This window comes from Mauremys mutica, chromosome 4 (genome assembly GCF_020497125.1).
Source record: "Mauremys mutica isolate MM-2020 ecotype Southern chromosome 4, ASM2049712v1, whole genome shotgun sequence".
In the NCBI taxonomy this organism is placed as follows: domain Eukaryota; kingdom Metazoa; phylum Chordata; order Testudines; family Geoemydidae; genus Mauremys; species Mauremys mutica.
Genome location: NC_059075.1, coordinates 131,321,202 through 131,465,380, shown reverse-complemented (window position 1 = coordinate 131,465,380; position 144,179 = coordinate 131,321,202). Strand labels below are relative to the sequence as shown.

The 144,179-nt window shown below is 47.0% G+C and overlaps 2 protein-coding genes and 1 long non-coding RNA gene across 11 annotated transcripts; 2 read left to right on the top strand and 1 right to left on the bottom strand.

Annotated features, from left to right (window-relative positions):
- The first annotated feature begins 9,676 nt into the window (after positions 1–9,676).
- LOC123369387 (potassium voltage-gated channel subfamily A member 2) lies at positions 9,677–11,176 on the top strand. The gene has a single exon (XM_045014935.1). It carries the CDS (start codon positions 9,677–9,679, stop codon positions 11,174–11,176), a length of 1,500 nt encoding a protein of 499 aa, XP_044870870.1.
- Positions 11,177–25,168: 13,992 nt separating this feature from the next.
- On the bottom strand, positions 25,169–54,218 carry LOC123369389. The gene is made up of 3 exons (XR_006579021.1): positions 54,168–54,218; positions 53,484–53,585; positions 25,169–25,374 (listed from the first exon to the last, which is right to left on the bottom strand). It is a non-coding gene; the product is annotated as an uncharacterized LOC123369389 (long non-coding RNA).
- Positions 54,219–68,710: 14,492 nt separating this feature from the next.
- KCNA10 (potassium voltage-gated channel subfamily A member 10) lies at positions 68,711–118,520 on the top strand. 9 transcript variants are annotated; one of them, XM_045014927.1, is made up of 5 exons: positions 68,711–68,828; positions 69,433–69,560; positions 69,900–70,042; positions 90,012–90,122; positions 116,824–118,520. In XM_045014927.1, the coding sequence occupies exon 5, from the start codon at positions 116,898–116,900 to the stop codon at positions 118,446–118,448; it is 1,551 nt and encodes a 516-aa protein (XP_044870862.1). In that variant the 5' UTR covers positions 68,711–68,828; positions 69,433–69,560; positions 69,900–70,042; positions 90,012–90,122; positions 116,824–116,897; the 3' UTR covers positions 118,449–118,520. The 9 variants fall into 9 exon arrangements, with proteins under 9 accessions (XP_044870862.1, XP_044870869.1, XP_044870860.1 ...); XM_045014934.1 differs by lacking the exon at positions 90,012–90,122 and having other exon boundaries at positions 116,824–118,103; positions 118,310–118,436; XM_045014931.1 differs by lacking the exons at positions 68,711–68,828; positions 69,433–69,560; positions 69,900–70,042 and adding exons at positions 72,440–72,563; positions 99,309–99,368; positions 99,448–99,559.
- Positions 118,521–144,179: the final 25,659 nt, after the last annotated feature.

Genomic DNA, 144,179 nt, shown 5'->3' with positions numbered 1-144,179 from the left:
AAAAATTAATCACAATTAAAAAAATTCATTGTGATTAATCACAGTTTTAATCGCACAGTTAAACAACAGAATACCAATTGAAATGTATTAAATAGTTTTGGATGTCTCTCTACATTTCCATATATATTGATTTCAATTACAACACAGAATACAAAGGGTATATTATTTTTTATTACAAATATTTGCACTGTAAAAATGATAAACAAAAGAAATAGCATTTTTCAATTCACCTCATACAAGTTCTGTCATGCAATCTCTTTGTTGTTAAAGTACAACTTACAAATGTCATTTTTTGGGTTACATAACTGCACTCAAAAACAAAACAATGTAAAACTTTAGAGCCTACAAGTCCACTCAGTCCTACTTCTTGTTCAGCCAATCGCTCAGACAAACAAGTTTGTTTACATTTACAGGAGATACTGCTGTCCGTTTCTTGTTTACAGCATCACCTGAAAGTGAGAACAGGCATTTGCATGGCACTGTTGTAGCTGGCATTGCAAGATATTTACGTGCCAGATATGCTAAACATTCGTGTTATAAACATACAGCTAAGGGCAGCATAAAATCCCTCTTTACCTTGTAAAGGTTAATTCCTCTTTTACCTGTAAAGTGTTAAGAAGCTCAGATAACCTGGTTGGCACCTGACCAAAAGACCAATAAGGGGAGAAGATACTTTCAAATCTGTGGGGGAAGGTTCTTGTTTGTGTCTTAGTTTTGTTCTCTCGGAGTCAGCAAAGGAACCAGGGCAGGGTAAATACACCCCCCTAAGCCATATCTGGATTGAGCATCTAGTATTGCAGAAATAGTAAGTACAGTGGAACCCCGCTATAACGCGATAATTGGGGTCCAAAAATTCGATCGGGGTAAATGCAGGGTCGTGTTATAGCAGGGTTCCACTGTACTTGTGTTCAGCTTCCAGTTTCAACTTACAGCCATTAAAGACATTTTGTCCAAGGCAGGAGGAGCAGGACGGCGAGAAAAAAAAATGAAGGGCAGCTGGAGCGGCGAAGCAAAAAAACCCAAAAAACCAGGGCACAAACTTTTGGTGCCACTTACTTGGCGGCTCGCGGCTGCCTCCCCCGGCTGCGCTCACGAGCCTCTGGGCAGGCGGCGGTTGCACTCTGGCTAGCGGGACTCCCTGCGCTGCAGACATGCCCCGGGCAGCAGAGTGCGTGCCCCGGCTAGCAGGAGCGAAAGAGTGGGGGGGGGGGGAGAGAAGGGGAGTGGCCAAGGCTTCCTTCAGCTGGGTCCCTCCCATCGCGCCACCTGCCTGGAGGGCTCCACGCCGCTCCCGCCTGCAGGTCAGTGGGGAAGGAAGGACACGGGCTGCCAGGCTTGCTGCAGACCTGGCACCGGCTGGGGTAGGCAGAGCACACAGCCCGCTCCCAGCAGGGCGCTCCCCTCCTCAGCGCTTCCGCCCCCTACAGTGGCGCACTCAAAGTCATCGGTCAGCGGGGAGGGAAGGATGCGGGCTGCGGGCTGGAGCCGGCCTTGCGGGGACAGAGGTGAGAATCCTGGGGGCGTGCTGGGGCTGCAAGGAGAGTCGCTCCTGCTGCAGCTGCCGGGGCATGGATACCAAACGCCCCGCGCCTGCCACAGCCGCTGGGGCCAGACTCGCCCCGTGTTATAACCGAATTTGCGTTATCGCAGGGTGTGTCATAGCGGGGTTCCACTGTAATAGCAAAGAAATGCATTAGATTATCTTTTGTTTTAGCTTGTGAATTTTCCCTGTGCTAAGAGGGAGGTTTATCCCTGTTTTTGTAACTTTAAAGTTTTGCCTAGAGGGGAAATCCTCTGTGTCTGGAATCTTTTTGTTACCCTGTAAAGTTATCTTCCATCCTGATTTTACAGAGGTGATTCTTTTATCTTTTTTTTAAAATAAACTTCTTTTAAGAACCTGATTGTTTTTCAGTGTCCTAAAGACCAAGGGGGGTTGATCTGTGCTCACTTTGTACCAATTGGTGAGGATATTATTCTCAAGCCTTCCCCAGGAAAGGGGGTGCAGGGATTGGGGGAATATTTGGGGAGGAATAGGACTTCAAGTGGTCCTTTCTCTGATTCTTTGTCTAAATCACTTGGTGGTAGCAACATACTGTTCAAGAACAAGGTGGATCTTGTGTCTTGGGAAAGTTTTAACCTAAGCTGGTAAAAATAAGCTTAGGGGGTCTTTCATGCGGGTCGTCACATCTGTACCCCAGAGTTCAGAGTGGGGAAGGAACCCTGACAATTCGTTTGCCCACTGATGCTTTGGCCACCATTCCAGAGGACAGGCTTCCATGCTGATGATGCTCGTTAAAAAAATAATGTGTTAATTAAATTTGTGACTGAACTCCTTGGGGGAGAACTGTATGTGTCCTGCTTTGTTTTACCTGCATTCTGCCATATATTTCATGTTATAGCAGTTTTGGATGATGACACAGCACATGTTCATTTTAAGAACACTTTCACTGCAGATTTGACAAAAATGCAAAGAAGGTACCAATGTGAGATTTCTAAAGATAGCTACAGCACTTGAACCAAGGTTTAAGAATCTGAAGAGCCTTCCAAAATCCGAGAGGGACGAGGTGTGGAGCATGCTTGCAGAAGTCTTAAAAGAGCAACACTCCGATGCAGAAACTACAGAACACAAACCACCAAAACAGAAAATCAACCTTCTGCTGGTGGCATCTGACTCAGATAATGAAAATGAACATGCGTCGGTCCACACTGCTTTGGATTGTTATTGAGCAGAACTCGCCATCAGCATGGATGCATGTTCCCTGGAATGGTGGTTGAAGCATGAAGGGACATTTGAATCCTTAGTGCATCTGGGACGTAAATACCTTGCAAAACAGAAAAGGGTAGCTAATTCTGCGACTGTGAAGAGCCCTAATAATTCAGGAAAATATTTGCTGCCAGATCCTCGGCTGGTGTAAATCAGCATAGCCTCATTCACTTCAATCTGCATCCATTTGCGCTAGCTGAGGTTCTGGCCCTTTATATAGAGACCATCAAAAAAGGAGGGTGGTTTTGCAAAACCTTAGAAATGGAGCTGACTAATAGTTACAAATCCTGCTCCATTTTCCTTTTCCAAAACTGGCCTCAATTCTACCTTTTCCATAAGAATCAGCGACAGATAATTTTTGGACCACAGCTCGCCCATCTCCAATGTTGCTGACACGTCTTCAGCAAAAGGACAAAGTGACTCTGATGAAATCAAGAACCTCTTTCACCACACTCCTCCTGGATGGTATTGGAGCTCACAAACCATTTTAAATAAGGAAAAAAGCTCTTACAAGTACAGCAACAGTTTAGGACAGGAAGTGAAGAAGAATCCTATTTCCAATTGTAAGCACAGGGGACTTTGGAAAGGCAGAAATACATTGTCCTCAGTGGAATTTGGCTGGGGTTCAGTTTAGCAGTGAAATACATTTCTGCTTTTAAAAATGCTGTGGGCTCTCAAATGACCAGAAATGGTCAGGCGCTCTCCTCTAAAACCCATCTGAAAAATGGCACCTTCAGCACCCCCTGCTGAGTCATTGGCTTGGCACCATCCATTGAAACATGACACTATTCTGGCAGTGGCCTAGGGGTTCCGTGGAGTTCTCCCATCCACAAATCGACAAAACCTGACCTCTCCTAGCTTGTAAAACATGACAAAAATTCACCCCCTAAGGTAGCACGGCTGTGGATTTCTACAAGCCTACCTATGGCTCTGGTGCATACCTCACTAACAGAAAGAGATGCTAGGTTTGTAAAGAAAAATGTAACAATAGCAAGCTGTATAGGAATGCCAATTAAACTGTTTTCTATTGTTTCTTTCTCTTTAGATACCCGTTACTCATCCGCAGCTATTAAAATAGATTGCATGGATGAAATATAAATAGCAATAGTTAGCATATGCAGGGTTTGGTCCTCCTGAGTGCAGGTGCAGGGTGCTGTACATAACAGGGCAAGTTCAGGTGAACCCCCATCCTGGGTGAATGAGAGAGGCAGATGCACAGTCGCCATGTTTCTCTTGCTTCACAGTAGGAGGGTGGTCTAGGGAGATGGCAGAGTATAGAGCCCCCTTGGTGTGACTTGGATTCCATTTAAGCCCATGTCTCACCGAACACGCCCATTTTCCACTCAGGCCCTGGCGCTTTTTATCGGGTGCTGTTGAATGTAAGGGCTGACATACGAGCTTCTGATTTATTTCCCCTTTGCAGGGAAGCCTGCCAAGTGCCTAACCTCCCTTGGGCCAATGCCTCTCCTCAACTCACACTTAGGGCCTGAGTCAAAGCCTGTTAAAGTCCAACCGACCTCTTACACTGGATAACAACCTTGCCCGGATAGCACTGCTGTATAGCACTCTTCACAGATAAGACACTTTACAAATATTCGGTCATTGGTCAGCCCTCCTCCTCGCTGGGACCATAATTGCATTTGGGATCCTTGAGACCATGTTCTCCATTTCCCTCGTGCTGTAGCGTGTTGGAGGGGACAAGGTGTTGATAGTGCTTAATGTGCTTATTAGCCTGCCATGCTTTAATAATATATAATATACTCTCCTCAGTGACGTTCAAGGTTCACTGGGGACGCCTTTCCTTTTTTGCGGTTCTCTGACGTTTATTTTCTTCAAGACCGATTTGGGCGCCCTCGCTCCTGACAGGTGGCACATTTGTCCTGCAATTTTCGCACGGGCTCTGAGTTTGATCCTGTCGCTCGTGACGAACGGCATTCTGCACCAGGATGAGCCTTACTGCCTTCCTCAGCGCTGAGGTGTTATTCAGCGCAAGGATCTCACATCGCAGCACATCACCTGCTTGTCTTCATTTTCAAGACCCTTCAAGGCCTATGCCTACCCAACCTGCCGTCTCTCATTCACTACCCACATGTCAGCTCCCAGCTCTGATCAGCCGATGATACCAGCTTCCACTGTCCACTTGTTCAATTTTCAAACAAGCACCCTCCTGTTTTCTCCCCTGCTGCCTCTCACGCTTGGGTGGCCCATCCCGTAAACATCCGCGAAACCACTTCATTGCCCTCCTTAAAACTCTTCTTTGCTGTGATGCCTACACAAAACTCAACAGCGGTTAGACCAGGTGACCAACGCTGTGGCCTTATTTCCTTGCACTTCTCGTCTGCCTGTTGTATTCACCTGTTGGCTTTTGTCTTCTGCTTAGATTGTGAGCTCTTTGCAGCAGGGACCATCTGTTTAGTCTGTGTTTGTCCAGCGCCTAGCACAGTGGGGTCTAGGTCAAGGACGAGGGCTCCTAGGTGCTATGATAGAACGATCGGTAGTTCTATTAGTAGACTACAGGAGAGGTCCCAATTCACCAATGCACAGGAAGGGCTAGTTCCTCCCCCCAGACCTTGCAGTCTAAATAGACTAGACAGGTGTGAAGCAATTTTTCTAAGGCAGCACAGCCAGGGCATTGAGAGAAATTTGGGTCCCTGGTACATCATATTCGTGGGACTCACCCCTCCCATTTCCCTTTATTTACACAGACGTTCTGAGGGGCCCCTCTGAGCTTGGGTCCCCTGTACAATTGTCCCCACTTCCCCCCACTCTCAGGTAGGGGGACCACACATCCCTTATTTCATAGAATCATAGAATCATAGAATCTCAGGGTTGGAAGGGACCTCAGGAGGTCATCTAGTCCAACCCCCTGCTCAAAGCAGGACCAAACTGTCCTTTATTTCATTGATTTATCACTTCGGGTGATCACCCGTCCCTTCTTTGATGATGTATTGACATGTATTTACACTGATCGTTAGTACCATTTCAAACATTACATTGAAGCTTATAATCATTGCTTGGCATACTTGAGGGCAGTAGAAACGTACAGTTGAGAGAAAAACAACAGGATCTGCTAAGGGAAGTGGTGTTTCCCTAAAACATCCCTTAAAATAAAGCCTTGTCCCTTATCTTTCATGTGGCTTTTCCTTATTTCCATGCAGCGAAGGTAGTTTCCCTACTCTCATCAACCCTGTTCACAGCAAATCGCTCCCAGAGCCGGGACTAGGACTCAGATCTCCTAGAACAGTGTCCTAACCATTGGATAACACTGCCCTTCACCCCAGTGCCAGTCACAATGAAGGATGGCAGAATTTGGCCCTATATTTCCTCCCGATTTTGATCACCCATATACGTTTCCCTTCCCAAAGTTAGGGGTAGCTGGTTATTCTTCACCCTTCAAATCTTAACATGGCAGATGCAGACTGTTATGCAGAATATGGCCAAGGATCTGAGTTATAGGTTTCGGTAACATCATAAAGCAAAAGATTTTATTATTTCCCAGTGGCTGAAAAATAGGTCTCTGCTTTGGAGGGAGAAAAAAAAATCTCATGTTAATCATATGAATACTAATTTTGAAGCCTTTCTGTTTTAAATGGTTCATTGTCAAAAGCAGTAGTGCAGTTTTTGCCATCTATTTCCTGCTCCCCACCCCTCCAGCAGTGTCCCTTAAACATCCCTTAAAATAAAGTCTTGTCCCTTATCTTTCATGTGGCTTTTCCTTATTTCCATGCAGCGAAGGTAGTTTCCCTACTCTCATTTAAGTTAGCCTCTACTGTTCCCAGGTAAGGAGTGGTAGCCTAGTGCAGACAGCTCCTTATGTATGCACTGCATGCCTGACTGCAGAACCAATTGTAAGTCGTTGCCTTCCACCCTCCCACCCCCACCGTTAACCAGAGGTTTACCACACACTGAGAACGGATGCTTCATATTTTGAGTGAAAATGGTTAAGCAAACACAACCTTTTCCTCAGTGCATGCGGTCTTCCCTCTGTCCTCCGAAATCATGCCAAGCACTCTGAAATGTGTGGAATGGCTCACATGCCTGCAGTGGGCTTGATTTTGAATGAGATCTGTGCATGCAACTAACATTGGTGCTTTCTGCAAAAAGAGAGAGCATCAACCCACCCCTAAAAACCTCAATGAGCATGAAATAGGCCAAAGGATGGGGCTCTTCTCTCCCGCTTCCTTCTAACCTTAGATGATCCAGAAATGCATGAAACCATAAAACGGTACAGAGAAAAGGGGAGGGAGGTGTGATTTGAAAAATGCTAAGATCAGATGACACCATAACAACATCTGATAAGCACCAGCCGTGGTTGTTTTGATACAGAAAGACAGTGAAATAAAAATCAACGCGCTAAAACAATATTTCTGCTGCTAAATGAACCTTGGTTGTTGGGGTTTTTTGTTTGTTTGTTTGTTTGAATGGACAGAGGAAAAATAACTGTGTAAAAAAAAATCACGGTTGGTTTGTTTTGTTTTGCAGAGGAAATTGGGTCCAATAAGATACTTGTTGGTTTTGCAGCACTAAATATGCCGTTCATGGCTTTAAAAAAAAAAGATTCTTGTGAGTGTCTGAGAGGGTCAGATTCTCCCACAGAGTCATTGCAGGGAGGAATGTGAGGAAAGGAAGAAAAAAAAATTGGGTTCAATTTTAACCTTCCCTAATTTGGGCCTGTTAAAAAAGGGTTAAGCGAAGCAGTTGAATGCTGCAAGCCTTGTCAGGGTTGTACTATTTCCTCTAGTGCACAAGGAGAAGGGTGAGGAGATTTCAAAGGAAACTGGGAGATTTCAAACAAAAGGGGGATCTGGAGCGAAGCTTCCAAGGGTGATAATGAAGAGGCAGTGCCAGAGGCATAATTGCCCAAGGGGAGGCAGAAATCTCTGCCGAGGAGAGTGAGAGCTAAGGGTCCTATTCCACCTGACCCCCCCTACCTAGTTCTGTAATCCTGGCTCAGAGTAGGCAAGCCAGGCTGCTGTCTGCAGCTGAAGAAAGGATGCTAGAGATTCTCTCTTTAGGAGGAAAAATGGTTGGTTGGACTTCTCTGCACTAAGAAATGCCATCCTCCAAAGAAATGTCCCAGCTGCCTGAGATTGTCTGGTTTTGACCAAGTTCAATGCAGGGAAGCTGATGACACCATGTTGTGCTGGGGACTCGGGCGCGAAAGTCTCAGGGACAATTTCTGGCCACAAAAGTTGAGCTCACCTGGGGCTTTTTGTGGGCTGTTTGGAGAGCCAGGCTCAAGAGCCGACGCTGAGCATCCTACCCAGCTGTCAACGAAAGCCTCTGCAAAGCTGCTAGTGCATGGGAGTCAAGTAGCAGGCTTCATCCCAAGGCAACTCGGATGTGCGGCATGACTACGAACCTGGCGCAGTGGCACAGGAGCTGAGCATGGCAGGGGGCATGGTCTGCTGTTTGCCTTGGTGAGGAGAAAGAAGATCGAGATCACATTGCGCAGCGCTGCAGCTACGACCCCCAGTGCCAATTCCCACGTGCAGGGTGGCTTTCGTCCTGTGCTAGGGGCCGCCCCATGTGCGGCAGACAGAGATGCAGCTCTGTTTTTTCGGGTGGCCACTGGGGCTCTCTGCCCCTCTCCCTTGTTGCAGTATGGGGCAGTGAGGAATTACAAAATAGCATGCAGGAGGAAGAGGGCTGTCTCTAGGAACTGGGTCTTTTGCAGATGCCTCTTTAAAGCACCCACCAGCTCTTTACCGTACTGCTGTTTTTTCCAGGCAACGCCACACCTCCTGAGGACACTGGGGACACCAGGTTTTTTGCTGAGCTTAGCATCTTACCACCATCATAGAGAAAGCTTCAGACAGACATTCATCTGCCCTGAAGTAAAGAGCTGCAACGGCCATCAAGAAGCTTTTCCTCCTTTGCCTGTCCAATCCCACCCCATTACCAGACCTAACCTGCACAATCTGGAGAGCTAACCCTCCCCCCGCCCGTCCTACGATGACTCACCATTATTTTGAACTTTGAAGAGAGGAACTTATGGGGATCTTGGAAGCCTGTATTTCTCTCTAGGATTTCCCCAGAGTCAATTAATCTGTGTCACTAAGAGACACTGAGATTTGCTTCTACAGGTAATGCGATTTGTTTTCTGTACGCAGTGGTCGTTTGCAAAGAAGGAGGGTAGAGGAGCCACAGAAAAAAATCTCAAGGATGGAAAATGCAGTAGTCAAACTGTCAGCTAGCACAGGTGTTTGCAAATTAACTAGCCGCAAAAAAATAAACCAAACCATTTGGCTGTAAAGCCTAAAGAGAGAGAAAAAAATTATCATAGGGAAGCATGTTGGCTTGCAATTTTATTTCCAGTGCAAAAGAACTGTGAATGTGTTTAACTTTAAGTTGGAGACATTAATGTGCTCCTTTAGGTTAACACTGAATTGCCTGCTATTGCATGGTTCATTTCTAACCCTTAAGTGCATGAGCAGAATCTATTGATATCATGTTCATTTTCACTGGCATCCAGAGTTTAGTCCCTTGAATAGAAAATAATTCAGTGGTTTTTTCTTGTATTTTTTTTTAAAAAGTTTGGTTTTGCCAATGCAAATGTTTCCCTCATTTTCATTAGAAAGGTTTCCTCAAGTGCTTTTTCATCAGCACCAGATATTGGGACCGGAGTTTTCAAACTCTGCACCAAGAAGGCAAATTAAAATCAGCTGAGGAATATGCTATATATTCTGCCAGGCGCAGGTTCCTAATACACACGACTTTATTTCGTCTCTCTCTTTCTCAGCAGGCTAAAATATTACCCCCCCTCCCCCCTGATCATCCCTCTGCATTTTCATGAGCCACTTCCAAACCTACGAACTTGTCCTTTCCCAGGAGAGTAGCCTTCCCCTGAACCTGATCCCAGCACCGGGCAGCCGGAAGAGTTTAGATTAAGGATTGCTTTTAAACCTAAATATGACAGTTGCTACTGGAGACCCCACAGATGAAGCGGCAGCTTTGGCAGGTCATCCTCAGGACACCTATAACCCTGAAACTGATCATGAATGCTGTGAGAGGGTGGTCATTAACATCTCGGGGCTGCGGTTTGAAACGCAACTCAAGACGCTAGCTCAGTTTCCAGAGACCTTGCTAGGGGACCCTAAAAAGAGAATGAGATACTTTGATCCTCTCCGGAATGAATATTTCTTTGACCGAAACAGACCCAGCTTCGATGCTATTTTGTACTACTACCAATCGGGTGGCAGGTTAAGGAGGCCTGTCAACGTGCCCTTAGACATCTTCTCGGAGGAGATCAGGTTTTATGAACTCGGGGAAGAAGCCATGGAGATGTTCCGAGAGGATGAAGGATACATAAAGGAAGAAGAAAGGCCTTTACCGGAGAACGAGTTTCAGAGACAAGTGTGGCTGCTCTTTGAGTATCCAGAAAGCTCAGGGCCTGCCAGGATTATAGCTATTGTCTCTGTCATGGTGATTCTAATCTCCATTGTGAGCTTTTGCCTGGAAACGCTGCCCGTTTTTCGGGATGAGAACGAAGACCTGCATGGCGGCGGGATGAGCCATGACCCCAACCACAACAGGACCATGAGCAATCAGCAGTCGACCTCTTTCACAGACCCTTTCTTTATAGTAGAGACACTTTGCATCATTTGGTTCTCCTTCGAGTTCTTGGTAAGGTTTTTCGCCTGCCCCAGCAAGGCTGGGTTTTTTACCAACATCATGAACATTATTGACATTGTAGCTATCATCCCGTACTTCATCACTCTAGGGACTGAACTGGCTGAGAAACCAGAGGATGGCCAGCAAGGCCAACAGGCCATGTCTCTGGCCATCCTTCGAGTCATCCGCTTGGTGAGGGTTTTTAGGATCTTCAAACTGTCCAGGCACTCCAAAGGGCTGCAGATCCTGGGGCAGACACTCAAGGCCAGCATGAGGGAACTAGGCCTCTTGATATTTTTCCTCTTCATTGGCGTCATCCTCTTCTCCAGCGCCGTCTACTTCGCAGAGGCTGATGAGAGCGAGTCTCAGTTTCACAGCATCCCAGATGCGTTCTGGTGGGCCGTGGTTTCCATGACCACAGTTGGCTATGGAGACATGGTCCCCACGACCATCGGTGGGAAAATAGTGGGCTCCTTATGCGCCATTGCAGGTGTATTAACGATTGCCTTACCAGTGCCAGTCATAGTGTCCAACTTCAACTACTTCTATCACCGCGAGACGGAAGGAGAAGAGCAAGCCCAATATTTGCAAGTGACCAGCTGCCCAAAGATCCCTTCTTCCCCTGACCTAAAGAAAAGCAGAAGTGCCTCCACTATTAGTAAGTCTGATTATATGGAGATACAGGAAGGTGTAAATAATAGTAATGAGGACTTTAGAGAGGAGAACTTGAAGACAGCCAATTGCACCCTGGCTAACACAAATTACGTTAATATCACCAAAATGCTAACCGATGTGTAGTCCTGAAAACCTGTTAACATATTTAAAGCTGAAGTGGAACAATTGCAGATATTGCATAATACCCTGCATTGTAGTTAAAACAGTATGTTCTACAGTGTGCATTTGGTTCTGCATGGGAAGCAATAGTTGTGTAAGTGACTTTCTAAACTTCTTATTTAGACACCGAATAAGCTTTCATGCAAAAATTGTTTTTTTACATCACAGGTTTATGAGTTTCCAAAGACATGGAGCATGTAGGCATTCAAAACAAAATTATATCACTTGCAATCCCAGGGATATTGAACAAAAAAGTCATTCGAGAAACCTCATGTAAACAACAGTACCCACAAATGTCAAGCAGAAAAAGTGTTTCACTGCACTCGACACATACAAAAATATATCCCAAGGAAATAGCACACATCTAGCTTCCAAGCGTATGGATTCATAATGAAAAGGTCATGCATAGTTTAATTAAAGGAACATACATCCAGGCATCCAAATTACTTTAAGGCTCAGATTTCTGCCTTGGAAATGCCAACCAAGAATACATCATGCAGGCTTGTGTTTCATAACTGAAAATGCTGCATGCTGCAATGGATTCATCCACTGCAGTATGTCAGTGTGAGACCTAGGGGAGAGAGAATTAGCATGACAGAACACTATTTATTAAGTCTTAAGTTTTCTATGCCGGCGATAGGAAGGGACACAAACAAATGAAGAGCCTACTTTTTATTTGGTGGGTTTTTTTAGATGACACTTCCATCTTCACTATCTCCAGGGTCACCAAAGACACATCCACTGACACATACAAAATGAGTTGAAAAAGCATCTTTTTTTAGAATACTGGAGCAAACTATGCTGTGGCCTATAATATATTTATACTGCAGTGAAATTTAATCAGTAATACAGTACTGCTGCATGGATAGTTGTTGCATGACTCTTAATATTGAATACACATACAAATATATTTTTTCTTAGTAGACTATACGGTATTCATGTTTATAGTGTTTATAGATTCTCCGATGACTTGAAGGAGATTCATGGAAGTAAAAAGAAAACCAAGGCTGGATTAGGGCAAGGCCTGGGCTGACTACATTTGAGAAGCAAGGCAAAGCGCTCTGGGTGCTTCCTGGTAGTCACTGAAATGGAGCAAAGAATTATACAAGTGAAGGAAGGTGAGGTGAAAGTTAAGCACCTGTGCTCATCACGTGGGGAGGAACTAGTAATTAATCTTGGTGTCACAAGCAGAATTCCACGGCTGACCAGAGATGGTACAAAGGACAGGTGGCATTGTATGTTAAAGAACTCCTGACTCTATTGTTCTGCAACCATCAGCTTCATTATATATTATCATGTTGTATATAGAAAGACAGGGACAGATCCTCAGCTGCTGTGAATTAGCTTTATCAGAACCACAGCAATTGACACCAGCAGAGGATTGGGCTTGATGTATGTAATATATATGTGATATACATTCAAATGTTCTATGAGCTTATGCAATATAACACTGGCACAAGGCAATTTATGGGCCAGATCCTCCGCTGGTATAAACTGGCTTCAATGGAGCTACAGTACTGAGTAACACCAGCGGAGGAGCTGGCTTGGGTATGACTAGTTGTAATACGGGATATAGGAGTTCAGGTTTGTAATGGAAAACTATTGCCCTGCGGTTGACCTCTGCTCCGAAACAATATACCAACAGCCTGCAGCTCCTTGGGCAGAATGGCCCAAGCTCTGCCCTCGCTGGCACACACTGAAATCAATGAGATTACACGGGTGTCAGTGACGATGGGATCCGGCCTGCTTCCCAGATGGCCCCTTGCTTTCAATCAGTGGGGCAAGAGTTTCCCATTATTCTCAAGCTCCACCTTCTAGCACACCCGGGCCCTAACTGTGCTGCAGCCTTTCGCTCACAGAGGGCATGTGACCCTCTCGCCCTAAAGCAGAACTCCTTCGCTTTGGGCCGCACCTTGTAATCCCCACCCAGAATAGAGCTTCCCTTGAAATCAATGGGAATTTCCCCAATAGAGTGTGGGAAATTCTCCTCTGTGCAGAGAGTCCGCAAAAGGACTGCTCAACAATTCAGACCCACAGGCCAAATGTGGTGCACCGGCTTTGCACAGGGGTGAAGGCGGGGCTGGGTCTAAAGACTGGTCCAGTGATTCCTCAGATCCTGGAGCACTTATTCTGTATTGACTCAGTCTTCAAGCCCACAACCTCCCCCGCTCCGTTGATTGCAATGGAAGTTCTGCCTGAATGAAGAACTCAGGGCTTGCCCCTTTCCCTTTACAATCCCAGTTTTATTCCAAAATAGCTGGGAGCCCCCCATTGCTCCCACAAATGTTTCAAGTGGATTAGAGTGATCTGTCCCTTGCCCCATGCACGTGCTTATTTACTTCCCGTTTTCCCATAGTTTCCATGTCCAGAAGCGTAGCTGACAATCTGAACAGCGGCAGGAGAGAAAGGAATTTCCCCATTGTTTGATAAACCAGCCAACAGAGGCAATCTTCTTTTCATACACGTGCTGTGGCATCAGAGAGTGCCCGGCCACAAGATCTGTAGCGCAGATCTCAGCCACTAGCTAGCTGGTCAGTAGAACTCTGAAACCAGCGATTATTTACCTTGTTTAGGCCTCAGGCTAGGGAAGCATTTAAGGATGTGCTTAAATTTAAGCACACGCTAAGTGATATGCTGAATCGGGGCCTTAGACTCCCGTTGCACTTTGGATCAGGCAAATAGATTTCTACCTATCGTCATTTTCATAGGCTGCCATGAGAGAAGGGATCATTTCTAATATCCCTGATAAAATCCAGGTACTACCCGAGTCTTCAGCAATGGTTCCAAACATTGCTCTGGTCCCGATTCTCCTCTCACTTACAGCAGTTTCACGCCACTGGTCCAAATGAAGTTACTCATGATTTACACCTGTGCAAGGGAGAGGTGATTGACTCAAGCCCAATAGGACTGGTACCACAGAACTTTCTCCAGTGAGGGCAAAAGGGCCTGACTCCTGCAAGGTGCAAGGCACTTTCAGCTCCAGTGCCCTTCAGTGGCAGTGCCTGGCACTCAGCACTGCGCTGCACTACTGCATCGGATGTATTTTTTTAAATGAGGGATCTTAATTCTCTTGCTTCACTGGTGCAAGCAATGAACAACGAAAGTGCATTTTTTACCTCGTTCATTTAAACCCAATCATTTTTACCTCTAAAACTGTAATATAAAAAATAAAATTCAGAAGCAATAAACCTTATTAAAAGAATAATTCCATCATATTCTGTAGCAATGGTCCTAAATCAGTGCCACTTGCAGCTCAGTCCAAATTCCCAGTGAGGCCAGCCAGCCTAAATCGACCGGTCGGTCCCCACCATTGCAGCATTTGAGCACCTCATAGTCTTTAATGTATTTACCCTTACAGAACCCCTGTGAGGTGAGGCAGTGTATTATCCCCATTGTACAGATGGGAAACTAAGGCAGAGTGAGACTAAGGGCCAGATTTTAAAGGTATTTAGGCACCTAGAGATCTTGCCATCTGGTGGAATTTTCAAAAGTGCCTAGGCACCGAACTCCCATTGACGTCTGTATCTTTGGGTACGACTACACTCCATTGTAAACCAGGTCTATGGGACGCAGGCTTGTGGACTTGGTGTTTCCAAGCCCGTGCTTCAGTGTCCCCACTGCACTATAAGCCTGGGTTTCTAATTGCTGAACCTGGGTCTCACAGCCATGCTGACTCATCTATACTGCACTACACAGGCTTTGTGACTCAAGGCTGGGGCTTGTGCTGCATCCACACTGCAAAATGACAGGGCTTGGATCTGAGTCACAGCAAGACTCAAGCTCTGCCCCCAGCAGGGTCCTAGGACCTGGGTTCTGAGTGCTTGGTGACCTGAGTCAGACTGATTTGCATGTAGATGGAAGGGGAGGTTGAGCTCAAACCTGTGTCAGAACCTGGGTTTGCTGTGCAGTGTAGACATACCTTTTAGGAGCCTAAATACCTTTATGGATCTGAGCCTAAGTAACTTGCCCAAAGTCACACAGGACATCTGTGGTAGAGGAACTGACACACAGAGAGACTGTGGGTAAAACAAAAGTGCCCAAGTCTCTAATTTTCAATAAAACATTGGGTAACATTTTCAAAAGTGCCTCAATCCCATTGGCTTTCAATAGGATGAAGGTTCCTTAATCACTGAAAAGCAGCAAAGAATCCTGTGGCACCTTATATCCTGTGATACCTGAATCACTGAAGTGCTTTTGAAAATTTTACCCTAAATGACTCACCCAGGCTATCCATGGCAAAGCATAAATATAGGGGGAGGGATAGCTCAGTGGTTTGAGCATTGGTCTGTTAAACCCAGGGTTGTGAGTTCAATCCTTGAAGGGGCCATTTGGGGATTTAGTTGGGGATTAGCCCTGCTTTGAGCAGGGGGTTGGACTAAATGACCTCCTGAGGTCACTTCCAGCCCTAATATTCTATGAACCCAGATCTCTTGAATACCAGCAAGTGGCCAAGCCACCAGACTACCCTGCCTCCTTCCAGACTGCTCTTTTGGTCCTTAATTATTTTTATAGGCACACCGGGTGACCTTCACCCCTCATGTAGAAGACCAGTACAAGGCCTGTATACCACCTTATTTTAAGGGCTTAGGTGGGTAAGAGGTCTCATGCTGATCCTTTGCCCAGGGGTAAATATCATCCTAGGTGAGTAGGGAACACCAGGAACTGGTCCAGTGGTTGATTTGCCCCCAGTGTTTCGGGCATAAGGAATATCACAACAGAGAGTACAGTGCTGTTCTTATACTTAGCCACGGCTATCGTTGTCTGTCTTTCTCTCTGGACAGACGAACCAATTGAGATAAAATACAGATCTGCCCAAACCTTCATTTAACAAGCTCTAATCAATGCCCTTCCCCCAAATATTCTGAGTTTCCCAGGAGTTTGGTGATCTTTAAAATAATGCTCACTGAAGCCAGGAGCAATGGCTTAATCCCTTCCATTGCCTTGAGCGAGGTGAAAATTACCACCACCTGGCTCAGTGCACCTGAAAGCAGGAAGGAATATATGTGGCTAATGATCTGCTCTGGGTAGACTGCCTTGGCAATGGTGCAGCATTTGAAAACAGGCCCCATGTCAAACTTTAAGAGCTTCAAGAGTCTGCAGTGGGCTCACTGGGAACAGTGTCCTCATGACCAGGGGGCTATGGCAAACAGAAGGGGCCAAATGTAGCCCTGGCATAAAGAGATTAAACTCCTATTGACTTCAGTGGGGCTTGAGCTCAGGGATCTAGGTACTGTTCCTAGCGTTGTTTCTGACTCACCTGTGTGACCTGGAAGAAATGTTCAAAAGTGGTATCTGTTTAAGTCTGAGGGACTTCAGGCCTGATTTTCAGAGCTACCAAGAATCGAGAACTCTCTTTGACACCCACAGGAAATGGAAATCAGGCCCACAGCATCTCACATCAGGCACCCCTAACTGTGGCACTTAGGACCCTCCTGATTTGTCCAAGGCCACAGAGAGAGGCAGCGTCAGAGCTGGGATTAGCACACAGGTCACTTTCTAACACCTAACCCTGATGCGCAGATTGCTAGGCAATGCATAAAATCTCTCTCTCTTTAATGCCTTAAAAAAATAGCATTTGCTCAAAGGGCAATCACATTAGACTGAGGAACTGGTGAATTTCCATCAAATCGTAGCTGATCGGAAAAAACATCTATGTAGATAGTACTGTGGGTACAGGCCTTATCAGAAGTACTTATCTCTGCAGCTAGTTTTATGTCCTTTTCCAAGGCCTACTCAAACACTATGCTATATCGAGAAAGAGATCCTAAGAATGGTGTTATGAGACTGTAGCACGTGGGTGTATAAATATGAGCATATTTGTGCATAAATACACAGAAGGAGAGAAGAAGACAGAGGAGGAAGTATTTCCAGAAAGGTCTTGCTTTGTGACCAGGTGGTTCCTAGATCAGTCACTGAAATTTCTGCCAAAATCTCCTAGAGTTTCTGGAGTTCGCAATATAGTTAGAGGTGGGCCCAAGCTGAGAAACAGATCCAGATCTGAATTTGAAATGGGTTGAATCAAACACCTTTCCCTCTTGACTAATGAGGACATTTGGAGTCCAGCTTTACAGCTGTTCCTTCTCTCTCTAGTGGAGGGAACAAATCCCCCAATACTCCTGAAACTTTGTGAGATCACCAATCCATGGCTTGGGCCCATCACTAGAACCTATGTTACTATGCAGGTAAAGCCAAAGCAATGATCTAAGGGATTTGTTTGTGATGCATGATGCATCAGCTGCATCAAATTATTATAGCTGTTAGGGAAAAGTATCCGTAGGTAGATATTACTGTGGGTTACAGGATTTATCAGATTCAGGGCATTTCCTACAATTGTGAATTTTAACCCCGTAAGGTTTGAATGTCTTATAGGTCCCACAGCCCCATAAAAAGGGACCCCATCAGGGCCGGCTCCAGACCCCAGCGCGCGCTTGGGGCGGCGTCCCGCGGGAGGGCGGCAGGCGGCTCCAGTGGACCTCCCGCAGGCATGCCTGCGGAGGGTACGCTCGTCCCGCGGCTCCGGTGGACCTGCCGCAGGCATGCCTGCGGGAGGTCCACTGGAGCCGCGGGACCGGCGACCGCCAGAGCGCCCCCCGCGGCATGCCGCCCTGCTTGGGGCGCCGCAAATCCTAGAGCCGCCCCTGGACCCCATGCTTCCTTCTCCCGACCCCTCACATCAGCAGAACTCAGGGGTGGATACATGTACCTAAGAATGTGGACTACAGCATGGACACCACATATTTGGAGCTGGGGAGCAGTAACTCTATGGAGTGCATTCTCCTCGGGAGCCTGTGAATTTCCCACTGACCATCACTCCAGATCCTAATGCTGCTCAGAGCAGAGTTACCTCCCCTTGTCCTCCATCCCCTCCGTCCCCTCAAGGGGGTGTGGTCAGTGTATGTGCTCAGTAGAGGACCAATTGGCCATGCTGCCAGTGGGGAAAGAGACCAGGGAACAAAGAAGAGTGGCTGGCACAGATCCATAAGTTTAGCCTAGTACTCACCATGGATCTGAAGGCACTGCATGAGCGAGAGACGGCTCCTTTCTCACACACCTTGTGCATGCTAATCTCTTTCCCCAGAGCCAAGAGCTCTTCCTGTTGTCAGAGCTCCTCTCCTCCCTTTTGCAAGTGGTTATTGTTGCTGCTATTAATTTCTATTGTGGTAGTGTCTAGGGACACCAAGCAGGGATCAGGGCCCCATTCCACAAGGCACTGTCTAAGCAAATACCACAGAGACAGTTCCTGCCCCAGACAGTTGACAATCCCCTAATGGAAACACCTAGCTCTCAATTCTTTTTTATACCAATCCTTGGGAGCAAACCTTACACTCCTTTTGGTCTTAAACTGAAATGCTGCTCCCCCCACCCTGCTCAGGGTCCTTTGTGAAGTTCAGCACAATGGCCACATTCTACCAATATAATCGCCTGCCAGCTCTCTCTGCATCAGACCATTTCTAAAATCTTCCAGCTGCAGTCACGATCTTGGCATTCAGCCCTGAATGATGCTTGCTGGACACCCTCAATTCCTATTGCTAGAAAGGGGAAGCTGCAGGTGCTTAGATCTTGGCAGGATCACATCGTAGGACTTTGGGCCAGAACCTGAGCTGGTGCAAATTGGTGCCATTGGAGCTGCACCAATTTACATTAGTTGAGCATCTGGCCCAGAGTTCACGTGAAGGTGGCAACAGATAAATTCCTTAGTTCATGTTTCTCTTCCTGGGCATGTTTTGGCTTCTACAGGATGTTGAATGTTGCAATGTGACAACGGTTTCATTCCAGGGTCTGTGTGTGTGTATAAATATATATGGGAACTGCATATAATTTCAAGATTTGTATGGCTTTTTTTTTTAAGCAAATGTAAGAACTGCAATTAGTAGTTTGCACCTGCTTTCCCATTGCCTGAGACTTTGCAAATGTCTTACAGTGTCATATTACTAATCATTGCTAGAAGCTAAAAAAAAAAAGATAGATATTGGCTCAAATAAGCGTGTGTTGCCTAATTTGAGAGAATCAATACGAAGAGGAAATCCAAGAAAGATGTAATAATGATGCTGGAACTGAACCTTTCGTCTCCATGGTTACTGGAGAAATGGGACCAATAATGGAGAGAGGCCTATAAACTGTGGAAGGAGGGCTCATGGGAATTCCAACTCATTTAACCATGTGTTTGCTAGACAACATTTTAGACACCAGCTGTATCTGAATTGCACAGTGTGTATAGACATTATCATTCTTATTGACGACTGGCCGGCATTCTCGCCGTTGACTGGACACTGTTAGCTGAGAGATCCGAAGTCAATAAGGTGGGACATTTGTATATAGATATACATATCTATGTAAATACATATTCTGAATGAACATTTGCTGTCTGGTTGATCATGGATGTACATAATTTATTCATAGAGTATCATAAATTTTGTAAATATCAGCACCAATTAAGAAAAAAATATGTATATTATTGAGGATTTATTTTGGCATTGGTTCTGTGTGGAAAACAAATTAAAGCAAATAAATTTTGAACAGACTTGTCATTTTCTATGCATTTGAATGGTAAAAGACAAAAATCTCAACCCACTAAAAATAGGATTCTCTCCTGTCAGAAACTTTCCTGCAGTGGTCAGCTGCATACTCCTGAAAATGATGGAAGTGACTTATATTAATTAAATATTCAGACTATGCATAAGAAGGATACATTGTATGATCTGGACATTTTGCTGATTCCCTCCAAAGGGTTATAATCATGTAAATCTAAGGAACGAGGCAACTGCATCTTTGAAAATTTCAACTAAGGTGGCTGCATTGTATTGTCATCATACACCACAAGTATCTTAGTACAATTGCTGAGTTGCCTGTTAGAAAGAACCCCAAGGAGAAATAATGTTACTTCACTGCACGGGGATACTGCAAAGATATTATTATTAATTTGTATTACAGTAGAATATATGGGTCCCAGCTGAGATCTGGCTTCCACTGCATCAGGCTCTATACAAATATGTATGCTGGAGTTTTCAAAAGATCCTAACGAGGTTGAATTCCCAAATTCCCTTGAAATTTGGGCTCCTGGCTCCTATCACGGTATTCGTGTGAGACAGTCTCTGCTCCCAACAGGGGCGGCTCTAGACATTTCGCCGCCCCAAGCACGGTGCAGCCGTGGGACCAGCGGACCCTCCGCAGGCATGCCGCCGAAGGCACCCTGCCTGCCGCCCTCCCGGTGACCGGCAGAGCGCCCCCCCCGGCATGCCGCCCCAAGCACGCGCTTGGCGTGCTGCGGCCTGGAGCTGCCCCTGGCTCCCAATAGCTTTCAGTCTTAATGGACAAGACACGTAAAGGAAGAGAGAAAGGCACAAAGGGACAGTAACTCACAACACCAAGAATTGAACCTGTTTTCCTGCTTCCTACATCACTGTCCTAACCATAGACGCACACTGGCTCACTTGACCAAGTCCCGCCAGGTCAGGTGTTAGTATGCAGCTACTCAGTGTTCTGTTTCAATGGGGGGTGGAGGGATGGGGGTGTTCTGGCATGCTTGATCTTGTCTCTAGAAAGAACCACATTTTAGACAGATAACAAGAATGTCTGGGAACCTTGCAGAGAGCGTCACATTTTATTCTAAAATACTGGCCTGAGGAATGGGAAGAACATTTGAGAAATGAGCAGATTACTGTGCTAGCAACGAGCTGTCTATGGGAAAATAAACTGAGTGCTTGCCGGTCCTCCCATAATGTCTAACAGGATCACAGGCTGAGAACTATTTTTTCCCCAGTGTCCATGGGAAGTTTAGATTAATTCGCTGAAGAATGTAAGCTTGTCTCATTAAAAAAACTATAATTCAGATTACAGGATGTCAATCTAGCATTAGTCCCCCCTACTGCATAACAGTTTGGAAATAGCTGATCCTTGCTTGGGAAAAAAATTGGGGTCAAATTGTCCACTGGTGTTCATGCTTCAGGGTTTCAGCTGATCTCTACTAGGAAGAGATCGGGGGAGACAATGTAGGGGGCAGATTATCACACATCTGTCTAGTGAGGATTTTAAGCCTCCCTCTGAAGCTGGCCACTGTCAGGGATAAGACGATGGACCTCAGATCTGATCCAGTCTGGCAGTGCCTATAGAGTGTCAATTGGCTTAGTTCCTCTGAAATCAATGGAGCTATGATGCTTTGCACCAGCTCTTGGTGTCTCAACCATTTTCCATTGCCCCCAAAAATTCATTCTCCTACAACTTTACTTGAAGGGCACAGTTGAACTGTGTTAATGGTCACTTTGCTAATCCTCTAACCTGTCAATTCTTACCTAAATAAACCAATAGATCCCCCACTCTTCTAAGCCAATACTTCACAGCAAGAAGCAGAGTGCAGCGATGAGGTCAGAACTCTTTAAGCTCCCAAAGGTGGCAGTGTTTCTAATGGTTAGTCCACAGGGCTGGAAGTCAAGAATCCCGGGTTCAGTTTCTGAGTGTGCTACTGACTTACTGCCTGACCTTAGTCAAATCACTTCACTGCTCCGTGCCTCACTGTAAAATGGCATTAATGATCTTTAACCCATCTTTGTAAAGCATTCTGAGCTCGTTGGGTGGAAAGGGTGATATAAGTACAGAGTACTAGTATTAACTTTACAAAATATACTGTGGTACATGTACCAATATGCCAGAAAGTATTCATATAAATTATTGCAAATAAATTATACTTGTCAAAAGAAACGGACTACCATTTTTTTGGGCTGCCATGGGGCTGATTTTTTTTAAATGATTTACTCATGTGCTAATTCTCAAAACCCTCAGAAGAATTACTTATTACTTGTATTACAGTGGCACTTAGAGGCTTAAACTGAGATCACTGCCCCATTGTGAAAAGCACTGCACAGGCAGAGAGTAAGAGGCAGTGAGTCTGTCTCCCAAAGAGCTTAGGTCCAAATCCTCAAAGGTATTTAGGTGCCTAAATCCCTGGGAGGCACCTTAATAATTTTGAGGATTTGGGCCTCACAGTCTAACTAAACAAAACACAAAGACCAGGGGAGGGAAAACAGAAGCAAAATGTCTTGCCCAATTTTACACAACAGGTCTGTAGAAGAGATGGGAAGAGAACCCAAGACTGCCGGATCCCACTCAGGTCCTCTAGCCATTAGGTCACACTGCCTGGTTTAAAAGGGCTAGGTTCTGTTGTGAAATATTTTAAAAGAGGCAGCCACACGACAAGGAAGATGTTGAAAAGAAACTTCATCCAAAGCATGTAACTGGATAAGCAAAGTCAAACGATGTATCGTTTGCAATGCTGTGCAAACAAAACCAAATCAGTACTATCTATAACAACCTGTTACCGATGCCTTCCTATGAGAGAACAAGATGCCCCTAGGACCCAGCATTAATGCATGATGACACTGTGCCTTCTTCAGGATATATCACACGGTGCAGAGGAATAAATCCCTTCCAAACTGTAGGTGACATTGACAACATGCTAATAGACTATTTCCATTTTACCAGAGAGAGGGAGAGAGAGAGATCAGATTGCATCAAGATTTATTGACCTTTTCGACTCTCCAGTTTCAAAAGCTGGAAACTAATCACTGGGCTGTTAGAGTAACTGGTTTGTATAAAAGTCTGCCCGCTGCAATCTAGCGCCCTCCACGGTGATCCTACCGGAACTGCAATGCACCTGGCTTTAACATTTGTGCTTAGAACTGAATTATATTTGCCATCTGCAATCATTTTGGGGAGCTGTTCAATAACAGATTAAATAAAAGAATAAAGACACATAAGCCTGTATTTAAGTGAAGTTACGGTAGTGATGCAATGTGTCCGTCACAGAAGGAGTCAATAAAGAATGTCTTAAGGAGTTAGGCCCAGATCAAAGGTGTTTAGGCACCTAACACCCACTGAAATCATTGGGAATTTGGCATCTAAATGCCTTTGAGGATCTGGACCCATGGCCCAAATGTTTTCAAATAACCTCTAATTTCAGGAGCCTCTGTAATTTACGTGATGGCTGCCATCTTGGCTGACACACCAAGGTTGAACTGGGGACCTCCAGAGTTTAAAGCATGAGCTAAGAAAGCCCAGACCTTATAGCTAGAGACTGTAACTCCTCTTTGGATTGGCACAGAGGGGACCTGTAACACACATTCAATGGTGGGTTACATCTCCACTTCTGGGTGCCTGAAACCCAAGTCTCAGTTTTCAAAGGTGATGATTTGACCACCCACCACTGCAACAAACAAACAGCCAGGGCAGCTCAGCCCCTCTACTGACTAGGCCTTAGGTGTCTCCCAGCACCCAAATTAGGGGCCACTTCTGAAAACATTGGCCTTAGAATCCAAAGAGACCTCAGGAGGTCATCTAGTCCAACCCCCTGCTCAAAGCAGGACCAATCCCCAGACAGATTTTTGCCCCAAATCCTTGAATGGCCTCCTCAAGGATTGAGCTCACAACCCTGGGTTTAGCTGGCCAATGCTCAAACCACTGAGCTATCCCTCCCCCCAGTACCTCAAGTTTCTCATCTATAAAATAGCAATGACCTACCGCACAAGGGCATGACGAGGGTTAATTTATTAATGGTTGTAAAGCACGTTGAACTTGTACTTGTCTATATAAATGCCAATTACTATTAGATCAGAGAAGAGAATGTTGCCCTATTTATGTATCTGACCTCAGAGCGCCTGTGTTTAGACAGATAAATTCGACTGGCTCATATCCTTCACAGCATCTGCAGTCTACAAAGTAATGTAAATACGTCTTGATGAGCCTGGTGCTCCTAAAGCTCATTTCCTTGTTCCCGCTGCCAGCAGAGCATGGGAGCTCTGCGAAAGCAGCATGCTTAGCTAGGGGAGGGAACAACAGAGATGGCACGCTGCAAAGGTTGCACTTGGATCTGAACCTACACAAGGGATTTTAGCTTAGTGGTGACTTTGTTCTGAAGTGCCTCTGGCTAACCCAGAAGTGTTACTAATATGCTCAAGAGTGAGCTATAACCAGTGCTGTCTAGAAAGACCCATGCCCTTTTGGCAACACTTTTCAGGAGGGCTCGGTCTCCACAACGGGGGCCACATTTCCAGATGAACTCAACGCTTTGGGTGCTGAGTTCCTTTGAAAATGGGGTCACAAAAAGAGCTGACCTCTTTGGAAAATCTGGCCTGGATTATGGGTGCTGAGTGTTTGAAAATCTGGCCCCAAGCTTTTTGAAAAACATCTGGGCATAAATCGAAGGTTTCAGCCTAATAGATACGTTGCCATCCAGTTCTGATCTCAGACATACAAGCGCAAATCCCTTCGGTTCCTGGTGGGAGTTTGCCCACATGCCTCTGTGGGAAAAATTTGGCTGGTGAATGGGTGAAGCCAAATGTGCTAAATAATAGCTCCACTGGTTAATGATTACAATAAATGGCCAGATGCTAATGACAGAAGTGTGGGTATCTTTATTCATTTTGGCTAGTGATGCTGTCATGAACCCTGGGAGCAATCTTTGCAGCAGCAATACTGTATGTGATACAGTAAAAAAAGCCGTTAATGCCACCTATGTTTCATTTTCCTTTCACGGTGGCACCATCACAAAGGGCTTAAATGTGGAGGGTTCCCCAACAATCACCCTTCACAGCTCAGGGAATATCCCACTATGCCCCTCACCTTTCCAAAGGGCTGATCCAAAGCCATCTGAAGCTAATGGAAAGAACATTGGCTCCAACAGGTTTCAGACCATCAGACCCCAGGCCAATGGGGTGGTTCTACTGGGATCTCATGCCAACATTCTGGCCCCTGTAATCCCCATTTCAGTGGTGTGTTTTGTTCATTGATGGCTGGCTCAATCAGCTGTCCTGTGCAATGGGAGACAACCGACTTGCAATGGCCAAAATATCCAAAAACACCTAGTGATATGTGCCCACCTTCATCCACTTTTTAATGGCTGTATTAAAACACTGACCTATAATCACCAGACAGATTCACAGGAACACCTCAGATGCCAAGCCTTTTCCCCTGGTGTCCCTTGAGCATGCTCAACATCTAACAATTTCTTCATGCAGGAAGCTGTTGCAGTTCTCAGAGTCTTGGTGAGCCGCACACTCACTACAAAACTCAAGATGGCATGTTATCATCAGCAGGTAACCTCAGCCATTGGGTATGTCCAACACGCAAAGACATCTTGAAAGAGTCAACAGTCAATGCAAGACTAGCAGCCTCTGAAAATAGATATGTGCATGGGGATAAGATACATCTATGTCTTTCTCTCTACTTCCATTCTAGATAAATACTCCAACCACCCCCAATATATTTGGGGATCATATTGTATTAAATGTATGAATGGTTTATAGATCACTGTGGGCCAGGGATTGTATATAACGCTGGGTGGAGAAAAGGAGAGTTACGGCAGCTCTGCCAGCAACTAAACATGGGGTGGGGGTGGAGTTTGATTAACGTGAATCACTCTGGTAGCAAACCCCTCCAGAGAAGTACCATGTACTGCATATACTGGAGGAGCCTTGCACATACTAGTTCATACTGGATTTTCCAAAGATCAACAGACAAAGTTGGACATCAAAAGGCTGGGTTTAAACTCACTCAAGGCCTCCTTTCTGATTCAGCAAACAGACAGGACCTTCTTTCCAACAGGCAGCTCCTAGACTTTGCATAAGCAGTGGAAAGACATTGGCCTATTAGGGCCCCACAGGATGGAGTGGGTGACTCCTGGTGAGTTTAGTGTGTGTTTAAATCTGGGTTTTTATTATGTTTTCTCTGTAATGCTTTTGCCTTAAGAATAAATGTACTTCCTTAGAAGGAATTGTGTGGTAACTCATAACTGATAGCAATGCACTGTTCATCACCCTTGCAGAGAAAGTAAAGCACAAGCACTGGGATTTAGGCAGTAAGTCAGGGAGCTGGGTAGCCTTAACCACCTGATCAGAAGGGAGTGAGACAAGGGTCCTGGCCCAGAGACAGGTGACAGCTAGAGACCTGACTGGGAATTCCTGAAATGGACCATGGAAGGTGCAGTTACCCTGAAACTGTAACAATGTCCATTTAGATTGTGGGCTCAAACATATAAACATAAATTGCTACAAGGAGTTTCCATAACAGAGTCAGCCTACCCAGCCCAGTCTTTGAGGACAAGGCTCAGAAGGACTTTTTGAGCCATATACAGTAATTATTTTAAATTGCTGAACTGTTAGCATGTTGCCTTGGCACAGGCATGCTTAAAATACATGGGAAATGTAGTCAGTAACATGCGCCCTTCCATAGAAATGACAGTTTGGCATATTTATATAATTTAAAATCGACGATAATATTTGAAGAAGAGTTTTTCTGGCAGAGGCAGCTAGGCAGAGGACTACTTAGGGCTACCTTCGCTTCAGCAAAGGCCTTTCAGCTCCCAGATACATAGTGGCTGCTTCGCACCTATGATCTTGATTGCTGAGAACAGCCGATCCCTGCTGAGTGCGGGCTGGCTGGTTATGCTTGTGGTAAATGACCTAGTTTCCTGAGTGCTGCCTCACTGTCAGCCAAAGGCCTATAAACCCTCTTAGACCCGCTCTGGCTCATAAATTAAAGAGGCCTCCAAGGCAATCCAGAGATGAACCTTCATGTGTTTTGTCTTGATAGAGTTTGAGTTCCATGCTAGTTAGAGCTTTACATTCGATTTCCATTCTTGAGGGTTCAGGGCGGGTGTTGTCCTTTTCTTCTCAGATTTTCTTTAATTTCAGGGTCCAATGAACTCCCAGATCCCAAAGCCAATCTCGATCGACTCCACCAGGTCATGCCTAGTTACTACTTATATTACCGGAGTAGTTAGAGGCCTTTATGAAGACCAGCACTAAGGTGCTGTACAGCCATTTAGTGAGACAGTCCTTGCCCTAGAGAGCTTGCAAGCTAAACAGACAAAAAGATTATCTCCATTTTAAAGATGGGAAAATGAGGCCCTGAGTGACTTGCCCGAGGTCACCTATGGAGTCATTAAGTAGAGCTAAGGACGAAACTCAGAATTTTTGACCCCTGTTCTCTAACCACTAGACAACTCTTCCTTTCTTCAGCCAGAATTTTCACAAGTGCTCTGCACACACGAGCGGGGCCAGATTTTCAGAAGAGCTCAGCATGGTGGGTGAATTTTTACTATATAAGAGAGGAAATAAACAAACTGCCAAGAGAGCACTGCCCCACTCCTTGGGTTAGTACCAAAAGGTGTGACATGGAAAAGCTCCATTACAACCCATCGGCTCAGCTCAAAAGACACTGCAGGAATTTTTAGCTCTCCTGGCTTCACATTATCGATGCAATCTCCCTATGGTAAAGTGAGCATCCTGTTTCCTAAAGCACCTCCGAAAACGTAGGGCTTGGAAGATACATGAGCCATTAAGTTAAGTGGGCATGGTGTGGGCTAATCAGCAAAGGATGCCAATGAAAAAGAAATCCCACATTATACTCTGACATCCTCTAGCCAAGTCCATCTAAGGATCTTAAAGCCCTTTATAAACATTAGTGATTTAATGGAGGTAGGGAAATATTATTATCCAAAGGGAAGCTGGTGTACAAAGGGACAAATTCATCCCTGGGGTAACACTATTGACTTGGATTGGGTTTAGCCAAGAGACTAAATACAAAATTTACAAGCTTGGGTGTCTGAGGTTTGGCTCTTAAGTCCATATTTTGGAAACCTGGACAAAAATGGCCTAATTTTCAGAGGCTGAGAACACCCACAACCTCCCTTGAAATTAATGGGAATTGCATTTGCTTAGCACCTCTGAAAATCAGGCCACTTATTTGGGTATCTGTGAGTAGGTGTCTCTCTGAACCTGCTCTAAAAAAAAAAAAAGTCCACACACTATAGAATCTCAAACTCATTCCCTCTCTGTGGTTTGGCTTTATTAATATAGAAATTAACTGTTAGAGCAAAGATCAGCTGGAGCCTTCTCCCTGGGTTTGGTTGCTCCCAGGGTTCCTCCCTCAGACCTACTCAGCCCACACCCTAGATCCTCTCTCTCTCTCTCTCTATCTAGAGGGACATTCTCACCTCCCTTGTGTCTGTGCTGGGTAACATAACACCAACTTCTATGAGGCAGCAGAACACTCTTGACCAGTTCCCAGCAGAAGCAACACCTCCTAACAGGGAGGGAGTTTCGGGCAAAGGCTGCCAGCTTGTTACAGGGCTTAACTATGGATTTCACTTATGATTTGTATTATGGTAGCACCTGGAGGCCCCACAGGGCTAAGGGGTCTACAGATGCATAGTAAGATTCAGTTAATGCCTGGAAGAGCCTACAATCTAAACAGACAAGAAAGACGAAGTGTGAAAAATGAAGCATCATGATCCTCATCTTACATATGGAGAATTAAGATACTGAGACCCTGAATCACAAAGCATTTCAGCATGTGCCAAAACCATCCCGATTAGGGAAAACACTTAAGCATGTGCTTTCTTGAATTGGGGCCAGAGAGATTATGTGATTTGCCTAGAGGTCACCTGTGTCTACACTACACAGCCTATGCCCAGGGGCGCCCAGAGAATTCAGGGGGCCTGGAGTCTTCGGTGGCAGGGGTCCTTCCGCTCCGGGTCTTTGGAGCACTTCGGCAACGGGCAGGGGCGGCTCCAGGCCCCAGCACGCCAAGTGCATGCTTGGGGCGGCAAGCCGCGGGGGGCGCTCGGCCAGCGCCGCGAGGGTGGCAGGCAGGCTGCCTTCGGCGGCTTGCCTGCGGAGGGTCCGCTGGTCCCTGTGGGAGGTCTGCCAAGCCACGGGACCAGCAGACTCTCCGCAGGCAAGCCGCGAAAGGCAGACTGCCTGCCGTGCTTGGGGCAGCAAAGTGCCTAGAGCCGCCCCTGGCGGCAGGTCCCGGAGCGAGTGAAGGACCTGCCACTGAACTGCCGCTGAAGACCCGGAGGAGAAGAAGCTCCAGGTCTTCGACAGCGGGTCCTTCACTCACTTTGGGTGTGTTCGGCAGCACTGAAGGACCTGCTGCCGAAGACCCGCTGAAAACTCTCATGGGGCCCCTGCGGGGCCCGGGGCAAATTGCCTATGTTGGCAGAGCCCCCAGCGTACACAGACAGAAGTTTTCCTGCTGGTGCAGGAAAGCAACCTCCCCGAATGATTTTTCTCTGTCAACAAAAGTACTCATCTATTGGCATAGCTGTGACTACACTGGGGGTTTTGGCAGCAAGGCTGGGACGCTAGGAGGTGTAGTTTTCTCACACCTCTCACTGACACAGCTATGCCAGTATAAGCTTTAAGTGTAGAGCAGGCCTAAACCCCAAGACCATCTTTCCTCTCTCTTTTAGCCTATGATTTATAGATATCTCCCTGAAATGACAGAAAATGCAGATCTGGGCTACACTTAAAAGTTATGTTGGCATTGCTATGTTGGTCAAGGGTGTGAAAAAACTACAAAAAACTACCCCACCTTCAACCAAGAGAGTTGTATTGACAAAACCCCTGCTGCAGACACAGCTATGTTGACGGAAAAATGCTTCTGCCAATGTAGCTAACGCCATCTGGAGAGGTGATGGGCTTATCTACACTTTAAATTCTATGGCGATACAGCTGCGCCACTGCAGTGCTCCCGTGTTAACACCACCTATGCTGAAGGGAGGGATTCTCCCGTCAATGTAGGTAATCCACCTCCCTGAGAGGCAGTCAGTAGGTTGATGGAAGATGGTTTGATGAATTCCATGGAACCGCAAACTAGGAGTAGCAGGGGAAAAAAATCCAGCTAAGGTAGATATTGCGGAGAACTTTGTAGGGAATGTGGCAACGCTAAATCAAGAAAGAACATAAGAACTGCCAGACTGGATCAAGCCAATGGCCCATCTAGCCCAGTATTTTGTCTATAACAGTGGCCTATACCAGACCTTCAGGGGGAATGTACAGAACAGGGCAATTTTGGAGGGACCTTCCCCTGTCTTTCCCTCCTTGCTTCTGGCAGTCAGAGGTTTAGGGTCTCCTTGAACATGGGGTTACATCCCTGACTATTTTGGCTAATTGCCATCGATAGACGCATCCTCTATGAACTTTTCTAATTCTTTTTTGAACCTCACAACATCTCCTGGCACTGAATTCCTTTACTGCCCCTTTGAAGAGTAAACAGTTCAGTAAAGCAGCAGCTATGGGGCTAGCTAAGTGGGACACACCAGCTCAAAGTCATCCACTCCCTAGATCTATAAGCAGCTGAGATTACAAAGCTATTTGCCGTTTCTCCATGGATAAGGTGAGATCCTTACAAGTCCACAGTAACCTTCCTTCTAATACCTACTCTTTGTTTCTCCTCTGAGATTTCCATGCCACTGTATATGCCACAGCAGAATCAGACCTCCAAGGACATATTTTATTCAGCGGGGCAGAACAAGCTTATTTCACTGGGCACCTGGTCCATTCCTTGCAAAAATGCAAACTGAACAGTGTTTGAACTGCTTTCCACCGTACTCAGGACCTGGCTTTCACTAGCTCACTTATATCCTAAAGTGAAATCTCCACATAAAGAATGCCGATTCAAACATTATAATTGCAGAGTGGCTGAGAATAGTCCACTGCAGCTGCAGAAGTCCAGATCAAAATCTTTTTACCTTGGAGCAAACCAGCTTTGGCTCAGGGGTCAACATACTTCCCAGATTAGAAGGTGGTAATAGCAGATCATCACACACACACCCCTCCCAGAGTTTAGGAAAGGATCAATACAAGCCTGATAGTTCCTTGAAGTCAAGTCAGCATAGGACACAACTCAAACCTAGTTGTTCCTTTACAACTCCCACAGCCTCTGTGTCTAGGAGGCTGCTGTTCTGGTCTCCTTCAGCCCCAGAAATCTACCAGCCCTAAACTATGCTTTGTGAGCTGGAAATGTATAACACATTGGCAAAATCTGTGACAGGTGGCTGGTCCACTATTAGATAAGATCCCACTACTACCACCATCTAAGAGAGTATGCCTTTAGCTCAAGTGGTAGAGGGCAATGGTGCAGGGCTGAAAGTCACAGATTCAACCCCTGCTGACGATCCATGTGGGAAGTCATTGCAAATGAACAAAATACTCAGCTGGGGAGTCTAATTAGTTGCTGGACAGCTCCCTTTCTAGTCTTGGGTTAAGCTAAACAGGAACAAGGCACTCTTATTCAAGAAGTACAGGGGATTCTGTTACAACACATGGAATTGAAACCGTAGCTTTTATCTTCAGAGCGGAGAACATTTAAATCTGTTCATGTCTTAGTTACTGTAGCGATATTTACTTACAGAATATTATTCAGCCACTAGATGTCTGTGTGTTGTACAGAATTCTACGCAGGGTGTGGTCCCTGGTAAACCAAGGAGATAAAGCTGAAACAAGAATTGTGTGGAAGCCTGTTTGTCTGTAACTAGCAGTTGTTTTCTTTAATACAAGCCTCATGTTTAAGAAATATTGAGATTCCATGCATCGCAAAATGCTAGTAAATAAACACAGCTCTGACTTAGTTGGTATCAAAGACTCGGTGGGATAATATGCATGACTGGAATATTGGTATAGAAGGGTACAGCTGGATCAGGAAGGACAGGCAGGGAAAACAGGGAGGAGGTGTTGCCTTATATATTAAAAATGTACACACTTGGACTGAGGTTGAGAGGACAGTAGGGCTCAGACTTGTTGAAAGGCTCTGGGTAAGGATAAAAGGGGTAAAAAACAAGGGTGATGTCATGGTAGAGGTCTACTGTCAGACCACCTAACCAAGAAAAAGTGGATGAGGCTTTTTTTAAAAACTACTAACAAAATCATCCAGCCAGGATTTAGTAGAATTGAGGGACTTCAACTACGTAGACATCTGTTGCGAAAATAACGCAGCAAGGCACAGATTATCCAACAAGTTCCTGGAATGTATTGGAAACAATTTCAGAAGGTGGAGAAAGCTACTGGGGGGAGGTTGTTTTAGATTTGATTTTGACAAATAGGGAGGACTGGTTGAGAATTTGAAAGGGGAAGGCAGCTTGGGTGAAAGTGATCATGAAATGAGAGAGTTCATGATTCTAAGGAATGGTAGGAGGGAGAACAGCAAAATAAAGACAGTGGATTTTAAGAAGGCCGACTTTAGCAAACTCAGGGAGTTGGTAGGTGAGATCCCATGAGAAGCAAGTCTAAGGGGAAAAACAATTGAAGATAGTTGGCAGTTTTTCAAAGAGACATTATTAAGGGCACAAGAGCAAACTATCCCACTGTGTAGGACATATAGGAAGTATGGCAAGAGACCACCCTGGCTTAACCAGGAGATCTTCAATGATCTAAAATAATAAAAAAAAATCCTACAAAAAGTGGAAACTAGGTCAAATGACAAAGGATGAATATAAACGAACAACACAAGTATCTAGGGACAAAATTAGAAAGGCCAAGGCACAAAATGAGATCAATCTAGCTAAAAACATAACGGTTAACAAGAAAACAAATACATTCAAAGCAAGAGGAAGACCAAGGACAGAGTAGGCCCTTTACTCAATGGAGGTAGGGGAGGGAAATAACAGAAAATGTGGAAATGGCAGAGGGGCTTAATGATGTTTGTTTTGGTTTTCACTAAGAAGGTTGGTGGTGATTGGATGTCTAACATAGTGAATGCCAGTGAAAATGAGGTAGGATCAGAAGCTAAAATAGGAAAAGAACAAGTTAAAAGTTACTTAGACAAGTTAGATGTCTTCAAGTCACCAGGGCCTGATGAAATACATCCTAGAATACTCAAGGAGCTCAGATATCTGAGCCATTAGTAATTATCTTTGAAAAGTCATGGAGGACAGGAGAGATTCTGGATGACTGGAAAATGGCAAATATACTGCCCATCTATAAAAAGGGAAATAAGGACAACTTGGGGAATTACAGACCAGTCAGCTTAACTTCAGTACCCGGAAAGAAAATGGAGCAAATAATTAAGCAATCAATTTGCAAACACCTAGAAGATAATAAGATGATAAGTAAAAGTCACCATGGATTTGTCAAGAACAAATTGTGTCAAACCAACCTGATAGCTTTCTTTGACAGGGTAACAAGCCTTGTGGATGCAGGGGGAGTGGTAGACAAGGTATATTTAGACTTTAGTAAAACTTTTGATACTGTCTCGCATGACCTTCTAATAATCAAACTAGGGGAATACAACCTAGATGGAGCTACTATAAGGTGGGTGCCAACCTGGTTGGAAAATTGTTCCCAGAGAGTAGGAAGGGCATAACTGGTGGGGTCCTGCAGGGATCAGTTCTGGGTCCAGTTCTGTTCCATATCTTCATCAGTGATTTAGATAATGGCATAGAGAGTACACATATAAAGTTTGCAGATGACACCAAGCTGGGAGGGGTCACAAGTGCTTTGGAGGATAGGATTAAAATTCAAAATGATCTAGATAAAGTGGAGAAATGGTCTGGCAAAGAGAAGACAGGGGGACGGTAGAACAGTTTAAGTACATAAAAGGTTGTTACAAGGAGGCGGGAGAATTGTTCTTAACCTCTGAGGATAGGACAAGAAGCAATGGGTTTAAATTGCAGCAAGGGAGGTTTAGGTTGGACATCAGGAAAAAAAGCTTCCTAACTGTCAAGGTGGTTAAGCACTGGAATAAATTGCTTAGGGACATGGTGGAATCTCCATCCTTGGAGATTTTTAAGAGCAGATTATACAAACATCTGTCAGGGATGGTCTAGATAATACTAGTCCTGCCATGAGTGCAGGGGACTGGACTAAATGACCTCTTGAGGTCCCTTCCAGTTCTATGATTCTATGACAGTGATAGATGCTAAAGAAACACAATAGACAGAAAAAGCCTTAATTTTTGTCCATTCACCTATGCAACAACTTGTATTTGGAAACAGACACTGGTGTATGCGATTACCTATTATGGCCAGTCTGACAACTCAAATTCGAGTTGGAGGATCATTGACATTTAGGTCTTGTTTGCTTTAGCAATGTTGTTTGGTTACCCAATCCAAAGGCAGGAATGACATTGGAGAGAGGCAGGGAAACCCTCTCAGTGTCCTCCTTATTTTGGATGCAGGCCAAGATGGTAACATGAACCGGAATCCCTACAGAAATAAGTGTACAAGGGAACCACAAAACTCTTAACAGACTCAGTGACGTCTGTGATAATCACCCGTTCTTGCAACTGCCACGACTGTGAGTGTGATATTGGCATGTGCAATCGGGCAAGCGAGCACCTCCTTAGCATGGGGCCTTTTATCGTCAACCAAAGGCGGAGCAGCCTTTGTCAGGACAAGATCAGTCTTGCCTCTGTTCTGGCAGGAGAATGTCTGTATGTAGAGGAATTGATTGATGCAAGGTGAGAGCATCCAATGTACTGGAATGATGAAGCTGGCTTTGGTCTGCTTTAGCAAAAGCTCAGCTGGTGCCTCTGTCCTAGTTGTGCGGCAACCTGTGTGCACACACACACACACTTGCCACTGGCACTCAGAGACAGAAGCAGGCAACCTTGATGACACCAGTGGTTGTACAGGATTTGCCCATAGACTGCACCTGGTCTGTAGATAACTCAGAATGCAATATTTGCAGGGAATGGCCCCTGGTGTGGAGCGTGCAGAAGCAAGGAACACCAGGGTGTTGTGAATTCCAAGAGCCACATGTGGTGCCATTGGTTTGTTTGTTTACATGCACACACTTAGACCAACACACAGGTGCACACACACTCCTATACACATGTACATGTGTACATACGCCTGTGACTAATACCTGAGTATGTGCCGCAAGCCTCCCGCTCTGCCCAATCAGTACAGGATATGAATCTATAACTGCCCTAACTAGGGCGTCTTGTCTCTTCAGCTGTAACAGCTCAGGGTTTTAGCTCTGGAGATCCCAGTTCAATTAATAGAATCATAGAAGATTAGAGTTGGAAGAGCCCTCAGGAGATCATCCAACCCCCTGCTCAAAGCAGGATCAACACCAACTAAATCATCCCAGCCAGGGCTTTGTCAAGCTGGGCCTTAAAAACCTCTAAGGATGGAGATTCCACCACCTCCCTAGGTAACCCATTCCAGTGCTTCACCACCCTCCTAGTGAAATAGTGTTTCCTAATATCCAACCTAGACCTCCCCCACTGCAACTTGAGACCATTGCTCCTTGTTCATCAGCGACATAGCTGATGACGGAGAATAGCCGAGCTCCATCCTATTTGGAACCCCGCTTCAGGCTGCTATCAAATTCCCCCTCACTCTTCTCTTCTGCAGACTAATTCCTGCTGCGTTGACCAAAGATGGCAGTTGTCATAGATGCAGCTACACACACTTGTGCAACCAGGCATGCGCTCACATAAGCATGGACACACCACCAAATAAAAACACTGGCAAACATTGCCAATGTGGGCTCTGTAGAGTTAGGTATCTAAATCCTACTTAGGTGCCCATGTAAATGATCTGACATTCAGTGGTACTGAGCACCTGCAGCTGCACTGAAGTCCTGTATTACTCTGCAATACAGGACACTTATTTAGATGCCTAACTTTAAGCCCTCCAACATGAATTTTGGTTACTGTATTAAGCTCATTACAAGTCAGCCAGGGTGTATGAGTTGAGCCCTTACAGACCCTGGCCCCTACAGAACCAAGGGACTAGAAACACATGCATCTTTAAAGCACTGATTTATGTTTTAAAAGTGCAGGTCAAGTTAAGGTGCAAATACCAACCAAACCGAGCTGCACTCACTTCGAGACGTTTGGTGTCTCGGCAGCTTCGATTTGCTTGATTCTCCTTTGATTTCACAATAGGTTAAATGGGCTGCTCCGTTCTCTTCTGCAGCTTGCACAGCAATTTGTGGAGCACTTCCCCCTCCCTGACGGCACCAGCAGAAACGGCCTGCTCAGCACAAAATGCAAAATCGCGGCTTGAGGATTAGACACTTGTTTTCCATAAATAGAAAAACGAGGGAGTGTATTTTAGCGTATTAAATACATTTCAAGATGCTGCTGATGCACACCAATGTGACCATTCTATCGATCTCCCTCCTCCTTCTGCAGCCGGAGACGTCCTTCACTTGTTGGATCCTGACAAATGTTAAGTCCCAATCCTGAAGACAGGTCCGCTAGCAATTCTCAGGCCTTGTCCACACAGGGGGATTTCCCCAATTTCAGCCACTGATGTTGCTGCTTCTAGTGCAGCCAGGCACAAGTCACTCTGGTTTCAAGCAAGGGTAAATTGCATTGGTACAAATGCTAGTACCAACATCTTGGCCGAGAGCAAGACCTGCGCTGGGGAATCTCTAGAGCTGTTAGCATTATCTGCCACAGCCGGAGCTAATGTGCTCCCTCAAGCTGGGATAGACTCACATCCTCTGTGGATTGGGCACAGAGGGGGACATGTAACACTTACATCCCAGTGGGTTGTGTCTACACTAGGGCTACGTCTACACTACACGCCATTGGCAGCAGTGTGTAGGGTACGTGTCGAGAGACACTGCAGTGAAAAGGAGGCTGCAGCCACACTGTGGCATGTAGCTACACATGCCAGTGAAAGGCTCTGGGAGGGGGAAGGCAGTGGGGAAAGGCTCCAGCAATGAGCAGCTGGTGGAAATCTGGAGTGACTCCGGTGACTTCATCTAGCACTCCAGGTGCTCAGCTGCTCTGAAAATGAGGCCCCCAAAGGCTGGCATTTTCAAAAGCCTTTAACACTCAAACACACAGAGCAGGGGCCAGCCGCTCCAGTGATACCATTTGTGGGTGATCAGTACTTTAGACTGACCATGAGCTTTTCAGAGAATCTGGTTCTATGTATCCCAGGCTGGCTCTCAAAAATGGAAGTGCCTGAAATCAGGGGGAGCCCATGCAATACCCATGGAACCCCCAAACAGAAGCAGTGTTAAAAACAAACAAACAATCTGGCCACAGGAAAGACATATGCAGAGCATCCTCAGTATTCCTCCCCACTAGATCTTTGGTATAGTGCCTGTCATTGGAGGATCTCAAAGCTCACAGGACTTCTAATATACTACAATTATAATTAGAGATAAGCCCCATTCCACAGTTCTTGACACCCCCATGTTGGGGGCTCTTCAGAATCTGGATGGGAATTCCATGGCCTCTGGTATCTCCAGAGCATCCCATCTCCCCCTGAGCTAGCCACCTGTAGCACAGGCAGCTTTTTGGAACACAGCCGCCCCTCTCTCTGGGTGAAATTCACAGAGCCAGCACATGTGTCGCTTCAGCCCTTGTGGCTGCCCTCTGCAGAGGGGTGAATTTCACCCTTTATGGACGGCTCCTATTAATATCAATGGGAGCTGTTGGTGCCTACATGGTAACAGACCCCCTTGGATGCTCTCTTCTGGGACTCATGCCTTTAGCGTACATGTTTAATACTCATATGCTGCTTTTTGGCTGCCTACGCTCCCAGCCATCTGTTAAGATGGCACCAGGCCTAGTCACGCTCTGGTCAGATGGTTTCCAAGGTAGGCTCTTGCCAAAGAAACAATGGTTTAGATGGTCAGCCAGGAAAACACTCCAGGTTCTGTCTTCTGGAATCCTGGCTTATGGGGGTGGGAGGAAAATGACTGAGCAGGTAGAGCAGGGAACTGGAAGTTCAGATCCTGGGTCCAGGGTCAGGAAATGCCCGAGAGCAGAGCACAGGTGGCCAGAAACAAGAAGCATGACTTGCCCAACACCATCCTGCCTTTTCAGGGTGATTGGCTGCAGGGTTTGGCCAGCTGTTTAACAGCTGTATGGACCTGGAGAGGATGTCCTTGTATTCTATGTGTAACCCTTCTGCCCCTCTGAGTTGGCAGCAACAAGGGCCGGGTTCAGTATCCAGGGGTTCCGTTTCAATAACACAATGCAAAACCGGCTCGAGCCCCCACCCAGTGACCTGGGACAATTACCTACCACCCCCCCGGGCGCCTCTAGGAGGCAATACTTCCCCACTCGCAAGCACGAAGTCTGAGTGTAGCAAAATCCTTTTAATAAAGGAGGGAAACAATGTGGCATCACGTTGGAGAGACACCACAAACAGGACTATACACAAACCATAAGCAAAAACCCCCCTCCAAGTACATTTGGCATTGTCCTTAGGGTCTTAAGTCCAATCACCCCAAAGTCCAACAACCCAAAAGTCTCAGTCTCCGGTCAGTGCCACCCCAGAGTTCAAAGTTTATCTGCAGAGTTTTACCCCCCCCCAGCCTGGGTGGAAATGGGGGGGGTCACACACAGGGTGCTAGGGACACCTTACGTGGGCCAGGGCCGACTGCCCCGCTTCTCCGTGGAGTTCTGCTGCAGCCTTCACCACGACTGGCTCCACTCCACCAGCTGTGCCGCTCCTCCAGCAGACCCGTGAACCACGTCAGCCGTCCCCCACAAACCGCTCCACACTGCTCACTGTTCCATGGGCTGCTCCAACGTGCTGCAGACTGCTCCGCTCTGCCAGCTGCTTGGTGATAGATCTTCAGGCTCTCCCACCACTTAACACAGCACTCAGTGATCTTAGCTTAGTAAGCTTAGCTCTTTTAGTGATTTCAGCTCCTAGTGATTTCAACTTGTAGTAGGAGAGCCCCACTGCCACATGGCCCAACGTGAATTCAGGTCAGCAGCCTCTAGATGGACTCCTAAAGGATTCAAAATTAGCTCTGCTCTTTAACAGTGGAGAGAGGAGGAAGTGCAATTGGTGTTTCAGGCCCTCAAAAGGGGCCCATACCATCAGGTACACACACCAGTCCCCAGCCTCTCTCCCTTCACTGGGTTTTGGAACCCCTGTCCCTTGTCTGGCAAGTACTATTTAATGTAGGTTGAGTCATTTCTGTCATAAAGCAGTCTCATAGTTCCTCATTCACATAATTAAGGTAACAGCCCCTTTTTTTCCTTCCTGCCCCAATAACAAAGAAATTGGGGATTCCACAGTGTGAAAATAACCTTCCCATGCTGCTGTGTGTTATGCTAAGTGGAGTGGGTTTACCAATGCAAATGCACATTCCTAAAATTCCTTTGCCCACTCCTCATAATGTACCACCAGATGTCAGGGTAGGGCTCATCCTGACTCTGCTTACATCCTCCCCCCAGCCGAGAATTTGTCGTCCCGACAAATCACATTCCCTACTATACCAACTTACTGGTCCCCTCCAAAGGGCCTCAGATAGCCCACTTTAGCTTTCACAAACCTGTGTGCTAAAGGTATTGGCTCCTCACTAATCACCCCAGGTGCATCGTAAGTTAGCCGTTTCACTGGTCTTATTACTCTGTCTCGCCTATGAAGAAACTCTGTTGCTGTGGTAGGGGGGACATCCTCTTGAGTGACGGATGGGGAGGTTTCCTGTGAGTTCCCCTCGGATACTGGCATAGGCCCCTGCATTTCTAGTTCTAACCGTGGAGGATCGAAGGTGCTTGGGACATCTTCCATCTGTATGTCGCCACTGTCCAATAATCTGTGTAAGTCATTACATGGGGGTTCCACCAGTGGCTCAGGAGTGTCAGGAATGGGCCTAAATACTTCTGCCATAGGGTTTAGGGCGGAAGAGGAGGTAGTCTCTTTTGATTCAGCTGATCGAGACTGCAATCTTGTCTTCATCCTAGGATACACCATGGTTGTGTCTTCCTCCTCAGACTCACTCTCAGATGTGCTGAGTAGGGGTAGGTTAGCTGCAGGAGGCTGGCTGTCCACGTTGGGAAGTGGCTTTGGTACAGCACCTTCGTTCTGCCCAATTGCCCTGTTGTGGCCCATCTCATAAGGGCTGCCTACCAATTCCCCCACCGGGAGCAAAAGGTTTCTATGCACGGTCTTTGTCTGCCCTGGACCCTCTTCAGGTTTGATCTTGTAGACCGGCAGGTCTCCTAGCTTTTCCATCACCAAGTAAGGTATTGCCTTCCATCTGTCAGCTATCTTGTGTTTGCCTGGTTCCAATGTTTGGGCTTCCCAACACTCGCTGGCAGCCTGCCTTTCTTCCTCTTCCCTGACCTCCTTTATCAGCTGGGAGTAACTTGGGGGATGATCCTGCCGTTCTCTTAGTCGGAGATGAAGTAGGATCGGGTTCTGATACCGAGTCCCTCTTACAACTTGAGCCAGTCTGGTCTGATCCATCTGCTCAGCAGTCACTGCTCCCCTCATAACAGCTCTCTGAAGCAGTCTCTCCAGCCTCTGTATATAGGCTGAAATTTTCTCACCCCTTTCCTGTCGGGAATCAAGGAATTTACAGTAACTGTCTTCAGGGCTCTCTACGCTCCCAAAGGTATTATCAAGGGCCTCTAGGCAGTCCTTCACACTGACCTTAGGGTCAATGAGCTTCAGGGTGCGAAGTACATCTAATGCTGGGCCACTAAGGCTCTCTATTAGACATCTTCGCTTTTCTACATCAGGTACGGCCCACTCCCGCAGCATTTCAGTGGTATGCTCCAACCAGGGTTCAAACTCCTCTTCCCCAGCAAATAACCTTAACTTATGACAAGAGTTTGACGTAGCATAGGCCAACACAATCTTTTCCAATATATGCCCCAGTGCTTGTGCCCAATCATTGGCTGAGGCTGCCGCCCCTGAGCTAGGGGCTGCAGGACTGGGGCCCAACAAATCCGACATATTAGCCATTATACAAACAGTAATTCCCTCAAAATATAAAGACAATTGTTTCCCAATACAGTGGAACACTCAACAGGTGCTTGCGAGGGGTACTGACCCAGGGATCCCGGACGAGCCCCCAAAAATGTAACCCTTCTGCCCCTCTGAGTTGGCAGCAACAAGGGCCGGGTTCAGTATCCAGGGGTTCCGTTTCAATAACACAATGCAAAACCGGCTCGAGCCCCCACCCAGTGACCTGGGACAATTACCTACCACCCCCCCGGGCGCCTCTAGGAGGCAATACTTCCCCACTCGCAAGCACGAAGTCTGAGTGTAGCAAAATCCTTTTAATAAAGGAGGGAAACAATGTGGCATCACGTTGGAGAGACACCACAAACAGGACTATACACAAACCATAAGCAAAAACCCCCCTCCAAGTACATTTGGCATTGTCCTTAGGGTCTTAAGTCCAATCACCCCAAAGTCCAACAACCCAAAAGTCTCAGTCTCCGGTCAGTGCCACCCCAGAGTTCAAAGTTTATCTGCAGAGTTTTACCCCCCCCCCCAGCCTGGGTGGAAATGGGGGGGGGTCACACACAGGGTGCTAGGGACACCTTACGTGGGCCAGGGCCGACTGCCCCGCTTCTCCGTGGAGTTCTGCTGCAGCCTTCACCACGACTGGCTCCACTCCACCAGCTGTGCCGCTCCTCCAGCAGACCCGTGAACCACGTCAGCCGTCCCCCACAAACCGCTCCACACTGCTCACTGTTCCATGGGCTGCTCCAACGTGCTGCAGACTGCTCCGCTCTGCCAGCTGCTTGGTGATAGATCTTCAGGCTCTCCCACCACTTAACACAGCACTCAGTGATCTTAGCTTAGTAAGCTTAGCTCTTTTAGTGATTTCAGCTCCTAGTGATTTCAACTTGTAGTAGGAGAGCCCCACTGCCACATGGCCCAACGTGAATTCAGGTCAGCAGCCTCTAGATGGACTCCTAAAGGATTCAAAATTAGCTCTGCTCTTTAACAGTGGAGAGAGGAGGAAGTGCAATTGGTGTTTCAGGCCCTCAAAAGGGGCCCATACCATCAGGTACACACACCAGTCCCCAGCCTCTCTCCCTTCACTGGGTTTTGGAACCCCTGTCCCTTGTCTGGCAAGTACTATTTAATGTAGGTTGAGTCATTTCTGTCATAAAGCAGTCTCATAGTTCCTCATTCACATAATTAAGGTAACAGCCCCTTTTTTTCCTTCCTGCCCCAATAACAAAGAAATTGGGGATTCCACAGTGTGAAAATAACCTTCCCATGCTGCTGTGTGTTATGCTAAGTGGAGTGGGTTTACCAATGCAAATGCACATTCCTAAAATTCCTTTGCCCACTCCTCATAATGTACCACCAGATGTCAGGGTAGGGCTCATCCTGACTCTGCTTACATCTGCATGCTGGGAGCACACAGCCAATCTTAGAGAGGTTCGGAGTGAATCACCGCTGTCCCATACCCTTCTAGGGATCATGTACATTTATCGTGTCTGGAATATAAGGGGTATCTGTCCTGCATGGAAATGCCAATCTAGGAATCATAAGATTCTTGTCAGGACAAGTGCTTGTGATTGTCCAAGCACAGAAGAACCTGCCCACGGGGTGTAATTCCCAGGAAGACAAATGCACATCATCTCTGGGAAGATAAAATGCCCATGTAGAGTTGAGCCCTCTTGGCAGGAAAATAAACATCACCTTCGTAGGAAGTCAATCTGTATAATTCCTCGTAAGACAAGTATACCACATGTAGATGAACTTGTAACAAGGCATCGCATGTGTTTGTCTCAACAAGAGGCAGAGAGTTTTAGTCCGGTAGGAATTCAGCCTAGGAGAACCACCTATGGTTTTAATTGAGGCACTGTGTACCACACAGAGCGAGTCACGCAAATCTGATTGTCAGCAGTGCAGACTCCCAGCTACATATCCCTTTCGTTTCCACCAGACAAGCTCAGAAGGAAAAGCCATGCACAGAGCAGCCAGTGCTTCTTTGTTGCTAGGCCTACTGACATAGGTTAGCTTTCCAGCCAATAGGGGGATTTTTAATGCCATGAGGGTAGCCCCTGTTTGCATAGAGAACCGTGGCTATTAGCTGTGACAGCAGAGAATGCCCTTGGATATGGAACTGGGTTATCTCCCATTGTGACCCAATGAGGACCACTGCCTACGTGCTAGCCCAGCAAGGCAAAGGACAAGGGCAAGAGCTAACCCAAGCCAAGCACACACCCACCAATTGTCACAAAATAGATAAGGACCAAAACCACAAACTCCCCACCTAGAAAGGAAGGGTGGGGCCTTGCATATAAGATACTAGACCAGGGCTCAGGCGATTGGATCCGACTCGCAGCTGTGCCACAGGACCCCCATACGATCATAGTCAAGCCTTGTAGACTCCCCAGGCTTCACTTCCCCATCTGAGAAATGTGATAATACTTCTTGTCTCCCACCCTTTGCTTTGAGGACAAGCTCTTCAAGACAGGGGCTGGCTCTTGTTGTGTTTGTATGGTGCCTTGTACATGGGGCTCTCGGTTGAGGCCTTTGGAGCTACATACAAATAATATACCCAAAGTCTGATCTGATTCGAGACCCGAGCCGTTCACTTTTTATCAGGACCTGCGCCACTTTTTGGCACCTGCACGCCCCATTGTGCTAAGCACCAGTCATACACATAGGGCAAGGCCTTTCTCTTTCTAAAGAGCTCACAGGACAGACAAAGGGTGGAAGGAGAAAGAGGAGCATGGCCAAGTGAAGAGACTTGCCAAAGGGGACACAACCGTTCAGTGGCAGGGCTGGGACAGAATCCAGACTCCCAGTCCAGTGCTCTATCCCCTAGACCACTAAATATAGTTTTGATGGGGATTTTGTGATCAGATCCAGCTTTGGAGAGCCCCGATGGGACAGCCACAAAGTTCAGAGGAGGAAGAAGTGAAAGGACATCAGAGGTGGAAGGAAAAACACCTGGTGGGTGGCTCACGATTCCACCCTGCCATCAGCCTTCCATGACAAGCTGGCTAGTCCATGGCATTTCAAAGTAGTAGCAGCAGCTAAACAAGGGCCTGTGGAGAGACAGAGTGATAAGGACATGAAATATGGGGGTTTGTTATTCTGACATCTGCTGATTGGTCCTTGGACTGATGGCTCCTCTGCCAATGCTGAAGCAACATGTTACAGGGGGAAGATGCACAAGAAGGAACATCTCCAGCAAATGCCTTCTCTGGAGTGACATTGTATGTCAGACTTGAGCAGATTTAAGCACACATGGACTCAGGGGCTGTTTTGTTAGCAAGCTGGTGATGCTGTGCTGGCCTGATCATAGCACAGGGCTTTTATCCCATTTGTTGCTTTTTTTTTTGCAAGTCCATCATCATAATCATAGAATATCAGGGATAGATGGGACCTCAGGAGGTCATCTAGTCTAACCCTCTGCTCACAGCAAGACCAATCCCCAGACAGATGTTAACCCTAGCTCCCTAAATGAGCCCCTTGAGGATTGAACTCATAACCCTGGGTTTAGCAGGCTAATGCTCAAACCCCTGAGCTATCCCTCCCTCCCTCCCTCCCAATGTCTGTAGGAGGGGACCCTGTCCTGCTTATGGGAGCCTTGTTGCTGGCTATACCTCCAACAATGCCTATTCTTACATAGCGCTTACAAAAGGAGGTCAGTATTGTTATCCCCCTTCTACAGATGGGGAAACTGAGGCACAGAGCAGGGAAGTGACTTGCCCAAGGTCATCCAAAGCAGAATTAAGCCTGACCCATTCCCTGCTCCTGCCTCCCCAGTGGTCATTCCACTCTTGCTCTGCAGTCACTGGAGAGCATCCCCCTGATGCACAAGCCAGGCATGGCTGTAGATCTGTGTACATGGAGATAAGGGGAAAATCTTGAGGGGAGCGGTTTAAATACCCCACATGGTGCTTGGCAGTGAAGAGGTGATTGCACTTCACCCATAGAGAGAAGGGTAAATCCTGCCTCGCCTTTTAGCTGGCACCTGAGTTTCTAGACATGAAGATGGGGTCCTTGACATGAGTGTAAGCAAAACCCAAACACAGCAGAGAGCTCAAAGCCCAGAGGTAACGGGAGGAGCAATGTGGCTTTCTCCTCATTGGGAACTTGCCTCTCCCCTGTGGAGAAGCAGATGTTTACCTCCTGAGAGGGGCATTTGTCCATTTGAACCCTTCCTTGGGGGGTGTAGCCATCATTGTTCCCTGGGGTCCCTACATCAGTTAATGCCCAGGATGCAGTAGTTGGGTTAAGCAGTGTCCCCACAGCTGTTATGATGGCTTGTGGCATTGTGACTGGTGCCAAGTGGGTGAATGAGGCCCCATGAGATTGTGCAGGTGGACAGCATTGGCTTAAGGCCCTTCACCGCTACTGCTGTATTTCCTGTGTATATGGAGCCAGTCAAGTATCTGACTCATCCCCCAAACCTGCCCACCGCTACAATCTCTACCGAGCAGCAGAACTTGCACTGAATGGAATCTCTCTCCCAGACAACGGTGCATTCAGCTCTGGAACGGCCATGACTCTGGGGCCAATTCTCTGGTCACTTAGACCAGCATAAAGCTAGGGTAACTCTACTGAATTCTATCAAGTTATTCCTGGTCTATAGCAGTGTGAGATCAGAAACATAGAGCCTGATTCCATGTCTGAACCTCGACATTGTGAAATCCTGGCACCATTGAGGTCAATGGCAAGACTTCCACTGGCTTCAGTGGGCTCAAATTTAACCCCCTGGGATTTTTCAAGGAGTGTAACGAATGCAGCTGCCCAAGAAGAGGTGGGTATCACCCTTAGGCTCCTTGGAAAACCACAGTCTTTGTCTGCAGAGTCTCACTTCTAATTTGTGTGCAGTCCAGTGCAGGTTCATTGAGGTGGTCAGCTCTTTTGGGGGCAGGGAACACCTTTTGGTTCTGTGTTTGTACCACACCTAGCACAGTGAGGTCCATGACAGGAGGTCCATGACTAGAGCATCTAGGTGCTAAGTAATACAAAATACCTCAGAGGTACACACACAGTGCTTTCTCCTGGGCAGTCCCTTGCTTTGTGGTTCTCTTAATATCAAACAAAGACCAATTCTGGTGGAAACCGTTTCACCACATTCTCCGTACGAAGAACAACGCATTGTCGGCACCTGTCCTGCCAGCAGAACTCTGGCCGATATACGGAAGCTCCAAATACTAGGCAGGAGTGAAAGATGCAATAGATACTAAGACTAGCTTGCAGGGTAGAGCAGAGAAGAACCAAACTCTTGTGTGCTCAGAATGTACTTTCTTCTTGTCCCAACCTTGTGAACTCAGTCACCCCTGAATATACCACTTGGCTTAGCTACCTTCTGCTTGCTGCTTAAAAGCATTCTGCAGGAATATTTAAGGGATGAAAGATCTTGTTGCACCATCAGAAACTTTATAGCACTCCAGAGTCCTTTTCTTATTGATGACGTTACCCAGGTAATGCATCAACCTCCAGAAAAACTGTTACCATCCTAATTTATTCTCCCCCCTTCCCCCCAAAAAAATCCATCCAACGTCCTTTCTGAAGTGACTGATGCATTTGGCAATTCATGTCATGTTTCAATTGCAATTTTTGCAATAAATGTCTGAATCGATTACAGGCAATTCCCTCCTTCCAGTCCCACCCATGACCTCTTGCTTCTTTGCATTATTGCCCTGAACAGTTTGTTGGCAGAGAGACTTCTCCTTTCAAAACTCTTCTAGATTGTACTTGAGTGAAATTTACTCATCACAAAAACTCTTCCTAGTGATCCCTACCTCCCTCGCCTTCTGTAGCGACTGGCTAAATGCCATTCTTCTTTAGTCCTCTGCTTGCAATCCTTAATTGAGACCTTTGATATGGGGGTGGGAATTTACCCTAGATTGGCGAACAGCTCCCCCTTCTGAACACTACCAGAGTAGTAGGGCTCCTTACCAGGCACCAGCTGTGCATCAGCTTCTGCCCTCCCCGTGCCTGTTGTGTGCCAAGGTGACCCATAGGTGGAGGAATGTGGGGAGGCATGACAAGGATGAAGTGAGGCCTGGCTGGGGCCAACCTGCTCCCCAAGGATTCTACGCTGCCCCAAGCAGGCTATGGGTAGAAGGAAGCATAAATCAGAGCAGCCCCATGCTGTACTGGTGGCCCAACCAGCCCCAAATTCAGGGAAGCACAAGCCATCTTCCCTCAGTCCTTGCACTGTCCTTAGCACTACCACAGGGTTGAATTTGCCTTATGAGCTTGAACAAGAGGTAAGTGCTTCAGGCTCGCTGCTGCATAGGGAGGAGTTTCACCCTATCACCCTGATCCTGAAAGCTGCTCATGCAGGTAACCCCCCACGCTGCCCCTTTGGCTTCAGCAGGGCTCCATGGCTACACAGGCATCCAGCCTCATGGAGCAGCTCGCAGGATCAGGGCCTGTATTATTTTCTTGCTGGCCCTGTGCCCCCCTTATTGCAATTCACACAAACAGAGGGATGTGTGTCCTTCTTCCTATCTACACACACTCATCTAATAAATCTTTCATACACAAACGCTGTATATATATCTATGTACCCAGAAACTGATCTATATTTAAACATACACACACTGTATATCTATTTTTAGACACACACTGGAGTAAACCTATAGATAAACACACACACAGGTAGCTACACCCCACACATCAGCAGCTCGGTTTATCTTTTACAAACACTTGTGTCTATATCTCTAGCCTCATGCACATGGTTTTTAACCTGCCAGCATCTCTTCCGATCTACTTTGAAGACGAGTAAAAGATTGAGCATAAGAAAAGACTCGGATTCGAAAAGCCTAACCGATTGGTGTTTCCCCCTTGATCTGTTCATCAGATCCCTGAGCAGGCCTTGCAGAGGAAAGAGCTTTACTGAGAGCCCACAGACGCCATGCAGACACAGGGAGAGAAATTTCCCAGCAGCTCCCATCAAAGGCAGGAGCAGGATGCGGGTTGACCGCCCTCTGCCACTGCATGTGGGTCGCCAATACGCCACAGGAGCGTGCAGATGAGAGAGAATGTGATTGAGAGAGAGGGTGACAGGCGGCAACTCCAACAGCTGGGGCTCAACCTCGAGTCAAATCCCTGCCTCAGTGCCAGGGGAGCAATTGATGCAGGGCACAGCTGCACCATTCCCACCTCCCTTAGGCTTCCAGGCATCCATGATGACTTTACTGGAGTGTGTCTGCTGCTTAGAAACCCAACACATGTGCAGGGGCTGCCTGTGTCCAACCCCTGCTCCTCCTGGATCAAGAGAGGAGGTGACGGGGGTTGGCAAACGTAACATTAGTGTCATTTTAAGACAATGCAATACCAGTGGGTGGCCCTCCTGCCTCTTCCCCCAATTATAGCTGTGACTGTAGGGATGCAAGGGAACTGTCACAAGGCTAGGGGCCGGCAGCCCAGCAGCAGAATCAGCCACCTTGTGGAGAGAGGCAGGGTTGGTCTGTTGCTTCCCCAGCCCTGTTAGCAGGAGTTAGAACCCTGCAGAAAGCAGCTGCTTCTTGTGCCACGCGCAGCTGGTGAACTCTAGCCGGCCATGAGAGAGGCGGGCCTGTCTCTCTGCTCAGCGGGAGCTGGGGGACACAGGCAGGGAGCTCCTATAGGTAGCAAGGCTTGGGGGACGCAGCTTATGTTCTTCCATTTATTATTGGCGTGACCGGGGAAAGGAGGAAAGCCTGACCTTGTAGGCTTTATTGGGAGCAGGATGGGAAAGTCACTTGCTCTCCCTGGCCTAGGTTCTCACCCAGTCAATGCACCTCAGTGCAGACCTGCCGCACTTTCCCCACTTATTCCAGCCTTGGGGCCCATGAAGTTAAAGGGATGCCCTACGATCACAACCTGCAGTTCCCTTGCTACTCCAGTCTTATCTTAGACTGTGCTGATAGCCCCCCCCCCCCCATTATCATAGCAGTGGAGCACCTCAGCCAATCTTATCTCCCCCCCCGGCCCAGGGAGGCAGGTCAGTGTTATGATCCCCACTTTACAGAGGGGGAACGGCAGCCCAGAGATGCTAACGGACTTGCCCATGGTCACGCAGAGGAGGAGATGGAACCCAGGTCTCCCAAATCCTAGGCCAAAAATTCCTCTCCCATTTCAAACAATGCACCTCAGGTCCTGCTCTGCAGCTCCATTCCTCATCCCCCTACTAGCTATTCCATTCAGCGTCCCTGCCTTGCACACGGACAAGCAGTTCTTTGGATAGTGTTAATGCACAGGGTGCTTTTGCAATAATGGGGAGAAGGGGGCAGGGGAGAAACAAGACAAAAGCCCAGCAGTTATGCTGGGTTTCTTCTTCTAGGCCGGGCAGGCCCTTCACCTTTTGTGTGCTGCAGGATATGTAGGCTGTCTTGGTGGGCCTTGCATGCTGGGGAATGAGTCAGGTGGGCAAGACTGTGGAATCCCCTTTCCTCTTTTAAATGGAATCCAATTTGCTTCCCCCTTGATGTGCCTCACAAATAGTAGCATCCGTCTATTAAAGGAAATCTATAAGCCACTTAGCACAGAGATAACTGCTTTGAAGGCTGGCAGTTTATCTTCAGAAAATTGACCAGAGAGTTTTCGTCTGTAGTTTTCTCTTTGAGGTCAGCTGGATAGTCTAGCAGGCCACTTCCAATCTCTGAGAGGAGCAGTTAATGTAACAATAAAGTGATTCAGAATCATTCCAGAACATCCTTAAGTGCTTTGAGAAGGAGCTCAAGGTAACAGACCTGATTCTCTTCTCATGCAAGTTTTACACTGGTGTAAGCCTGCTGGAGCTGATTCTCTGTTCTGCTTAGGCCTTTTTGTACTGCTCCAGCCTGCTGAGAATCCCCCCTGCCCAGGAGGCCTCCTTAGCTGGTGCACAGCTGGCATAAGGACTGTACGCCAGCCCTAGAGCAGGCAGGACTGGGACAAGGAGGAGGCATTGCTGGAGGGCCCTGCACTAATTATTCTCTGCTTCCCAAGATCCAGAATGGACAACGGGTACCAGGGCATAAGTCGGAGCAGCCCTGAAGCTGCTTTAACTAGAATCAGGGCTGGGGCAAGGAGTACAAAGGTGACTTACAGACATATTTATTCCTAACTTCCTTGTGCCCATGCAGAACATAGGGAGGGACTCACCGAGAATCAGGTTGCATTTCTGTTGTAGAGGTCACCTGATTTACACCACTATAAGTGAGCTCATAATCAAATCCCTCCCCCCTTGAATGAAGAAAGCGCCCTCCCTAAAAGGAGGACACATTTATTTTTAATTTTGTTGGTACATGTCTACAAGCAAAGTGCTAGTGTGTTGACTACCGTATCCAACTTATTAAATTCCCCTCCTGCATCCCTGTCTGTGTTACTCAAGCCAACCGCTGGTGTTAACACAATGCACTGCCCCCTCCTCTGCCCAAAGCACCCAAGCAATCCACCACGGGAAGGAGGAGTCAATATTCCAGTTTTACGCTGGTGGAAACAAAGGGACTTGCCCTGGATCACATGACAACTTAGTGGCACAGCTGGTAATGGAACACAGGTTTCTTTCCCCCCTGCTTGGCCAGTGACACAGTGAGCCAACCGTGGTCAGTTCCAGCCTTTTGGCTCAGTGTCCTTGGTTTCATGTATAGACCCAGTCGTAACAGGCATTGCAGAAGACACCTTAAAGAAAACCCTTAAACACTGCGAGGCTCCAGGCAGAAAAGGTGGTGTTGGGCATAACCAAGGAAACCCCCACCAGCTCGGAGCACTGGACTGGGATTCAGGAGATGTGGGTTTTATCCTCTGCCACTAGGTGACCTTGCACAAGCCTCTGTGCCTTGGTTTTCCTATCTGTAAACTGGGGATATGACCTCTTTTATAGAGCACTTTGAGATGTATGGATTAAAAAGCACTATACAAGAGCTAGGGATTATTACAAGAGACCCCCCGCCCCAAGACATCCTGCCACAGATGCAGTTGAAGACACTAGAGCTGTTTCCCACTTGGTATCAGAGATCAGGTGCTGCTGACAGGATATTTTTTCTGCGGGCACTGGACTCCACAACTTGCTCGCCACATTGGCCTGAAATAGTCTGAACTGAACATGGCATGCTGCCAAAGCTATTGAGATCACCAGGTTTTGGGGCAAGGTTCAAGGTATATGCCTAGAGACTACAAAGGTTGTTTTTCTGCTTCACTTTATTGGCCGAGTTAATTCATTAGCAGAATAGGCTTCATTTTTGCTGCGAGGTGGCCATCATCTGCAGATGCAAGTGTGATCAATCATGAGGGCACCAAGAGCTCTGTATTGTTATTTAAAATCAAGATAGGAATAAATCATACAGACCTTGACACCTTTATTAGTGCCTAGATTGAAGCGCATTGTGCCAGGCTCTGTGCAAATATACATAGTGAGAGACAAACCTATCCATAAAAAAGCTTAATAGTTAAATAGACGCAGAAAAGCAGCACACAGAGAAGTGACTTATAAGAGGCTACTTGCCAAGCAAGGAAGAGAACCCAGTCTCCTGACTCTTAGGGCAGTTCCTTAGACTCATGGTGGTATGGTCTAGTGGCTACCTGACCTGACTGCTAAGGCTATGTCAGACACATAGAAAAACAAACTGTTGAGCAATAGTCAACATGGTTTCTGTAAAGGGAAATCGTGTCTTACTAATCTATTAGAGTTCTTTGAAGGGGTCAACAAACATGTGGACAAGGGGGATCTGGTGGACATAGTGTACTTAGATTTCCAGAAAGCCTTTGGCAAGGTCCCTCACCAAAGGCTCTTACATAAATTAAGCTGTCATGGGATAAAAGGGAAGGTCCTTTCATGGATTGAGAACTGGTTAAAGGACAGGGAACAAAGGGTAGGAATTAATGGTAAATTCTCAGACTGGAGAGGGGTAACTAGTGGTGTTCCCCAAGGGTCAGTCCTAGGACCAATCCTATTCAATTTATTCATAAATTATCTGGAGAAAGGGGTAAACAGTGAGGTGGCAAAGTTTGCAGATGATACTAAACTACTCAAGACCAAAGCAGATTGTGAAGAACTTCAAAAAGATCTTGCAAAACTAAGTGATAGGGCAACAAAATGGCAAATGAAATATAATGTGGATAAATGTAAAGTAATGTACATTGGAAAAAATAACCCCAACTATACATACAATATGATGGGGGCTAATTTAGCTACAACGAGTCAGGAAAAAGATCTTGGAGTCATCGTGGATAGTTCTCTGAAGATGTCCACGCAGTGTGCAGAGGCGGTCAAAAAAGCAAACAGGATGTTAGAAATCATTAAAAAGAGGATAGAGAATAAGATTGAGAATATATTATTGCCCTTATATAAATCCATGGTACGCCCACATCTTGAATACTGTGTACAGATGTGGTCTCCTCACCTCAAAAAAGATATTCTAGCACTAGAAAAGGTTCAGAAAAGGGCAACTAAAATGATTAGAGGTTTGGAGAGGGTCCCATATGAGGAAAGATTAAAGAGGCTAGGACTCTTCAGCTTGGAAAAGAGGAGACTAGGGGGGATATGATAGAGGTATATAAAATCATGAGTGATGTTGAGAAAGTGGATAAGGAAAAGTTATTTACTTATTCCCATAATACAAGAACTAGGGGTCACCAAATGAAATTAATAGGCAGCAGGTTTAAAACAAATAAAAGGAAGTTCTTCTTCATGCACCGCACAGTCAACTTGTGGAACTCCTAGCCTTCACAACCTCCTCAGGTAAGGACTATAACAGTGTTTAAAAGGGAACTGGATAAATTCATGGTGGTGAAGTCCATAAATGTCTATTGGCCAGGATGGGTAAGGAATGGTGTCCCTAGCCTCTGTTCATCAGAGGGTGGAGATGGATGGCAGGAGAGAGATCACGTGATCATTGCCTGTTAGGTTCACTCCCTCTGGGGCACCTGGCATTGGACACTGTCGGTAGACAGATACTGGGCTAGATGGACCTTTGGTCTGACCCGGTACGGCCGTTCTTATGTCCCTGAATACTAGGCTTAAAAAGATCTGATTCACTACTGTCCTATTCCTGTTTTACACCAGATTTCCCTCTAAAGGGTCTGACTTCACCCTACTGCCATCATTTGCGCCTATGCAAAATAGGACGGTTCTGACCCAGTAGCATTTTAAACCCGCTTTGCACAGGTGCAAGCGACAAACACACAGTGGCGAACCAGCCCCATTATGTTTCAGTCCTGCATTGTGGTTTCATGGCTATAAAGGATGCTTAAATATTTTATACAGAGGAAAATGTTTCCTCCTGGGCAGTGCAAATTCCCTCCCTCCCCCAGCACAGCTACTGAACATCTGGATCAAATGTTTTGTCAGGCACCAGAAAGATTTCCAGTGCTCTGAAGCCAAACAACAACAAACATGCTTCCAAGATTATTTGCAACACTTATACTGGTATAAAATGTGGGCCGGTCAGGTCTAACTATTCAGGGGTGTGATTTTTTTTCCAGAGTAGTTAAACTGGTACATTCCCTAGTATGGATGCAGTTATATCAAAATACAGGTTCCTTATAGCAGTACAGCTTATTCTTCTTGCCTGCAGGATTAGTTATGCTGGTATTGGATGCCTTTATACCAATAAAGCTTCACCCACCTGTGGGTGGGGTAGTTGAACTGCTTGAAGTACACCAGTATAGTCAAAGCAGTACAGTTTTTATGCATACACAAGGCCACAACTGAGATCAAAGCCCCATTGTGCAAGGCACTGTACATGTCTGACAGCCACCCTCAGGGATGACATACCAGGAATTGAAATGGGGACCTCCAGAGCTAAAAAGACATGAGCTGTGACAATTTGAGCTAAAGAGCCCAGACTCTGTAGGTAGGAGTTGTAAGAGACTCACCTCTTCTGTGCATCAGACAGCAGGGGCCCTGTACCACACACTCACCGGTGGGTTATACATGCACATGGTAAGAGACCATCCCTGCACCAAAGAGCTTACATTCTAAATAGACAAGAAAGATTAAAGACAGGAGGAGAAAACAGAGGCATGATATGACTTGCACCCCCCCCCCCCCCCAAATCACAGCATGTCAGTGACAAGAGCTGGGAACAGAATCTACATCTCATCACTCAGAGACTCCAGTCCCCTGCTATCACAAGCAACCCGGTTATATAATCCCCTGCATCCATTTATCAAACTCCATCTTAAAAACAAGTTAGGAGTAATGGGGCAAACATATTGGAAGGCTGCTCCAGACCCTACAATCTTGAACTGCAGGCTAGGGCCTTAATCACTAGACAAGACTGCCTCCGCACTTTCAGGGCTGGTAATAGCAATTTAGCTAAAGAGCCACAGCATTTCCAAGACTGTGACCCCACTTTTATAGCTAACATTTCCTTTGAGCAGCACTCAAGCTGTGCCCAGGCTACTCAAATAGTGCAGGGGCCTGGTGCTAGATGCCTGCATAAGGCGAGTTTCATCCTTGGAGCTTTGGAGTTTCCTGGGTGGTTAATTCCCGGTGGTGGGGGTAGCAAAGCTTGGTCTATTTCTGTAAGAGGTAATGGGAAGCTGAACAAATCTGACCTTTATGCCGTTTTCTAATTCGATTGGCCAGCCATTCTCCTTCCTTCCTTTTTACAGGCTCAGAAAACTGCAGGGAGGGTGGTGGAACCGGACAAACAAAGCACGTCATATTGAAAAGGTTAAAGTCATCGAGCTCACCCCTGCCTTTGATAGGCCTGAGTAGGGCTGAGAGACTGATGTTTCCACCATATGAATATAATGCTAATGAAAACCAAAGTGAGATCAGCCGGCGGGAACCTCAAGCCCAGGCTGCTGTAGACAGACGCCATCAAAAGCCGCTCCACTCCAACCAGCACTAGGTTGGACACCCAGGAGGCAGTCCCAGGGTCTGTCTGCACTGCAGAGATGGGAATGTAGCATTTGTAGACTTGGCTAGATCAAAGGGGGAAGGCCATGTCTATGCCACAAGCTCGCAGTACGATTCCCCTGCTTGAGTTCACATGCTCAGCAAGAGCTCAGATAAGGGTAAGTAGCTGCCTAAGCTGCAGGAGCATGGGCAGTGGAGGCTCAGCTAAATTATGCCAAGTACGTACTTACCGTGTTCAGGTGGGTTTATACTCGGCCTGGCTTAGCCACGCCTCCGCTGCCACTCCCCACGCTACTGGTGGCTACACTACTATTTACACCACACCCGCTCTCATCAAATGACCATGAGCACGTACACACAAACAAGGGAATCATGCTCCTAGCTCAGAGTAAAGACAGAGACTCACTGAAATGACAATATCAGTGCATAAGCTTTTGTGGGTAAAGAACTAAGAAGTGAGTTTTTTACCCACAAAAGCTCATGCCCAAATAAACCTGTTAGTCTTTAAAGTGCCACCGGATTCTTTGTTGTTTTTGTGGATACATACTAACATGGCTACCCCCTGACACTTGACAAGATCAGTGAAGCTGCAGCAGTGTGGGCTGCAGCAGTGTCTGCTTGAGCAGGTACCCAAGCTCCAGGGTGGGGTATACTCAAATAATAGGTGGGCACACAGTGAAACAGGACAAGCGGAGACAGCACATTAGAACTTGGACTCAGAGGCTCAAAATTGTACCTTTTTAAAAAAAAATACCAGTTTGGAAAATCCTTGTCATTCTTTATGAAGTATGCTTTAACACACACACACACACAAAACACACAACACAAACACAACACCACAACACCACAACCTCACAGCAATGCATTTTAAAACCCATGAATCAATGCATGGCCAGTACTCATGAGCAACTCTACAACAAAGTAGTGTTTACACCTGATTAAGAAAAATATTCCTGTCAGGAGGAAGAACGCAGTTGGAAGCTTCCAAATGCCACTAAGAACAAGGCACGGTGTAAACATTATTTTAAAGGCCTTAGGAGCGCTGTTTCCTATCTACAAGAGTGACCCTTGCCCAGCTCTCCTCTACAATACACACATGGGACCAGATGAGCAAAAGAGCTTGGGCTCAGATTTTCAATAGAGCTCAGCTCTCACTAGCTCCTGTTGTGCCATGTGTAGCCAGATGGTCAAGAGCTCAGTGTGCACCCACATTGCTGAGATTACTTGAAAAGCCAAAAATGGGGGAACACCTGGCCCCTAGTATCTGGCAGGCCAGAGTCTGATCTCATTTATGCCAATGTAGCCTGGTTGACTTACTCCACATTGACACCAGAGAAACAGAGATCAGATCATTTCCTTCATAACCTCCACAAAGGCCAGTCTCTTGGCCTCTTGTTCAAAGCTAGCTCCACTTGGAAAACTGGATCCCTCGCTATCACACTGACCTGTCAGTTCCTCCCATGCTGCACTTCTGAAAAGAGATTTCTAAACAGCAGCCAAACCATTTAGGCTGGCCAGGGACATGGCACACCACACCCCTCCCCCATAGGTACTGCAAACAGTGGCTGGTAGTCAGACAAACAGCAGTCAAGCATGGGCACTATCTATGCATCCATCTCCTGGCACCACCTGAAATCAATGGCAGTTTTGTTCTTGATTTAAATAGAAGCAGAACTGGGCCCTGACCACTTCTAACTCCAGCTGAAGTCTATGGGAGCCGCAGGTTCTGCTGATATGAAAAAAAATCAGGTGCTGTCTATCAAAAGGCACCTGCACACTTGAAGAGAATGGGAGTAGCAGGACTGGGAATAAAACACAGATCTCCTGGCTGTGGCAGGAGGCCTCCTTTCCAGGCAGGTTTGTCCTGGGTGTCCCTGCCTGAGCACAGCTCAAGACATCTTGGCGCTGTTTAAATATTTACAGCAGACCAGGGTAAAAGAGATTGAAGCATGAATTATTCACGGCTTTACTTTTATCTTGGCCGCCTTTAGCATGGAGGATTCCTCCAGCAGAGCTCTGGGGAAGGGGCGGTAATCTTTCCACACTGAGCAAAGTTCTGTAGAAAGTCATCATTAATGTAGAGTCGCTACATAATCTCAACAGCGCACCGCACATCCAGGGCCAGTCAAAGTCTACTGTGCTGCTGTGAAGACAATAGGTTTCTGCAAGAAGGGGGCATGGTGAAATTATCCAGCTTGGACTTTCAATCTCACACCAGGATTGTGTTTAGAAAATGGACATGAGATTCTCTCCCCCATCCCCCTTGCATGGGTTTTTAAGTTGCATTAATTTGTTGTTGTTTTTATTGGGGGCGGGGTGGTGGTAAAGCACAACCTGATCCTGACACTACAGGGGGCTAGCCGGGGGCAGGGGGCTGTGCCTCAGTTTCCCTGCATGGCTCAGAAGTGTTTATATACAGCTTCCCTGCCCAACATTCCTTACTGTGAGACTTAAAGGTCTGATCAGCTCTGGGAACTACAGGTCCCAGAATGCCTTGGTTCTGCAGGAGTAACAGGGCAGAGCTGGCACTCCTGTCACATCATGTGAGTAAGTGTTGCCATGCTCTGCCCTGAAGGTAGCAGGAGCTTTGATGCCTGCTGCACACTGGAAAGGGCAACACATCTGCAGGGGGAACAGAATGCCAGGTTGGCACAAAGGTAGATTCAGCGGGATGACCTGTTCCCTCCTCATTTCCCACCTCTTGGCCCTTGTAACAGGGTGTACTGGTCCTTTAAGGCAGGCCTCTAATTCTGGACTACCCTGTCTGCAGAAACAAAGTACAGTGGGAGTGATAGTCCAAAGGTATGCCTGGGAGTTGTGGGCTAACACGAGGCATGCTAGGGGAGAGGCCAGGCTATATAAGCCGCTCTCTCTTCTGAGGTGTCTCATGTCCCAGCCACCATCTAGGGACCCTTCTGAAAAGCAGCTCACCAGCAGATCCTGCTTTCCTGGAGTTCTGAAGAATGGTGCTGCCTGTAAACCCAGCCTCCCTCGCAGCTGTAGTCCAGAACTCCACAGCATCCCCTGTGGATCACAAGTCCCAGAAGCCCTTGCTGCTGGCTCAGGGTAAAGTTACCTTAAAGGGCCAATACACTCTTGCTCAAAGGGAAAGTGTGCCACCTTCTGAATTTAAATCACTTCGCTGTACTACCTGAGATCTTCCCTCCAAGCAGTGGCCACGCCTGCCGCTGCTTAGCTTGGACAAGCAGGCAGAGATGCAACAGATGATATGGTTGCAGATACAAGTCCAGTAAGGCCTGCTCAGGAGCTAGGAAATCCTCCCCTTATAGAAAGAGATTAGAATGTTTGCAGCCATCAGGCAGATGAAAATGCAATAGCTTTAATATTTAACGTGGTGGAGCGTCCCCGCGGTACAGCAGAATCTCTGAGTGCAAGGACTATTTAAAAATCAGAGGCACTGCCTGGTGCACCAGAAGGAAATGTAGTTATATACCTGGGAAGGGATGTTGACCAGTACCAGCTGTGTCCACACTGGGCCTTTGAGAACAGAAAGTGTTCCCTTGTTGCTAATACTGGCTCAGTTCCGTAAGCAATGACTGAGGGCTAGAGTCTACCAAGATTAGCTCCTGTGCTGAGTGTGTTACACCTGCCTGATTTGCTAGTTGATCCACCCGCTGCATAAGTTAGAGCTGCCAAGGGACAGCTCTCGCTTACACTTGCTGGCTCTTGTCCCTGCCGGAGCTGCTAAAGTGCAGGTGCACTCCACTCCATCTGAGACACTCCTTCCTGCTTTAGGTATCACTCTTGACTGCACCAATTCACACTAGTGGAAAGCTCCCCTCTGCTAGGCGGAATTCTTAGCTAGCCACATGATACCACTTCACACTGACATAGGGCTGGTCTACACTCAGGGTGGGGTGGGGGTGTCGATGTAAGATACGCAACTTCAGCTACAGGAATAGCGTAGCTGAAGTCGACGTATCTTATTTTGACTTACCTCCCATCCTCACGGCGCGGGATAGACGGCCACGGCTCCCCTGTCGACTCTGCTTCCACCTCTCGCCCTGGTGGAGTTCCGGAGTCGACGGGAGCGTGTTCAGGGATCGATTTATCGCATCTAGACAAGACATGATAAATCGATCCCCGATAGATTGATTGCTACCCGCCAATCCAGCGGGTAGTGTGGACGTAACCTGAATAGCACAAAGAGGCCTGAGTGGGAGCAGAAGATCTGGCTCCAAGAGACTTGCCCAAGGTCACACAGGGAGTGTACAGCAGAGGTGGGACTTGAATCCAGGTCTCCTGAGTCCCTAGTTTAGTGATTTAGCCACAAGACCCCTCAAGGGTAACTAAAGGCATTGGGTACCTACAGGATCAGGCCTTCTCATTTGCAGCCCTTTGATGAACTGAACCACTAGTTGTGTAGCTTTTGTGGAGCACGGCTCAGCCAAACAAACGCAGCACATTTGTTGGCTGTTTTAATTCTTGGCTGAGGGATATGTCAGAATGAGCAATGCTCCAGAAGCCATATTCCGGGTTACAAACACAAGCATAGATATGAACACAAAACCAGCAGTTCTTACACATGCACCATCCTCACCTTGCCCAGCCTGGGTGACATCACAGCACCCTCTCTAACGGGTCATCATTGACCTCAGAGGTTCCAAGGCCAGAAGGGACCAATGTGGTCATCTAGTCTGACCTCCCATCTAGCACAGACCATAGAACGTCCCCAAATCGTTCCTGAAGCAGATCTTTTAGGAAAAGCATCCAACCTGGACTTAACAACAGCTATTCATGGAGACTCCACCATGACCCTTAGAAAGTTGCTCCAATGTGTTAATTATTCTCACTGTTAAACATTTATGCTTTATTTCCAGTCTGAGTTTGTTTAGCTTCCAACTTCCAGCTGCTGTATTGTGTTAGACCTTTCTGTGGTAGATTGACGAGCCCATTATTCAATATTTGTTCCCCATATAGGTACTTAGACTATAATCAAGTCACCCCTTTCTCTTAAGGAAAATAAATAGATGGAGCTCCTTGTGCCTATCACGATAAGGCAGGTTTTCTAATCCTTTTGTCATTCTCACAGCTCTTCTCTGAAACCTCTCCCAATTTATTAACATCCTTCTAGAATTGTGGACACCACAGTTGGACACAGGATTCCAGCAGCAGTTGCACCACTGCCAAATACAGAGGTAAAATAGCCTCTTTGCCCATACATGAGAGTCCCCTCTTTACATAACTAAGGATTACATTAGCCCTTTGGCCACAGCATCACACTACATGCCCCTGTTCAACCGATTATCCACCATGACCCCAAACATTTTTTAGAGTCACTGCTTCCCAGGATAGTATCCTCCATCCCTTAAATATGGCCTACATTCTTTGTTCCTATATGTGTACATTATATTTAGCCATATTAAAACACATAGTGTTTGCTTGCGCCCTGTTTACCAAGCGTTCCAGATCACTATCAGTGACCTGCCCTCTTCATTATTTACCACTGCCCCCAATGTGTGTTATCTGCAATCTTTATTAGTGATGATTTTTTTTCCTTCCAGGTCATGGATAAAAGGCATTAAACAGTGTAGGGCCAAGAACAGATCCCTGCAGGGCCTCACTGGAAACACCCACTTGATGATGATTCCCCATTTACAGCTACATTTTGAGACCTATCAGCCAGCTTTTAATCCATTTAACATCATTCTGGATTTCTTTAATCACAATGTTGCACTGTACCAGGCCTCGCAATAAGCCAGGAGTCAGCTCTTGAAAAAGCCAGGGCTATCCATTCATATGGGGAGGATTTCAATGCTTTCCTCAGTGGCTCCTCCAGTTTCTATCTAGCTTAGGATTTACATGACCCAGTCACTGTAGCAGGGGAGCATCTTTAATATATTTCTCACAACAGCCCCATGAAGCAGGCGAGTACCATGATCCCTGTTTTACAGATAGGGAACCGAGGCACAGAGAGATTATGGGTGAGATTTACAAATGTGCTCAAGTGACTTAGGTGCTTTTGAACGTTTCCCCCCAAATCCCATTGACTTTCAGTGGGACTTGTGCACTGGAATCACTTGGGCACTTCTGAAGATACATTGCATACACTGGCTGTAAAGCGCTTTAAAACCCTACTATGAAAGATGCTTAGAGGTGCGAAGTTTAATACTGGGAGAGATCCTGATACCTCTTCCCACACTGAACAGTGCTTTGGTCCATAAATAGTCGATTGGACCCAAGGGGTGACATTTTCAACAATGGGTAATGTAGAAGAGTGACTCACCAGCCCGCATTCCCCCTTGTGGCTGGGCAAAATGAAGCAGCATCTTATCTGGCACCCCCTGCTGACAGCCACTGCATTGGTCTGCTTCTTCTCGTGAGTCAGCCTCCTCCTGCCACAAGCCAGGTCACGTTCAGTCCCACCCCTTCCAGGGTAACAGTCTCAAACAATTCACCAACCTCCCACTAGGTCTTCAGCCCAACTCTGGACTCCGTGGTCCTCACATTACAGGGTTTTCATGCCACCTCTCTCACTGGCTGGTAGGGGAACCCAGACCCCTCAATTACTCTGGGTTCCAGTCCCAAGACCCTGTAGCAAGCAGCTAGTCTGCTTTCTTAGACTCCTTGCTACCTTCTTGGACCACTTCCTACCTCAGCCTGTCTCTAGACCCTTTTCCCTCAGCCCCTTCCCAGACTCGGCAGAGTTCTTTCCTGCCCTTGTACTGAGCAAAGTCCCTCCGGGCTTTCTCTCTGGACACTCAGCTCTGCTCTGGCTCTTCGTCTCACAACCCTGATCCCCAGGACTGTCTCAGTGGCGTCTGGCCTTTTGGTTGAGGCTCATCACAGCAGGTCACTTCACTCCTGTCCTTTCCCACTGTCTCTCCTGGCCCTTTACCAGCACTCTCTTCCCAGGAGAGAAGAAGACTGCTCTCCCTTTAACTAGCCTGCAGTCCTTCCTTTATGAGTCATCCAACTCCTCTCAGCTGGGACTCATCCTTAATTCAGCCACCCACCTCCTCCACTGCTAGTCTAATTCTAAATTGGGTCAGGCCCAACCTCCAGGTGCAACTAAGTGCACCAGCTGCTCTCTGGCACCAGTTAACCCTCCCTCTCTGCCAACGTGGGGTATTGTAGAAGAGTAAACTCACCTCTAGAGAGACATCTCAGGGGTAGGCAAGGCAGAGCTGGCTCACTTCTCTCCAGCATCCCCTGCCAATGGTTGCTCCAGCCCTTCAGTGTCTCCTGCCATAACTTGGCCAGGTAACAATTTACTTCCACCCCTTTCAGGGTGACAAATTTCAGCCAGTAAGAGCCCAAATGTCCTAAAGAGGTCTTTGGCCCCAACTTTAGGCCCCATAATCCTCCCAACCATGTCTCAGGGCTCTCCATTGCTCTTGTCCCCTTCTCCAGCCTCATGCCACCTCACCAGTGGTTGGTAGGGGAGCCCAGGCCCTCCTATGCCATTGGATCCATAAGACAGTCAAAATTCAGTGCACCAGACTCATTTCTACCACCTCCCTGAATGTCTCCCCCACACCAGCCTCTCTAGGTTCACCCCTCTTTCAGGGCTAGGGCTTGGGCTCTCAGGACTCTGCCCTAGAATCCTCTAACAAGCCATAAAATATAAACATAAACCCACTGCCACCCTCCTTGAGTTTGACATTACACCCCTCTCAACTTTCCCCTGATCTATTCCCCAGCTGAATGCCTCCAGGGGCCTCTCCCTGAAAGGCCAGGCCCTGACCTTCTCTCAAGGCTTTCCACCAATACCTACTCCACTCCCACATCTGCTCTGCATCTCCCCGAGCTGCCAGACTTCCCTACTCAGCAAAAAGCCCTAGTGCTAACTCTCCCCACTAGCCTTCCTCCTTAACCCTGCTAGTCCTTCCACTCTCTAAGCCCGGAGAGTGACTGTACAGAACCTTCCTCCATATAGCTTTAAACTTCCTATTTTTTAATTAATCACCCAGTTCCTCTTTCAGCTGGGACTCATCTTTAATTAAGCCTGGCCCACCCTCCCGGTGCAGCCAGGTAGCATAACTGGTGTCTCAGGCCTGCATTAACCCTTTCAGAGCCTGTGTGGGGTGCCCAGATTATTCCAGGTATACACCCCACCCCACCAGAGGCTAATAGGTACAATTTAAGTGATTTAGGAGCTTAAGTCCCACTGAGAGTAATTGAACTCACATTCCCAAGTCACTTGGGTGCTTTAACCCAGTGATATGACTCATGTGAGCAATTTCTCATGAACATAAGAGTATAATCTTCAGGCCTGTTATTAATAACGTCTCGCTTTTACCTAGCCTCTAAGGCCCAGAGCCCCATAGTTATTCAGGCACCGAGTTCCCACTGAAATAAGTGGGAGTCAGGCACCTAAACATCTTTGAGGGATCTGGCCTAAATAGCTTTTGCTAATGTAATGGAAAGACTTTGAGCCTATCTTGATTTAGTTGGGGTTGGTTCTGCTTTGAGCAGGGGGTTGGACTAGATGATCTCCTGAGGTCTCTTCCAACCATAATCTTCTCTGATTCTATGATTCCCAGTGTCGTGGATCTTCTCACATTAGTACTGAACCAAATACACCTGTTGTTGCTGGCCGGCAACAGAGTATCAAAACTAAAGTCATTAAAGAGGGGTGGGTAAAATAGCCATAACGAATAAACATTCCCATATATGACATAAGAAATCCACGTCATCTGGGATCCAGGACCATTTCTCAAGATAGTCACATGCTGCTGGTGGCTCCCCTGACTTGTATATTCACTGCAGAGCAATGCAGAGCAGGTGCAACAAGATACTGCAGCTGAATATCGAGATGCCTGCAGTAACAATGAGCCTGTGCGGGAGGGTAGCAAGCAAGAAGAAAAATTGCTGCTGATATGCAGCGTAAATGGGCATCTCTGTAATAAAAAACTGCTTTTCGTTTGAGGGAAGCAATTATTCATTAGCTTTGTTTTAAAAAATAATCTCCTCCAAAATGCACTTCTACACTGTTGTTCCCTTCTCAGGGGAGACAGAGAACGTGCTGCTATGATAATGCTGGATATAAATGGAGAAAAAAAATCTCACGGTTTGCTGGAGATCTTTGCTCTGCATTTTGTATCATCTCTGACGTGGTGACCTCTGCTGGTCTGATTATTTCGATAGCAAATACTTCAGCTGCCTGCAATGCAGGAAGAAACTGGGAGGGAGAGAAAGAAAGAGAGAGAGAGGAAAATGACTTTCATCATCAGGCAATTGCTTTTCCCTGCTACCTGTTCCAGGTGACCAGGGCAAATAAATAAACCCGTTGCTGACTGATAAAAGCCAAATCAAACTTCTGATCAAGATCTGAAACTCCCTCAAAGATCAGTCTTTGTATTTAAGGTTCTGGTTTGGTCTCTTCCAGAGATGGTTGGGATCTGTTTCCAAAGCCTGGGGAGTTCAGATCTTTGCATTCAGACTTCTAGGGACTGTTTTTCATGAGCGAGGGGCCAGATTTTCACATGCTCAGCACTCTCAGTTGAGGACAGACTTCCAGAGTTCAGCTCTTATTTAGGTACTGGCATAAGGGCCAGATTTTCAACAGTGCTGAGCCCCATTGTAACACTTGGGAGAAGATTTTCAAAAGAACTCAACACTCACCGTGCTGAGCTTGTCTGAAAATCTGGCCCGTATTTAGTTGCCCAAATGGGAGCTGTTCTCTAGACAATTCTGGCCATAGTGTCCCTTGCGGTAGAGAACAGAACGGATGCAATTCTACTGATTAGAAAGGGAATTCTTTACTGAGGCTGTTGGACACAGACAGACCCTGTGGTTCTTTCTGCAGCTTCCAGATTGGCTAGCAGAGACTGTGTTGCCACAAAGGCCTCCTTCTGTCCCAGCCTGGACTCAGCAGTCATGCAAGTGACCTGCTGAGTACATTATAGGACCCATTTTTATTTAAGTGAAGTGCTGATGCTGAATGCCCTGTGTAAGCAGGGGGAGCCACCCATCTCAGCAGAAAGAGCCACTCCACTGAATGACTCTTGGAACTGCACAGCAGTAGCTGAGTTGGGAGGCAGATCGCTGCACTGAAGTCAATGTTACACCAGCTGAGGATCTGGCCCATTGACTCCAATGGAGCATCTCATTATGAAAGTTCTGGTGTTTGGTTGGACAAGGTATAGTGTGTGTGCCGCTTAGGGAATGATGCCTAGTGGTAAAAGCTGGCAACTGGGAATCAGGACTCCCGATTTCTATTCCCACCTCTGCTACTGATTCACTGTTACTGTGTGATCTGAGCAAGTCACATAACCACTCTGTGCCTCAGTTTCCCATACATGAAAAGGGTTTCATGGATATAATGCCTCCGAGGGAGACAGGCTTTATTAATGTCTGCACAACACTTCTAATAATTATTCAGCTAGATGTCCACTATTCCTGCCCAAAGAACAACTATTTCAATATTTCTGCCATCTAGTCCCTTCTGTAATCTGAAAGGTGAGGTGAAAAATAACTGGGACGGGGAAGGGAAGATGCCACCTGAACTTTTTCAAAGCTAAGCTGGAGTTTTGTGCGGTGACTCAGGTTAGTCCTTGTTGCAGCTCATCTGGGTCACATATGCCTTGGCCCTGGTGTGGGATTTGCACACCCAGCATCCAGCACAGCTGAGGGAAGAGTGATGCTCAAGAGACTTGAAGGTCATGTACTACTTTAAAGCAGCAGCAATTTGGAGGAATAAATATTATCTGACAACAAATGAATATTGTCTCGGATTTTGCAGAATCGAAAGGACAGATTTGCAAGTGACCAAACACTGAATAGCCAGGGCTCGGGTAAGGAACTATTCAGGAATAATAAAAAGAGTGTTAAACAGTTTTGCATAATTAATCCCGGAGACATGTCCTAATGAAGGACTTAGAGTGTGAGCCTCTTAGTGTCTTTGATACTCAGTTACTTATCTGAGTAGTCCTACTGGCTTCAGTTACTCACATGAATAAACCCTGAGCAGTCTCCATGTAATGTTCACAGCATATCCACAGAGAAGTTAGATAAGACCATAAATACTCTGGCTGGAAGGTTACAATGTAGCACTACTTCATTTCTTAGAATTCACAATGACATCACAAAGAACCCCAAAACAGAGAGAGACAAAGCAGGCTGCTCCCTAAAAACAGAGGCCCAACTCCTCCCCACCCTACTCTAAGCTGGCTGGCTGCAAACTGACTGCTACTAGGCCCGGATTGTACACTTCCCTATAGAGCCCCTATGCGGCAAACAGGACTAGGAAAAAACCTGAAAATTAAAGTGATAGCCTACAATTTTAACATGGTTTTCAACACACCAGACTCCACAATCTGTAACAACTAACGATGCAAAGCTGTTGTGTAGGGCACTCTGGCTTCATCACCAGTACACGGACCACTAGGGAAGACAAGGCAAAAAAGGGCAATGAAGGTGTTTGAAACTGCAGGAAGAGGAGGCTATTTCTGTTGATAAGAGGCTAACAGCAAATTTTCAGTGGGATTCACTTTTTTTTAGAATACAGATAATGTGACAACACTTGTTTGACAAGTGCCAGAGCAAGAGAATTGCAGAGGGATTTGAAGACAGTGGCCGTGTCTCTCCCCTTTGCTCACACACACAAATCCGTTTGTACTAGACACCGAAGAATAAAGACAAATTGCTGCAAGTGTCACCCACTGGGATTCTCATGCAATCACTTGTAAAGGCAAAAAACCTGCCCCTTCTTGCTAACCTCTTCCTGTTACATAACTGAACCAAATCACTAATAATATTATTATTACGATGATGAAAAAACCCCACTAGATAATGAACATTATTTAGAATTAGATCTACACTGTGGTTTTAAATAAACACAGAGATCTCTCCGGCTCCTTCTCCCGCACCAGTCACCAGTCTGAAAATACTTAGTTTAGCCCTGACAACAGATTGATGAATTTGAACACTGAGCCAAGTTCAAGGCCGTGGGCCTAGATTTCACAAAGATGTTTAGGTGCCTAAGTCCCAGTTTTAGGCTCCATTCTGATTCGCAAAATTCCTTGCAAACCCTGGAGGTGCCTTAATTTGCTTGGTGCCTACATTTTTGTGTAAAAGTTCCCTCTAAGCATGCACAGTGCTGCCTACCTTATGTGTCTGAGCACATATCTTCTGCCTATGCCCAGAGCAATCCATGAATGGGGGCAGATAGGTGGGCGAACGCCTAATTCACATGCAGGGCACAATCCAATAGGTGTGCTCTGAGCCTAAGTAACTTGGTGATTCTAGGCCAAGGAAATCTAAAGGAGCGTAAGATCGTGGCCAACAACTTGGGTCCTCAGACACAACAGAACTTTCTACCACAAGGGTAAAACTTGTCTGTGTGGGAGACAGAGCCTGCCCGGGGACTGGTCTGAGTCTCTGGATTGGAATGAGCTCCCCCATGAACTAGGACCATCACAAACCTCCCCACCTTCCACTCCAAGTGCACCCCTCTTTAACATGCCTTCTCTAATATCAACCCAGAGAAGTGTGGACATTTAAATAGAAACGCAAAACCAAACCAGAACTCTGCCAAAACAAACCACTCCACTGCCCGCACAATTCTCCTGGAGAGAGGATGACAGAGGGACACACACAGGACAGACAATCGCTTAAGGAGCTACGGGAAGGCACTCAGGTACTACGGCCATGAAGGCAATACCAGAACCTGAAGAAAATAGAACAGAAACAAGCCTGACTCCTCAAAGTATATTCCTGGAATTACTACAGGTTCCAGAACATGGGGACCAAGGAAACCATCTCATCCTGCTGACCTTTCCCTCTTTTAGGACTATATTGTGCCAATGAAGAAAAGGAAAACATGCCTGCATGTACACACACACGGGGGGGACCTAGCCAGTTTTTGTGTCCAAATCTAGTCCAAAGCACAGCCCCTGCTCTCTGGATACACTCCCATCACAAGCAAAAGGGCCAGAAGGGGATGGAGACTTGCCTCTACCCCTACCCACTTGCTAGCCAGCAGAGCTAGAAATAAACACCACCTCTCTCAGGCCTCCAGTGAGTTACTTCCTTCCAGAAGCAAAGGTACAGCGGCAAAGAAATATGGGTCCCTGAGACTCTCCTAGGGCAGTGACTCCGTCTAGCCCTCCAAGTTTCTATCACGTTAGACAATCAGTAGCTGTATAGTTTGCATATCAAGAGTCATCCACTTTCAGTGAGAAAACCCCAGAAGCAGGCTTTGCACTTTAATGTATAGTCCCTGTTGTAAACAAGGCTACACAGAGTTAAATAACGCAAGACAATGGGCTGCATACAGCATACATCCAAGAAAACGTCAATGAACGTAGGGTGAATATATTAAAGCTTTTTGTCATGAGGACAATAGCACAGGGAGAAAGAAATTAAGAGGTAAGGGAGAAAAGAGATGTTTTAAGACGAGGGGTAAAATTTTCAAAAGTGACTTAGGCACTTAAGAGCCTATAGAGCCTAAGGGTCAGATTTTCCAGCACATTTAGATACAGATAAGTGGCCTAGTGGGGTTTTGAAAAGCAGATTAAGTCCCATTGAAATCAATGGGAGTTATGCACCTTACTCACTTAGGTGTCTCTGTGAATTCTACTAGGCACCAGGTATCTGCATCTTTAGGCACCCAAATACCTTTCAAAAGCTGGCCCTTGGTTCCTAAGTCACTTAGGCCCTTTTGAAAATTTTACCTGAGGTCTGAAAAGAGGCTGCGAGCCAGTGAGGTGGGTGAAAAATGGCAACTATTTTTTCACAGAAAATTTTAACAATATTAGGGCTTTTTTTAATTTCCCTTCAAACTTACTTCATTTTTGCTTTTTTCCAACAAAAAAATGGAAAACATTTCAGTTTTTGAAAAAAACAAAACAAAACATTTTTGGTAAAAATGTTGGGGTTTCCATGTTGGGGTCTTGAAACCCCTAAAATGATTTTTTTATACCAAAACCCAAGCACTTTCACTGAAAATGGAACATTTATCAAAATCTGAAGATAGTAAAATGAACTGGGGGTTTGGTTTCCATGGTTGTTGTGGAAAAAATGGAAAATTTTAACCAAAATGAAAATTTTGTTTAAAAAAAATAGCATTTTGGTCAAAAAGCCATTTTTCCCTTAAAAAAAAAAGTTCCAACAACAAAAATTTAGTCGGTTCCATTGGAGAGTGTTATGTTTTCCCTTATACAAAAAGCAGCCAAACACATTCAGCCAAAATGATTTTTATCTTACATCAAGAGAACAACAATGTTTAAGAGCCTGCAGGAGAGAGCACAAAATGGCTGCCGGCAGATGTAAAGGGGAAGGCACAGAAATACCCCACAGAGAGATCAGAATATTAGTCTAGATACCAAGAGCTGCAGAGGAGACAGCTCCTGTACCAATGGCTGTGAGCAGGAGTGTCATGGAGGCAGGTAGGATGGAGTTTGTGAAGTTGGAAGGAGTAAGAGAGTTTTAAAAACATGGCAGGTAAATTTAAATTGGATCCTGAGTTGAAAATGGAGCCAGGGTGATGTCGGAGGCCTGGGAGATGTGGCCATGTTTCTTTGTGCGTGTGAAGCATTCCGCATAGGGTGAAAGGCCCAGAGATAGGACAGGGAGGGTGAAGAGGAGAGGTGCCACAGTCAAGGGAGAAGGAGAGAAGGGATGGGGTGAGGGTATTGGCCAATGTGGGGCTGAGGTGGTGGGCAGCATTACAGAGGGGGAGGGAGGGGTATTTATTGGCATAGAAAATTGGAGAAGCAGAGGCGAGTTCAGGGGCATGGATTAAGCCAAGACGACAGCGGAGTCAGATGTGAGGTTGGAGTTGAGAAGGCGGATAGATGGCTCCCATCCTTGATCAAGAGAAACACGTCTGCCTTCTAGACATTGATCAGAACCAAGTCAGTCCCCCACCAGGCACTGGCTGGGCACAAAAGGGTTTTGTAAAACTTGCAGCAGGAGGTTATTCTTCTCCACTTCTACCATATGGTGCCACAGGTGAGAACAAAGACACTTCATCAGATTTTACACTTCCAGGTGTCTGTGTGATGGGGCATGTGCCCCATACTGGTACTGAGAGGGTAATGGGAGCTTTGGAACTCAATTCACTCAATTCACCTAGCCTGAAAGGAGGAGCGGAGTCGGAGAGCCTGGGAGAAGTACAGGTAGGCTGTGGGCCCAGGAAGGGGCTGTGGGAACAGCCTGTTGACAGGCAGAAATAGAAAGAACCCCAAGGAGACAGTGGGGGAGGGGAGCTCTGACTTGACAGTCTTTGCCTGCTCAGGGTCCCTGGGCTAGAACCCAAAGGAGAGGGAGGGCCTGGGCTCCCTGTGAGCCACTGGGGAAGGTGGTATGAAACCCCCTGATACAAGAGGAAGAAGTGATTTGAAAGCCCTGGGAGGAGGGGGTGTAAGAACCATGGGGCCCAGAACTGGGGGCTGAAAATCCGCTAGGTATAAGTTTGTTGGACTTCTGTTGTACTAGATGCTTTGTTACCCCAACAGTGGTGGAGCTGAAACGTGGCCTGTCTGCAGGGCGGAGCTGTGTGAAGAGACTGGCCACCACAGGACAGCATGACGGTCAGCCAGGGGTGCTAGAGAGGAAGGAGCTGCTATGCAAGACCCAACGAGGAGGGGGCGAGCCACTTGTAAGTAATCAACTCTTCACAGCCTGAAATAATTAAACTACAGGGTTGCAAACTTTGTAATTTGTATAGGCTGCGGCTTGTTGCCCACATCAGGGACTCCTTGCATTCCTCCATTTCACCCTACAAGCTCCCTGTGTGCCATCCCCCTCTCTTTCAGGGACTTTCCTGAAACTTCCTTCTCTGCCCTAGGGTGCTGGGTGCCCTCCATTACCCCTTCTGCCACAAGCCAGAGTCCCTCATGCCCTACCTCTTCCTTCAGAACCCTATTGCTAGGGACACTGAGACACACAGCAGTTTGGTGACTTCAGTGACTGGCTATCTTGGTTTCAGAATAGGGAAGGGGAATGCCTGCTTCTGACTCCCAGGCCTGCGTTCTAGCCGCTAGATGACATTCACTCCATTTCCCCAGGCTGCTATCTGTGCTACAGGCAACTGCTCCCTGCCATCAGGGCTTTGTGCTGGTTTCTGGCTTGTTTAACCCAGACTGCAAGCAGTTTTACAGCAGATTTCGTGTAGGGAGGGAAGGATGGCTGGTGGTTAAGGCTGGGACTCAAAAGATCTGGCTTCAGTTCCAGGCTCTATCAGCTGATCTTGGGCAAGTCACTTACTCTTTGTGCTTCAGTTTCCCATCTGTAACAGGGGGATAACAACACTACGTTTGTCCTTCTTCTCTAGACTGTAAGCTTTCCAGGACAGAGACCATCTCTCACAACGTGTCTCTACAGCAGCTCGCACAATGGGGCACCCTCCTTCATTGGAAGCCTTTATTTGCTACCATAGCCCACAAATAACAACTGCTCTGTTTAACCCAGCCTGCAGAGTTAACAACCCTTGTAAAACAGCCTCAGGTGGCTTGTGTTGCTTCACTATCTGAATTTCACAATTACTTGGTTGTGTTTTAAGCACTGATGGTTTGGGATGTTAACCATTTCCCCCATCTTAGACTGTGAGCAGCTTGTGTGAGGTGCTATTTGAAATATACATCTAAGGGAACTTGATTTGTGAATGTGCTTGGGTCTTTAGTGTACCATTATGAGCTGCATTAAAAGAAGGTGGCTGCCTGCCATCAGGATCTAGGCAATGTTTGCTGCAGGGATGGTTTTAAATGTCTTGTTTAAAACCTGTGAGTCAAACTGCCCTAGTGTTAAAGAAAAATAGCTCCGGGTTCCAGCGTTGATTCTACTTTGCACTGCCTTTTATGCTCTCAGATGAAGGACTTACTATACTTTCCCTCTTCTCTCTGACCAATTTTCTACTGGGAAGAAAACAACCTATTCTCTCTACTCCCACCCCCCAAAAAGAAAAACAGCTAGAAGCACACCCATTTGCTGCAATACAACATCCAGCAGAGAGTTGACAATAGTGTCATGGTTATCTGATTAACTGGTACACCTTTTGGCCACATATGCCTATCTGGAGCCACGTCTTAAATAAGGCAACCACTAGTGGCCACTGCTTTAGTGATGCAGCAGGCAGAATTGTAGGAAAGAGATCTATACTCAGGATGCAGAGAGGTCAGTGTTAGATGCAGAGAGGTTGATGTTTGTCCCATAGCTGTCAGTATACCAGATTGTATTCCTGTGTGCCTGTCTCATACCAGTCTAAAACCTCCTAAAATCTGAACCTTTCCCCCACAGCTCCACTCATAATTTGGCAGCCAGATTTCTTTGAAAATCTGCACTGAAAATCTGGCTCTTATTTCAGTGATTAAGTGGAGCTGAGCTCTTTGGAAAATCTCGCCCCACTTATGAGTGCTGAGCAGTAGTAAATGCGGCCTCACCTCCAGATGTTAGGAAGAAACTTGCCCTACGGCCGGCTACTCCATAATCCTCCACCAACGAGAGCGAGGGGGTGATGTCTTTTGCATCTTTCTCTGAAGAATCCCTCTCAGACAGGAGAGTGGGATAGAAAGAGAACTAGTCTGAACCAGAATGTCAGTTCCTAAGGGAGAAATTCACTCCCACGAAAGAAGCCAGCCAGCATGAGTCTGACCCTCCGCATAGGGGTGAATTTCTACATGGATATTTTGTGCAGCGGGCTTGCTAGCATGGTGCTATCTGCAAAATGTGGCTAGCTTTTTGCGGTTTGAAGTCTGGATCTTCCATTGCAGAGATGTTGCAAGATGTTGCATCTGGGCTTTAAACACCCCGAGCTTGTTGGCAGAGCTGTTATGATTTGGAGTTTGGTTATTCTTGCTAGAAAGTGCTAGTGCAGGTATATTCAAGAGCATTGATCTTTGCAGTGAAATATCCAGGGGCCAGGCTCCTCAGCTGATGTGGCTCTGTCTTCAATGGGTACAGCTGTAGTGACAACAGATTCCCATCAGCTGCGGATCTGGCCCTGGCTTTTTAAACCACGCTGAGGGGAGGAGGGGAACAAAACGAATGAATGAATCCGAAGTGGCTCTTTGCAATTCTCCCAGGCGGCGATGCTATTGTTCCTGTCTGTCAAGTCTGGTTCCATCAGTCAAGCTGTGTTATATAACAGGACGGGATGTGACTGACAGATCTGGAGGTGACAGGTCATAACAATGATTTGCCAGGTGGGGGGAATTCATGGGAGACTGGTTTTTATTGTGAGAGCTGAGGCATGGAACAAAACTGCTATTTAAGAGAATACTTTAAAAAATACCAACACCTCATCTCCTGGGGATGGCAGGGAGTGACAGTGCTTGAATACGGGGCGGGGGAGGGGGTCTATGTCAAGAACTGCATGCAGATGACATTGACTGAAGACAGCTCATCCAGAGGTGGCAACAACTTTCAGCCACTAATGATTAGGGGACCTGTGCCCTGAGAGGCTGAGTCTCCTTTCACTTGCACCAGGGTTTACACTGATGTAACACCATGGGCTTCAGTGCAAATGCTGCTGATTTACACAATGGTAAGTAAAAGAATCAGGCCAGAAGAGTCAAATGGAGGCCCTGGGATGCCCCCCCCCCCCGCCATTCAACCCCCTTTGGCCAGAGAACCTTCTGAGTATTCAGTGGTGGCACTAGGTATAAGCAGACTGAGCAATTGCTTAGGGGTCCCACTTTAGTATTACCCCCAAAATACTGCTCACCTTGTTTAATGTGGACTCTTTCATATGTGTATTAGTTTGTGTTGTGTTGATATCCTTGTTTGTTTGGTTTGTGGCAATAATACAATTAGTAATTTTAGGGGGTGGGTGAGAGGTAGGTAAGAATATTCCTGCGTAGGGCCCCAGTGGGCTAGCACCACTCCTGTGAGCATTGACAGCTCTTTTTCTTCCCCTGGAAGTTGAAGAATGAGGCTGTTACATTCGTACACACCTTGGGTTTTGTTCCGAGAGAGGCGCGCACTCTCTTTGCACCGAGGAAAGGGGCTTTGCCTTGGATGTGACTCCCCTGTTTTGGTCACTGTATTCCAAGAGGGGATAACCTCCTCTGGACGTGTGGGAGAGATCGTTAGTTCTTCCCAACCCAGGCATGGCAGGGGTGGGATTTGGGAAGCCCCTGCAAACGCCAGGCTGGAGCTCTGTGGGAAGCTTCTGGCAGGATGGAGTTAGGGCATTTTCCAGCAAATTTGCTGCTATGTAGCTCCACTGGCCACTGTTATGTGTAGAGCAGGACTGAGGAAATATAGGACCTGTGACCTGGGCGGGAGGTGTGTGCAGAACTCTCTCCCATCCAGCCAAGGTGGAAGCTTGCAGTTGCTCAGGGTGTGGCCCAGAGGATGGATTCCTCCCTCCCTCTCCCCGGACTTCCTCCAGACCACAGAGCGCGCACAGATTGTAAGGGCAGGGAGCAGCCCTTTCTATGGGTACAATGGATTTTATTTTAAGCACCGTTTTGTTCCACCTCAGGCGTTTTGGGGTCACAAAATGGATGAACTTTGCCTTGGGCAACATGCCAGAGCAGATGCCAGGAGAGATTCTGGCATGGGATCCAGCCACCCTTCTGTATCCCCAGGTACTGGCATTGTCGGGAGGACACTGAGATCTTCCCTCAGCCCAGGCTCAGGGAAAACTCTCCTTGGGCCTAGTTCTGCTCTCATACTGTTTTGACAGCGGCCCTGACTCCAAGCTGCTCCTCTGATAGGCAGAGTGGAGGAGATAGTGCTTAGCAGGAAGGACCTTTGCGTTGTGGGGGCCCAGGCTGGCTCCAAGCCACTTCTGCCCTTTCTGGGGTCTGGGTCTGATTGCTGACATAAGCTAGAGCAAATGCAGGGGCTATTGTAATGGACAGCAGATGCGTCCAGGCTAGCGGCCCAGAATACCTGTGGCCACACTTTTTCCCAAGCCCCCTCTCTAAAGCCAGGGCTGTGTCATTGGGGGTGTTCTGCCGGCTCTGTGCTGCATGGAGAACTTCCACAGGGCTAGCTTTGCGGGCTCAAAAAGGGACTGCAGTGAAAGCTGGAACGCGGGGGGGGGCATTGGCTCCAATGGAATTAAGCTCATCAGAGAGCAATGGGGAAGGCTTTCAGCCGCAGCAAGGATGGCCTGGAGGTTAAGTGGGTTATCTGTGCCTCACTTCCCTATCTGTAAATGTGGGTACAGCTCAACGTGGGGCACATTACCCGAGATGTCCAGCTGTTACGACGGAGGGCTGGGTCACTATAGCAACAGCATTTCCCACAAGACCCTGTTTCTTAAATCACTAAAATAAATCCCATTCCCATCTCAATAACTGAGTCACGTGCGGGGGGGCGGGGTTGGAGTGAGGAGGGTCATCAACATAGTTGAGTTGTCAACGAAACTGGCACAAAAGGAGCTTGATGCGGAATAGGTCACACTAACCGGTACTGTGGTGTTGCACTGCCAGAGGGGAAGGCTGGATGAGCAATGACCTCTCATTGCCTCTCATCCCTGAGGCAAGAAGGGGGAAGATTAACCAAGGAGAAGAAGCTTTGGGTTCTGTGGGTGGGGAAATGTGCCCTAGAAGTACGGAGGCCTCTGCTGCCTGAGCATCTCTCCCAACTCTGTGTGTGCTGCTCCCAGCAGTATTCTGTCTGAGCTGGGGCTGTAGGATTTGGGCCTGTAATGAAGAATGAGGCACTTCTTCCAATTCACTACCTGCCTCCCCAGTAGTTACAGATGGACCCGAGTTCCAGAGTCTGGCCCTGGATCCCCTGGAACTCCCCGTGGGATTCAGAACCACGGGACCTGTTTGGACCCATCTCTGCTAATATTATTCCAAATGCCACAAGTGGCAAAGCAAGAGTCAGAGCCAGCTGCCAAGTTGAGAGGAGGAGAGGAGAGGAATGGATGACTGGGAAACCTGGTTCTGCATGTATGGCTCAGGGGGAGCAATGGCAAAGCAGAAGATCTGCCAAAGAGCAAGAGAGAGGAGAGGAAGCCAAGCATCTAAATCACCTTGGTGAAAGTGACAAGTGCAGACACCAACGTGTCTCAGCCTAACGTGTACGAGCAGAAGACAGAGGGCAGGTCTAATGATTAAGGCTCAGGACTGGACTGCAGGAGATGGGGTTTCAGTTCTCAGCTCTGATACAAATTCCCTGTGTGACCTGGGGCAAGTCACTCACTCACCCTGGCCTCCAGTTCCCTAGCTGCATAACTGGATTATTAATTCTGTCTTGTCTATTTCAACTCTAGCCCCTACTCTGAAGAGCTTGTCGCTCACTAGAGGTGTGTGCAGCACCTAACACCGTGGGGCCTCTACCTTGTTTGGACTCCTTGGTGCAACAGCAGTAACAGGCGCTGGCACAGATTGCATGCGGACACCAGATAATCCTTCATCTCATGGTGTCACTCTGCCCTCCGGTCCCAGTCCAGGCTCCCAGCCTCCGGGAGGACTTTTGAAACTAGACAAGCTAAGAACTCACCCTGCCCCCTGTCATTTCAGAAAGGCTGCTTTGTGGCTGAATTCCAACCTCCTCTCTGATTCTCAGCCATTTTTAGAGGGTCCCGCTTGTCTTCCCCCATCCCAGTCGCTCTTGCTGACACCGAGAAGCCCAAACCCCACCCTGTTTAAGTGGCATGTCAATGCAGCAGCCTTGCTCAGAAGTTTACCTCTCACTTTAGCAGCACCAGTAGTTCCCACACTGAAGGCAGATCTTGACCTTGATAGCCCCTGCCCATAATAGTTCCAGGGATGTCGCTCACTCATAACCAGTTATTGGGCATATTTTGGGGGTGCATTCAGCCTGTGGGTTGCTAAGTGTAGGGCAACGGATTTAAAAGTGAAAATCTGAAGTCCCTTAGAAGCTTGTTAACCTACTTTTGCAGCCTGGAGACCTGCAGCTTTACTTGTCTGTCAAATTATATCTCACACATCAGTGTCAAGGTACAAGATAAATCATCTCTCTGTGTCTGGGTTTGAACGCTCCCTTTTGCTCCCAGTTTGTCTTTTCAAGTTAAAGTTTAAGCCCTTCAGGAAAGGGCCTGTGTCTCCCTGTCTATGTACAGCTCCTAGCACAATGAGGGCCCTGGTTTCTGCTGGGATCCATAGTGCTACTGCAAAACAAACGTGTCTTCCCTTTACCTCCCCCCCCCCCAAAGGAGCATAGGTGCTGGAAGAATTTTTATAGTGATGGGTGCTGAAAACCTTGAATAAAACTGTAAACCCTGTATATGATGGAAACCACTTCAAGCCAGGGGGTGCAGCTGCACCCTCAGCACCCCTAGATCCATCACATAGGTGAAGGAAGGATATTTAAGCTAAAAATTTGGCAGCTGTGATTTTTTTTTCCCCATCCAGAAATTTACCACTAGAGGTCCCCACGCACCTCCCTAAATACACAGGCATCTATGCTGATTTTAAACCTAGAAATAATGCTGCGGTGGGAATATGTGCAGAGCACCATAGTCAGATGAGTGGTTTCTGCAACTCTAGTGCACGTTGGAGCTTGAATTGGATCTCATACCAATTTTACACCATTAACTTTAATGAAGTGACTCCAGATTTACATCTCCGTGAGAGCAGACTCAGGCTCAATGAATCTAACACAGATGATTCTGTGCCTGAACAACCGAGACTTTACTACATGCAATCAAAGAGGAAGCTTAAAACACAACGAACCTTCATTTAATAAGGCAAGATAAATGTGGGAACAAGGATCTAAGGTGAAACTGAATGATTAAAATCAGACACCTGGTTTTCAGGCATCCATTCAAGTGGTTTAATTTTCTAAGATGCTGAGCACTGACATCCTCCTCCTGAAATCTATAGGGGCTCAGCACCTCTAAAATGCAGGCCCCTTATTTAAGTGATGAAGATGGATTTAGTCACCTAACCGCAGGAAGCCAAGTTTGCACGTTTTGACCTCGATCTGTCAAACTTTTGATTGCGCATCCAACCCTCTGAATGACAGGAGGCTTCGCTGTCACAAGGAGGAGTTAATTTTTCAGGGTGATTATCACTTTGGCTTGTGGGTGCTTGCTGGAAGAAAGCCACTTTGTGATGAATTGGCAGGTAGGAAATGCCCTGAATCGGCAGGCAGCTGTGTAAGACTGAACTGAGACACAAGTTGTTTCCACCCTGTTCTTCTCTTCCCCCTCCCCCATATGGGTTTGATGGCTAAAGATAGAGAATGGCCTTCTGACTCAGTTTATGGGCTAATAGGAGATGCAGGTTTAAGTCTTGGCTTTACCGAATGCATCCTCTATGATCTTAAGCAAGTCACTCAGGATAGGATCTAGAGTCACTGGGAAGGCTGTGATTGCCCTCAGTGAGCTTTGGATCAAGCCTGCAATTTCTCTGGACCTCAACTCTTCATTGGAGGGGAGACAGTGTTGCCCAGTGTTTAGAGCACTGTGCTGGAACTCAGGAGATGTGGGTTCTGTTCCTGGCTCTGCCGTTGGCCTGCTGCACAAGCTTGGCTAAGTCACGTCACACCTGTGCTGCAGTGTCCCTATCTATACAATAGGGGTAAGGATGCTGTACTCCTTTGTAAAGTGCTTTGAGATCCGCTGATGAAAAGCACTAGGTGCTATCTGTAAAATGGGAATACAAATATATTTCCTTTGCCGTGTCTGTTTAGATTGTAAACTCTTCAGGGCACAGAATCTCTTTAATTTCGTACAGTGCTTAGCACAACGGAGTGCTAATCCCAGTTGCCTCAAGGCACTGTCATAATGCAACCACTAAACAGCCCCATTTTTCACACCACTAATCTGGCATGCCTGGGTTTTCGAGTGACCGACTTAAGAAACCTTGTGCCTGACTTCCAACAGTGCCTAACACCGCAGCTATCATTGGAGCCAGGTACAAATTTCAGCTTCTCTTCATTCTACAAAATGTAACTTTTAACTGTAATCCCCAGTCACATGCACCAATGAACAAGGGCCCCTGCATGGCCAACATGCCACTTTTAAAACACGAAGGTCCTTGATTCATCAATGTGTTTTATGTATGTGCATACGTCTTTGTTTCCCTGTAAATCACCTAGTAGATCAGGCCAATCCTGTTGCTGTTGAAGGTAATGGGGGATTTTTGTCATTGTCTTCAAGGGGAGGATGGGGCCCTTGTCTATTCAATAGCCATCACTCAGTATCCCGATTATCGTCAATTTCAAATGCATTCCTGTTCTCAGTGACATCTGGGAAGCCTAACTCTCTGCTGTCACTCGGTAGGAGGCATGCCATGGCCTCTCTCGTGAACCGGCTGTTATCTCGCTGTGTGGGACTCTACATTATTGATTAGGGGGATATGGCTTTTGGTACTGCTGTGGCCGAGAACTAACATGTATGTTCAAGGATTGTATGCCACTTCCTAGCTAGCATCCCTCTCCTCGAATGGCTTCCAGCTGCGGGACATGTGAGGAGCACAGTAACCTTGAGCGACTTGTTCAAGGTCAAACTGTGTCCAGGGCCGAGCTGGAACTCAGCTCTCTGCCCCCATTTCCGACCACCCTCTCCTCTCCAGATCAATGTCACACTGAACGCTGAGAACTACACAGAGCAGACTTCAACCGACCATGTGCCGAACTTAGGTTTCTGCTGTAAAGGGCCACTGTTGGAGCTAGATGGACCCCTGGTCTGTTCTGGTTCGGTTGGGCAATTCTGATTTTCGTGTCTTGTTTACTCGTAGGGGACACACAGTCTCAGTAAGTTTGGAGGTTTGGTTCTCATGAGCACCCCAAAAGAAGAGCGCTGCTCCACTGTATCCCTCCACTACCAATCCCTTTCTTCCTTTCTCCATGGCTGCCTTACCGTCTCCCTCCATTTCTATCTTTCCTTTTCCTTCTCTCTTCCGTGTCTCCATTGCTGCCCCTTTCCCTCCTCCCCGCAGGCAAGGACTAACGTCTATGCTTTAACAAGGTCCCACGGGAATTCTTTGTGACTCATCTGCATTGACAGAGATGGTGGTGGTTCCAAAGCTTCGTCTGAGAGGTAGTCAAACAACCTGTCAGCTGGATTGGACTGCTATCCCGCATCAGAACTACACAAGCAATGTCTGCGTAGCTAGTGCAGCTTCCTGGGACTCAGGACACCTGGGTTCTATTGGTACAGGGGGCTGGGGCTTAGGACATCTTGATTCTATTATAGACTCATAGGTCAGAAGGGACCATTATGATCTTCTAGTCTGACCTCCTGCACAATGCAGGCCACAGAATCTCACCCGCCCACTCCTGTAACAAACCTCTGACCTATGTCTGAGTTATTGAAGTCCTCAACTTGTGGTTTAAAGACTTCAAGGTGCAGAGAATCCTCCCGCAAGTGACCTGTGCCCCATGCTGCAGAGAAAGGCGAACCCCCCCCAGAGCCTCTGCCAATCTGCCCTGGAGGAAAATTCCTTCCCGACTCCAGATATGGTGATCAGCTAAACCTGGAGCATGTGAGCAAGACTCAGCCAGACACCCAGGAAAGAATTTTCTGTAGTAACTCAGATCCCACCCCATCTAACATCCCATCACAGGCCATTGGGCATATTTACAGCTAATAGTCAAAGATCAATTAATTGCCAAAATGAGGCTATCCCATCATACCATCCCCTCCATAAACTTGTCAAGCTTAGTCTTGAAGCCAGATATGTTTGTTGCCTCCACTGCTCCCCTTGGAAGGTTGTTCCAGAACTTCACTCCTCTGATGGTTAGAAACCTTTGTCTAATTTCAAGTCTGAACTTCCTGATGGCCAGTTTATATCCATTTGTTCTTGTGTCCACATTGGTCCTGAGCTTAAATAATTCCTCTCTTCCTCTATTGATACAGGAGGCTCAGGATGCCTGCGAACTATGACTTCAGGGCTTTGGGGCTCAGGACATTGGGTTCTATTAATACAGGGGGGTGGAGACTCACTCAGGATGTCTAGATTCTATTAGTATGTGGGACTGGGACCTTGGGTTTATTCCCAGTTCTGCCAGCGACTGCCTGAGTAACCTTGAGCAAATCACCCAATCTCTTGGCCTCAGTTTCCCCATCTGTCAAATGACGTCAACGATGTCTCTGTCACAGTGGAGGGTGTTGTATGGGTTAATTAAGGTCTGAGGATCTCTGGATGGAAGTTGCAGTGTCCTACTTTATGGTTATTAGAATTGGAGACTGGGCTATTTCTTCCTGGGAAATTCTTCCTAGGGAAGATGTAGCTGTGAGGAAAAGGTGTATGTTGAGGTGGCTGGAGGTGGTAGGACAGGAGAGTTTCCTATTACTGATATAGTATAGCTTGATTTCAGCTAGGCAGCTCCACATGATAGTCTTGTGCAGGAACTGAAGTGACGTGGTTCAGATCATGAGAACCCTAAAAGGTGTCTCTGCAGAGTAATTATTAATGGTACGGTGTCAAGTTGGGAAGAGAAGAGGTGTGGAACAGAGTCCCTACAGGGTCAGTAAAGGGCCCGGCCCTGTTATTAAATATATTATTACATGACCCTGAGGATGGAGGGGAGGGGACAGTGATCAGATTCCCTGGTGACACCAAGCCGGGAGGGATAACATAGCAAATGCTAGGGAAATCAGAGCAAAGATAGAAATGGATCTTGAAACACTAGCAATAGGTGGACATTAATGAAATGAGGTACACTGAGGACAAAGGCAGGGTGGAAGAATTGTTGTGGGGTTCAGGTCCTAAGAATCAGGAAGTCTGAATCTGACAGACTTGTTCACCCCCATGTAAAGGGGTGATATTTATCTCGCAGGGTGGCTGCGATGCTCAGCAGAAAGCCATGGGACAGAACTGCAAACGCTGGATCTGGTGGAAACCGTGCATTTAGCTGCTATTATTACTTCAGTTGGGAATATGCTGTCACACCCTCAGCACCTCTAGTTCACTGCCCCTACAGACGCTTCATTTGGTAGAGTTTGTAAAGCTGCTTGCAAGCCTCAGGTGGAAGGTACTCCAGAAACGCAGGGTTCAGTCTTGTTAAAAGACAACAACATTTAAGTAGAGCTGGCTGGGAATTTTTCAACACAACATTTTGGCATTAAATAACTATTCCTCAAAACCAGAATTGCTCATGGGGAAGGGTTGGTTTTGGCAAATTTTCTGATTTGAAAAAAATTGGAGGTGGAGGGTGGGAAGATGTTTTGAAGCGGTCAATGTCTCCTTTCAACATTTTCTAAACAAAAACTTCTGGGTTTTTTATTTGCAATGAATTTTCTTTATTTAAGCAAATTATCGTTTAAAAACATTATGAAGGTCAAAATCGAAATGAAACATTTATCTTGACCTGAACCAAGTTTATTGGTTCGCAAAACTTTGAGACATCGTGGTTTTTGCTCCGATTTAGGATGAATTTTTTTTTTCAAAATCTCAACCAAAACCCCCCCACAAAACCCAATATAAGTCAGGATAGCAAAAACATTTCCCACCCGTCTCTACATTTATAATCAGCAAGTAGCACTACAGAGAGGGAGCTGGGCACATCAGCTGACAGTAAAAGGGTGTATCATCTCCTTAAGCTGCAGAGCTCCAGCTGATATCAAATGGAGCATTGCTCATAGACCCAAAAGGAAAGAGAGCCAAGTGTGAACTGCAGGCCAATTCTCAGCAGATTTACATCCGTGTAGTCTGGTTAAAGTGGAGCTGCACCAGGTTACCCAAGCCGAGAATCTGGCCCAGTGTCTGCAACGTGAAGCTGCCACTAAAACACAAGTGCTTTGTTGATAGGTCATTTTGGCTGTGATGCAGACAGACGATATCAGATTTTTCTTCCCCGCTGCCTGCTCCAGGTTGCTAATTTACTCCTTCCATGCCAAATACACACTGGGCTGGATTCTGGAGATCTTACAACTGTCCCTCCCACTGGCCTAGTTCCCCTCCCAGTGCAAACAGGTCTTGAGCCAAAACTCGAAGTCAATGCGAGTGAGTGTTCCAGAATATACCCTTAGTGTCTCCTTCGAAGACTGTGGATCTGGCCAGTAGCATGATGGACTCTGCAACTCCCCAGACTGCAGGGCTGCTAATTAAAATGATCTCTTTTGCTGATGAAGTCAATGGCCAAACTCACACTGATTGCAAGGGGAGCATGAACAAGTCCTTCACGGGGGTCATAAAAGTCACCCACCAGGACCTGGCAATTAAGATTATCTGGGAGACTTTTGAAAACCGGCTAGGACGTGCACATGTTCAGCCTTGTGCAAAGATGGCTGAGGGGAGTCATGGCAACTGTGTATGATGGGTGCTGCCGGATGTAATGAGGAGAAGAGAGATGGAACAATGCAAGAAAGAATGTTCTGAAGCTGAAATGGGGAAAGAACTAGGCTGAACAGCAGGAAAAAATGACCCAAGAACAATTACACAATGGAACAAGTCATCAAGGAAGGCTGGGGGGTCAGCGGCTCAGCAGATATGGTAGGAAAAGTGAAGCAATTAACTAAACGAACTCTGGAAATCTACCCCTACAGCAACTTGAGGGGTGAGCTGGGTGACCCACACTGTCCTTTCCTGCCCTGGGATCAACTTGCATTGGCTGTCCTCAGTCTGTGAGGTCACTAGCAGATTTCAGTTTCTAGGGCTGTTAACGTGACACCTTCAGAGCATCATTAAAATTGGCAAAGGGAAAAAGGTTATTGGGCCTCTCAGATTCTGAAGCAGGCAGCTGGGGACCAGAGTGATCCCTTGCATAAATTAGAGCAGCCCTAGGGGTGCTCTAATTTACACTTTGCTGCTACCATTCCCTCTGGAGCCTCTGTAGCAGCCCAGAATAAGTCCACAGCCCACAGTGTGAATGAGATCAGGCATCTGAGTCTGGCAGCACTGCACAGGGTTAACAGTGGAATTGGTGTCAGGAGAAGCAAAGAACACACTCTCCAAAAACCCACCACAGACCATCTGCTGTTCCCCCTCCACCCCCCCCAGTATGACATAACCTCCCCCTCCCCCCTCCACACTTGGCACTGACTAGGCAATACAAGGTTCACCACCTGTTTGGCCAATAAGCGCACTGGTGCTAGGCTGCCTGCTGCCCCCACTGACTCAGCCCTTGCAGCAGCAGGTGCCAGGTGCGTGCCAGATGGCAGGCAGGACAGGGTCCCCTCCAGTGAAGCGGAGGGAGAACATTTACCTTTGTTTCCCACCCGGGGCTCCTCTTTGTCTTCGGTCTTCAGGTTTCCGTGCCCATCTCCCTCCTCCTGGTGCTGATTGGGGATGTTTGGAGGCAGCCCAAGTAGGCAGGCTTGGGTCAGGCTGGGAGTCCAGTAAATGGCCAGACACGAGCTGCCCTTTTGAAGCATGCCAGGTGGGTTGGGTTACCTGGTTAGTTTCAGCAATGCTCAACAGCGCACCTGATCTGTTAATTTCCATCCTTCTCGTCGTCATTCCACCCGATCAAACTCTCTAGCATCTCCCACTGTAACTGCATCCTCTGCCCTTCTGACTGGCTCTCGAGAGAGACGTCTCTTTTCAGCATCCCCCCTTCCTGCCCTTTGATTGTCGGAGGTTGTGTCTCAGTAATACAAAGGCTCGCACTTCTCCTTGAGGGAAGAACATTTGGAGCCTTCTATCTCTCTGCTTCTCGGCTTCATAGAATTTAAGGTGGGAAAGAACCATTAGATTATCCAGTCCGACCTATCACCCAGATACTCCTCTATTAAGCCCAAAGACTTTAGTTAGACTGGATTTATTTGGCCTCCATTACTGTAGTATCTTAGTACCTCACAGTCCTTAATATATTTATCCTCACACCACTGTGAGAGAGGGCAATGCTATTATCCCCCTTGGACAGATGGGGAACTTGAAGTTAAACCGCATTAAACCTCTGTGTGAATGCCCTTCTTCAGAATTAAAGCGGCCTTAATTCAGTTTAGTTTAATTCATTTCTAAAATGAATTAAGCTAAACTGAATTAAGGCCGCTTTAATTCTGAAGGAGGGCAGTCACACAGGGATTTAATGCGGTTTAACTAATCTGCTTCAAATTTACCCCTTTAATTAATTCAGATTAATTTTCCTGGATGCCCCCATGTAGACAATTTCTTAGGGCTTGCCCACACAAACAGTTAGTTCCCAGCAAGCTGGGGTGTGAATCTACCCTGCAGTAGCTTGCCTCAGACTGTCCATGTGGACTCTGCTAGGGCACATTAACAGTTAGTTAATGCGCTTTGATCTAGTCCCATTTCAAAGAGATCTCCTTCCACTATGCACAGAGCCTTAAACTTTCCAATTCTAGCTGAGAAGACGTGTGTATGAGATAGTGACAGAGGCAGGGGAGGGGGGGAAGAGAGAGAAAGCAGCATAGAGGAGGTGAGTGGGAAAGAGAAATGAAGAGAGGGAGAGCTGTGATTCCCAGAGTGTTGCTATCTTTTATTTATTTGCCCATTAGCTATTAATGAACAGGCCTTTTGTGCCACATCTCCTGATATCACTGCAACGACTTCACACCCTTTCTGGAAAGCCGCACTCTTTCTAGCACTGCTGCTAAGATTGATTTAGTTCCATGATTCTTGAGATGTCGCTTGTATCATTGTATGAGTTCCTGTTATTGCCACTAGGTTGCATGGGTAATAAATTGGATTCACACCACCATTCTGTAATGGCATCTGCTGGAAATCTCTTTATACCTAGGTGATGGCAACTGCTACTAATGATGCTTGCCATTCATTTGTTATTCACAGTGGTCCTTACAGGCCTCTTGAAACTGGCTAGTGAGTCAGACTAAGGCAGGAAGCCCTGAGGCAAAGCAGGAAGGGCAGATGGCTGGGACCAGCACCATTGAAAGAGAGTCTACCATCCATTGCTACTGCTGTTACCACTTGGGTTAGAGAGAAGTGTCCAGGCTACTGGAGAACAGCTTATTTCAAAGCACCGGGACCTTGTCTGTACAACAAATTTTAGTCGATGCAAGTTATGTTGTACAGCCGCTGAAGCTTATATATTGCTCGTGTGCATGCGTACTCTCCGGAAGTGCTTGCATCAGTCTAAAGTGGTGCCCCACAAAGTGCCAAGTGCTACCATTCAGTGCAATGCCCTTTGGAACCCTTTGGCAGTGTTTTGTGGGATAGTAACAATTCGTCCAGGGATTTCTGAGAGTTAGAGGTCAAGTTCCGCCAGCGGGCCCGGCCGATCAGCACCTCCCCCTGCCACCCACCACAATCAGCTGTTTCGCAGCATGCAGGAGGCTCTGGCGGGCAGGGGAGAGGAGCGAGGATGCATTGTGCTCGGTGGAGGGGGCAGAATGGGGCGGGAAGAGATGGGGCTGGGGTGGAGCAGGGGAGGGAAGAGGTGGAGTGGGGCCTTGGGGGGAAGGGGTGGAGTGGGGGCAGGGCCTGGGGCAGAGCCAGGGGTCGAGCAGCCCCCGGCACTTTGGAAAGTCAGTGCCTGTGCTCAGCACTACTCTCATGAATTTTGCAAATACAAGATGCATGGCTCTCCTGTATTTGCAGACTTTCAGGAAGTACTGCGACAACTGGGGTCAAAATGAGGATGTCAGTGTCTTCAAGGCGAGTTTGTTGAGGGACATGGTGAAAAAGAATTCCAGGTTGCTGGTGGTGTCTATGGAGCAGCTGAAGACGGTGGAGCGCTGATTCTGGGCCCAAGAAGAAACACTGACTGGTGGGATTGCATCATAATGCAAGTTTGGAATGACAAGCAGTGGATGCAGATCTTTTGGATGCAAAAGGATCTTTTGGATCTGTGTGCCAAGCTTGCTCCGCTCTCAGGCCTGATGACACCACTGTTATTGCAGCTGTCATTCTGAAGTAGTGAATGGAGGTTGCAGTCTGGAAGCTTGCAACGCTGCATTGCTACAGGTCAGTCGGAAATCATTTTGGAGTTGGAAAATCCATAGTGGGGGCCTCTTGTCATGCAAGTGTGTAGGGCCATTAATCTCTCATGCTAGGTAGGACTGTGATTCTCAGCCATGTGTAAGAAATTGTGGCTGGATTTGCAGCAGTAGGGTTCCTGCACTGCAGTGGGCCCATAGGTGGAATATTTTGGCACCATTCCACCTTGCTACTGAGTAAGTCAACAGACAGGGATCCTTTTCCATGGTTGTGCAGCACCATTGGATCAACAGGGATGCTTCGCTGATGTCAATGTGGGGTGGTCAGGGAAGGTGCATGATGCTTGTTTTTTAAGAACACAGGACTCTTCAGAAAACTGTGTGCAGGGACATTCTTTCCCCCTGGTGATGTGGAAATGCCAATAGTTATTCTGGGGAACCCAGTCTGCCCCTTGTTCCCCTAACTCTTGAAGCCAGACGCTGGCCATCTGGACGGTGCCAAGGAAAGATTTGACTACCAGCTCCATTGGTGCAGAATGATTGTGGAATGTGCTTTAGGGAGATTGGGGGAATGCTCAAGACACATCCACTATTAGATTTACAATCGCAGTGGAGTGGGAAAGAAGTTTTCAAACTCCCTTCTCTTATTCCCATAAATACTTTTAATAAAATAAGATGTTTATTGACAATTTAGCGTTGGAATGATTCGATACAGCACTGCTCTCCAGCTGGTGAGTACAGCCTGGCAGGGAGAAGTGGGGGGTGGATTTTCAGTTGCATGAAGCTATAAAATTTCAGCCTCTTTGCCCTGGATATGAGTATAGAGCAATGGCATATTGCCATATATTGGCCGTATTTTTCACAGGCAGTAGTGACTTTTGGCGGATCTCTCACTCCTGAGGGTCACAAAGGCACAGAGCCCCCAGCTGCTCATGGTGTCTCAAAGTCACAGGGCCCGTTATGTCTCTAGCCTGTTTGTGATGAGGTCGGCTGGCACCATCGCAGCAGAGTAGCATGGGAAAGTATCCTAGCATGAAGGAAGAAATAAGGCTCCCATCTCTAGAAATCTTCAGGAAAGGATTGTGGAGTATCTCCATGAAAGTTTCATCGAAGATCTCTCAGGACGATAATAGGGGCTTCCCTCTGCATAAACAAGGTGCTGCACACACCTGCCCCCTGCCTAGCCCAACAATGGAATGAAAACCAGGGGCTGACTCTACCTCTGTTTGTTCTGCCTCTACCTGAGCACAGAACACCAAATCGCTGTGCACTGCGTAATCAGACTGCCAGAGTACTGTTCAAGAATTTGGTCTGAATTTACTTCCTTACTTTATTTTCACACAGTATATCAACAAAGCAGTGAAAAGTCAATACCCTTGTCTTGTACCCTTGTGGATGGGCGCCATCTTTAAATGACAGGGGGTCGAGAGAGAGGAAGAGTCATCTGCACTTGTCTGGCGGGACTTCCAAGACTCCTGTGGAGTTTCAATGGGTCCTGGCCCATGGCCTGGTTGGAGTGTTCCACCACATTGCCCCTCTTCCTCCTCTGCACTGTTCATAGTAGGGATTTCCGTCCTGGGCTCCTCCAAGGTGTCCACAGTGGTCTGAGAGGTGCTGTTGGGGTCACCTCCACGTGTGACATGCAGTTTCTTGTAAAAGTAGCAGGTTTCTTGTTGCGCTCACCCCACACCTTGTGGTATCCCTTCACTTCCATGCAGCACTGCTGCTACTGCTCCCTATTTGCCTGAATTCTCTACGCTCACAGATGTCCATGTTTCTTTGGTTGGTGCATAGCTGTGCTTGTCCCACGGGCCTAGGAGATCTAATATATCTTGCCTGCTCCAGGCAGGAGTGCATCTAGTTCTCTGTTTGTGCATGCAGCCATGGCTAGTTGAATGCAAAGAAAGGTGAGCTGCTAGGTGTGTGTGCAAAGGTAGGCAACCAGGAAAGGGTATTTCCAAAACCGGTGTGGTTTTTAAAGATGGTGGTGGGGGTTGGGGGTGGGAGGAGCTTCTGGATTCTGTGACCCCTGGGCAGTGGAATTTAAAATTGTGAGCAAACTATCAGTGTTGCAGTAAATGAGGCATTGTGGGACAGCTTCTGGAGGATTGTTAGAGTCAAACACAGATCATGCAGTGTCTACACTTGCACTGTGTTGACCGAAGTAGGTAGACGTGGCTCTGCACTGTTCGAGGGGGTAGTTTCACTATGTTGCCATAATGGGACAATTACATCAGCCCGAGGCAAATCTGCATAGACATATGCCTAAATAAGTTGATGCAAGGCAACTTATGTTGACCTAACTTTGTAGTGCAGACCAGGGCTGAGACTTGGTGAGGGGCATAACTGTGAAAGCCATTGATCCTAGAAGCTGGAGATGGAAAAGACCCACTAATCTTGGCTCTATTGAACTCCATGGGAGTTGTGCCATTGACTTCAGTGGAGACAGGATATCACCCTACATTTCCTAGGCCCTGATCCTGCAGTGGTGAGCTGTGCGTGGACAGACCTCTTGCTCTACAAAGAGCCGCTTTGAAGTCTATGGGTCCATGACAGATCCTGGAACCTCCATGCAGAGATCATCACAGGATTGTGGTCCTAGTCCATCCACTTCAGCCAGTGCAGGGTTGAAACCAATGCAAAGACTCCCATTGACTTTAAAAGGAGATGGATCAGTCCCTGTATGTTTGTTTTCCCACCAGCACGTTGTCCAGTCCAGTTCTAAATGACTTGGAGAATGAGGTTTCCATCCCTTCCCTTGGGGACAGTCTTCTATAGTCTAATACTTCTTACCCTTTGTGCTTTCACTGCTATTCAGTTTGCACCTCCGGTTTCCTAATCTCCTAGTTATAACCACTTTGTACCATCCTAGCCAGTTCCTCTCCCTCCTTGGTATTCACATCCTTTCAATACACGTAACACGGCTAGGGGACAAAATCATAAATGCAAAACAAGACTTGGCAACAATTCAGTAGCATCTTCCAAAGCCAGATTGGTTTTTTTGGTGTAAGCAAATAGATGTTATTCTAACGTCAGTATTACTGAATACCAGAGAGCTGGCTGGGAGTTTCAGAAGTACCTATCGATTTTGGCTGTGACGTTCGAAAAAGGCCTGATTTCCAGAGGGCAGGTCACTCGGCACTTTCTGAAAACAGGGTCCCTCTGCGATGTTTCAGACATCCCAAAAAAACAAAGGCATTGAAAATCACCGGTCCCCTTTAAAAATCTCGGCCTACTGCTCTTTCAGCATTTCATCAACTGAAAGCCTGTTTATAAAGAGACAGGGCTGTGCTACAACCCTAGGTCCAAACAGCTCTGATCTGAGAGGCAGTGTAGGCCAGGTTCTGTCTATAGCTGGGTTGATTTCCACCCCCCATGCCTCACTTCACTTAGCCTTAAAATGGAGAGAACAAAACCTTCCTGTAGAAGCAGCAAAGAATCCTGTGGCACCTTATAGACTAACAAAACCTTCCTGCTTTTTTGAAGAGCTTGGAGATCTACAGATGGGAAGCACAAAACACAAACACACGATCTTTAGCTGGGGTAAATTGTCATTGTGATGCATGGAACTATGAGCACATGAGACTCTGCCCAAAGTATCTGGGGAAATTCAGATCAGTACCCCAGCTGTCTAGCTTAGGCCTACCCCTAAAGAACAAGATTTCAAAATATTTTGTTTCCTTACAAAACCATAGTTTGCTTACAGGGTTTGTCACTCAAGCCCACAAAAGCGCCAATTCTGTTTAAGCAGCTCTACTTTGAGGATGGTGACTCTGCCTTGTGTTTCCTTTAAAGCCAAAACAACAAAATGAGATAGGGTTTCGCTGGAGTGTCGGATTTCTGAATCGGAGTCTTATGTGAGGCAAACACTTTCTAATCCTTACCTTTGTGACAGAGACAAGCAGACACCTGCCACGTCTAGGACAATCTGAGACAGGACATACCACAAGTTCTTATTGCCTGAGAAAAAGAAATACTAACTTAGACTGATTGAAGTAGACGTGAGGTGAGTGGCTGATTGGTTTTAATTTTATTTATTGTGTTTAAGTGTGGGCTAATTGTGTCTACCACGTGAAAGAAACTTAACTGATCCTAACACATACATACAAATAAGAGTGGTATTAAAAGTAGTCTTTTTGAAATAGCACACAAGGTTTAAGAAAAAGTTTAAAAGTTTCTCATTGGGCTAAATAAAAATGGTACCTTGACCCACTTTTATGTTAAGTTTCACTGATTCAACATTTTATAATGCTGTTGAGATGGATGCCAATATAAGAACATAGATAGATTGGTGTGATGGGGTGATGCCTTTTAAACATATTTTGTAACACCAGTCCTTTCTTTTCCCATGATATAAATGATCCTGTGATTACTGATTGTTTCTAATACTTGACAAGTCTTTGGATCATTGGATCTTACAGTATATTTTGTTGACTCCTGCTCAAAACAGAATGAAATAAGTGAAATGTATTTTCATTTTATGTAGCCTTTTAGAAAGGTTTGGGGTAAAAATATTTATGAATATATCACTGAAAGCCACTAACGTCTTGCACTGAAGTGTGATCTCCTAAAACATGGGGCGTTTCTGAGTGGGGTTTAGTAAAAGTGAAGCTAGTGAGATGTAGAACAATATGATTCTATTCTCACTCCTAGCAGTCAATGGAGTCTCTCAGATGAGGTCGTGGGAGTTATTTTGCATTTACACTGGCGTAGAGAGCGGAATGTGGGACATGGGACATTCGTGGGAATACTGGGACAAATCAATCCTTGATGTAACTCCAGTGAAGGCAATGGAATAATTCCAGGGATTAATTTTGCCAGTTGCAGAGAATAGTCTACAAGGGGTCACCCATCTAGTCTTTCCTGCCTTACCCATGGGTCTGTATTGGAAAGCCTAAAAATGGAATATACAATGAAATGGTAAGGGTAGTATTTGCACCAATATTTCCATCAGCCAGGTTTGAAGCTAAGGGGCGTTCAGTCCGAGCACTAACTAGAATGTCAAGATTTTTCATGCTGGTGTGTGAATGGCAGCCAGAGGCAGCTGCAGTCAAGGGCATCCTTGACCATCTGAGTAGTAATGAAAAGCTCATTCAGAGCAAAGAAGATTCAGGGGCACTGGTGGGTGGGAGGGATTAGTAATGGACTAGAGAGACTTCAATGCTCGGTCGCGCAGCCCAAGCAAGCAGTGACCCGAACTCATTACCATCTGAAGGGCTGTTTGGTCTCGTATGTGAAACAAATTGTGTCCACATTGCAAATTCCACTATGAATCAACTTTGCCATCCCGCTAGGACCTAAGAGAACTGACTGAGTGAGGCCATGAATACTGAACTACCATCCACTCCTAAATTAGTCCCACTTTGCAGGGTTGAGGCAAAAATTATTATTATTAATTATTATAATCACCAGGAAAAGCCTGCTGGGGAACACATTCCTGTTAACTATACTGACTTGGTAAGATGTGAGACATGAGACACAACCACACTAATTTTTTTTTCTCCCCCATTAAAAAATTAATTGGAAATGAATATTTTGTTATTTCCAGCTGTTTTTTTCCCCTTCAAACATGTTCATGTTTTCAGCAGTAAACTGAAAACCCAAAAGCCAAACATTTTTCCGTTTTGGCAACTGAAAATTGAAATGTTTCTGTTTTCGGCTGCCAAAAATGAAAGATTTTTGGCGTCTTGGTTTTCCATTTTTCAACAAATCCCCCTCCCAAAATGTTGCTGAAAGCAGAATTTTGTGTGTGTGGGAACTTCTGTTTGATCAAAAAAACAAAACATTTTTCATTGAATAAAATGTTTTGATGGAAAATTTTTGATCAGCACGGCTCACTTCCTCTAATATACAATTGGTGAAAAGATCCAGCTTCAATAAGAGAAAATTTCAGCTGCATCAAAACAAAACAGAAAACTTCCTAATACCCCACTTCAGTCAGGTCAGGAGTAACAGCTCAACATATCCAAAAAGAATTACTTAAAACTCCTGCTTTGTTAATAGCAGTTGAGTTGTAAGCATTTGAGTTTCTGCCAGGGCGCATTGTTTTTCATTGCGTATGGAAGATCTCTGGAAGAAGTGTTGACAAGAAGAGACTTCTCAGTTGTCATTTAATTACCTTAAGGGAGACAAATGTGCCATTTAGTGTGTGTGCTGGGGGAAAAACAACGCTCTCTCTTTAATTTCAGAAAGTTTTGACTGTAACAGGAATAAAATCACCCAGGTTTGGCTGCTATAAAACCTTGCAGACAAGCTCTTAGTGGCATCACCTTGAATTGTATAAGGTAACAAGACTGTGTATCTGCTTTCAAAGGTCACAGAGAGTCGATTGGGAATCAGTGCTCAGGAGCAAAATTCAGAGCCGGGACGCACACAAACAGCTCCTGGGGTCAGGGATACCAGTGGACAATGTGTATGGGGAGAGAATTTTGCCCTATGTGGGATGTCACAGGGTTTACTACTCACCGCTGTGGCATCTCCTTGTGGTGTTGTCTGGGGTGCGGTTCTCAACCTTTTTCTTTCTGAGACCCCAAAACATGCTATAAAAATTCCACGGCCCACCTGTGCCACAACAACTTGTTTTCTGCATATAAAAGCCAGGGCCACCATTAGGGGGTAGCAAGCAGGGCAGTTGCCCAGGGCCCCACGTCACAAGGTGCCCCATGAAGCTAAGTTGCTCAGGCTTCTGCTTCAGCCCCGGGTGGCAGGGCTCAAGGCCCTGGGCTTCAGCCCCGCACAGAAGGGCTTTGGCTTTCTACCCTGGGCCCCAGCGAGTCTAACACGGGTCTTGCTTGGCAGACCCCTGAAATCTGCTCATGGCCCCCCCAGGGGACCCTGGACCCTGGTTGAGAACCACTAGTCTGGGGATTAGCTCTTAGCCAGTCTGACACCTCTTCCTTTGGTTTCTTGTTCTGTGGTCCCACTCTCTCTGGAGTCAGGTAGCTTCTTCTGCATAAGTCAGGGGGCTCCCTCTTCGTGACTTGCCCTCCAGCCAGCTCGCTACAATTTTCCCCTTCTGCGCTATCCAAGTCTCTAACTGTCTCAGGCAGTCTTCCAGGGCACTGCCCAGACTATGCCACTTTCCCAGTGGCTGGCAGGTGAACCCAGGCTTGCCCTGTACTCCTGGTTCCATCCCAAGGACCTTATGCCTCAGCAACCATAGTCTACCCAATCCCAAACCTGTTGCTATTTCCCTGGGCAGCTTCCTACCTTTCTTCTCTAGCTCTGGCTCTGCTCTGGGTTACTATTGGGCCTTCTGCTACTCCCTGGGGCTATGTCACCCTTCTCAGGCCTCCCTATAGTCCAAGGCAGGATCCTAGGGCACAATTTCCCCCTAGATGACCTCCTGGTCTCTTGCCAACTCCCCTCTTCTCTAGGGAATGATTGCAGAGTTCCCTACTGCAGCCCCTTCTTGTGCTCCACCTCCAGCTGAGACTGCCCCTGCCCAGCTGGGTTTCATCATCAATTAGAACTTATCAGCCCTGCCTCTCCTCCAGGTGCAGCCTGTCACAGGGTTAATTGGCCCTTTTTGCTGACTCAGGACTTGTGTGGGATAAACATGCCCCCATGTGGGTGGGGTATAAGGAATAACTTCTTCATTGGGGGTTGGATTTTTTCAAAGAGCTCAGCTCCCATTTAGGTACCTAAAATAAGAGTGAAGTTTTCCATTGCGCTTATTATCCAGCAGGTCCCATTGTGACACCCAAAACACCGGGGAAACTCAGCCCCTAGGTGGGAGTGGAGAAAATGTGGAAACCTAGCCCTGTATGTAAATGTTGGTGGGGGTGATTTGAGCACAAAGACCCTGCATGGAACAAAACAGGCCAGGTTCGCTCACTGGGATGAATTTCAGGGCAAGAGACTGGCCTGGAGCAGCTCTCCTGGGCAGCAATGGGAATCAGGTCTTGGAGGGAGGGTGGTGAATGGCCCTTACTGTTCAACTTTGAAATGTCATAACACTTCACCACACTCGGAGATGAGTAAATCGCCCAGCAATGCAGTTTCCCTTCAAGGAAAATGCTTCTGTTTGTCCTTTGCTTGTGAGCTTTAGTGTATCTGGGACAGAGTGGGTTGGGAATGGGCTGAGAGCCTATTGCTTGCCAATGCTAGAAAAAAAAGAAAAGTAGTCTGCACTCCCTCGTTAATGAAAGAACCGGCATCCAAAGCAGGTCACAGATTTAGGGCCCAATCCTGAACCTGAAACTCAGAACAAACTTCCACTGAAACCAATATGAGTTTTGGCTGAGTAAGAAGTGAAGGATCAGGCCCTTGAAGGAGATATGTAACTAGGACCGGGTATCCTAGTTCAGCTGGAATAAGAACCAGGTCAAATAACAGCCCAGAGAGGACATTTTCTGACCTCGCAGCAGATTCACCTGGCTGTGATGTGGCCATGGTGGCATGTAGAATGAACTTCCATCTTGAATGGTCCCTTGCAAGTCATCTTCCTTCTGCAAAAGTTAGTATGGGACCATTTAGGCCCCTGCCCCAAGGATCTTACAATCTGATTAGACACAACAGACAATGGGAGAAATATTATCCCCATTCAGGTTGGGAGACTGAGGCCTAGAGAAATTAAAGGTGGGGTTTTTACAGGGCCTGGTAAAGCTCCCACTGATTTCCACAGGGACAGAATTAAGCCAACACTGATCACTTTTGAAAATCCTGGGCTAAGTGACTTGCCAAAGCTCTTGCAAGAAGGCAATGGCAGAACCAAGACTTGAACTCAGGTATCACGAGTCCTATTCTGATGCTTTAACCATCAGCCCAGCTGTCATAAACTAAGGAAAGGGAGCAGACAGTGGTGAGCTGCAGCCGGTTCCCACTGGTTCGCGGGAACCGGTTGTTAAATTTAGAAGCCCGTTTAGAACCGGTTGTCCCGCGAGGGACAACTAGTTCCAAAAGGGCTTTTAAATTTAACAAAAGCTCTAGCAGCTCTCTACCCTTCCCCTGGCCCCAGCTCACCTCACTCTGCCTCTGCCTCCTCTTCTGAACGCTCCTCTGGCTTCTCCTCCCCCTCCCCAGCTTCTCGCGAATCAGCTGTTTGCACGGGAAGCCTGGGAGGGCTGAGAAGGAAGCAGCAGCTTCCACCAGGTGAGCTGGGGCTGGGAGGCGGGGGCGCCAGCGGGAGGAGGACTCCAGGCGCTGCGCCGCCCGGTGAGGTCGCGGCCGGACCCGGGGGCCAGCCGCAACCTCGCCGGGCAGTGCAGCGCAGCTCCTGCCCGGGCCCCGGGTCCAGCCCCGACCTCGGCCGGGCGGCTCCGGTCCCAGCCTCAGCCCGGCCCGGCCCCCACCTCCAGGCAGCACGGTAAGGGAGCAGGGAGGGGGTGTTGGATAGAGGGCAGGGGGCGTGAATTAGTGTTGGAGCGGTCAGAGGGCAGGGAACAGGGGGATTGAACTGGGGCAAGGGTCCCGGGGGGCACTCAGGAAGGAGCAGGGGTTGGATGGGGTGGTGGAGGGCAGTTAGGGGCAGGGATTCCAGGGACAGGGGACAGAGAGAAGGGGTGGTTGGATGGGGTGGCAGGGGGCAGTCAGGGGACAGGGAAGGGGAGTGGATAGGGCAGGGGTCCCGGGGGGGGCTGTCAAGGAACATGGGGGGTTGGATGGGGCAGGAGTCCCCGGGGGGGGGCATGATCCCCTTGTGGGGTGAGGAGGAGGGAACCGGTTGTTAATATTTTGGCAGCTCATCACTGGGAGCAGAGGAAGTGTTCACAGCGTCTGCCTGTGTTGTACCTGTTGTGGGATGAATACGGGAATCTCTGTTTTCAAAACTATCAATCCAGCACCATTTGCAGGGATATCCACTTAAAGAGTAAACAGGAATTAATAACGAGATAGACATAATAACGAATACTAGTTCAATGTGCAACACATATATGAAACCAGTTTTCTGAGAATTGCCAAATTATTACATGGAGCATGATTTATGCGCGGTCACTAATCTATTGTGTTCAGCATTTTGGAACAGTATAAGAGTAGGTCTGCTCTGAAGGGTGCTACAAACAATGTTTATTATAGAACCATGGAAATGTAAGGCTGGTAGAGACCTCCAGGGGGCCATCCCCCCACGCTGAGACGGGAGTCTGTAAACCTAGACCATCCCTAACAAGTGTTTGTCTAACCAGTTCTTAAAAACCTCCAGTGATGGGGATTGCACTGTGTGTGTGTGAGACGCTTCTTATCAGACACTGTGTGAATCATCCAGATTGTCAGAGATGCTAACAAAGGAACATCTAAGGAACAGGCAGAACAAGCTGGAACAATCCTGCTGGGCTCGCATATTAGATGAATCAATTCCCCTCTGTTTCAAGGGAGCGTACCACTCTTTTTACTCTCTGTGCCACACAGCAATGTGACAGAAAGGGCTGAGGGCATGTGGCTACTTCTGTGCAGCACCTCACAGCAGAAAGCCCAGGGAGAAAGCTTTTAGATATAAATGCGGATGTACAGAAGGCTGAGCAGGGCTGCCCAGAGGATTCCGGGGGCCCAGGGTCTTTGGCGGCGGGGGGCCCTTCCGTTCCGGGACCCGCCACCAAAGTGCCCCGAAGACCCGCGGCGGGGACCCCCCCGCCGCCGAATTACCGCCAAAGCCGGACCCGCCGCCGAAGTGCAGCCTGGTCTTCGGCGGTGATTCGGCAGAGGGGGGCCCCTGCCGCGGGTCTTCAGGGCACTTCGGCGGCGGGTCCCGGAAGGGAAGGGCCCCCCGCTGCCGAATTACCGCTGAAGACCGAGCTGAACTTCGGCGGCGGGTCCCGCTCCGTCTTCGGCGGTAATTCGCCGGCGGCGGGTCCTTCCGCCCCGGAGCGGAAGAACCCCCCGCCGGTGAAGACCGGGAGCAGAAGAAGCTCCTGCGCCCGGCCCCGCAAGAGTTTTCCGGGCCCCCCGGAGGGAGTGAGGGACCCCGCTCCAGGGGCCCCGAAAAACTCTCCTGGGGGCCCCTGTGGGGCTCGGGGCCCGGGGCAAATTGCCCCTCTTGCCCCCCCCCCTCTGGGCGGCCCTGAGGCTGAGAAGGATTGAGGCAAGAAGACCACAATGGACGGCCACTGCAGGAAGATGCCTTAGCGAGGGCCCGATTCACCACTGCCGTCTGCCTTGCGTCCTCATTTACACCAGTGCCAAGTGTGTGTAAAATGGTACCATTCTGATCAGGAAGAGTTTCACACTCCCTCTGCACGGCTACAAATGATGACATAATGTGGGTGGGGGATGGGCCCATCTGTGCCTGAGCTGGAAGGATGCTTCTCTCTCTGGTTTTGTCTATGCTGCAGCCAGGGGGTGATCACAGTCAGCTGACATGGTCTAGAACAGTGGTGGGCAACCTGCGGCCCGCGGGCCACGAGACAGTTTGTTTACATTGACCATCCGCAGGCACAGCCGCCCGCAGCGCCCAGTGGCCGCTGTTAGCCATTCCTGGCCAGTGGGAGCTGTGGGAGGCGGCGGACAGGACGTCCCTGCAGCCCACGCCGCTTAGCTCCATTGAAGTCAATGGAGCTATGCTGATTTTTATGCCAGTTGAAGGTTGGGTCCATTATTCTCTCATGGTGATGAGAATTCTGTGCTGCTGCTGGATTCAGATGAGATATAAAACCTAAGTCCCGATCACATACGTGCATTAAAGATTTCACGGCACTTTTTGCAAAAATAGATGTTAACATTGGTATCATGGCCAAATCCCACTCTAATTCCTTTCTGCCTTCTTATAGTTTCAGGTGAACATCATGTTCTTTTTTTACTTTCTGTCCTAAACTATTGTGAAGGTTTGATAGTGAACAGCACCCGCATTCCACCCAAGAGGCGGCTGCATTTCAGTTGGGGGAAGTCAGGGGTGCTGGAACAATTTTTATAGTGACGGTGCTGAGTATCATTGAATCATAATGGAAACTACTTCAAGCCAGGGGGTGCAGCAGCACCCCTAGTTCCATCACTTATAAAGTAAATCATAGATCTAGGTATCCAATAGAGACAAGCCAGAGACACACAGCTGAGATCTGGATTTGGCGCCAGTTCTTCAAAGTATGAGGTAGGTTTGGCTCTGGTGTTCTGGTCTGTGCCTACCTGTAATATTTATATTGTCATAGCACTTTAGTGCAATCAGGAAAGACTCCCACTGACTTCAGTGGGCTTCAGATCAGGCCCTTTATTATTGTCATCTTACATCTTAATTGTTCTTTTCATCCACGGTGATCAAAGCACTTTACAAGCTATAATCTATCTACCTATCTACTCTGTCGTTTTTAAAGTATTTTAAATATTCTGGAAATAACAATAGTAATAATTAATAATAATCTGCATTTATTAACCTGGGGAGGGAGGGAACCTGACCATCATAGCTCATGGGCCTCAGTCAGGAAAACCATCCTTTGTTGTTGAGGCACTTAAGCATGCTTAAAGTTAAGCACGTGCTTAGGTCTCTTCCTGAATCGGAACCTAATGGCCTAATCCAAAACTCTTTGAAGTCAATGGAAAGGGTCTCGGGCCCAGATCTTCAAAGCTATTTAGGCTCCTAATGCCCACTGATTTCCGGGTCTCACTTATTTCAATGGATTTATTGACTTAAGCCAAATAATGCCTAAAGCTGTGGATCCTCCTGTGTTCTCCCGGAAATAGGCTTGCTTTCCTTTGGAGATGATTTCACACCATGTGTCTCTTAATGCTGCCTTTGGCAGCTTGTGCCATATTTTGACAGCTCGTCATGTATGGACAATTTTGCCTGACTCCAGCCCCTTTTTAACTTTGATCCCTGATCTCTCTCGTTATTAAATTACAGCCTGACCCGGTTAATCCACAGTTGATTAATTCAGAGTGTATGTCTGGGTATCAGGAAGAATTCATCTGTCTCATGGCGTGTACTGTGTTTACCGGGTTCCCCATTAATTTGATTTTTATTTATTAAAAAAAATCTGAATAAAGTATGCAAACTGAGAAGGATTAAACAGGGCTGGCTGTTGTTGCTAATACAGCAAGACACCCATCCCTGCCTGATGGACATTTCAGGTCAGCCCAGTACTATATATAGTTTGTCTGTCGTGCTGGTGGGTGGGGGCAGAGGGAGGGGGAAAGCAGGGGCATTATCAGATTTTAAGAACCCAGGAGTTCAGGTCAGGATTTATCTATCAGCACAGGGATTTTTACACAATTCCTATTAGTTTCTTGAAATAATACAGAGCTCCTACACAGTGCTTTTTATCTGCAGATGGGAAAGTGAGGCACAGAGATTTGGCAGAGCCTGGACTAGGACATCCATCTCCCGAGGGTGAGGCCAGCACTGTACCCACTAGACCAATGCCTTAAAAAGTCTGCATGTATCTCATGGTATTCCTCCTTCCTGCCAGAACAAAGGAGTTGGCAACACGTCTTCCCCAAGCCAGCAGACGGCACTTGGTCTCTGTTCTCTCTCTTTCCTGCTTCGAGCAGCACAAGGAGCAACCAACATCACGATAACAGGTAGTCAGTGTTTTTAATCCATAGATCGCAAAGCTCTTTACAGCAGGGGAACTGGCCGTGTTGCCCCCGTTTATGGATGGAGGAACCGAAGGACAGAGGCATGAGATGACTTTCGCTGAGATCACAGTGTCTGTTGTAGGGCTGGAAAACAGAATCCCAGTTCCCTACACTGGTGCCCTTTCCCCTGGGCCAACCTCCCTCTGATGTCATGCAGCTCCGCTGGGGAATCCGGTGCAGATGGCTGCAAGCTCTGACAGATGGCTTTGTTGCCTTTTCTCCTGACAGCGCCGAAGCTGGGTGCAGTGTCCGTATGAATTAGAAGCTGGGACACGCACCCCTCTCCTGCTAAATGACCTGGAATCTGAAAGGGGACCAAGTCATGGTGATCGAATGAGGTTTGTGATCTGAATCCAGACTTCCATGGGAGTCTCCATCTAGCCCAGTATCGTCTCCAACCATGGCCAGGACCAGCGGAATTCTGATGAAGATGCAAGAACCCTCCTAGTGGTCTATCGTGGAATAACCAGCCGATAGGAATTCTTTCCTCTCCCCTTTCAGTGAGTGGTTGTCTCATGCCCAAAAGCAGGAGCGTTTTAACCCTTCTATTTTTTAAACTACGTAATCTAACTGTGGATGATGTTCCCATTATTCTTACAAAAGTATCATCCTTATTTGAATTCTGTTAAGCTCTAGGATTCATCGTTCTCTTGTGGCAATGAGTTCCTCCGGCTAATTATGCACTGGGTAAAAAAAAACCCATTTAATCTGTTTTAAAATGCATTGCCTTTCAATGTATTGATTGTCCTTATGTTGGGATATGGTAAACAAGATAGCCTGATTTGCCATCCATTCTGTACTATTCATATATGACCATGCCATACCATTCATATATCATTCGTATGCCATTCATTATTTTGTATGCCATCACAGGGATACAGGCTACCTAGGCATTTGAGAGCTAATCCAAACTAGAATCTATGGGTTGGAAAGACCTACCTTATTACGTTATCTAGCCTATCTTTCTGCCAGTGCAGCATTGTTCCCTAGTTGACATATTTATTGCCACAAAAGATCAGGGATGCTTGGATAAGAGTTTTTGGCTGTGTCTCATTTTGCCTGACAAGTTCATAACTGGAGCTGGCCTGGCTGTCTGATGTTACGGTGACATGGCCAGTATTTAGCTGGTTGGGACAGTGGAAGGATGGTCTTGTGGTTAAAGTACTGGACTGGGGTGAGGGTGGCAGGGTCAGAGATTCTCAGTTCATCTCCTGGCTCTGCTATCGACTTCTTGTGTGCCCTGGGGTGGTCATTTAATCTCTCTGTACTTCGGCTCCCTGGCTGTGAAAGAAAGAGAATCATTCTTCCTTTCTTTCACCTCATGTCTCTTCTGACTGCAAACTCCCCAAGGCAGGCACTGTTTGTACTACTGTAGTATCTAGGAGCCCTAGCCATGGGCCGAGACCCCATTGCGCTAGGTGCTGTACAAATGCTCTCTCTTTCTCTGAGTCTCGTACTGTGTTCAGTCGGGGTGCTGATCTTGGTTGCAGCCTATGGATTCTATTACAATTCGTATAAATCCAGGTGATGTTTCTATTCTATAATAGAATTCTATTCAAGGATTCTCTGCACCTTGAAGTCTTTAAACCACAATTTGAGGACTTCAGTGGCTCAGACATAGATTAGGGGTTTGATACAGGAGTGGGTAGGTGAGATTCTATGGCCTGCATTGTGCAGGAGGTCAGACTAGACAATCATAATGGTCCCTTCTGACCTTAAAGTCTATGATTCTATTTGCTTAACCACTGCATGTCATCCTGCAGCTCCTTTCAGTCCTTCCCCATACAGAAACAGTTATACAAAAACTCTCACCTCCCCACTTCCCACTGTCCTCCAATCCTTCTTATTTTTCATATATACAATTGTGCTAATGACATTTCCCGACTACCTTCCTGGCTTACACACCCTCCGCAGTGACTTGCCTGCACCCAATGCTGTAAGCATTTGCTGCAACTTTAAGGGATCTAATTTCCAGAAGCAATATGCTTAAGGGATAGGTGATGAAATCCTTTTTCGATGTGTAATTACTTATCTAAGGGGAAATGCAATAGCATCCGAATCACTGGGTGGTGACCTTCTGTGTCTTTTGCAAATACGCATGCAGAGCATTTGCTTTCTACAGCTCTTGGCAAAAGGGGAAAAAACCCCTCCTGTCTTTTAAAGAGCCACCCTGGGCCTTTTCTCATCACTGACTCATGCACGAATAGGCATTGCATAGTTTTTCCATATTCCTTTTGAAGTTTTAAATGTAATTTGGTCACCACAGCCTCTGTGCACCTTTAATTTTTGGCCATTTCTCCTTTCATTATTATCCTCTTCCTTGCTAAAGTAGATTTCTCTGCCATAATCATTCTGTAAGCCTGGCTATAAATTCAGGTTGTCTAATATTTTGTTTTAAGCATTATTCAGTCTTTAAAATTCCTTGGGTATTTTAACTATCAATAAGCAGATCCCTGTATGGGGGAACTCTTGGTTTTACATATAGCTTAGCTGCTCATAGCACTGAGACTATCAAAGCTTTGATTGTATGTATAATCTTATTATCAGAGTTGACAAGCAACCGGACAAGTACGTGTTCAAGAATGACAAGTGGCTCATTAACAAAAGAAAAAAGAGGTTTAAATTCCAACACATCAAAGCCCAGATTTTCCAAATGTGGCCTCTAGTTTTGGGGGCAACTTCAATTTTTGGGACACTCAATTAGTGACCCATTGATCCTGGTTTAAAAGGGTGCTGAGCACCGGCAGCTCCCATTGCGGCTTGTAAGCACTCAACAATTCTGGAAATTAGGCCCAGTAATTACAAATTTGGTTGCCTAAAATTAGGCATCTAAAATTATAGTTAGCCAGCTGGCCTGATTTGCAGAGGTGCTGAGCACCAATAACTAGATCTGGGCAGGAAATGTTTCTTCTGTCCTGTGAAACTTTTTGACTTTTTTTTTTTTAAAGAAGAAAAAAAGAAATTTCTCACCCCCAGCAGGACAAAACCGAGACTCTTTACAGTTTTACATACCCACACACATAAGAGAGAAAGAGAGACACCTCCCCTCGCTCTCCCTCACACCACCAAATAGACTGGAAACGCAGATGGGAGACCCAGGTTCAAGTCCCTGCTCCATTGACTATTTAATTGGGCATACAAAGTGGAACAGCTCCAACTGCAGAGACTGAGACCCACCTGAAGGCTAGGGAACTTTCCTGGGATATGGGAGACTCTGGTTTTAAGTTTCTGCTCGATTCAGATGTAGGGAAAGGTCTGCACTGCACTGCACACACACAAAACCCAAGGCAGCAAGTCTCACAGCTTGGGTCTACAGACCCATGCTATAATTAGCCTTATGGATGCTCCAACTCAGATTCTGAAACCCACCCGAGCCTTCAGAACCAGCCATCTACATGGCTGTTCCTAGTGCTGGGCTCTGATACTAACTTCCCCACCCCCCAAGTGTAGATATACCCAGGTTCAAGTTCTTAGTCTAAACCCAGCAGAGCAGGGACTTGGACCTCAGCTTCCCACGGGCGGGCCTTGACCACTGGGCTACTGGCTCTGGGGTCTGTGGTGCCTCATTTAGATCAGGGAATTGAATCTGGGTCTCTTACCGCCCCAGTGAGTGCTCTCACTGCCAGACTGCTGGTTGTTCTGAGCTCTCCCTCTCTCCTGTGAAAGTCGACAAAGTGTGTGATTCCCATCTTCCTCGCATGCGCAACACTCCCGCTAGAGTCAAGAGGGAGACCAGTGCGAGCGAAGAAGGGAAGGAAGGAATGGGCCCTCCGTGTTGCAGTTTGTCCCCTGTCAAAGCCGATGGAAAACTGGTGGCCGCAATCAGTTGGTTAGCTCCTTTATCACCCCAGATGGAGGGTACTCTGTGTTGACAGGCTTGACTGCAGCCCTCCCTGGTGATGGATCCATCCTCTTTTTAAGGTGTAAGGAAGGTCTGGTATCAGCTTCATGCACTATGCCTGTGATTCAAGCCAACTTTCCCTCTGAGTGGAGAAGACCATCAACCACCTGTGAGTCTGCCCCCCTCATATGCATGCCAGTGATGAATTTAAGGCCAAATTCTTCATTGGAATTAAATGCCACAGCTCTGTTGAAGTTCATGCTGCTGCACCAGTTTACACTAGCAGAGAACCTGGCTCAAGACACTCCTGGCACCCCTGAATGGTTTGGTACCATTATTATTTTGGGATACTTAGACCCAACCAATCATCTGACAGACCACTACAACCCTTCCTTGGTCACCTTTTTGTCTTACAATAGCCTCCCAAACGCAAACAACTCATGGATTCAGAGGCCAAAAGGGACCATTTGGATCATCTAGTCTAACCTCCTGCATAACACGAGCTATGGAAACCCACCCAGACATGAAAGTTCCCATAATTTCCCTTTGTGCTTCCAGGACTTTGAACAGGACTCTGAGGCATCTTCAGCAAGAGAGCCACCACAACGGGCCGGCACCCTGTTCTCAAGTAGTGAAAGCAACTCATTATTTACAGCGTGCTGTCCATGGGACCACTGCACAGTGCAGGAGTTGTTGACAGGGGACAGTAATAATAGAAGAATATACAAGGCCATGTTCTTTATGCTGTTGAAAAGGACGGTGTTTGTTACTGTGTGATTGCCGAGAGATGTTCAAACTCTGTCGTTGCTTTGATAAGGACAGCACCAACTGGTATGGGCTGTAGGCTAGCAGGCTAACTTTGAGCTGGGCTGATTTTCATACCCTTACACCTGGCTTCTTTTCTGCCTGGGCCCCTGAAACAGAAAAATTATTGTGAAAGAAAATAGTGGACTGAGTTTTCAGAAAGAGGAGCCTGAGCTGATCTTGCCAAACATACACATGGCGGCAGAGCGTGGGGAAATGAGCCTGCAAAATGTGTAGCTACATGAGCAGCAGTGCATGGGAAATATACAGCTACATGCACAAAGTGGATAACCGTGCATGGACAAGTGTCCTGGTCCTCTAATCAGGAGCATGGAACTGTGGAGGAGACAATGCATGATACTTTTCCTCACCTTCTTCTCCCAAGCATAGCTTGACTTAAGGCACCCAACGAAACTTGGCTGGTGGAAGAAAGGGTGTCACTCCAGACATCTTTCAGTGCAGGCCACTGGGCTGGTCAAATCATGGAATATCAGGGTTGGAAGGGACCTCAGGAGGTTATCTAGTCCAGCCCCTTGCTCAGGGCAGGACCAATCCCCAGACAGATTTTTGCCCTAGATCCCTAAGTGGCCCCCTCAAGGATTGAACTTTCAACCCTGGGTTTAGCAGGCCAATGCTCAAACCATTGAGCTATCCCATCCCTCCAGACTCATGAGTATTCAAGTCAGCTCCGAATGGCTGCTCTGTGCAGCCTCTTGTTATTTGCCCATTCATAAACATCCACGCTAACAGGTTTGCATGACATATGGATGTGGTTTATCTCTGTTCAAATACACCTCTAGGAAGGTGAATGAGAGTGTTATTGGGCATTCTCCTGTTGAGAGAGAATCAGCAAATGAGGGAGCAAAAGGAACAGCAGGGGACCAATGAACAACCTGAGGGAACAGCCCACGAGTGACCTCACAAGCTGTCCTTCATTGATGTAAATAATTCATACAATTATGAATAACAACTGTATTTTTCAGAGTCAACATCCATTTTTGAATCATAGAATCATAGAACTAGAAGGGACCTCGAGAGGTCGTCTAGTCCAGTCCCCTGCACTCAAGGCAGGACTAAGTGTTATCTAGACCATCCCTGACAGGTGTTTGTCCTATCTGCGCTTAAAAATCCCCAATGATGGAGATTCCACCACCTCCCTAGGCAATTTATTCCAGTGCTTAACCACCCTGAGAAGTTAGGAAGTTTTTCCTAAAGTCCAACCTAAACTGCCCTTGCTGCAATTTAAGCCCATTGCTTCTTGCCTATCCTCAGCGGTTAAGAAGAACAATTTTTTCCCTCCTCCTTGTAACACTCTTTTATGTACTTGAAAACTGTTATCATGTCCCCCCTCAGTTTTCTCTTCTCCAGACTAAACAAACCCAGTTTTTTGAATCTTCCCCCATAGGTCATGTTTTCTAGACCTTTCATCATTTTTGTTGCTCTTCTCTGGACTTTCTCCAATTTGTCCACATCTTTCCTGAAATGTGGTGCCCAGAACTGGACACAATACTCCAGTTGAGGCCTAATCAGTGTGGAGTAGAGTGGAAGAATTACTTCTCGTGTCTTGCTTACAACATTCCTGCTAATACATCCCAAAAGGATGTTTGCTTTTTTTGCAAGAGTGTTACACTGTTGACTTATATTTAGCTTGTGATCCAGTATGACCCCCCGATCCCTTTCCGCAGCACTCCTTTGTAGGCAGTCATTTCCCATTTTGTATGTGTATAACTGATTGTTCCTTCCTAAGTGGAGTGCTTTGCATTTGTCCTTATCGATTCATTACTAGGAATAAAGGGCTAAACTTATTATTTGCATTAGAGAAGCAGCCAGGACCCCCAGGGAACCACATTGCTATGCAATCCCTGCACTGAACAGTTCACAATCTGAATTAACAGGCAGTGACCCAACCCAGGTCACTCATGGAATCACTGGTAGAGCAGGGCTTAGAACCAAGGTCTCCTGTTGTTAGGCTCATGTACTGTTCACTGGACCATACTGCCACTCAACTTGCTTGTTAATTTCCAACAGCAAAATTAATGTTCCCTATGCCAATGCCCCCATTCAGTGACAGACCTGTGCGTGCAGACCTGGCTGCTGGGCAGGGTTCCCGTATCTGTACATAAGGCCGATATAGATCCTTTTCTTTCATGGTTTCAGAACAGCCATGGGCCAAGTTCATCCCCTGGAAGTTTGCATCACTGTGTGGTATGGGACCTGCCTCTCGCAGGCCTGAAAGAACAGATTAGAGCGAAGGGAAGCCCAGGAGGAGGGAAAGGTCATCCAGACCAGTCAAACCATACTGTTGAGGCTCTGTCTTCCCTCTTACCCCCCTGCTTTTTTACCATAACCTCCTCCTCCAGCTCCTTACAGCAGATGCTTCTCTGCCCCCAGCTAAACCCTTGGGAGGCCCTCAGGGGATGACCTGGGCTTCTAGAAGAGGTGTTTTAGAAACCCCCCAGAAATAAAGGATGCAACAGGCAATGGAAGAAAGGCTGAAGATTCCATCAGAGTTCTCTTCTGTTCTATGCAGATTCTTATACCGTGCTTATCACTGTAGATTTCACTGCCTCCCACCAGTGCAGTAAGAGTTACAATGTTCCACACCTCTGATGTCATATTAATGACATGGGTGGGACCAAAAGGATGCCAGGAATCTGGACCTCCTTTCATTCCTTGGAGGCGTTTGGGGGAGTTAGATCTGAATCCTCAGGTCCAAACGTGTCTCTAGGGTTTGGGTATTAGGTTGGATCCAAAGTCAGAAGGAGTGGATTTTCCAGAGGCAGTTAGTATTCCGCTGAAATCCCATGTGATCGGCTGATTCCATAAGATTTCTGCTATCTGGGGCTCAACTCCTGTCAGAAGAGCCTGTGAGATTTTGGCATAATAGGACCCAGGTCCTAGTAGCCCTGAGTCAGCTTTGGGGGTTGATTGATTGATTTATTATGCATTGTGGTAGCACCTGAGAGCCCCAGTCGCAGACCAGGACCCACTGTGCTCGGTGCTGTACAGACACAGAACAAAAAGAGAGTCCTCGCCCACAAAGAGCTCACAGCCAGGCTAAACCAGACACACATTTCAACACCCGCTCATTGGAATAAATAGTAGAATTACAGCAGATATAGGTGGGACCCTGAGAAAATAGAATTTGGGTCTCAAGTAATAACAATACATAGCATTTATCTAGATGTTTTCACCTATAGCTCTCAAACTGCTTCACAAAGGTGGGTAAAAGTTATTATCCCCCTTTTTATAGGTGGGGAAACTGAGGCACAAAAGGCAAAGTGTCTTACCCAAGGCCACGTACTGTGTGGCAAAACCTGCAGATGACATAGGTCCCAAAGATTAGAGAAGGCCTTGGGGAAATTTAGAAGGCTATGTGAATGGGTAGTATGGTAGCAAAGGAAATGCATCGTCAACACATTTGAGATAAGACCCCTGGGAAGAAATGTAAGAGTAATTGCTCAGGAAAAGGACTTGGACATCATTACCTACAGCTTCATGAATACCTCTGTTTAGTGTGCAGCAGCAGTCAAGAAAGCAATGGCCATTTAAAGATGTATGAATAGACAATACCGGTGAGAATATTATAATGCTGTTGCAATTAATGGTACGTCATCAGCTGGAATCCTGTTTTCCCCCAAGCTCCAAAAGGAGAGAGCAGACATATACATTGTTACAAAAAGGATTAGAGGCCTGGACTGACTTCTGAGATTCGAAAGCTTGGGACTGTTTAGATCACTGAGGAGAGATTAAGAGGGGATGTTACAATAGCACGAACAATGAATTCACCCCTCTCGCATAGTGCAAGACCTAGGGGACGGTTCATTCATTTGAAAGGCAATCAAAAAGGATTTTAACACAATCCACAATTAGCCAGTGGAACTCTCTGCCACAAGGAAACATCAAAGTCAAGAGCTTAGCTGGATTAAAAAAAAAAGACTGGCTATTTATATGGATAATGAGAACATCCACGGTCACATTTGATAGGGTCATTCATTTATTTATTTATTAATAAAGGCTATAAACCTTCCTGCTTTGAGGCAGCAGCCAAAGTCCTGCTTGTGGACGGGCATTCAGAAGACAATGTCCCCTATGAGCAGATTATTTCAGAATCACCTACTTCGGGGCTTATTGGCACCTTCCCCTGAAGCATCTGGCCCTGGATACTGTCAGAGACAAGAAACTGGACTAAGATGTCTGATCCACTGGGACGATTCCTGACTCACGGGGAGTGTAAACGAGACGTGTTTAAAGGACCCCGCTGTAGCTGTGGTTGCAAACAAGAGGTAGGCGCCTCGGCTGTAACATACTTCTTGAAATGATATGAGTGCACCCTTGTTTTCCCCTGTTAAGACTGATTTATTTTTTCTTTTTTTAATAAAAAGCCATATTCTGTCATGTAAATCTCTCTTCTGAAGTCGATGACTGTGTCCTCCTCCCCTCCCACCTGCCAACCCACAGCTCGCAGTGTCACAGGCAAGAATTTTCCGCTGTCGGTAGAGGAATATGGGGTGGCATTATCGGGGATTATAAGGAGTATCCGAGAGAAGGCCACGGCACTATGGCTCATGCTCTGTTTCATTCTAAAAAAGGTTTATTTGCTCTGCTGCTCTGCTGGTGATGAGCAGAACAACCCCAAGGACATCATACACAGCAGGGCTTAAGTAGAAAAGTATTTGTCATGGAACGGGAAAGTAAAGGTGCAGCAGCACTGCATGAATGGGATGACGCCAACAAGTGCTGCGGATGCAGCACTGGGGGCGGGGGAGTCTTCTTACCTGCTTTCGTTTTTCATGGAGTTTCCCCCCACACCGCTTTCAGATGCAGCCTTTTCTCCACCCCAGCCCTCACCTGCCCTTTCACGTGCCAAAGGCTTTCAAGCACAGGATCGACAAATGTGTTCCAGCTCTCACTTTCGTTACAGGCCAAATCCCCACGTCCCCACCACTCTCACCTCTCAATCCGTTTGGGCTAAGACTGATAAAGTGCCACTTGTCTGCTCCCTTTATCCCAAAGAGACTTTGCAAGGGCATGGGTGAATTATCTCCCCCACCCCATCTCTTTCTGTATTAAATATTTCACTTTACAGATGCACAGAGCATTGGCATTTCTCTGCCTTGCGACGGTAAATCCTAAGGTGACCGTGCTATATCGGGGGTTACAGGCAAAAAAAACCCAACAACAAAAATCCTAAACACTAGTCTAAGCAGCAGGGGGAAAGTCTGCTCAGGGCGTGTGTGTTTTCAGTTTGATAACTTTGGGGGTTGGTTTGATTTGTAATTGCAGTGAAGGTGAGCAATCATTCCTGTTAAAACGGTAGCGCTAAGCTGGTTGGAAGCATAAATGAATTGTACGTAACTATCTCCGATGCTGTGTTTTGAGGCTGGGGAGGGAGAGGGGAGATGGTGACATTAAACATGCTAATTTGCCAATACCATGTGATGGAAAAAACAGAACCTCTCTCTTAAAATGACCTTTATCTTTTTCCCCCCGCAGCTGGGGATTTAAGATAAAGAGTATTAGTAAATCAGATTCCGGGAAGCAGATGTTTGATGGTTTAGGAGGAAAAAAAGAGACAATTTTTGGGTTCCGATCACCACTGAAGCCTAAAGCATGTATTGTATAAAGTGGCTCAATTTCTCTTCATTATGTTTTGTGGGACTGGAAATATACTGTTTTATTCTAATTTAATTTATGAGTGCTAGACAGACAGACATGATCTAGCGATCTGAGCACCGGGCTGTGAGCCAGGTCTCCTGGGTTCTGTTCTCTGAGCATGCTGTGCAGCCCTGTTTGATTCCCATTGGCCCAGAACCTCAAAGGTACTTAGGCTCCAATGGAAGTTAGGAGCCTAAATAGCTTTGAGGATCTGGGCCATTGTGTCTGATTGATACTGTTGCTCCCAGGCATGCAGAAGAAATGCATCATGTTCTTCCAGCCAACTCTGCTGTCCAATAGAGGGGGAAGACTATAGGATGGGGTGCCAGAATGGACTGTAATGTCACCATCCCCTGGGTGCAGAGTGCACATGGGGGAAAGAAGAAGTCTTTTGCCCTCCCAATCCTTATTACTAGGGCCATCCACAAGCCCTCTGTGCCTCAGTTTCCCCATCTGTCAGAGGAGAGGGGTGTGTGCGAGGCTCAGTTGATATGAGCAAAGTGCCTGAAGGATGAAAGATGCAGCAGGCCAAATCCTGCTCTCACGTACGCTGGCGGAGCCCCACTGAAGTGCACAGATTTGCACTAACACGAGAGGGGCTGCACTGGCTGAAGGTAGAGTTTGGCCCTATATATTTTTAATAGAGCTTTATCTGCCTGCTATTCATATCAGAACCTGCAGTATTATTCCACCAATCATATGAAGTGAATTATCATGCCACCTACCAGAACCAGCAAGGGCAAGTGGCAGAAAACTTAAATCCATACACTCAGCATAGCTCACCAGCAATCGGCAGCTACAACCCTTGTACAAGTTTCACCTACCATGGGGAAGCCTGGCTCTGCATTGAAATGTCAACAGTATATTCAGATCTACTAAGGTCATAAAGACAGAGAATAATGTACAGAATGGGTAAGGGGACACACGATCAGTGTCTCTAAGGCCTTTCACAGCAAGGTTTGGAACTCTCATGAAGTATATTTAATACTAGGATTAGCAAGATCACCTCTCGGCACATACTTAGTTATCCCTGGCAACTGGCATGTTTTTATGAGCCACCATTTCTAAAATACAGGCTGTGGTCTCTCTTCTTCCTCTCCTTTTGGATGGTCATTGGGTTCTAGCAATGGTGAACGTTATGGTGATTAAGTTTGACATAAGACACCTTCCAAGCCGTTGCATGGATTTTGTTTTCCTTTAAGGGTGGTATTTTCTTTCTTACACCTAAGCAAGGTGAACCAATCCTGCTGTCAGTTCTCCCTCCGAGGGCAGACTACCGCCTACTGAACCACCAACTGCTCTTCTTCTAGCCCTGACGCCCGACCCTGTGCTGTGGCTCACGGGTTTAACAGGGTGACCCAGCCCAAAGTAGTATGGCTGAAAGTATGGGCATGGGCTCCCAGCATCCTCCGTGGCACGCTCTGAGTCACCCATCATGGTTATCTGCTAGGCAACCAATCTAGGCCAAATAGGAACTGAGATTAGAACTTAATTTCAAAGCCAGATGATTCAGGACCTATTCCTGCTTTTCCCAATGATTTACTTGAGATTTTCTAAGTCACCAGTCAAAAATACAGAGGCTGGATCCTCAGCCGTTTACACCAGCTGATTTACAGCAGTGGAGGATCTGGTCCAGACAGCTTTCTACTTCCCCCGCTTACGTTTGCAAACAGATTAAAGCTTAGAAACTTCTGAGTTCTCAAGTGGCTCCACTATCCTTTGCTTCTCTGGGCTATCTAAAAAGGGTGAATCATAGCCAGAAGAACAAACATCTTGCTATGCCCCCAACAGCTTTTTCAATAGAACAATCTAAATGTCAAGCATGAATCTGAATCAAGCCCTGCAGTGGACTTCTGCTCCCATCACGCGCTTTAACTCTAACACTCCTGGCCGCCATTTGCAGCTGTACAAAATAACTTCCCCCCATGAGCAGCAGAGATGGGACAGATATGGTAGAGGAATGGGACAAATTAGAAGCCATGATACAGCACAGTGACTTTCATCCTGGAATCAGGATGGTCAGGAAGTGTTTTTACTTTTACTTTTCCCTCAAGAATTTTTCATGTCCATTTATTTCTTCACTGAAATTTTTCTTTGAAAGGTTTTGGGGTGCATAGAAAAACACCTGACACTAAATTTTTTATTCTGCTTTTGGCAACTGATCCCAGTCCAGTTTGAATTTTTTCAACAACCCTCTAAGTTTGTATTTTGTGTGTGTGTGAGTGAGAAAGAGAGAGATTTCGCACAGAAATTTCTGCTGCAGTGAAAAAGCTGTTTTCCCTTGAAATTTTACTTTTGCTCGGCCCTAACTATGGGCCTAATTTACAACTCACTGAATCCATTGGAGTTCTTTTATTTGACTTCAGAGGGCAGTGGATCAGGCCTCAGGTATCTTATAAAGTGGCAATGCTGAAGCCTCGCATCAATACTGCTGTGAAATATAATCATCTCCATTTAACAGGGGGCTAAACTGAAGCACCAGGAGGATAAGGCTAATATTGTCCAAAGTGTCTCCAGTTGAAGCCAATGGGAGTGGTAGCTGACCCGCTTTTCTGAAAAATCCCGTGCTAGACGGACACTTTGAGTTGGGACTCAGACTAGTGGGGAATTGAAAATTTCAACCTAAATGACTTATGCAAGGTCACCCGGCAAGATAGTGTCAAGCCAAGAACAGAACACCTCATCCGCTGCTCTAGGCGTCAGAGGAGACTGCCTTGCTAGTCCTGGCACATGCGGGTTTCAGAGATTTCAGACTTTTTCACTAGGAGGGTGGTGAAGCCCTGGAATGGGTTACCTAGGTAGGTGGTGGAATCTCCTTCCTTAGAGGTTTTTACAGTCAGGCTTGACAAAACCCTGGCTGGGATGATTTAGTTGGGGATTGGTCCTGCTTTGAGCAGGGTGTTGGACTAGATGACCTCCTGAGGTCCCTTCCAACCCTGATATTCTATGAGTCTATGGGTGATGTCAAACGAGTGGTCAAGGGTACATCTTCACTAGAAACATGACAGCAGCAGCGCTGCAGCTGTGCCGTTGCCATGTAGACACTTACTGCAGCAAGAGAATGGGGTTTTCCATTGTTGTAGTAAATCCACCTCTCCAAGAGGCAGTAGGTTGATGAAAGAATCTACACTGGGTCTTAGATCAGCTTAATTACAACTCTCAGGGGTGCGAATTTTTAACCCCTCTAAGCAATGTAGTTAGGTTGACCCAAGTTTTAGGTGTAAACCAAGTGTGAGTAAATAAAAAGGCTATGCGTAATTGCTTTGGGACAATGGCACCAATGCAGGTATGAAGCATCCTTTCATCGCTGATAACCATGAGATTGGTAGGGAAACAATATGCATCAAAGCAGAAAAAAAAAGTTGTTTGCATCACTAGGTGCTGATGTGCATCACAGTCTCCCGGGGGAAAAGCCAACCTCTAACCATTGGAAACTTCCACTAGGGTCAGATTAGCTCAGAACTGCCTCTTACAGGGTTTTTCGTTTCCTATGTGGCAAGTGATGCTGATCACTGGCCCCCCAACTAAGCAAGTCCTATGTTCCACTCCCTTTGGCTGTTGCTGCTTTGTTCATACCATTCTGCAGGATGTTGGAAGGAGTTAGGCACGTTCTCTAATCATAGGATTTCCTTTGTCTGCTCCCAGCATTCAGACAGGCAGCTACGGGCATGAGGAAGGCGGGGTATGTAGGGTGCTAAGATTGTAGCACTCCAGCTGGAGTATATCTTCACTGATTTACACATGTATCCATGTGGTTAGTGCTCACTCTTCGAATGGGTAAGGAATCACAGGAATCTGAGAGAAATTTATGCCTCACAGGTGCATCCACAGGTAGTTCTGGCTGATCCTGTTTAGGAAAAGAGACAGACAGATACTAGAGGGGGTAGCTTTCAAGCTGAATTTTGCTGTCCCAAAAGATTAAAATCAGCATCCGAAGATGTGGGTGCTGCTGTTTCTTATCTCTTTTGAAACCAGGAATCGATATTTCTCACTAATTAACCCCACTGTCAGCCACAGGATGCAGATTCCCAGCACCAAAGGGTTAAGGAGGGCACTCTCTGCAGGGCTGTGTATCAGGGTGACAACTTGAAACTGTGCCACCCTGGGTTTTGAGAATTGGTGCTGTGGGTTTTTCCTTGCAGTGTAGACATACCCAAAGTTCCCTTTGAAGCCAATGACAGCGACGTGCTCTCAATGCCATGCAGCATCAGGCTAAGTCAGCCGTGTGTTTAAATCCAGTCAGAGGGCTATTGGGAACTCAGCTAGTGGTGAGCTTCCCAGAGCTCCCAGGACGGTCTTTGAGACTGGATCTTGAGGCATTAATGCTCCTTCACTGATTATTCCTTCTCTGGTGCCTTTCAGTGGAGGCTTAATTTTATTGTTATTTGCCAGGCATGGTCATTTAGAAATTCTTTATTTTTATTATTTGTATTCCAAGATCAGAACCCCATTGTCCTGGGTGCTGGAAACACACATACTAAGAGACAATCCCTGCCCATAAAAGCTTGCAGTCTAAATGCAGAAGACAAAAGAAGATTTATTATGCCCATTATACAGCTATAGAGCTAAGGCAGAGGATGGCCCAGTGGCTACTGCATTAGCCTGGGACTTGAGCATCTTGGATTCAATTCCCTGCTCTGCTACAGACTTCTTTTGGATCCTTAGGGAAGTCGCTTAGTCTCTTTGTGCCTCAGTTCCCCATTTATAGAATAGGGATAATAGCACTTCCTGCAATCACAGAAGCATCATGGGGATACATTATTTAAAGATTGTGAGGCAGCTGGAATTCACTTTTCACAGGAAATTCCACAATTTTGAAATGTGCTTTTGGTCTGAACTGGAACAAAAACAAAGAATTTCAAAATTTCCCACAAAACAAAATTAAAAATAAAATGAGGGACAATTACAATTTTTCCTTCCAATAAAATCAAAGTGTTTAATTTGGATTTTTTGTTATTGTTGAAATTGATACGTTCCGTGAAAAGTTCTGATGTTGACGAAACGGTGTTTTCCAGTGGAAAAATGTTCCATCCAGAAATGCCCGAACAGCTCTAATTGTGAGTACTGGGGCATCAGATAAGTGTTACAGCAGAACCTCACAGTTACGAACACGTCGGGAATGGAGCTTGTTCCTAACTGAACAAAAGGTTCAGTTGTTCTTTCAAAAGTTTACAACTGAACGTTGATTTAATACAGCTTTGAAACTTTACTGTGCAGAACTTTAGTGCTTTCCCTTTATTTTTTAGTAGTTTATGTTTCACACAGGACTGTATTGCATTGGCTTTTAATTTGGTCTCTGCTGAGGCCTGATTGTGTACTTCCGCTTCCAAATGAGGTGTGTGGTTGACTAGCCAGTTCGTAACTCTGGTGTTCGTAACTCTGAGGTTCTTCTGTATAGATAAATAAGCACCAAGGGTAGAATTTTCGAAGTAACTTAGGAGTCTAAGGCTTGGCTGTGCTTAAAAGTTTTGCCGGCGTAGCTTAATCAGTTAGGTGTGTGAAAAAAATCACCCTTCCTGACTTATATAGACAAAAGCCCCAGACTATACACAGTTTATACCAGCAAAATAGTGCACTCTTTTGCTGGTATTAACAGAGTCTTCCCTAGGAGGTTTGCCAGTATAGTTAGACCAATATAACAAAGCCTCTCTAGGGTAGACAAGGCCCTAGTCCCATTGACTTTCGCTTAACTGCTTCTGCAACTTTTACCCAGGCTACATGACACAAAGCTATGTCGGTGTGGCTATATCGCTCAGGGGTGTGAAAAAAATCGTCCCTTAGCTGACATAGGTAGGCCGACAAAACCCTCAGTGCAGACACAGCTATGCCAAGACAAACGTGCTTCTGTCAGCTTAGCCAGCGTCGGTCAGGAGGTGGTGTTCCTGTTGGAACATGCTCCCTCTATGCCAGGGGGCCATGCTGGCAGCGCCTCTGTAGTGTAGACATGGCCCCAGAGAGATAAGTGACATATCCAGAGGTCTCTAGGTGCCTAACTCCCTTGAAATCAATGGGAGTTATGTGCCAAAATATCTTTGAGGACTGGGCTTGAGTGACTCAGGGGCTGGTAATGGGATAGGGAGCTTTTCACTGCTAGCACATGTGGTCTGGGTCTGTAATCGCTGGCTGATGTGAAATGAGGTGTAGGTTTGAACGTGATACGTGCGCACATTCCAACAACTGCACCCCCAGAGAGCCCAAGAAGGGCTGAACTTTCCTCTCCTAGCAGTGCTCCTGCTAGGTCAGGGATGAGGCCTGCTGGCCAAGGGTCGTGCAGGGAGAGACGAGAGCACTGCTCCTGGGCCTGCTGGGCCTGGCCTATCCATAAGAAAGCTTTCAATTCCTGGGGCGTCAGTCTGGTGCCTTCATCAGCTCAAATGGGAGGCTGGGAGTCAAATCCTGGGCATTGACTTCAGAGGTACCAGGATCTGGCCCAATGTTTTTCCTGGTTAGATCTCAGGAAGCTGCCGGTCAGGACACCTGGGTTCTTTTCCAGGATCTGCTTCTGTCTCACTGTGACCTTGGAGGCTGTGGTTGTGAAGCTTTGTTACCGTAATTAGTGTGTGCAAAGCACTTTGAGCTCCTTCTTGGAAAGAGACTATGCCATTGCAGGGAGAGGGGGCTGCCAATCAGGACTCCCGGGTTCTATCCCAGACTTTGCTACTGCCTTAACCTTGGGCACTATAAGCTGTATTGTGAGGGTGAAATGCAATAATGAATGCATGCAAAGCACCCTGCAAAGTCTTTGGTTGAAAGAGACGATGAAAGTATTATCAAGTGCAATTAATTTTTGTTAAATAAAAAAAAGGTTATCCTGGTCTCAGATCTATTTTATTCTTTGCATGCAAGGAGGAAGTGACACACATATACATAATTCATCTCCGTCTCTCTGTCTGTTTGCTTGCAGATCATCATAGCGTGGGAAAGACGCAAGCTGCTGGTATCTGACCCCGGGATTTATGCTGCTAATCTGATTACTGTATGATGGAAGTGTCCAGTTGGAAGGAGATGGAGGTGGCACTAGTCAGTTTCGACAACACTGATGAGATAACGGAAGATCCCTGTTATTCAAACGACTTCAGCACTGCTGCCCAATTACAGAAGGGGCATCCCAGCTGTGCCAGCCTCTTACCCCACTGGAGAATCCTCCTCAATAGCGAGAACACCAACAATGAGACCATTTTCTCCAAGTTCTCTGCTGAGTTTGGCGAGCACCTGATGGGGGAGCGGGAGGGCATGGACGAGGGTGAACAGAGAGTCATCATCAACATTGCTGGGCTGAGGTTCGAGACGCAGCTCAAAACCCTCAATCAGTTCCCAGAGACACTACTCGGGGACCCGGAGAAGCGGATGCGCTACTTTGACTCCATGAGAAACGAGTATTTCTTTGACAGGAACAGGCCCAGTTTCGATGGGATCCTCTACTACTACCAGTCCGGTGGGAAAATCCGGCGCCCGGCCAATGTCCCCATAGATGTCTTTGCCGATGAAATCACCTTCTATGAGCTGGGCAATGAAGCCATGGACCAATTCAGGGAAGATGAAGGGTTCATCAAGGACCCTGAGACTCTTCTGCCCACTAATGACTTTCACAGGCAGTTCTGGCTGCTGTTTGAGTACCCCGAAAGTTCCAGTGCGGCCAGGGGCGTGGCTTTGGTCTCAGTCTTGGTCATCGTTATTTCCATCATCATCTTCTGTGTGGAGACCTTGCCTGAGTTCAGGGAGGAACGGGAGTTCAAGGCCATCAAGGACGCCACTAACAACTTGACCAAAGCCAACCTGGCCCCGAGCACCTTCACGGACCCCTTCTTTGTCATAGAGACAGCCTGCATCATCTGGTTCTCGTTTGAACTCTTCGTCAGATTCGTGGTCTGCCCCAGCAAGGCTGCGTTCTTCAGGAACATCATGAACATCATCGACATTGTGTCCATCATTCCCTACTTCGTGACACTCATTACTGAGCTGGTCCAGCACAGCGAACAAAATGGGCAGCAGAACATGTCCCTGGCGATACTGAGGATCATCCGCCTGGTCCGGGTCTTCCGCATCTTCAAGCTCTCGCGGCATTCCAAGGGCCTGCAGATTCTGGGGCAGACCCTCAAGGCCAGCATGCGGGAGCTGGGCTTGCTCATCTTCTTCCTCTTCATCGGAGTCATCCTCTTCTCCAGCGCCATCTACTTTGCAGAGGTGGACGAGCCACAGTCTCATTTCTCCAGCATCCCTGATGGGTTCTGGTGGGCCGTGGTCACCATGACAACTGTCGGCTATGGAGACATGTGCCCTACCACGTTGGGTGGGAAGATAGTGGGGACCCTGTGTGCTATTGCGGGGGTATTAACCATCGCACTCCCTGTCCCGGTCATCGTCTCCAACTTTAACTATTTCTACCACAGGGAGACGGAGAATGAGGAGAAGCAGATTCTACCCAGGGAAGTGGAGAAAATACTTACCAGCATGGCTGCGGCCAATGGCAGCATGGAGTCCTTGAACAAAACCAATGGGGGTTGTGACCACGACAAGCCCAGGAAGTGATGACAGATCATGGGTTTGAAAGGACTGCCTGGTATCAGAATGGATTTGATAAATGAATTGGGTGTAAACCATCAGCACTCTGTAATTTAAAAAAAAAACACAGTATGCTTTTTTTTTTGGTAGACATTTTGCAATCCTCTGGTTTCCTGCGGCCGTTCAAATAAACATGGTCTTTTCTTATCTCTCCCCACTGACCTGTTTCATTATCACTCGGCATTTCGCTCCTCTGCTTGGAAATTGAAACTTGTTTCCTAACATGATCATGTGGTAGATAGTAAAGCTAATACCGAACTCTTTTCGGCTGTAGATCACAAAGCGCATCTCCAATGAGCTCAGCTTCCTGATTGCCAATTTACAGACAGGGAAACTAAGGCCAGAGAGGCAAAGTGACTTCCCCAAGGACACCCAGCAGGGCTGTGGTAGGAACAGAAAACAGCTCTCCTGAGGCCCAGTCCAGTGCATGATCCACTAGCCCATGCTGCTGGAAGGAGCAGCTGGGACCATAACAGGTTCGGCCTTAAGTGGATGGATTCTCAAAGCACAGAGGAACCTGATTCTTCAATACCTCACACCTTGGGGCTGACTCTCCACTGGCTTGTAAGTTTTGTTGTTGTTCACAGCTGTGCAAAGTGGGTATAAAGAAGAGTGTTGTGAGGGGGCACACAGGCCCCACACTGGTCAGGAGAGTCTTAACGAGGACTTGTGGCCCCATCTGCCTCCTTCTACTCTACTACACCTGCAGCAAATGTCAGGTGCGGAGAGAGGTGTTAAAAGGAGAAGGCCCAGCTCAGTCTGAGACTGACCAGGAAGCAAAGCAGAGCTGAGCGCTGCTTTGCTTCTTCCTTGGTGAGGGATGTCTGGTTTCAGCCAACAGTCAGAGAAAGCTTGCTGTCTGGACAAGCCCTCCCGGTGGATGGGACAACTGGGCCCTGGAAAATTGACTAAATAGGCTGGCAGCCCTGAGTAGCGGGGTGGCGCCCAGCTGAAGCCTCATTGGACAACCCTAGTTTTGAGTTTGCAGCTTTCCTTTTCGTTTGGACTTTAATATTCTGGAAGCGTTGGGACTCGGGTGCCCTTTAGCCAGAGGGCTAAAGCACCACCGCATTGGACCTGTGAGAGGTGGCAATTGATCGTTGAAGACCCTGTCACAAGGTGAGGAGTACCCTGTCAGGCCACAAGGGGGCACCATGGAGGAGGGTTGTCCACTGGTTAGAGCACTAGCTTGGGACTTGGGAGACTTGGATTCAGTTCCCTGCTCTGCCACAGACTGCATGTGTGGCCTCGGGTGAGTCATTTAGTCTCTGTGCCTCAGTTCCCCATCTGTACAATGGCACTGCCCAGCCTCACAGGGGTTTTATGAGGATAAATTACATTAAAAGATTGTGAGGTTCTCCGATGCTACAGTGTTGAGAGCCATGTAAGTACCCAGGATAGAAAAATTTAGAATCCTAGAAATGTCAGCCTGGAAGGGACCTCAGGAGGTCATTTACTCCAGCCCCCTGCGCTGAGGCAGGGCCAAATAAACCTAGAGCATCCCTGACAGGTGTTTGTCTAACCTGTGCTTAAAAACCCCTCAGTGATGAGTATTCCACAACCTCTGTTGGAAGCCTGTTCCAGAGCTTAACTTCTTTTGTAGTTACAAAGTTTGACACAACTGTTTTCCATCAGAAAATATAGTTTAGTTGAAACAGAAATGTTTTGCAGCAACATGTCAATTTTGACAACATTTTCGATGTGAGAAAATCTAAATGAACCATTTAAACTTTTGTTTCATTTCAATAATTTAAAACAATAAGATTAAATGTTTTGACATTTCAATTAGTTTTGTTTTGACTTTTATATTATATCAAAATATTAATTGCAATAGATATATTTAATAGTATGTATAATTGCATTTTTATATTACAGTGTTTCAACATTATAGAAATGAAACTTTTTGATGATTCCACATTAGAATTTCTGTTCTGAGGTAAATTGCAAAATTTTGACTTTTTTGTTCCAATTTGGAAAACAAATTCTAATTTGGTTCACAAACGACTGGCCTCATTGGTGGTTCTGGAAACATTTCTATTGGCTTTGGGGTTTTACAGATTTTTTTTTCACAATGTTTAAAATATGGGATAAGTAGAAGTTGACTGTAACACTTTAGGGCCTGATCCAACCCCCTGGAAATCAAGGGGAACCTTTTGACTGGGTTTTAGCTGAGGCCAATGAGATGGGTACTCAGCACCAGTCAGAGCCAGTGCTCAGTATGTTAGGTGCAGGTTGGTTGCTGAGTGTGCTGGCAAGTTATTTACCGTTGTGCCTAGAAGCCGCAGTCATGTCCCAGGACTCCATTATGCCAGGTGCTGTATGGGCACACAGCCTAGAGGCAGTCTCTGCCCCAAAGAGCTTACAAGCTAAGTCGAATTCTGCCATGGTGCTATGTCATTTCTTGCTGCTTGCCCCTTTCCCCATTTCTGTATTCCCAGTTCTCCTTTTATCTTCCTTTCATTTTTCTTTTACTTCCTTTCTTTGTCCTTCACCGCCTTTATTATTTTGTAGTCACCCTCTGTGTGTCTCTCTAAGGGTACGTCTACACTACGGGACTATTCCGAATTTGCATAAACCGGTTTTGTAAAACAGATTTTATAAAATCGAGTGCGCGCGGCCACACTAAACACATTAAATCGGTGGTGTGCGTCCACGGTTCGAGGCTAGTGTCGATTTCTGGAGCGTTGCACTGTGGGTAGCTATTCCGTAGCTATCCCATAGTTCCCGCAGCCTCCCCCGCCCCTTGGAACTTCCGGGTTGAGATCCCAGTGCCTGATGGGGCAAAAATCATTGTCGCGGGTGGTTCTGGGTAAATGTCGTCAGTCACTCCTTCCTCTGGGAAAGCAACGGCAGACAAGCATTTCGCGGCTTTTTTCCCTGGATTGCCCTGGCAGATGCCATATCATGGCAATCATTGAGCCTGTTTTGCCTTTTGTGACTGTCACCGTATGTGTAATAGATGCCGCTCACAGAGGCGATTCAGCAGCGCTACACAGAAGCATGCTTTTGCTTTTGCATGATAGCAGAGATGGTTACTAGCCATACTGCACCATCTACCATACCATAAATTGGTAATAAGATGGTCATGGTTACCAGTCCTTTTGCACTGTGCCATTTGCTGCTGTCATAAGTGCCCCTGGCCGATCAGCCAGGGGCGCAAAAGCCAAAATTGGGAATGACTCCCTGAGTCAATCCCTCCTTTTTGGTATCTAAAAATAGAATCAGTCCTGCCTAGAATATGGGCAAGTGTACTAGAGAACCACTGTATCATAGAGCCAGAGAGCACAGCTGCTCTGTGTCAGATCCCACAGAAATTATGAGCTGTATGCTATTCACAGGGGGTGCTCCTGCAACAACCCCACCTGTTGATTCCGTTCTTCCCCCAGCCTTCCTGGGCTACCATAGCATTGCACCCCCACTTGTGTGATGAATTAATAAAGAATGCAGGAATAAGACACAGTGACTTGTTAGTGAGAAATGAGTGGAAGGCAGCTTCCAGCTGCTATGATAGTCCAGACAGGACAGTAAGGAGTGTGGAGAAGAGGAGCCCAGCATCCCTCTGCTAGTCCAAGGGCAATTGAATCTTTTCTTTACACATGAAGGGTGGGGGCTGATGGAGCTCAGCCCCCTGTTGCTATTATGAGGATGGTTACCAGCCATACTGCACCATCTACAAGGAAAAATTAGGGCCAGGCACCCTTGATTGACCTCACTGATGCTAGTCGGCATGGTTACCAGCCCTTTTGCACTGCCCCATGTGCCAATAGACTGATGACGAGGACGGGTATCAGTCGTATTGCACCATCAGCCACCCATGGCGGGGGGGGGAGTGAGGATGTTAGTGTTGACGGCTGCAGCATCGCGTCTATCTGCAGCATTCAGTAAAGATAGGGTGACATGTAAAAGAGTCAAGAGAGGATTGTTTTCCCTTTCACTTCTGGGGGTGGGTGGGGGGGTGCGTAAATTGCCGAGCTATGCCCTGACCCACCGCGGACACGGTGTTTGACCCTAGAAGCATTTGGAGCTCAGCCAAGAATGCAAATGCTTTTCGGAGACTGCAGGAACTGTGGGATAGCTTGAGTCCTCCAGTCCATGAGCGTCCATTTGATTCTTTGGCTTTCCGTTACGCTTGTCATGCAGCAGTGCGCTGAGCCCCTGCTATGGCATCTGTCTGGAGATTTAAAAAAAATGATTTTGAATTTCGTCTTCTGTAACGGAGCGCTGATAGAACAGATTTGCCTGCCCTTACAGCGATCACGTCCGCATGGTCCATGCGGGAGCTCTTTCTTTATTTTGATTTTTAACTGCATCGCCACACGTGCTGATCGGAGCTCCATGCTGGGCAAACAGGAAATATTCAAAAGTTCGCCGGGCTTTTCCTGTCTACCTGGCCACTGCATCCGAGTTCAGATTGCTGTCCAGAGCGGTCAGTGGTGTACTGTGGGATACCGCCCGGAGGCCAATACCGTCGATCAGCGGCCACACTAACCCTAATCCGATATGGTAATACCGATACTAGTGCTACTCCTCTCGTTAGGGAGGAGTACAGAAACCAGTTTAAAGAGCCATTAAAATCGATATAAGGTGCCTCCTAGTGTGGACGGTTGTGGCGTTAAATCGGTTTTACGCTCCTAAAACCGATTTAAATGCCTAGTGTAAACCAGGCTTCACTCACTCTCCATCTCTCTCTTTTCCTCAGGGCCTCCTCTTGGACTGCCCCGTCTCTTCCTTGCTTTTGAACTCTGGACCAGATCCTCCACGCAGCAGAGCTGTGACCAGTGCAGAATCTGAGACAGTGGAAGGGGAAAGGTAGCTCTAAGCTCCCGTTACCCTCAGATGAATCAGAAGCTCGTGAGCTGCTCTAAGTTACTCTTGTCGGGAACAGAGCGGAGTAAATAATTTATTTTGTAGGCTCAGAGGCTGAACTGAAAAACCGGTTTGGTTCAAAGTGAAATGGAATTTTTTTTCCAGTTTTTTGTTTGGGGTTGTTTTTAGGTGTTTTCCCACCTTTTAAAAACAGCAACAACTATATTTTTAGCTTTTTTAAAATGAAAAGTTGAAATATTTCCTTTCAAAATGTCCAAAATGAAATGTTTCTAAACGAATCAGCAAGGCTACCACCTCTGAGGTACAAATCCCGGGACATCCAGGATGGTCCTGAGCCCATAAAACAGGACAGCTGGCAGTGTGCCCTGAGTACCCTTACACATCTCCCTGGCAGCCACCTCAAAAGAGAGATTATAGGTGCGACCCTCAGAATTGGACCCAAGGGAATTATTCCCGATTTACCCCAGGGGGAGTGAGACAGGAATCAGGGCCAATGGTGTGACTCCTGATGTAAACTGGGATGAATGAGAGCAGTGGGGCCTGCTGATTCCAGTGGGTGTATGTGTGGTTGCGGGGGAGCAGCTCTTCAGCTATTCTTATACTCTTGCTCCAGAATTAATGCTCCAATGTAATTCTGTTGCTTTTAGTGTCAAAGCATAAGGAAGCAACGCTGGTGCGAGATGTGAATCAGAGATGTGACAGATCTGTTAGAGGGCACATTAGCTAGCTAGTTAAATTCAAACACTGCAGCTCTTGTGTGAAGATCAGTTTGACAGACATAACTGGTCCATGTTAAGGTGCGTCATGTGGCTGGCATGATTGCTGCTGTTTCTGGGTCAGAGAGGGAGGGATGTTTTAGGTGAAAATTCAGCAAACAGGCAAGCACAAAACAGGAATTTCTCAGCATACATTGCGTCCGGGCCCTGGGAAAGCATGCATGGTAGGAAAAGGTGCAAGCTTTCTTTTTTAGCACTACCGCCGGCAGTGGCTAGAATTGCACTCTCTGTTCTCCCGTGAGAACGGGGTGTACTCCCAAGAGTGCAAGCCTCCGCAAGGAGTGGGGAAGGAGGCTAGGCTAGGGCAGAGTTGGCCATCTGCAGAAGGAAGCACACACTGCACCACCTTCGGTGCTGGTGTAGAGTCCCCTCTTCCCTGCCTTGCAGAGGGCAAATGCTTTACAAATACGTATCTGGAATGGTGAGTAAATAGCACGAGCCCCATTGCCCCGATGGTGTCACAAAGGCACAGATGGGGTCACATGGTGAGTCAGTGGCAGAGCCAAGGTTAGAATCCAGGGGGTGAAATCCTGGACCCTGGAAGTCAGCAGGAGTTTTGATGTTGATCTCAGTAGAGCCAGTATTTCACCTAGTATCTCCCGGCTCCTAGGCCCAGCCCCACAAAAGGACTTACATGCCAAACTTCCTGACAAGGGTGGGACTTAGGACACACCCCTTTCCTCACCATCTCCCATTGGATAGCTGAGATAACTCCACAGATAGCATTCTGGCTTGTGTGGATCCCATTCGTAGGCGCCTGTCTCTCCTCATGCGTTGTATAGGGATCCTGGATAGCTAACTCAGGATTTGTGGCTTCCACTGGGCGGCTAGGCACCTAAAAGCTGGACCTTGCATCTCCTTAGTCCCTTTGTGGATTCTTCCCCCTCGCCCCCGTCCAGAGCTTTCTTCGTCATGAGCCTCTTCCTTTTCCAAGATGTAGCTGGTAACCAGTGCTACTCTGAATGCAGCTCTTCTGAGAGTCAATCAGTGCAGCTGGTTTCAAAGAACACTTCCTTATTTCCAAGAATCTGTTTTGACCTGGGAGTCTGGGAAGCCCCAGTGAAAATCAGGAGAGGTTCAACAGGCAGCCCTGTGAAATGTCAGCATGTGACACTCTCGCCAAAGGCTTATCTTCCCTGGAAATTTTTACCTCGATTTTATTGATTGCCAGTCTGGATACTCTGCAGAAGTTTGTTTCAGGTGATACATATTTGTGGTTTACCTGGCCTGGGTTGATCCCTAGGGTAAAGAACACTGTTTGTAGCCCTGATCAAATGTGCAAATTATCCACAACTAGTCTTCACAGATGTGTTGCATGTCCTGAGTTAACTGGCAAGTGGTTAATTTATGCTAAAAATTCCAGCGTTGACAGATCCTCAGCAGCGTTTCCTCAGGAAAAATCAATTGCCCAGGACATTGTTCACCAGGGACTGTTCTGAAGCCTAAGACAGAGACCCCTCATTACCCCTGTTAGCATATAATGGAGGAGAGAAAAAAACAAAACCTGGAGAAAGAGAGAGCCCCAAGAAAACAAGTAACCCTCTCTTTATTATGTAGCACTGTAAGCCATTTCTGCAGATGGATCAACAGTGGCATGTATGCAGCTGGGCACAGCTGCACCACAGCTGGGTCTTGACTGGAGTACAAATCTATCCAGATATCAGGTGGGTCTGTGGCAGGTATACACCCTGCCGCCTATGCAGAGAGGACTCCACTAATGCTTCTCTGTTCGGCTCCAGGAACTGGAAAGGTGGGTATAAAATTTAGGAGCCTGACCTGTGGTGAATAAAGTGGGGGTGCTCTGGCATGGCACTCTGATTATGCAGAAGGTAATTAAATGGGTGAGCAGAGAACAGCTGCTCCTGCCAGAGGTGTCCTTTTAGTTCCCCAGGCGCTAACGAAACAACAAACCTTTTGCTGAGGAAATGTATTTCCTCCGATCTAGCGGCCTGGCGTTGTAGTTGGCCTGCACAGTGCTGTTCCTGCCTGATCTCATGACAAAGGGCACAGTCTATTTTGCTGTGCTGCTGCTTATAGATGTCACGGTGGCTGTTTCATGTTCCAAGCGGCCAACTCAAGGGTGAAAAGACACAGATACCTTCTGCCTGTCTAATGCCCAGTGACAAAGTGAATGATGAGTGATGGGATGAGAGAAGCAAGTGCCTTTATGGGTGCTTCTAGCAAGTCTGGAGTAGCGTTGTAGGATAAGAGGCCAAAGGCTTTAATTATCCAACAAGTGCAATAAACTCTCCTAAAATGCACTGCCTGGACTATCTCACTGGGATGATGGACTGGGAGTTACTTAGAAATTGAACAAGGATGTTTAGGGCTTGATCAGGTGTGGTGCTCAGTGCGGGGTGCAAGACCATACTGCCGGGGAGGCAATGGGTGAGGTCATAGGCTAAATACCAAGGCTGGGGTTGCCTCCAAGAGCTCAGCACAGCGGGGACACGTTGGGTGCTGAGCACTCTTAAACATCTGGCTCCACTGTGTGTGCTGATCACATGAAAATCTGTCCCCAGGCGCAGTGTCTGCACTGAGGGATAACAAATCAGCACCTACTCCCCTATGCTCCTGGGGAGAAAAGGGGTGGGGTGTGGGTGTGGCTGGGAAAAAAAGGGTGGGTGGGGGTGTGACTGGGGAGAAAAGGGGTGGGGGTGTGGCTGGGGAGAACAGGGGTGGGTGGGGGTGTGGCCAGGGAGAAAGGGGGTGGGGTATGGGTGTGGCCATGGGAAAAGGGGGTGGGGTCTGGGTGTGGCTAGGGAGAAAAGGGGTGGGGTGGGAGGGTGTCTGGGACAGGATTAAGCAGAGTCCTCATCCCGCTAATAAGAGCTCTGTGCTCCCTTTCAGCCTCACTCCTATGGCGGCTGGGTCTCAGCGTCTCATAGATGAAGATTCAGGGAGGCCCTGCACTCCAAGTCCTCCTCATCCCTGCTTACCTCATGTTGATACCCTCTGCACCAGGCAGCTTCAGTCCCTTTCTGCGCTTTGCAGCCAGGGGTAGGGCATCCCTGACAGCCACTCGGGATGTTCCAGCCCTTTTTCCTTCTGCTTCCCAACCAAGGATGAAAATACAAAGGTGAGAGGTACAATTTAGCCCCCGTGACAGTGCAGGGGAATGCGCAAGAACCAGTCTCCTCTTCTGAGCAGGGATCAGGCTCCATCCTCTCACCACAGGGCCCCCATTACCATACTAACTGAACACCTCATACTTCTTAAAGTATTTATCCTCATAGGGCAGTGCTGTTATCCCCATTTTACAGTTGGGGGACTGAGGCACAGAGAGACCAAGGGCCAGATTGCTAAAGGAATTTAGGTTCCTATCTCCCACTGATTTCAATGGGAATTAGGTGCCTAAAGACCTTTAAAAATCTGGCCCCAAGTGACTTACCCAGCCTTCTGCAGGAAAGCTTGTGGTAGAGCAAGGAATTGAAGCCAGGTATCCTATGTCCCCGCCTATTGCCTGAACTGCTGGGCTGTCCTTCCTTTCCTGACCTCGCATTCTGGGTAAATACGGCACCCGGAACCCCACTATCTGCACTGGCCAATTTTGCACCCAAGGTCTGAATTCCTGATGGGAGAATTCCCTGCCACTGACTCCTGGCTGACTCCCTGAATCTTGCATCCGACGAAGTGGGTATTCACCCACGAAAGCTCATGCTCTAAAACGTCTGTTAGTCTATAAGGTGCCACAGGATTCTTTGCTGCTTTCCCTGAATAACCTGATTTATAACCTTAGCCAGATCAAGCTGGCGGTGGCACGCAGACTGTTGGGGCAGTGTGTGAGCATGTTAGCTTACATCCAGGGCTGTAGCCACCACTTGTTCTTGCCCTCAGAATCTGCACGCGCTGAACAATAGTGAAAGGCGCCAGGGGAAAATAAGGGGATGGTGCAGGGGACTGGTACTGGGCTCTGGACCCTTCACCTCTGGTTATTACTGGATGCCTATTGAACAAAGTGGCATCTGGTGCTGGTGCAAAGCCAATGTTCCCAGCCATGCGCCACCCATTCCCCTTTAGCTCTGATGTTGGAGTGAGAAGGAGGTTTGACCAGACTGTGCTGCAGTTCAGCAGTCTCCAGCTGGCATCCAGCCACTTAGGGATATTGCTAGCCAGCGTAAATTAGAGCAGACACTAGGCTGCTCTAAGCTATTCTGGAATAGGGTTGACAGAAGAGGCTGTGAGGATGGCTCTCCCCACAAACATCTTGCATCCACCAAGATCTCAGTGGAGGAAAGCGATTGCTCCGTGATGCTTGGGGGGGATTTGGGGAAGCATCCATACTTTTGGACACTTCCCCATTATTCAATCTGAGCTCTTGGCTTTTCATTTGCACCCAGAGCTAAAGAGAAGAAGCAACAAAGAGTTGGGGGCGGGGAGCACCACCAACTGACAGCTACTATAAACAATGTTTCGCACCAGGGAGAAATGATCTTGCAAAACAAACCAGCCAGATGGCCCCTCTGTAAGATGAAACTAACTTACCCCACTGCGCTACTTTATTAAATAAGTGAGGACCACTCATGCCCATAACAATAATGGATGGAGCTGTTCGAACATGGTCTCAAATGCGGCATTGGTTCTGCAGTGAGGTTTGGGCCTGTTCAGAAACACTTTGGTCACTGTGACAGATGAAGGGCTCAGGAAAGGACACTTCAGGAATATCTGCCTTTGTGCTGGGTGCGCCACTTACTATTTTTAAGCTGAGCTGCCTCGTGATTATCATTGTTGAATGGTGATGGATAGCCACACAGAAATATCCCTTCCTGCTGAATCAGACAAAGGGCAAATTCCCCAGGAGACGTCTCAAAGGTGAGTTCTCCTGGAGGAAACGTATGAAGGTTGCTTCTCCTTTCATCCTCCCTACGTGCTGGTGGATCTCCAACTACTCCTGATTTACACCAGATTGAGTGAGCGAGCGGGAAATTAGTCCCAATGCCATTACGCCTGATTTACATTAGGATGAATGAGGGGGAATCAGGCTCTTTTTAATGAGTATATGACATCAGTCCCTGATCAGGTCTTAATTAACACCCATTGTACGCATCTTTTCTCTTCTACATGTGGCTCAATCTTACAAGACCATACGGTCTGATTCAGAGCCCAATGAAATCAATAGAAAGACACATGGACCCAGATCCACAAAGGTGCTTAGGTGTCTAAGTCCCAGTTTTGGCTCTACTCTGATCCACAAAACTGCTAAAACTCACTGGGCACCTACGTTTTCAGGGTGACAGTTCCTTTGGTGCCTACGTTTCTGCCTCAGGGCATGCCCACTGCTGCCTCCCTTTAGATGGGTCCTAAACCTGCAGCCATCCGCAGCCTGAAAAGTCGTTCAACGTTTTTCCAATCCACACAGGAAAACGCTTTCATCTAGCGGCAAACACATCTAGGCAAGCGGTAAACCCATTGGTCGGCTTCGTCTCAGTCAAGCAATTTAGCAGGCACGTTGCATAGAGTTTGCAGTTTATTTCAGTTGAAATGGCTGCATAAAGTGAATTACAACAAGCTCCAAACCACTAAAGACTCACAGCTGGCCTTAGAAAACAGATGGAAGATTTAGATTGTAAGCACTTAGACCAGAGGCTTCCTGCTTGTCCAGCACCTGGCACAATGGGGTCCTGGTCCACCACAGAGACTCCTAGATGCTACCACAATACAAATAATACTGATAGCCAGGCTCCCAAAATAGTAAAGCCATAGAAGGTGTTTGATTCACTCCAGGACAGATGTCCTCCAATCTGCGGGCTCCTTAACTGCAGCAGTGAAAACTGTGTAGAAACCAGATGTGGAGACCCATATTTGAGCAACCTAACAGTTCCTCCAGACGTGGCCAGTTATCTCATTCAAGGAAACATGGGGCCAAGTTCAGAATCTCGTTAGCAGAATTGGTGGGATGAGAGCGGGAGATGGATGATTTATCATCTGCCGAGATATGATCGCTGGCTGGGATGAACTAAAAGCTTCGACCTCCAAAGCAAACAGCATAAATAACAAGGGGCATGGGACCAAGAATGAAGCCCTGAAGCAACTACCATCAATCCTTCAGTGAGCAATGCCAACAAAACCAAACTGAGCCTACTGAGGATAATGAGGATGGAGACAAGAGACAGCAGCCCTGGAAACTCCTACAAAGAGATGCCCACTCCACCCCCAACCAAGGCCAAGGGCATCAGATGTGCTTGGCAAGAAGAAGAGGCTGCAGGAGGTGGCAACCAGCTGCAGCTCCCCATTTAGTTGATGTGATCTGTCTCTCTCCACGGCATTGTCTGAACCTGACTGACCTTGGCTGATGCAGCTATTATGCAGACACAGGGACTGGCACTGACTGAACGCTTCACAATCCCATTTGCTCCTGTTCCAGAGTTGGCCAGCTCCCACGCGGCTTGCTGGGAGATTCACAGGGCTGCAGGACGCGAGGGAAGAAAACTCCACCAGATATTCAACCAGCTACGATTGCAACCGGGTGACAGTGTAACGCAACAGACACTAGGGGCCAGATCCCCAGAATGTGGTGCAAATCTGTGTCAATCTCTTGATTCGGATGAAGCTCCAGTGATTTACACCTGCTGGGGATATGGCTGCCGAAATCAGAGAATGGAAGAGGCACTGAGGATTCCTTTTGTAGCTCACGTTCACTTCCACAGAGGCAGTGCAGTCTAGTGGGCAGAGCACTGGCTTGGGAGTCAGGAACCATAGGCCTATTCCAGTCTCTGCCACTGACTCCTCGGGTGAGTTGACTCCCTGCTCTGTGCCTCATCCCCCCCCCCCCCCACACCATAACACGGGGTAATGATACTGCCTCACCCTGAGAAACCACATTGTGATCTACTAGTGAAGCGGGTTCCAATAGGTGCGAGGCCGTAATGAATCGCACCCAGCAGTGTGAAATATCTACTCCATGGAGTATAGCCATTGTAAGAGGCATCCCAGGAATGTAATGGGCTAGTAAACTAATTAAAGGAAGACAGTTCTGCCGTTGGGTAGGGCAGATTTCCCCAGAGGGAGGGATAGCTCAGTGGTTTGGGTATTGGCCTCCTAAACCCAGGGTTGTGAGCTCAATCCTTGAGGGGGCCATTTTTAGGGATCGGGGCAAAAATCTGTCTGGGGATTGGTCCTGCTTTGAGCAAGGGGTGGGACTAGATGACCTCCTGAGGTCCCTTCCAACCCTGATATTCTATGAAAATATATGGGCCAGGTCCTTGGCTGGTGTACACTGGCATAGCTCCACTGCAACCAATGGAGTTATGGTGATTTACACCACCTGAGGATCTGGCCCCATAAGTTCACCTAAGAGAAATAGACCCAGATAGTTAATGAGAGGTAGATCATCACACTCTGAGGGTTTGCCTCAGAATTGAGCTGGGAAGTTCAGGTAACAGCCTAAGCTTTCTCTCTCTCTCCATGGCTATGTGCTGGCAGGTGGGGCTTAGCACAGTTCCTAGGTGTCCCCACTAACTGAACCACTCCTGCAGCTGACGTTGATTCAGAGCTTTGTTGACAACCTCAGCAGAGACGCCAAAGATCAACTGGGCTACGGAGACTGAAGTGTGTGTGCCCACTGCTGGAGAGAGGTCCCTCACTCCAGTCAGTGTTGAAGTACATTGGCAGGAGGGTGCATGAGAAGGAAATACTTTTTTAAAACAATGCGTTGTTTGGCTTGTGGAACTCACTGCCACAAGGTAGCAGGGAGGCCAAGAGCTTCACCGGCTTGGAAAAGGATTGGATATTTAGATTTGAATACTTATACGGCTAATACTTATATGTTGGTATTTAGGTGGATGATAAGAATATTCAAAGTTAAGAGAGTAAGATTAAAAAACACAAGAGGTTTGGAAGGACTATAAACCCTCCTGCTTCAGGGCATGAGCTGACCTCTAACCAATGGGGGTCAGGCGGAAACTTCCCCTGGGGTAAGTTAGCCCAGCACTGTCTATTGAAGGGTTCCTGAAACCTTCCTCGGAAGCAGCAGGTCCTGACTCATATTGGAGACAGGATCCTCATGGGCTAGATGGACCCCGGTCTGATCTTGATAGTCCCCGTGTTCATACTGATCTGGCACTGCTAGTACTTGCCCTGTGGTTAAACGTAAGGCTGTCAGGCAGTGATCGCCTGGTACCTTCCACCGCCACTGAATTCAAATGGTCACCTGGCCACAGAGGTACATGAAGGTGGGAGCATGTGAGATGCTGTGTAACCATCCTGCCTCTGTAGCATCCTATTTCCAAGATGCAGTTATGCAACTGCTGTGCAGCCAGGAAGCAATCATGCAGGATAAGGTGCATAGTGATGCTGGATACCGTGGGTGCATGATGAAAAGCACGAGGGCTCCCCACACCCCCTTCCCTGAGAACATCTAGCTGCCCTTCCTGGTGTGCGTGGTATAGCTTTCAGAAAACATTCACTGCTGGCTAATGAAGCCGCATAATTACATCATTAGCCAGGTTCCTAATGGGCATTTGAGAAGGGCGGTGGGGATTTTATCCTACTGCCTTCAGAGAGATTGCAAAAGACTAATAAAAATCTGCATTTAAGGGACAAAGGGAGCTCAGGGCAACCAACACGCCTAGCAGGGTATGTTAACCACCAGCTAAATCAATGGGCATTTGAGGACATGCAAGGCTCCCCCTCCTTCTCTTCTTGTGTACAAGGGGGGTTGTCATGAGTGAATCTCCGAGCTTTGGCTGGCATCTAGTGGGGAGTTTTAGTATTGTCTTATGAAGTAAGCAGAGCAGGCTGGGAGCTGTTCTATATCAATAATGGGCCAGATCCTCAGCCAGTGTAAATCAGTGCAGCCCTGTTGATTTCAATGCGGACACCGGTTCACACTAGCTGCGCTGGTCCTGCATTCTCTACCAGTTTAGGTTTACACATGATTCTGGTTGACTTTGTTTCTGTTCCGTGAGTGTAAGTATGCGTGGCTGAGTAGTTTTGGAGGAACTTGTTGTCAGCCTGGGATGCGGTAGGTGTTCCCAGCTGCAATGGGAGAGCTTGAAAGATCTCCAACAGCTACGTGGCTAGAAATGGAGCGCGCACAGTTCGAAATACTCAACGAGGACGTCAGAATCCCCATCGGTGTTCCCAAACACCTTCCTGTGGGTGTGGAGAAGGATTGGTCGACCTGGAGATGTTTAAATTGCCTCCAGCCAAGAACTGGCAGGTCAAGAGTCCGAATGCAGAAATGGGGCTATTCCAAACACATGTGATTATGGTGAAACACAAACCATGCAATATCTGCTGGTCTGCCAGCTCCTGGAGGAACCATGCACCATGGAAGATCTTGCCAGGGCTACAGACCCTCCGGGCCCTATCACGTACCCAACACTGGAAAAAAAATGTGATTGTGATGGAAGGACATAGAATATCAGGGTTGGAAGGGACCTCAGGAGGTCATCTAGTCCAACCCCCTGCTCAAAGCAGGACCAATCCCCAACTAAACTATCCCAGCCAGGGCTTTGTCAAGCTGGGCCTTAAAAACCTCTAAGGAAGGAGATTCCACCACATGAGAAGAAGCAGCCTATGATGTAATAAATGGGTGACACACAGGCATGCTGGAAAGAACCTGGATTTATCTCCCAAACCCAGTCACCTCCTATGGATCAGAGTTACAAAGGGTTGATAATGCCAACAGCACCAGCTGACTGCCTTGCTACAGTGAAATGTGCAAAACTATGTCCAAATCCCAGTGACAGCAAACTGCAGGTAGCAATTGGGAGACAGATAGCATATCTGGGAGCCATGTGGGAGTGACTGCGCCACAATGTGATGGAGGAGAGATCGGAACACAGAGGTGCTTGCTACTCCAGCATCTGAAATAGGGCAGAGTGGGACTGATTCCCACAAATGACCACCACAGTCAAAACCACATCTCATCAAAACCAAACAAACACGATAAGGAACAACGGTGATTAGACCAAAGGGACTGAGCGTCGGGATTCTAGAATTCTGTCCCTGACTCTGTGTGGCCTTGATGCAATCACCTCGCCGCTCCGTGCCTCAGTTTCCCCACTGTGTAAAATGTGAATGACGGTGCTGACTCTCCTTTGTAAAGTGCTTTGATAGCTGCATGGTCAGGAATGGACAATCCCAGGCACAGGGGATTGGATCCCATGCACAATATGTAGCCTCCTCCTATTTGGTTTGGACATACAAGAGATGACTGTCTATTTTTGTTTTTTACTCTTATCATCATGGCCAAGCTCAAGCATTCAAAAATCATCATTCAAGCTCCTGAAAAAAATCATGAGATTAAAGAAAAAAAACCAACACGCATCTGTGGACCTTGTGGTTTCTGTGCTTTAGGGTGCACTTGGGACATGTGTTCAAAGTTTTTCCCTGCAAGCAGGAGGGCTAGAAATGAACTTATTTTTTTAATGAAAGCTGAGAGTTTCCTGGACCCACCTGACTCCCGGAGCAGGTGCATTAAGAAGTATGCCAAATATTGCAAGACTCACCATTGCAAGACTTGCCCAGCGTGGCATGCCAAGAAACTCTCACTGAACTGCATTATAATGCATCCAGAACCACCACCTTCTCAGACTAATTTTCTTGCCCTTGAAAGCATCACTGTTAGAAACAGAATAATTTAAGAGTTCCTGAAAGGCCTTACTTCATTGCAGCCTATGTGGGTATCATAGAACCTGTCAAGTGTGCTTGTGTGTGTTTGCACACCAGTATGCACACATCCATCACTGCCCACTGCATGGCATGTGCCAGGCCTGCCCGAGCGCTCATCGGTTTGTATTGCCCTGGCCTCCTGGTAGCTGGAAGCCTGAAACGAGGACATGGGCTAAGATTTTCAAAGCTATTCATGATTTGGAGGAGTCTTTTTTTTGTTGTTGTTGGTGCTCACCTGGAGACTCGCTAAAGGGGCTGGATTATGCAGGAAGTGCTGAGCCAGGAAATCCAGCCCCTTTAAGGAGTCTCAAGTTGGGCTCCAAAAATCGAGTCACCCAAAGTCATTTTTGTAGTGACTCTCTGCTGCTGAGAGCGGCGACCAGATCCCCTTCGTTGGTAGCTCCGGTGTTGAGGCCTGCGTCTGGGGATCTAGAAGATAGTCGGAGTTCATCCCCAGTGCTGTATGCTGGGGAGGTGATGATCAGTGTCCAGGCAACACATATGACACAACTCAGTACAAAAGGAGAGGAAAGTAAGGAGGGGTGGTCACTATTTATGGGCATGCCACATTCTGCAGATTGATGACATGCGCTCGTACTACCCAGTGCTGTGACATCTGGCTGCCCAGGCCAGTTGGTCCCTTTGCTGTTCTGCTTCTCTGAGATGGCAGCAGTGAGTAATTGCTGTCCTTGAGTGAGTTGTCCGGCATCCCTGCTGCATGTGTGTGCTTTGGGGAGTGACAGATGGAGGTCGGGAAAGAATGTCCATGCACGGAGGGTTCCGGGAAAGGGGATTTAATGGGACTCGTCAATAACTGAGCATGTGTGTGTGCCCACTGAGGCCAGGGTAACCACTTTTGTAAACTGACTTTATGGATGGTTATAAGGGAAGATGGATTTTCTCTTCAAGAAGAGTCTTGCCTAGTGGTTAGAGCATAGGAGTGGGACTCAAAAGGCCTGGCTTGGCCAAAGGCCTACTGGGTGACCTCAGGCAAGTCACTGCCCCTCTCTGTGCCTCAGTTTCCCTGTCTGTAAAATGGAGATAATGATGCCAACCTGGTTTGTACAGTGCTTTGGAATCTGCTGATGCTGAGCTCAGTATTATTATTTTCTAGCTTTAGATATGAATCTTCTATCATCAAACACATGACCTCGGTGCTTATTTTGTAACACAACTGCAGTCTCCCCCTGGTGGTCGCTAGGTGGTGCTCCAAGACAAACAATGGCATTGCGAGTGCTTTGCTAACATTGATTCCCATAGAGATGAAGGCCCAGCTCACAGAGTCGAGATGAGGAATCTGATCCCATTGTGGGCGTTTGCTCTCGGTGCGCTGGCTTGGGCTAGTCTCCGGATCCTGACCTCCCCAGCACTCTGTGCTGTGACGGGCCCATCGCGGGTGCTGGGAATGCAGCTCAGTACATGCACTAATACAACACAACCAGGCTTTTGAGTGGACTTTGACCCAGAGGAAAGGCTCAGTCCCACAAATTAGGGGTTAGCCCACAAATTAGGGGCTTCCCTTCCCTCCTCCCAATCGCTCTGCACCCCAGTCACTGATCTCCCTTCACACACACTTTGGAGTCCTTACACTTGGCCACCTCCGTCCCTCCCCAGACAGCTCTCTCCCTTAGCTCCTGCCACTTCCTAATACTCCATTTTTCCGAGGGAGTTGCCAAGGCCATGCATCCCACAGAACACACCCCAGGAGGAGAAGGCGATATACAGCATGCTAGGCAGAGGACGTACACTGGGGCCAGCATGGGCTGGAGCAGAGCTCTGTTAATTTTCCCCGTGAGCCTTCCTTTTTCCCACTCAAACAGAGCCTTTGTATGTCCCCTTGGCCACCCCCAGCTGCTCTTCTCTTCTTTCTTGTCCTGTTAATGCATCTGCTGATCCATGAAGAGCCCTGCAGCACAGTGCTCCAGCAAACCTCTTACCATGTTCAGCATTTGCACCATGTGTCCTCTGTGCATCCTATTTACATCATCTGCTACCCAATTCCAGAGGTGAAAGTAAGCCAGTACGGTCTGGTATGGCGTACCGGCAAGAGCCAGTACGCCGTGCTGGACCGCATCGACTTCCACGGTGGGGATTGAAAGGGCTCAGAGCTCCCCGCCGCTGCGGGCAGCCCAGAGCTCTTTGAATCCCGGCCACGGCTCTGGCGGCCGGACTGGGGCTAGGATTTAAAGGGCTCCGGGCTTCCCTCAGCGGCAGAGCTCTGGGCCCTTTAAATCCCTGCCCCAGCCCCACAACGCTTGTGGTTCCCCCTGGCGGCCAGAGCCCCGGGCTCTTTAATTTGCATCTGAGCCCCGGGGGGCTCCCAGCCACCTCTGCAGCTGGGAGTCCCTGGTTGATTTAAAGGCTCTGGGTCTCCCAGCCACAGCTGGTTCCCCAGGGCCTTTAAATCTTGAGAGGCCCCGCCTCTTCTGGATGAGGCCACGCCCCCCTCAGGACTCCAGCAGTACCGGTAAATCCTGTAAGTTACTTTCACCCCTGCCCAATTCACACCCTTTTAAGGTACAGACCTGCAGTGACTTGATCTGTAGCCCACTGCCCTGCTGTTGTTAACTTTTGGCTGCCACCTGCATCACACATCCAGTCCCCGCTATTCATTCTGCAGCGGGATTGCTCTAGCTTTAAATCTGGCCAGGCTCGTGCAGAAGGACAAAAATGTGGGGAGGCATCTTGGCTCTACAGCGACGTTACTGTACTGCTGTTAAAGCCACCTTCGCTGCTTGAGCCCCACTCTCCGTCTGGATCCTGCAATCGGAGTCACGCTGGCAGGTTCTTGTGCCAGCCCTGCTGGCTTCAATACACAAAGGTCCATCTGCCTGGATCCTGTTGGCAGGATCGGAGCCCTAGCTGGCCACCACAGAGGAGTGCCTGGGCTCAGTTTATATCCGTCCTAAAGAAGAGGAAGTATTATGATCAAAGCCACTTGCTATGACCTTTTTGGATCCAGACACTCCCTCATACCAATTAGTGTTTAAAATAATCTGTCCAAATTAGTTATAACCAAGAGGGTAATAAAGGAGGATAGTTACATAAATTCCTTAAATTTCTTCCCCTCAAGCAAAATACACTGACTCAGAGGTGGCCAAAAATGAGGAAATGCTGCAATAGGCCAGTTTTGACCCTCGGAAGTGAGATCTTGGACCTAACGGACCCTGGATTTCCATGCTCCTTGGGCAGCTGGGAAGCAAAATGGAAATATTTTCCATTTCTCAAAGTCCATCCATTTGAATTTAATCCAAGCACTAAAAGATTGAGCCACACAGCCCCTTCCTGTGAGGATGGGAAGGGTCATGCTTATTTACAGATGGGGAAACTGAGGCATAGAGCGATGGAGTGACTTGACTGATGACACACGTTTGAGCTGTAGCAAAGCTTGGAGTAACCCCAGATCTCCAGCATCCTAAGATGCTGCCTCGACCACAGGATCACCTTTCCCCACTGAGCAAGGGTCATAGAAAAGTTCCTTTCTCACAGATGAGCAAAGGCTCTTTCACGTCTTTTCCAGTGGCTTCAGCTCAGCTTGTGGGAGGAGTTGCCCTGGGTTTCCTCCTTTGAGCACCAGGCAAGATCCTTTTTAGGGCCCCATTCTGGTTGGGAATAACCCACACAGGAGAGAGTTTCAGCTTATGGAGCTTCCTCCACTGGTGTGTGGACCTGTATGTGGTGGTGATGGGAGGGGGTTGTCCCATTTCAGAAGAAGCCAAGGGCTGCATTCTCTTAACTTGCAGCTCTTGGGAGTTCCCGGTACTGTCAACCCCAGGTGTACAAAAATCATGATGTGGGCATGAAAAGATCATGAGATTGGCTTAAACATCACGAAATTTCTTTCATTTTAAATGAATAAATTTGCCTACTAGTTTCAGTGCCGTTAGCTCACACTTGGGTCACATTTCAAGCTTTTCTACATGACCATGAGAGCTAGAAACTTACTTTTTCTTATTAAATGAAAGCTGTGGGTCTCACATAATCATATGACTCCAGGAGCTGGGACTTGAAGGAAAACCCCAAATATTAGACTATAAAATCATGAGAGTCAACAACGCTGGGATCCACAAGTGGCAAGGGTCACAATACATTATTGTTTGCCATTTTATAGAAAGAGAAAAATTATTTTGCTGGTCCAGGAAAGGGGTCCATTAGCGAAAGAGTTCTCAGATACTATGCTGATGAGTGCTGTATCGGTACTTTGCTGATTGATAGACAGCATGCTAGGATCAAGGGATGTTGTAGATAGAACAAAAAAAGGAGAATGAAGAGAACAAAGGATGAGGAGAAAGTGTCTCATAAAGCTTCATAGGGCTAATCCCTGATATTTCTCACCATCCCATGGCAGCCCATAGCGTATCACCCATACATAAGGGTTAGAAAGGTTAGATTTTTATCAGTCAATGTCAGTGAACATCTGTTTCACCATCCACATACAAACTGACAAACACAAAAAAATCCCACTGATAATCATCTACATTTACAGGCTGGCAAAGTTAAAAAAAAAATGCTGCTCGAGAATTTATTAGAGTTTGATTTAAGGATATTTACTGTCTATATTCTGATGTGTGATGTTGACAGTTTGTGTCTTAATGGTTACAAAGGTTGAATCTCAATAATTATTTAATGTCAGTCGATGTTCTCTGACCCCCACATAACTGCTTACAACTGTGGAAACTGAAATCAGTAAAAATCTTTCAACGGCTTAAAAATCAGCATTGATATTATCTGTTATCATTTATAGACATATATAGCAAAATCAGATTTGTCCCAGCCTACCCATCATGCTATGCTGTCGTTCTCTGTTTCCGAACTTTCCTGTACCAGGGCTAGAAATAGCTGGGTTATTAATAGTTAGAGGCTTGTTGCTAGTTTTCAGTCTAAGGTCTCTTCCTCTTCATCGCACAGGAAGTCTGCTGGTCTCTGAGAAGGAACAGGGCCGCTAGAACAAGCCCAAGACTACATTTGATTAATTCATGGGGTTGATTCCTTGACAAATGAGGGAGCAACAGTCTGGGCTTGTCACTTAAAGGCAGACCTGCGTGTCAGGAGGGAAAGCCTAGGGCCTGGCTACCCAGTCTATCACCTCATGACCAAATGAACCAAAGCAGGAATTCCCCTAATTTCTTTCCCTTTTTCACATAAAACACATTTTTTTGTGGTCTGAAATGTGCTGACACCATCTGCTGAGGAAGCATGCCAAGAGCTGAAGGCATCTACGCTTTAAGACTCTCTCCCCACACACATTTTCCGGGTACTTCCACCAAACCAATATTAATGGTGTCAGGGTATGTCTACACTGCGTTGTAAACTTGGGTCGGCTGCTCGGCGGGGCCCATCGGTGGGCGGGAAGTGCTGGGGAAGGGAGTGGGGCTGATAGGGGGGCTGCCGGTGGGTGCTCATCCCCGGAGCACCCACGGAGTCGGTGCCTATGCCCTCAGACTCAGTGACTTTCATACTCAGGCCTGAATGAAGTGGACTCAGTGCAGGACCCAAACTGGGGAGGCAGTATGCTGTCTTGGCACTCCCCTGATCCCTGAATTTCCTGGGGACAGCTCTAAACCCCAGGGTAAGTTAGAGCAACCTCAGGCCTGCTCTAACTTCCACCCACGTTAATAGCTCACAGGGGGTTCTTAAAGTATCTGGGGGCCATCAGACTCCAGCCATGCTCTGGCCACTTTACAGGCTCCAAAGCAGTACCAAGAAGTTACAGGTTGCAAAGTGAAGTGCTTACAACTCTGGAAAGCCAAAGTTAAGGTTGGTCACATAACCTTGGCCCTGCCCTTTTGCGCCTGTGCATTACAATAGTTTTTATGGACACACGTGCACATTATTAGAGCTGATTCCACCGAAATGCTTTTCCATGGAAAAATACATTCCATCAAAATCAAAATATCTTGTGAAAACAGTTCAGTTGCAATGCTTCCCCCCCACCAGTGAAAACATTCAAAATTAAAATAAATTGTTCCTTTCCTTTCGTGCTGCAATTTTCAGTTTGCTTCGGCTTTCGAACATTCAAAGATTTCCTTTAAACTTGGTCACTAAACAACAGAGAGTTTTTGAAAATCTTAAAAAGCTGGAGCCTATTAGTGGACACAAGAAAAGAAACTCCATTATCTATTGCAGTGGCTCTCAATCTTTCCGGACGACTGTACCCCTTTCAGGAGGCTGATTTGTCTTGCATATCCCCGAGTTTCATCTCACTTAAAAACGACTTGCTTCCAAAATCAGATACCAAAATACAAAAGAGTCACAGCATGTTATTACTGAAAAATTGCTGATGTTCTCATTTTTACCACATCATTATAAAATAAATCCACTGGAATATAAATATTGTACTTACATTTCAGAATATACTATATGGAGTGGTATAAACAAGTCATTGTCTGTATGAAATTTTAGTCTGTACTGACTTCGCTAGTGTTTTTTTATGTAGCCTGTTGTAAAACTAGGCAAATATCTAGACGAGTTGATTTACCCCCTGGACGACCTCTGCGCACCCCCACGGGTACATGAACCCCTGGTTGAGACCCACCGATCTACTGTACCATGAGATAGAGGGCTAGCTACTGTACAGAGAGATTAGCAGGCAGAGTTCATATAATGAATGTTTCTAAAAGAAGGCCCCAGTATTTGCGGAAGTAAATGAGGCAATTTCTGCCTCAGATAAGCCAGTGGCAGCAGTTTGAAGTTCCTTCATGCTTTGGAACCGATGCCATATTAACACATCCCAGCAACACCATGAGGAGCAGACCCAGGTGCTTTTTCTGGGGTGAGTACGACACCCAGGGCCAGAGGTCTGGGGAAGGGGAAAACATTTTCACTGATCTGTGGGACAATATTTAAAGGTCGTTTTCTCCAGGAATTTTATTGTGTGAATTTTTTTTTTTAAATCACACACAGTTATTTGATTTTAGGATTATTATAAAATTAGCCTGTTTCTGGGGCCAAAATCTTCTTTGGACCAAAATCTATTTGTCTGTCATTATATGGGACATCTATCTATCTTTCTATCTACATATCCGTCTATAATGACTTAGTCTATTTGTCCATCTGCCTGGCTACCTAGCATCATCATATGAGACATAGTCTTTTCTCCCTCTGTCAGTCCATCTATCGAGTGGTTAGAAATGAATTCAAGAGATTCTCAGATTGGGTCATTTATAATATGTATTTTATTTATGTTTTTCTAGTCTATAAGGTTATTATAATGTGTTCATCTCCATAGTATCTGATCACCTTTCGGTAGTTCATTAAGCAATGCAACTAACATCTGATTCATAATAGCACTGTCTTCCAGCCCCCTCAGCTTGTCAATTACACCAGTTTATACTGGACCCAATTACACCCTTGTAACAGCTTGTGTAACTTACACCTCCTGTTGTGTTAGTGACTATCAGGCTGATTTAACTGATGTCCAGCTCATGCATGATTCAGATTCCAATACAATACCAGCTCCTTCCCCCCATTCCCTTCTTTCTAGAACTAAAGCTTAGAGAGCAGCTCCAGAGTGCCCTCTGGAATCGCAGCTGGAGACAGCAGCCCAACAGAGCTTTTCTGGGCCCAAAGTTCATTTCAACACACAACACAGCTCTTTTCCTACCACACCGTTTACTTAAATGCTACACAGCATAAAAAGGCATGGTGTAACAAATAACAGCAGAGAGGGGGAGACACTAAAGGGGATGGTATATGCCAGGGAGAAAAGGTGCATTTTCAGGTGAGATTTGAACACAAATGGAGAACTCATGAGGCAGAACGAGGCAGGGAGGAGGTTCCAGGCCTCTGAGGTTGCAGAGGAGAAGACTCCTTCACCAGTCAATTGTTCAAAGGGAGCGCGGAGAGGCTGGTAGTAGAGGAGAAGAAGGAACAAAGCAGAGAGGGGAGTAAAGAGAAAGAGACATGAAAATTGGATGGTGCACGTGGGTTTGAAAAGCAAGGTCAGATTTGAAATGAACGGGGAATAGTGTACAGGACAGAGACCGTGGATAGAATAAAAAGCCCAGTGATCCTGGAGCTGTCTACAGCAGAGTCCCTTGCCTGCTAAAGTTGGAAGATAGTGAGACTTCCAGTCATTTCAAATCACACAGTACCTTTCTTTAAAGAACAAAGGGTCCTGTTGATTAGTACCCAATGACCCAGCCCCATCAATTGCTCTGGGCCGGGTTAACAAGGGGGAAGCCCTCACAATCTGTGCCCTCTTACCCAACCCTTTTAACATCCCATTATTATTTAACTGCAGGTCTCGGATTTCTTCTTTTCTGCGGCAAATCAGGTGGGATTATTTTTAACTTTCTGACTTGGGTGCATCAGCTGAGTTAATTTGCCCATCTCTGGGGGAGCTGATCTGGATTTAGCCTGTGCCTATTGGTCTGTACTTGTGGTGAGAAGCAATTATTTTAGCATTTAATCTCTGCTGTGTGCCCAGATAGCACCACAATGGGCACAGCGTAAATAAAAACCACTCCAGGGTCCCATCTGACCAACATTTATTCACTCCAGAACCAGCTGAAGTGAACAGCACTCCATGTAGGACTAACATGTGGGCTCAGTCCCAAACCCATGGAAGTTTTTCCATGGGCCTCAGTGAGCTTTGCATCAGGCCATATAGAGTACATAGGGCACCAGCTGTAGGCAGATTTGGGTCTTTCGCTATGTAAAGCCCTTTTTACTAAGGGCCAGATCCTCAGCTGATGTTAATCAGTTTAAAGGCAATGGATGGAGCCCAACCCAACTTGCATTGCAATCAATGAGAAATGGCCCCATTGAGTCCAAGGGAAGTTGAATCAATTGACCCTTTCATGTCATTCTCCTGGATGGCTTCATACACTCACAACATGCGCATGTTGCACATTTTATATAGAGAGCATCTTAACGTGTCCTGGGATTTTTCTTAGCAGCTCTTCCAGGGCAGTTACCTTAATGCACTCTGAGATTATTTGCATCCTTTTTCTTTCCACAGCCTTCGGGGATGAGGATTCGCTTTTCGACAGTGAGTATGAATTTTAATTCCCTCCAGTTCCTTATTACATTTTCATAAGAGGGGAAAGGGGCCCAGGCAAACAGCTGGTGGTATTACAAAGGGACCAACACGAGGTAAAGAGGCAATGCTTAACACTGAAGTGATACTGGTAGGCAGTCCCTGTGTGTAGAGCCCAAGAATTCCAGCTGGCAAAAGCTTTTGAGACTTCCAACTCTGGCTCAGTGCCAAATCAGAACAAAAACTGATCATTTGGAAATTCTCCCCATAGGAAATTCCAGAAAAAAAACAAACACATTTTGGGTCCATCAAAAATGTTTTGTCTGCATTTTGACTTTTTAAAAGTGTGTATTGTATTAGAAGCTAATGCATATATCACCTTCTCCTGTTTCCAATGCCAAGCTTTGGTAGGGCTGACTTTGATGGTTTCTTTGGTACTCAGACTGCCAGCCACCTCAACTCTAGTCTCGTACACATGAGGAACTGAGGCACAGAGAG

What these genes read in the sequence shown, in the direction of transcription:
- LOC123369387 (XM_045014935.1), top strand. Translation starts at nt 9,677, where the DNA reads ATGACAGTTGCTACTGGAGACCCCACAGATGAAGCGGCAGCTTTGGCA.
- KCNA10 (XM_045014925.1), top strand. Translation starts at nt 116,898, where the DNA reads ATGATGGAAGTGTCCAGTTGGAAGGAGATGGAGGTGGCACTAGTCAGT.